The 131,977-nt window shown below is 38.7% G+C and overlaps 1 protein-coding gene across 2 annotated transcripts; it reads left to right on the forward strand.

The window, feature by feature from the left end:
• The first annotated feature begins 39,838 nt into the window (after positions 1 to 39,838).
• Positions 39,839 to 107,523, forward strand: RASSF6 (Ras association domain family member 6). 2 transcript variants are annotated; one of them, XM_043969479.1, is made up of 11 exons: positions 39,839 to 39,931; positions 53,296 to 53,383; positions 78,026 to 78,104; positions 82,845 to 82,987; positions 91,172 to 91,269; positions 94,995 to 95,182; positions 97,459 to 97,560; positions 101,031 to 101,082; positions 105,908 to 106,026; positions 106,120 to 106,217; positions 106,305 to 107,523. In XM_043969479.1, exons 2-11 carry the CDS (start codon positions 53,319 to 53,321, stop codon positions 106,378 to 106,380), a joined length of 1,020 nt encoding a protein of 339 aa, XP_043825414.1. In that variant the 5' UTR covers positions 39,839 to 39,931; positions 53,296 to 53,318; the 3' UTR covers positions 106,381 to 107,523. The 2 variants fall into 2 exon arrangements, with proteins under 2 accessions (XP_043825414.1, XP_043825415.1); XM_043969480.1 differs by lacking the exon at positions 39,839 to 39,931 and adding an exon at positions 51,138 to 51,187.
• The last annotated feature ends 24,454 nt before the right edge of the window (positions 107,524 to 131,977 follow it).

Here is a 131,977-nt window from a genome sequence, read left to right on the forward strand (position 1 = left end):
GTAAGAGCAACATTGTGCAATGATCAACTATAATTGACTTTGCTCTTCTCAACAATACAATGATCCAAGACAAATCCAAAAGGCTCATGATGGAAAATTTTGTCTATATCCAGAGAAAGAACTGAGGGAGTCTGAATGCAGATCAAAGCATATTATTGTCTCTTTCTTTATTTTTTGTGGTTTTTTTCCTTTTGTTCTGTTTATTACTTTGCAACATGACTAATATGGAAATGTTTTACATGATTGCACATATATAACCCATATCAATTGTTTAGCATGTTAGGGAGGGGAAAAGGGAGGAAAGGAGGGAAAAATTGGAACTCAAAATTTCTATTAAAATGAATGTTAAAAAACGTCTTTACATGTAATTGGAAAATAGAATAATATACTATAAAACTAGATATAGTAAGAACATATGTAAAAATGTTTTCCCTAATAAAAGCATACTCTTCCTTACACCATTTCAGTCTCTGGGGTAGTAAGCTCAAAATTTAACTCAGTTTCTACAAAGCATTGGTCCCACCAAATTTATGTCCAGATGTGGCATGACAACTGGATTATCCTTCTGCTAGCCTGGGGTACTAGAGAGTCACTTCTTGCTTTTCAAGGTGTAATGATTGGAATGACGCCACCTACTGGAGACTTACTATAGGAAAGCTCCACCATGAGGAGAATGCCTCAGAGGGCAAGGCCATGCGGCTTTTCCTTGGTGTCAGGAAGTGATGTTTGCTCATGGGTGCTGTCTATCAAGGCTACCAATCAATCAACTTGATGAGCCTCCTATTTTCTGGGAGGGGACAGGAAGGAGGGCCTGTGTGAGAGCTCGATGTCTTTTTGGTTCCTGACTTGATGGTAGTGGTGGCAGAGGACTTCACAGGAAATTTGAGGAAAGATAGGAATGCCAGGCTGTTGGAATTCTGTTCTCAATCTTTCTCTATCTTTCAATAAACCCTTAAAAACCTAAACTCATTTTATCAGTGATTTTAGTCAGTTCCCCCCAAAACTGGGGGAACAGATTAGAACCCACATTTAGAATCTTAAAATTACACAAAGGGATTGATAGTAGGTTGGTAGCAATACCTGGCCTGGATTCTGACCCCTACACTGTGAACTCTCCCCAAACACAAATGAAACAAAAAAGCAAATCCAGGTCTTTTGAAAGACTCTAACAGTTCTGACTACATACTTGATCAAACAATACTTCTCCAAAGTACATGGTTATCCAACCAGAACCAGTTACACAATGTTTACAAGACTTCATAGCTCTGTGTAGAGACTACTCCAAGGTACTTCACCTTACAAGTTATCACGAGTTCCCAGAAGCCCTTTATCCAGTGTCCTCCATAGGAAGAGTTTGTATCAGGCACACAAACTGATGCCAGGAGAGGTTCCCCACAGAGCCCCATGATACTTATAAGAAAACAGGCACTTGTTTCAGAAGCAATGAATACAGCTCAACTGAAGATGGAATAGAAAAGCATGAGAAAATATGACAGAGGTAGATTGGAGATGTATTGTAGAGGTCTGAATGCCAAGCTAAGGAAACTACTTTATTTCACTGATATAAATCACAGCCCCTCTACAACTTGTTAGATGCACTTGGACAATTGCTGTGATCAAGAAATTCAGAGGAAGAATGACAGTGCCATTGACTGACAGAGAAAACTTGGAGAAAGGAACAGGCTTTTGGAGAAATGCTGCTAGGCTCAATTAGGCAGGAGGATTTGAATTGTCAGGAGGAGATACACATGTAGATGTCCAGGAGGCAGTTGGGAACCAAAGTCTGAACCTGAGCTAAAAAGTCAAGACTAGAAATAAGTAATTAGGATATCATGCACATAAAGGTGATGGTTGAAACTATAGGAGTGAATGAAATCACCAAAGGATAGTGCTAAGAAAATAAGGTAAAAAAGGAAAAGGAAGAGATACCAGCAAAGCAGGCAGAGAAGGAAGGCCTGATCATCTTAGTCCCCTACTCAATAAACTCCAATTTCTCCCCACTGCCCCTAGGGTAAGATATAAACTTCCACTAAGGTTTTTTGGTTTTTTTAACACTTTTTTTTTTTGGTAAGTCAATTGGGGTTAGTGACTTGCCCAGGGTCACATAGCTAGTAATTGTTAAGTGTCTGAGGCCAGATTTGAACTCAGGTCCTCCTGAATCCAGGGCCAGTGCTCTATCCACTGCACCACCTAGCTGCCCCCCCCATTGAGCTTTTAAAGCCCTTCACTGGGGCTCAATCAATCTCTCCAGTCTCCTTATATTTTACTCCCCTTCCCTTACTGTGTGGTTCTGCTATTCAGACCTTTCCTGTGTTCCTCACATATGCCATTATATCTCCCCCCTCTCTGCCTTTGTACTCCCTCGTCACCTCTGCCTGAGAGAATCCCTAATTTCCTTCAGTTCCCTAATGCAGCTCTCACCATTTTCTACATGATCCTTCATCTTCTAGCATCCTCCTTCTCAAACTCCCTTGTATTTGTTTTGTATTTTGAGGCACATATTTATTTCATATATATAAATATTTACATAATGGGCTGATGCATTCTCTCTTTGTAGAGGACACTGGGGTGATGGCTTCTGGGAGAATCATGATGGGAAGTAAGAGAAGTAACTTAAAGAGGCTGCATAGCATGCATAGAAATTCCCTAACTGGTTTTGGTGGATTAACCACAAAAAGAATGGGAAACTATTTGGTTAATTTGGGAATCCTTCCAAAAGGCCTGCCAACTCATCTCCTTTATCTTTGCCTCATTTGTTTGATTGGATTTATTTGGTGACTTCTCCTCCAGAATTGGATGAGACATTCATTTGCAATTGTCCTCCTATGAGGCCTTGTGGCCCCAAGAAACAGCCTTGAGTTCTTGACCTTTTGATTTGTTCTTTTACATTCTGGGTAGAGGGAGTGAAGACTCTATGACCTTGTGAGTTCAGAGGACCTGGAGAACACTTTGATGTTACAGGCTGGGTTTTGCAGCCAGCTGAGCATCAGTGTCCCAAGGAACAAGGAATGACCTTCTGAACCCAGGTCAATAAAAACATACGCAAAGACCCATCTGGCAACTATGCTACCCCTTGATATAAACATGATGGGATCAAGTCTATGCAGGAACTGAGATAAGGTTTGAGTCCACTCTAACCAGAGACTGAGGTAGTATAGGGGACAGTGTGCTCTTGTATTACTGAAGGAAATGTTTGTACTTTGTTCTTGAAGTAAATCTCTTTTTATAAAAGTTAAGTAATATTATGTGGCTAAATGGATCTGTGGTGAGTGCTGCTGGCCTCTAACAATGGCTGAAATAGAGCCAGTAGGAGCTTAGTGCAATGGCATTAAAGAAGAGATACAACCCCTGCCATAGGCCAAGTCCTATTTCTTGGGGCCACATGACATCAAGGGGAGAAGGACCCTCTCTTTACAGGATGCTCTTACCTGATACCATGAGAGGAGTCATTGAATAATACCAAATGAGCAAAGGTAGAAAAGGAAGTAGCTGAAGCTGACTAGGTCTGGAGAAAGAGCCTCACCTTTACCATAGTTACCCCAACCAGAACTCATTTCAGAAGGTCTACCCCTTCTGTATCTCCAAGGCACTTCCTTTCCACATCATGATTCTTCTGGTAACAAGTTCCCAGTATCCTTCCTGTGAAGAAAGATGAATCCCTGGAACAAGCTTATGAAATTTGCACAGTCATCAGACTCTCTTTCCATTTATATATGCATATGCTGTCTTCCCTATTAGAATGTAATTCCTAGGGGCAGCTAGGTGGCACAGTGATAGAGCACTGGCCCTGGAGTCAGGAGTACCTGGGTCAAATCCGGCCTCAGACACTTAACACTTACTAGCTGTGTGACCCTGGGCAAGTCACTTACCCCAATGGCCTCATTAAAAAAAAAAAATGTAATATCCTTGAGAACAGGGATCATGTAATTTTCATTTTCATATCCTTGTACAGTGCTTGGCACATAGAAAATACTTGTTAACTGCTTATTGATTAACTACTTGGTGTGAGTAAAATTTCTGAAAGACCAAGCTTCTGTGTATAAAAATCAATTAAGTCTGAGTTCAAATCCAGGCCTCAGACCTTGACACTTAATAGCTGTGTGACTCTGGGCAAGTCACTTAACCCCCATTGCCCTGCAAAAAAAATAAAATCAATTAATTAACTAGTGTAGCCAATAATCAAGGTCAGTGACTACTTTCAATAACTAAAGAAAAGGAAACTGAAACACCTTAAATCAGGAGTGTTCCTTGTGACAGGAAACTCCCCTGACAAGTGAAACTCAATTCTGATTGGTAGATAGTTAATGAAGAGGGGGGCTAAGAGTCCTCAGCCCCTCTTGCTGAGAATGTGGCTTGATCACGAGACTTTACAGCCTCCAGAAATCTGCGCAGAAGCCATTTCAATCTGGACCTTTCTGGCTAGTTTTTTCCTTCATAAACCTAGGTGCTGTCAACTCTAATGAAGAGACCAGGAGTTGCTCTTGGTAACTCTTGGTAGCAAGAACCAGCTCAGTTTGTTTATACCACAAACAAAAGCTAAACTTTGTTTATACCATAAACAAAAACCAGGTCCCGATTTGGGTGAGGCCCAGTCCAAATTAGTTAAGCAGCAGGTGCCTTGGGGAATTACAGTAATCATATTACTCAGTCATGTCCTTCAGAAACTTACTGGCCTTTTCAGGGGTGATGTCTTGAAAAAAATATGAGAAAAAAGGATGGATCACAAATTACTAATTAGCTATTAACATAATAAGTATAAATATTAATTTCTCTCAGATTGATTATTGATTTAAAGAGGAGAAGAATGAGTGGAAAGTATAAATGTACTGTTCTGAGACGCCTGTCAGTGAAGTGAGGAAAGAGCTCAAGAGAAGCTTGAGGATGGTATCTAGTTATAAAGGAGGGGAGGGGTTTGCTTTGATTAGCTTATATTATGAAATTATCTTATTTGATTGGCTTATTAGATTTGGATAGCTTATTATTATTATGAAATTTTAGTATTTACATAGGCCACGGGAAAAGGGAGATGAAAGATGAAGCATTTTTCCTAGAGATATCTAGAAAGGGAGGGAGGGAAGGTACAGATAGAAAGTTTTAGGATTTAGGCAAGAAGGTAGACTGCTTCAATATTTGAGATGAGAAGTAGGATGGAGTCAATGAATATACAAAACAACAATAACAACAACAATTTTGATGTGAGAAGGGCTATTAGGGGAACTTGCTTATATAGGCCCATTCCTTTCCATAAAATATCTATCAGATTATCTGCTGAGAGCTGAAAGTTGTCTGAAAGCTTGAGAAAAGAGAACAAAATATAGAACAGATAGAAAAACGAGTGGTTTAAATGGTTCAAGTCCTTTGAAAGAGATCAATAGAAGAAGAAAGAAAACTGAGTGTTACCCATTAAATTTTTAATGAAATTGATAAAGATTATCTTTAAGCTATTTGTAAGAATTTTTCTGACCAAGACTGATTTTTAACCATGGGAAATTTCTCTCTTCTTACCTATTTATACATGGAATTATCACTTGTAAATAACTAAGCATCTCTCATGTAAGGATTTATGCAAAATAAGGAGTCAAAAATATTTATTTTTGATTGAGTAAAGTTTCTGTTTGACTAAGAAGTTTTATTTAATCCTTATATGGGGAAGGAGAGAATTTTGTGTAGAAGTTCACTCACAACTGTGGCATGGTGCATAGAGAACTAACCTTGAAAGAAATAAGACCAGATTTCAAGTCTCACCTCTAACATATAGTGGCTTTACGACTCTGGGAAAGTTATCTAATGTCTAAGAGCTCTAGGCATCTCACTAAGAATAAATTATAGAGAAGGTGCCAACCTGAATAAATAGAAAGAGTTTCCTCATCTGGGAGTTCCCTATATAGGTCCAATTCCTATCCTTATGCTTTGAAGACAACAAGGGGAATGGCATGACACAATGGAAAAAAACACTGGGATTTTTTAGTCAGGAGATCTGTTTCTTTTTTTGTTTTTTGTTGTTGTTGTTATTTTTTTGATGAGGCAATTGGGGTTAAGTGACTTGCCCAAGGTCACTCAGCTAGTAAGTGTCAAGTGTCTGAGGCCAGATTTGAACTCATGTCCTCCTGACTCCAGGTCCAGTGCTTTATCCACTGTGCCACCTAGCTGCCCAGGAGATCTGTTTTTAATACCTAACCAATTTTGTGATTTCATCTGTAGAGTTGGTACTCCACAGAATTGATAGCAACCCTTCTGTGTCTTAGTAGATGGCTTTCATTCTCTGTTATGGCTCAAGAGAAAACCGAAAGTTATCAGGGCAACCTATCTCTCTAGGAACAGTGCCTGGGCAAACAGTAGGAACTTAATAAATGTTTGTTGATTAAATGAATTTACTAAGCTGCTCCTTGGAGAAAGATACAGAAACTACCATTGGGCCTATAGCCAAAGCATTACCATCCTAGTCAAACATGTCAGAACTTGACCACTGGATACCTTTCAAGAACCCAAAGGATGACCCAAGACAAACTTCTTTGGATAATTCTTATTATTAAGAGAAGTATTTCCTAAACATCAAGCCTGAATGACAAGATTTCTTTCCCACTCAAATATTCCATTGATCCCCTATTATTTACTTCTACAACAAATATAATACTCTCCAGCCTGTATTTAAGACCCCAAAATGTTCTCCTATGCTTCCTCTTGGGGTTTGTCAATTCTACCATCACAATATTTCTTGTATCTGTCCCTTTCTTTCCACTCAAATAATCAACACCTTAATTCAGGTTCCCTTCACCTCTTACCTGCATCTGCAATAGCTTTCTAGTTGTCTCTTCCCGCTTCAGATCTCTTTTACTCTCCCATCCGGTCCTCCACACAATTGCCAAAGTGATTTTCATAACATCTAGTCATAGCATTCATACCCTGCACTCTTACTCAATAATGCCAATAGATCCCTATAATCACTAAGATAAAATAAATCCTCCACTTTTTTGGCATTTAAAGTCCTTTACAACCTAGGTCCAGCCTACCCTTCAAGATTATTATACATTAATGGTCGTATGCATTCTACAATCAAGCCCAACTGGCCTTGTTTCTATTCCTTGCACAGAAAATGCCATCTCTCATAGCCATGTCTTTCCAGAGGTGGTCCTCTAAACCTGGAATTCACTCTTTGCTCATCAGGACCTACAGCCACATCTGGCAAATAAGTGCTTAATAAATGAGTGTTGATTGATTGCTAGAACTTCCTTCCACAAGGTTAGCTTCTAAATATTACAAGGTTATCATACCTACCCCCACTGACACTTTGAGGTTCCAAGTGCTTTTGATAAAGTTCAGGATCATGTTCCACCAAATCTACACCAAATCTGATCTATGAGATCAAATTTGTTTCCTTGAATTGGATATCTTGCTCCTTACACATGCTTCTTTTATTTGTATATAAATATTTATGTAATGTATTTTATTACTTATTCAGTCTTAATTTTTTCCCTCTCTTGTGAACTGGTGGGTGTTGCTGGTATTATTCTATTCCTTAACTTGTTGCTGTATTCTACCCTCTCAGTTGAAGATTTTGCCTCAATTTTGGACAAAAAACAAACAAAAAAAACCAATGAGGCCATTTATTGAGAGTTCCCTCTTCTCTCCCCTCATCTCACATCCTTCAGACACCACTATCCACCATAAAACATTTCTCTCTGTGTTTCTGTCACTCTCTCTGTTTCTATTTCTGCCTCTCTCTTTCTCTTTGTTTTCTATCTATGAGCACTTTCCTGCTATCTAAAAATAAGCCCATGTCTTTCCCATCCTTAAAAAAATCTCTTACTTGATCCAAACATCCCTACCAGCTATCATCCTATATCTCCCCTCCCCTTTGTGACTAGATGCCTTGAGAAAACCATTGGTGTCTTCATTTCACCTCTTCTCATTTGCCAAATTGTCTGGTTCTTGCCAGGAAAACAAAGGAGATTAACAACCTTATGCTTGAGTGATGGCTTCTTGTATTGAAGGAAGGTAAAATTCAGACAATATAAGATCTGTTAGACATAGAGAGTTAGGTGGCTATTAATCCTAGAGACCCCACTTGGGTTAGCCATACAAGGGGAAGATTGAGGAGATTAACATATGGTAGAAAAAACCCAGTCTTCCATATGCACCAGTGTTTACTATATGTGTATAATTAATTGATATATCCTAACCACTGCCAAGTTCATTTTTGTTTTTTGTTTTTTGACAAGAGAGGACTCAACATCACTATTATTCAGGGAAGAAAATGTGTATGTGGAAACTCTGTTCTGAAGACCACATGACCCCCCAAATATGGGGATAACTAAAGCAGGAAAGACCTAACCCTTAAAGCTAATCCAAAAGATGAACAAACTTGGTCCAGAGAACAGTTGATAAAACATACTTCCAACTCCTCAGTAGAGAGTTGGGAAGTTATCAGTACAGAATGTTGCCCTATATGGGCAATGTGAGAATTTGTTTGGCTTGGAAAAATGTATATTTGTCACAATGGTTTTGTTAGGTTTTGTTTCCAGTGTGAAGGGAGAGAAAGAAAATAAATGCTTAATTAAAAAGAAAATAAAAGTTAAAAAAAAAAACAAAATGTCACATAACTGTTAGACATGGTTGTTTACTCATTTGATTTTGGCTTAAATGGTATTTAACCATTACATAGGAAGATTCAATGGGCCAGAGTAGGATAGAATACTTGTAAATAACTGGTATAAAAAATAAAAGTTAGATACATACATATTATATACAGCTATAGATATGGATATGGAGTATGGATGTGATGTACATGTGGGATGCAGAATAGAGATAGGGAGAGAGAAAGAGAAAGAGAGAGAGAGAGAGATGAATATAGATAAGGAGAAGGATAGGGATAAAGTTCAAGATAGGAATAGAAATGAGAGACAGAGATCAGAAACAATGTTAAGCACAGTGAATAGAGTGCCAGGCCTGCAGTTCAGTTCAAATCTGGCCTTACGCCACTAGGTGTGTGGACCTTAAAGCAACTCATTTAACCATATGTGCCTCAATTCCTTATTTATAAAATGAGCTGGAGAAGGAAAATAGCCAACCACTCTAATATCTTTGCCAAGAAAATCCCAAATGGGTTCACAAAAAGCTGGACGCAACTGAAACAAATAAATAACAACAAGGCATGTGTATACATACATAACACACATGTATACTTGCACGCTCATATATATATATATTATATATATATTCTTTGAAAAACACATATGTACGCAAACATTATTTCTATGAATATATATGCCTTTATGAATCTAAACAAGCAGCCTCTGCCTGACCCAGACCTCATGCCCATAGACAAAATGTCTTTTCCACTAGTTCCTGTAATAAGGTCAGTTCTTTGACCTATCAACAAAGTCAGTGAGCAAACATGGGGTAGACTTGTCACTAACAGGATAAAGGGATCTACCTCATCTCCCTGTCCTTAACACATAGCCTTCATTAGAAACTTCATGGTAATGGAAAGATATTCAGGCTCTACTGGTATCTAAGTTGTTTAAAACAGGGAAGGTGCGCTCAAGTTCCTAGAATTATCACTTCCATTCTCATGACATCATTCACAAAGAGTCACCTCTCGCCATTTCCCTTTGGAGAATCTCCTTTATGGGACAATAAACTAAACCTCCATCACTCTTCTAGCCATCAAACGTCAGAGGTTTACAGTACAAGGAAGCTATTGCCCTGAAATCATGCAAGTATAGGAGGTACAGGGCATCTACAAGAGGGCTAGAGAGTTCACTGAAGGGTTATATTGATGTTGGGATGTGTAGGCCTCATTGATGTCCCCAAACAATTGTTGATTGCCATATGTGGAGGGGTTTTCCAAGCATTTTCCTCCTGTGAGGAGAAGCATGCAAGATTGGAAATGAGGAAGCAAACACGAGGGAAGACAAGAGACTTTGCCCAAGGTGGCAGACAACTAGCGAGCAGAGTCAGGGCATGAACCCGTTTCTCTAGCAACCTTTCCATTGCACCATGATGTCTCTGATACATTTTTCCAAGTTCATGGATCATATGAAAATTTAGAAACAATCCAGCAGGTACTGTTATGCTATTTGAATAATGGCCATTTAAAAAAAAAAAACAATAATCATAATCCTGTGAGGCAGCATAGTAGAGTGCAGAGAGCTAACCTTAGAATGAGGGCCATGGGGTCAAGTACTACCTCTGACAGGCACTGTCTGCATGTCCCCTCTCAACTAGCCCAGACAACTTGCTAAGACCATAAAACTGCAAAGCAGGTGCCAATCCTGGCATTGATAGAGCGAGATCCTTACCAGGAGTTCCTTTTATCAACAGAATCCCAGATGGGAGACTTTGCATTCCACTCCCAAAAAAACCCAAATCTATTATATTATGACTATTTTATGAGTATTATTCATCTCTACTTCTAAGTTCTAGCCTCCATTTTTTGTAAACTAGATAATTATTTTAGCATATGTCACATGCTAAAGTGAAAATAATGATAGCCAAATGTCACTGAGCTTTCATTAGGGCAAGAAAAAGCATGCCATGACTCATATAAAGAGTCTATTGCTGGGAATTGACAGTTCTCTTTTCATATAGGAAAGTTCATTCCTCAGGATATGCTCGATGCCTCTGAAAGTCTCTGGGCAAAAATACTTCCCCTTACTGTGCGGGAAAAATGAACTCATTTTTTTAGATTGAATTGGCAAGATTTCTTTTATTATTTATTTCTTTTTTATTTTTTTAAAAATTTTTTGCTTTGTTTTGTTTCTTTTTTTATTTCTATTTGCCCACTTTGAGGCATCAGTGAGTTTTACCCTAGGAAGCAGCCAATTGAATTTTTGTAATACCAAGGTACCATCTCTGAGGAGGATAATTCAAAGAAAAAAGAAGGAATGGCTCCTACCCTCAAGAGAATTAAATGAGAAAGGAGGAACACGTTCCAAATGCACATAATTCCATTCTCAACACAAATGCATACAGGTATAAATGATTAAACATGTCAAATATTCTCTCTTGAAGACTTTAGATACGTTAATGTGCCTTCAAGAAAAGGGGACATTCTATTCTTTTGTAGAGTAGCTACAGTAAACTATTCGTTTTTTCTTAATGAATACTGTATCTCCCTCTTGGACCTATTCATTTTTCATACTTAAATGTTTCTCTGGGTTTTCTATCAGTTAAACAGTCAATTTTAAAGAAGACTGTGTGAGCTCTGTGAGAGGACCCAGAGTATTTCTTTTCTGGGGAGACTGAAAGAGTTAATTGTCATAAAGAAAACATTTGTGAAAGGCTACAGTTATTACCAGTTAAGAGAGAGACTGTGAGAGACTTAGAGAATATCCATCATTTTTAAGAGAGTCCAGAGACTCTCTTAAAGAACTGAGTTTAATTGTCATTTAATAAGGAAAGTAAATTAATTGAATTGTATTTTATTCTTCATTGGAAGTATACTGACTTAATTCTTATTATGGGGAGAAGATATTCTGGGAGAAGGCATTCTGAGAATTCCTGAATGGAATGGAAAAACTACAACTGCCATTTTGAGAAAATTGAATTTTTGGACTACAGTTTTAGGATTTTGGAGGAGTCAGAGATTCTAGTTGACAACTTCTTTTTCTTTGATTTTCTAGATCACAAGGATAGTAACTCTGTGATTCATTTTACAGTCAATACATTGTCTAAACATTTATTTATGTATTATTTGTTTAAGTCAATAAATTATAGAAGCATCATCCTGATGTAAGCCTATGAGACTAGTGTTTCAAATGAGAGGAGGGAAATCTTATGGGGGAAATGTCTCCTTTTTTTTTCAGAGTGGGGCTCAGGTCTAATTTATTAATTAATTAATGAAAAAAAATTGCATTTTGAATACTTTCTGAGGAAGTTTACTTTCATGCCTACTAAATATCCTATGAGCCCAGGTGAAAGAATTAATCAGGTAATGAGCTAGTAGCAAGCTGAATATGGGACAGAGTTTGATGAGAATTCCGGAGAAGGAGTTGAGTTGTGGTAGCCATGTACAACTCTTTGTGATGCTATATAAGGGTTTTTCTTTTTTCTTTAAAAAAATAATAATAAACAGTTTTAATTAAAGTTTTGAGTTACAAAATCTATTCCTCCTTCCCCTCCCTCTTCTCCCCCTCCCTGGGGAGGTAAATAATCAGATATAGATTATTACATGTGCAATTATGTAAAATATTATATATGGGGTTTTCTTGACAAAGATACTGAGTGGTTTGCCATTTCCATCTCCAGTGAATTAAGGCAGAGATAAAATAACTTGCCCAGGGGTCATATAGGTAGTGAATGTCTGAGGTCAGATTTGAACTCAGGTCTTCCTGACTCAGGCTCAGTGCTCTATCCACTGTGCCACCTACCTGCCTCCTTAATACCACACCTTGAAATACACAAGATTTAGCAGCTTCTGCATTAAAGAATCAAAGGGCTGGAATATGAAATTTCCAGAGGGCAAAGGAGCTAGGATTAGAAGAATTACCTACCCCGTAAAACTGAATATAATCCTTCAGAGAGGGTGAAATGGACATTCAGTGACATAAAAGACTTTCTAGCTTTCTGATGAAAAGCCCAGAGCTGATTAATAAATCACTTTCAAATATACGGCTCAAGAGAAACATAAAAAGGCAAATAAAAGATAAATCATAAGGGGATTCAATAAGGTTAAACTATTTATATTCATACATGGGAAAATGATATTTAACATGCCTAAACACTTTCATATTATTAGGGCAGTTAGAAGGAGTAACATAGAAGGCACAAGGGTAGTTGCATATGATGGATAATATCTAATGAATATACTAAGGGGTTAGATGAATGCACTGGGAGAAAAAGAAGAAAAAACATAGAATTAAAATTAACCACATAAAGGAGGTGAAAAAGAGTGAAGGGTAATATGGGGAAAGTAGCAGAGTGCTTGAACTTTACTCTCATCAGAATTGGCTCAAAGAGGAAACAATATACACACTCAATTGGGTATAGAAATCTATCTTACCCTACAGGAAAGTAGGAGGGGAAGGGGGATAAGAGGCAGTGGGGGTGGGGTGAGTAATAGAGGGAGAGAAGAATGGGAAAAGGGGAGTCAGAAGCAAACACTATTGAGGATAGACAGGGTGAAAGGGAGAGTAGGAAATAAATGAGGGAAATAAGATAGAAGGAAAGACATCATAATTGTAACTATGAAAAGAAATTTTTATAGCAACTTTCTCTAATAGAGGCCTCATTTCTCAAACATATAGAGAAGCAAGTCAAATTTATAAAAATAAGAGCCATTTCTCAATTGATAAATGGTCAAAGGGGGGCAACTAGGTGGCACAGTGGATAGAGCACTGGCCCTAGAGGACCTGGAGTTCAAATCCAGCCTCAGACACTTGAAACTTGCTAGCTGGTTGACCCTGGGCAAGTCACTTAACCCTCATTGCCCCGCCAAAAATAATAAAAAAAAAATAAATGGCTGAATGAATGATTAAATAAATAAATAAAAGATAAATGGTCAAAGGACATGAACAGGCAGTTTTTAGATAAAGTGATCAGAGCTATCTATCATTGTTGCTTAGTCTTAAACTCATGAACCATAGCATGCCAGGCCCTTCTATCCTCTACTAGCTGTTAGAGACAGTCCAAGTTCATTTTCATTGTTTTCATGATACAATCTATGCATCTCTTCCTCTGCTGTCCCCATTTCCTTTTGCCTTCAATCTTTCCCCATATCAAGGGTCTTTTCCAATGAGCTCCAATATTCTTATTATAAGACCAAAGTATGTAAGCTTCAGCTTCAGTATTGGACCTTGCAGTGAGTAGTCTGAATTAATTTCTTTAAGTGTTGACTGATTTCATCTCCTGGCTCTCCAAGGGACTCTCAAAAAGTCTTCACCAGCACTATAACAGAAAAGCATCAATTCTGCTGTACTCGATTTTCCTTATCAATCAACTCTTATACTCAAAAGTCTCTTGATGAGGGTGAAAGATGAGAGGCATAAAAGCTGAATTGAAGCTTAAGATCATAAAACCAAGATCTTACAACTGGTCCCATCACTTCCTGGTAAACAGAGGGAGAAGAAATAGAAACAATGTCAAATTTTATATTCTTGTGCTCAAAGATCACTGTAGACAGGAATTGTAGCCAGAAATAAAAGATGTTTGATCCTTGGAAGGAAAGCTGTGGGCAAATCTGGACAGCATACCAAAGTTCAGAGATATCGCCTTGGCTGACAAAGTTATCTATAATCATATGAAATAAATGCACTAAATCACTATTAATTAGAAAAATGCAAATTAAGACAACTCAGAGGCAACACCCCACATTTGTCAGATTGACAACTATGACAGGAAAAGGAAAATGGCAAATGTGGGAGGGGGATGTGGGAAATTGATATACGATGCACTGATGCACTGGTAGTAGAGTTGTGAACTAATCCAACCAATCTGGAGAGGGGAGAGCAATTTGTGAACTGTGGCCAAAGGCTATAAAACCCTTTGACCTAGATTTTTTGAAAAAGGAAAAGGATCTACATAGGCAAAAATATTGATAGCAGCTCTTTTTGGTGGTGGGCAAGAATTGAAAACTGAGGGAATGCCCATCAATTAGAGATACCTAAACAAGTTGTCGTATATGATCATAATGGGATACTATTGTGCCATAAGAAATGAAGAACAGGATGCTCTCAGAAAAACCTAGAAAGACTTACATGAACAAAGGGAAATGACTAAAACCAAGAGAATATTGTACCCATTACAACTGGATTAAAAGATGATCAACTATGAATGACTTAGCTGTTCTCAATAATACAGTGAATCCAAGATAATTCTGAAGTAATATATTTATGATGAAAATGCAATCCATTTCCAAAGAAAAAAACATGATGGATTCTGTATGCAAATTAAAGCATACTTTTTAAACTTTTTTTTTGATCTGTGTTTTCTTTCACTACATGACTAATATGTAAATATGTTTTGCATAGCTGCACATATTATTTCAAATTGCTTGCCTTCTCAGTGAGAGGGGTTGGTGAGGGAGGGGAAAAGGAAGAGAATTCAGAATTCAAAAATTTTGAAAAACCATTTTTAAATTGTTTTTACATGTAATTGGTGAAAATAAAGCATTATATAAAATATATAATACATTTATACACTATTTCTTATAATATATACATTATTATAATTATATGGCATGGCTCTCTAGGAAAGGGAGAGATACTAGGGGATACTATAGTAAAATAAAACCAAAATTTTGAAAAGAATGGAATCTTCTTGAAGATTCTCTATTTTTCCCTTTGACCCAGCAATACCACTATTAGGTCTTTATCCCAAAGAGATCACAAAAATGGGAAAAGGACACACATGTACAAAAATATTTATAGCAACTTTCTCTGTGGTGGCAAAGAATTGGAAATCAAGGAAATGACCATCAATTGAGGAATGGCTGAACAAGTCATGGTATATGAATATAATGGAATATTATTGTGCTATAAGAAATGACGAGCAGGCAGATTTCAGAAAAATCTGGAAAAATTTAATGGACTGATGCTAAGTGAAGTGAAAAGAACCAGGAGAACATTGTACACAGTGACAGCAACATTGTGTGATGATCAACTGTGATGGACTTGGCTCTTCTCAGCAGTGCAATAATCTAAGACAATTCCAAGGGATTCATGATGGAAAATGCTATCCATATCCAGAAAAAATAACTGGAATCTTAATTCAGATTGAACCATGCTGTTTCTACTTTCATTGTTTTTTTTTCTTTTTTGAGGTTTTTCCCTTTCACAACATGACTAATGCAGAAATATGTTTAATGTGATTGTACATGTATGATCTATATCAGATTGCTTTCTGTCTTGGAGAGGGGGAGGAAAGGGAGGGAGGGAGAAAAATTTGAAACTAAAAATCTTATGAAAACAAATGTTGAAAACTATCTTTACATGTGACTGGAAAATAATAAAATACTTTTATGATTAAAAAAAGATTTTCTATTTTTGTCTCTAGTTTGAATCTCTAGCAATTAACACAATACCTGACACATAATAAGTGCTTTATAAGTGTTTTTTCTCCATTCATTCATTCATTCATTCACTTGGTGATGCCAAAAAAAAAAAAGTAGGTGCTATGCAGAATCACATAGGTCTGAGAAGGCTCTGTTTCCTACTTTTCACACTCAGCACTTTAAGGTCTACAAAGATTTATATGCAATGATCTTCATGTGATCCTCCAGTCAATCCTTTGGGTTAGATAATGATGGCATGGTTATCTGTCCCCCCACTCCCATTTTATAGATGAGGAAACTGAGGTTCAAGGAAATTAATCAAACCCAGATCTTGTTACTTGCCTAAAGACCCTCAGTGGCCACAGTTTCTGATTCTCACTTCCTCAAGATTATCTTCCTCATTCCTTTATGTTTAGAGATACAAGCATGTGGTCATTTCCCTTTTGAAACTTGGAAATGCCTCCCCACATGCCTGTAATTTCAATAAGAACTTTCTCGACACTTAAATTCTTGATTCCCTGATTTCCGCCTTCTGACTCAGGCATAGTCAGTCCTTCTAGAAAATGGGCAGCCTTCCATCCCTGATGATCTGCCAAAGTTATGGGCCTGCCCAGAATAGGCCAGAAACAGTGTGTGAGAAATGGAAGGGTCACTAAAAAAACTTCCCAAGTCCCACCTCCACTTAGTAATATCCAGAGAGTTGGCACCACCATGTGGTGCTTTCCTTCCACCTGGAAATTTGTAGTCATGCAACAGTGGCATGTGGGAAGGAAAAGATAAGACCCAAGAAAACCTCTGTGGACACTGAGGTTGAGAGATAAGCAAGCCACTTTCCCTAGAGAACCACTATGTTAGGTACCATAGGACAGGATAATATAATTATAGACACAGGGCTAGAGAAAGATCCTACAGACTGTATAGTTGAGCTCTCTCAGTTTATAGATGAGAAGTTAAGTAACTTGCCTAAGATCACACATATACTAAGTTTTTGACAAAGGATCCGAAACCACTTCCTCTAACTCCAGAATTAACGCCATTTTACTGGCAGGGTAATATGAGGGCCTACAAAGGCAGGAGAATATTCACTCTATTAGGAAGAAAATAGATCCTTTCTGACTCTGGAGAAATTAAAATTTAGGCTTCCCTATTTGAAGATGCTGAAATCTTGAGTGTTGTTTTTCTCCCATGTAAAGCCCATTGAGTGAGAGTGCAGAACTGTCTGTATCAGTGGTGTCCAAGCTCTTTTGTTCCTGCTCCTATCAGCAAAAATAAGCAAATAAAATTAAAATTTTAAGCATTTAGTCCCTATTATATATAAAAATATCTATATAATTTATAGAAATATAATATGCAAAGTATACAACACACAACTATATGTTTATGTCAATATATTTCTATGCATATGTAAATATATTATATTTATTAATAAATTCAACATGTGTTATAGGCTCATGTTTATTTTTTTCAATACTTGGTTTTAATTTCTACTATAGCTGGAAAAAATATCACACAGTGATACATAGCTCCAAATGGAAGGAGTGTATCACTGGCTATGCTCATTCAATCAAGATAATCAGTTTTCAATCCCTTTCATCAATTTTTCAAAGGTTTTAGTTGAATTCTGCCTAGGAAGTTTCTATCTTCCCATCAAATAGCTATTTTAAAAAAAAATTAACATTTTTGTTTATAATTTTGGGTTTCAAATTTTATCCATCCTTCCCTCCCTCCCCGTCCCCTTCCTGAGGTGGTAAGCAATCAGATATGGGTTATATATGTACATCAATCAGCTATTTTTTTAAAAACCAGTTGAAAAATGTTGGATTTTTATATTTTTTAACAAGTAAGTCCAAAGCCCACTGAAACTCTTCATTTGAAAAATTTAACAAGTTTAGAAAATTCTGGCCTTTGAAATTTTAATGTGTGGCTATGGGAAGGGTCTTTTTTTTATAGTCACATATTTTTGACAACAAAAATCATGTGAGGATGATGACATTTCCAAAAGCGTATTTTCAAAATACTATCTGTAGTATAAATTACTTGCAAAAGCAACTACTTTCTCTCCCATTGTTAAAAAGTATCGCTCATTGTCTAATAGCCGAGACCTATGGGGAACTATCACAAATATACCATACCAAAAGTCAAACCCCAATGGATGACATCAAATGACATGAACAGTTATCCAAAAAAAATTGCAAACTAAACAACCATGGTGAAGTATATAAGACAAATGTAAAATAAAACTCTGAGGTTGCAACTCACATATAACAAATTGGCAACCATAACAAAAGATGGGAATGGTCTATGTTGGGCTGGAGATGTAGTTATAGAAAGGCAGCAAACACTAATAAATACGCTATTGACAGATTTGTGAATGGGTCCAACAATTCTTGGAAATATGCTACTACTGACTAAAACATCCATACTATTTGGTCCAGGGATAACTAGTACTATGATGTATAACATCAAGGAGTGTAAAGATGGAAGGAAAGGTAACAAAATATGATAGCCATTTTTTTATAATAGCAAAGAACTAGCAACAAAGTCAATATTCATCAATTGAGAAATGGGCTAAGCACATCATTGTAGGTGAATGTTGTGATAGGACCACTATTTACCAGGCAGGGTGTTAGCATGAGGAAGGCTAGTTATTTCCTGCAACATGACAAAGCTATCCTCAGAACTTGATTGTCCCAGAAGGCATCACCATTCTTGTTCACAGCTTCCTTGTGGCCTCTACCCATAATAATATGTCTTCCTCCTCACAAAAGGGCATAAAAGTCCAACCTATGTGGAGTCAGGGCCTTTCACATAGTGTATGCTCCAAGGTGAAACAACTCTTTGGTGATCAGAGCATTTTTCATATGGTGATGAGGGACTGTAAAGTGCTGAAGTATGCTTACCAAAAATCCTTTCTATGCTATGGATGAGTAATCCTCCTTTGTTAACAGTAAAGATGACCTACAACTGTCTCATTTCATTCCAAAATCAAGCCTTAACTAATAGGTTCCTGGCTTGTGTCCAACCACCCTTAATAAATGTGATGAACCCTAAGAAACAATGACTATGAAGAATATGGGAAGGCATGGGGGGAGGGGTGGAGAAAAGAACAAATATTTATTAAGGACCAACTATGTTCCAGGAACTGTGCTAAGTGTTTTGCAAATATTATCTCATTTGATCCTTACAACAATGTTGTGAGGTAGTTGGTATTATTATCACCATTTTACAGTTGAGGAAACTGAGATAGAAAAGAGATTAACTTTCCCAGGGTCACATTCAAACTATCAAACATTAGAAGTTTAAGGTTCTAAGCAATTCAGTTAGGCAAATAATTAAAATAGGGAAGGTACTAGAACTAAGAAGAGGTAAAAGGAGAGTGATCATGACAAAGACTACAGAGAGGTCAAGGTGAACAAGGATGGAGAAAAGGCCATTGTGTTTGTTTGCCAATCGATCATTGGTAACTTTGGAGGAGGCAATTTCAGTGAAATGATAAGGTTAGAAGCTGAATTGTAAGAGGTTAAAAGAGTCAAAAGAGAAAGTGGAAGAACCTACTATAGACAGCCTTTTTGAGGAGTTTAGCCACAACAGGCAGAATAGATATAGGACAATAGTTAGTGAGGATGGAAGAATTAGTTGAGGGATTCCTCAGGATGAGGGAGACATAGTCATGTTTGTAGGAAGTAAGGAATAAGTCAGTAAAGAGGGAGAGATCAAAAATAGGTGAAAGAGTGGGGATGACAGGAGGGCAATCAGATGGAGAAGAGTGAATAAATGAAGGAAGAAATACTGGAAGAAGGCTTATGAGTGATAAGAAATGGAGAAGAGGAGAAAAGAAGAAATGGCCTCAAATTATTTTCTATAAAATATATGGCAAGAGTCTCAGCTGAAAAAGTAGGCATGTGATCAGAGGAAGGCTCTCCAGAAAACCATTCCCTTTAGGGGAGAAAAATGGTGTTTGCACACTTTAATCTACATTATTAACATTTTCTCCATAACTTTCTAATATTTAGACAAATAATCAATCAAACCCTAATTTGTAGCTATTGCCAAATTTTTATGTATAAATGCACACACTGAAAATTTAATAATTTGTACATGTAAGGGGATGGTAGGTTGCTGTTGTTGTTTGGTCCATGTTGGTTATATGCATCCACCTGGGTCTGTCCTAAATGGTGGCTCACAGGGAGGTAAAAAATCAATATTCCATCATTTCCTCACCCTACCTTTCATTTTTTAATATTTATTTGATTTGATTTTTGTTACATTTGAGTTCCATGCAGTTTCCCTCCTTCCCTCCCAACCCTTCACCAGAGAAAACCAATTTCAGGCACAGAAAAATGTGTGTGTGTGTGTGTGTGTGTTCCTGAGAGAGTGAGAGAGAGAGATCCATAGATCCATTCTTTTTCTAGAGGTGTATAGCATCTTCCTTCATAGGTGCTTTGTATTTGATTTGATTATTTTTATAACTCAATAGCTTAGTCATTCACATTTACACTTTGAACAATGTTGTTACTATATAGAATCTTTTCTTGATTCTGCTCATTTCACTCTTCATTATTTTATGCATCTTCCCCTATTTTCCTAAAGTCAACTTCCTCATCATTTCTTATAGCACAGTGGTATTCCATCGCAATCATATACAACAATTTATTCAGCCCTTCCCCAATTGATGGGCATCCTCTCAATTCCTTGTTCTTTGCCACCACAAAGAAACCTGATATAAATATTTTAGAACATAGAGGTCTTTTTCCTTTTTTCCTGATCACCTTGGGAGATAGACCTAGTAGTAATATTGCAGGGTCACCTCCCCCAATCTGCAGGGTTAGATAGATTACTGCACCCAATTGAGTGTGTATGTTATTCCCTCCTTGAGCCACCTCTGATGAGATTAAGGTCTTAGAGCCAATTCTGAGAAATATAAGGTTCATTCACTGTCCCACTCCTCCCCCATCTCTCCTCCCACTCCATAAGCCCTTTCCTGTTTCTTTCATGAGGGATTACACCCCATTCTACCTCTCCCCTTCTGCCTCCCCCAGTGCATTCCTCTCACCCGCCAATTTTGCCCTAAAGATGTCATCATGTGGCAGCTACATGACACAGTAAACAATGCACCCACCCTGGACCAGGAGGACCCAAGCCCAAATCCAGCCTCAGACACAGCATACTCACCGACTGAGTGACCCCAGGCATGTCACCCAACTCCAACCACCCCACAAAAAAATAAACAAAAAATAAATGCTTTATAGATATCATCCCTTCATTTTTTTTTGCAGGGCAATTGGGGTTAAGTGACTTGCCCAGGGTCACACAGCTAGTAAGTGTTAAGTGTCTGAGGCCGGATTTGAACTCAGGTACTCCTGAATCCAGGCTGGTGCTCTATCCACTGCACCACCTACGCTGCCCCAATATCATCCCTTCATAATCAATTTTCACCTGTGCCCTCGTCTAAAATTTATTTCTATCATCTGTACTAATACTGAGAAAGTTTCTTATGAGTTAGACATATCATCTTCCCATGTAGGAATATAAACAGTTCAATCTTTTAACATAGCTCTTAATTTCTTTTTCCTGTTTACTTTTTTATGCTTCTCTAGGGTCTTGTATTTGAAAGTCAAATTTTCTACTCAGTTCAGGTCTTTTCATCATGAATACCTGAAAGTCCTCTTTTTCATTGAAGTCCCATTTTTTCCCCTGAAAGATTATACTCTAGGGCAACTAGATGGCACAGTGGATAAAGTGCCTGCCTTAGATTCAGGAGACCCTGAGTTCAAATCCATTCTCAGACACTTGACACTTACTAGCTGTGTGACCCTGGGCAAGTCACTTAGCCCTCATTATTTGGCAAGAAAGAAAGAAAGAAACAAACAAACAAACAAACAAACAAAGAAACAAAGAAACAAAGAAATATTCTACTCAGTTTTGTTGGGTAGGGGATTCTTGGTTGTAAACCCAAGTCCTTTGCCCTCTAGAATATCATATTCCATGACCTCTGATTCTTTAATGCAGAAGCTGCTAGATCCTGTGCTATCCTAACTGTGCCTCCACAGTACTTGAATTGTTTCTTTCTGGCTGTTTGCAATATTTTCTCCTTGACCTGGGAGCTCTGGAATTTGGCTATAATATTCCTGAGAGTTTTCATTTTGGGATCTCTTTCAGGAGGTGATCAGTGAATTCTTTCAATTTCTATTTTACCTTCTACTTCTAGAATATCAGGGCAATTTTTCCTGACAATCTCCTAGAAGATGATGTCTCAGCTCTTTCCTTGATCATGGTTTTCAAGTATTCCAATAATTTTCAAATTACCTCTCATGGATCTATTTTCCAGGTCAGCTATTTCTCCAAGGAGATATTTCACATTGTCCTCTATTTTTTATTCATTTGGATTTGTTTTATTATGTCTTGATAGAAAATAGTATAAATATCATGGTGAAAGGAATAGGATGGGGAGCAAACAGCTAACAAGTAATTGTGAAAAAATTTTCAAGCAGAGGCAAGAGTAATGTAAGATGATGCTGACTGATAGATGGAGTTGGATGATGATAATCATATTGGTATGTACTTTGCGGGGCTATTATGAAGAAAATTTTTTGTTATTGTGAAGAAAATTCAGGTATAGGTACTATCTAATGTTATCTGTTACTGTTGTTGCAAGAATCAACCTCATAGGTTCATTGTAAGGAAATCTCTCTTTAAAGTACCATATAAATGTAGTTTACTATAAAAATGATGAGTAGGATGCTATCAGAAAAATCCTAAAAGACCTACATGAGCTGATGTAATGTAAAATGTACCATATACAAAATAACAGCAATATTGTAAGATGATCTGCTGTAAATGACTTGCTTATTTTTAGCAATACAATGATCCAAGAGAACTCTGATGGTCCTACAAAAAATGCAATCCATCTACAGAGAGAGAAATGATGGTGTCTGAATACAGATTGAAGCATATTTTTTTGTTAGTTCTTTTATCTGAAGTTCTGTTGTTGTATGTTTTCTTTCACAACCTGGCTAATGTGGAAATTTTTTGCATGACAGCCTATGTATAGCTTATATTGAATTGCTTGAGTTCTTAGGGAGGAGGAAGGGAGGAAGAGAATTTGGAATACAAAGTTTTAAAAAAAACATTTGATGTAAAAAATTTGTATTTACAATGTAATTTGGGAAAATAAAAACATAATGGGAAAAATAAAAAAATATTGCAGGGTTAAGGGATATACCCACACACACAAACACAAACACAAACATATTTAAAACTCTTTGGGAATAATTCTCAACTCATCTTGAAAATGGTTAGATTGGTTTGAAGTTCCACCAACAGTGTATTCGTGTCACAATTTTTCCATATCGTCTTCAGCATTTGCCATTTTCCTCTTCTATCATTTTAGCCAATCTAATAGGTGTGAGATGGTGTCTTAAAGATGTTTTAATTTGCATTTCTCTAATATATAATTATTTAGAAAAGTGTATTTCATTATATATAGCTTTGACTTCTTCCTCCAAAAACTGCCTATTCATATACTTTGACCATTTATCAATTGGGGAATGACTCGTATTATAGATCTCACAAAGTTCTTTATATATTTGAGATATGAGACCTTTATCTGAGCAACTGTCTATAGACTTTTTTCCCCCAATTTTCTACTTTCCTTCTGATCTTGGCTATAATTGTTTTATTTGTGTAAAACCTTTTTAATTTAAAGTAATCAAAGTTTATTCTATACTTTACTCTGCCCTCTCTTGTTTATTCACAAACTGTTCACCTGTCCACAAATCTGATGAGCAATATGTTACATGTTCTTCAAATTTTCTTGTAATATCTCCCTTAATATCTAGGTCATGTATCCATTTTGACCTTGTCTTGGTAAATGGTATAAGATATTGGTCTGTGCCCAGTTTCTGCCATACTGCTTTCCAGTCTTCCCAACAATTTTTACCAAATGATGAATTCTTATCCCAAAATCTTAAATCTTTACATTTGCCAAATACAAGATTATTATATTTACTTGCTGCTATATATTGTATGTCTACTCTTTTCTATTGATCTACCTTTCTATTTCTCAATCAATACTAGGTAGTTTCTATAATTACTGCCTTAAAAATATAGTTTAAAATCTGGTTATGCTAAATTTCTTTCCTTTAAATTTTTCCATTAGTTCCTTTGATATTCTTGATTTTTTGTTCTTCTAAATGAATTTTATTATTTCTTCTAGCTCAATAAAAGAATTTTTGGAAATTTATTTGGAATGGCACTGAATAAGTAGATTAAGTAGAATTGTCATTTTTATTATATTGGTCCTGCCTACCCATGAACAATTAATATTTCTACATTCATATAACACTCTTTAAAGTTACAAATATCATTATTTCATATAAAAAGTAAACAGCATAGCCTTATTAAATGCCTTATAGTTGGTCTTTCATGTTTACCTTATGATGTTTCTCTTGATTCTTATTGTCAATTTTTTTGTTCAGTTCTAGTCTTTTCCTGAAGAATAACAAAATCTTTTAGTTAAATGAATATCCATTTTTTTTTTTGCCCTGCAGGATTACACTCAGCTTTTCTGGCTAGGCTATTCTTGGTTGCAAACCCAGATTCTTTGCTATTCACAATATTATATTCCATGCCCTTCAGCCTTTTAACATAGAAATGTTTAGATCTTGTGTAATCCTGACTGTAGCTCCACAGTATTTAAATTATCCCCTTCTCTTTGCCTGTCATATTTTCCTCTTGACCTAAGATCTTTGAAACTTAGCTATGATATTCTGTGAATTTTCACAGATATCTTTCAGGCAGTGATTGGAGGATTTTTTTTTCAATTTCTATTTTATGCTCTCATTCTGGAATGTCAGGGCAATTTTCCTTAGTAATTTCTTTAAGGGTAGTGTCCAGACTTTTTTTTTAATCATAATTTTTAGGTAGTACAATAATTCTTATGTTATTTCTCCTTGATCCATTTTACAAGTCATTTTTCTAATGAGATGTTTTACATTTTCTTATTTTTTCCATTCTTTTGATTTTGTTTTATTATTTCTTGATGTCTTATGAAGTCATTACTGTCTCCTTGACCAATTCTAATTTTTAAGGTGTTATTTTCTTCAGTAAGTTTTTAGATCTCATTTTCCCATTGGTTGCCTTTCTTTTCATATTTTTCTTGTTTTTCTTGCCTTACTCATATCTTTTCCCAATTTTTTTCCTCAACCTCTCATTTGGTTTTTAAAGTTCTTTTTAAATGTTTCTAAAAACTCTTTTGGGGCTTGTGACTATTTTACATTTTTCTTTGAAACTTTACAAGAAGATTTTTTGTCTTTTGAGGTTGAAACATGATCTTCTCTATCAGCACAGTGCTGTGGCTAACAGAGAGGTAAGAATAGATATCTTCATCATGTCCTCCCTTACCTTTCTCCAACAGAAACTTCAATTCTTTCCAGGAGGAAAGCTGAAGGTTAGGACAAAATGTTGACCACACTGATCTGAGAGAAGTTAGTCAGTTAAAGCTGGCTCCAGTATATACCTGGACAATTCCCTTCTGTACTTAAAATAAGTTAAATAACCACCCTCATGTCATTTCTTTGGTCTAGATGAGGAAGAGGATAAAGAATGAAAAAAGGAAGGCAATGGGGGGGGGTAAGTGTTTGTTCTAGAATGTCATATATTCATTAAGAAGTAGGAGAGGTGGAATCTGAGCTATCAAGAAAAGAAATGGAGAACTTCTCTCTGTTTTTTAAAGTTATTTCATTAAATATTTTCCAATTACATGTAAAAAATAACAATCATTTCTTAAAATTTTGGATTCCAAATTCTCTCCCTCCTTCTCACCCCTCCCACATCCTTGAGAAAACAAGCAATTTGATTTCAGTTATACATGTGAAGTCATATAAAACATTGCCATATCAGCCATGTTGCAAAAATACCCATAAACAAATTAAAACAATAAAGATAAAGAGGTTTTTTTGTTTGTTTATTTTTTGAGAATTCTTCAACCTACATTCAGAGTTCATCAGTTCTCTCTCTGAAAGTGCTTGGCATTTTTTTGTTATGCATCCTTGGAAATATCTTGCCATTTCTTGATCAGAGTAAGTAAATCTGTCACAAATGATTATCCTTACAATATTGCTGTTGCTGTATGCAATGGAACTTCTTTCCTTGGCTCCTTACCACATCAAGCACTGAGTTAAATGTTCACAAAATGGCCTTATAATTGGAAAGACGTCATGGAAATAAGAGCATTGTTCCCCTTTTGTCAACTGGCTGACAGTAACCACAATGAGTGTAGCACATAATGTCAAAGTCTTTTAACTGTTGCATGATGCCATAAGGCATTTCACGGCTATACATTCACATATGGGTAGGGGTATGCCTACCATTGCACTTACTGTTCATTAAAATGGTGAAGAAACCTCTACTGTTGCAAAATGCCAGTGAAGAAAGAGTCTTGTAACCAACTGATATTCCTTGCAGCTGGCATTGGACCTGTTCAAAGAGTCTGTCTTCTATTAGCTTACTTGGTCAAATTCCTTGCTTGCAGCAACAAGCTAGATGACTAAACATTTGCCTACAGGGTAAAGAATGTCATGTTTGAGTGAGTGGAATTTTCACATTTCAGGGCATGTCTACTAAAAACAACAACAAAGATGTTTTCTACATAGGCTTTCTATTAGTCTCATATCAGCAAGGGTTGAACCTTCATGTTTATATTTTTATACTGATTTAACAGGACTGCAGTGAATTTTAGGGGTAAGATTAAAGGTCAGAATCATAACTAGGGTTATGAAACAAAGCTTTACTCCTTGGCACTGTATCCAGCGTACTTCCTCCCCATGGTGTTGCTCTACCCAAGGAACACCAGTGTGGGGAAGTTATGTGCTCCTGGTGGGTCTGTCCTACAATAAGAAATGGGTACAAATGGGGTCAATAAGAGAGATACTGTTCCTCCTAAGAAGGTTCAACCCTTAGCAGAGAGGCAATACAGTTCCCAGACAGCTCAGGAATGAATGGTGGATTTGAGTACCATCCCAGATCCCTTTCCAACCACAGAGGACTTCACAATTCCGGTAATGGGGGAGAAGGCATACTTTTCTGCCCCTTGTACTACCTGGGAAAGGGGGGGAAATAACTCCTAGACCAAACAGTTGCCTGGGAAGTGAACTCCCAAGCCATGATCATATCCTCCCACCTCCCTAATCCCTAAATTTTATTTACCCCAGGCACTCAAATTCCTTATTATAATTCTGTTAAATACTTCTTTCAGAAGTGATTATTAAAGGATTAAGTAGGCCTATAAATATGGAAGAATAGGAAATTAATCCAATACAGTAGCCTCAATGAAATGTCCTCACCTCTATAGGCTTTTCATCTCCAATAAAAATTCTAGTTGACATTTTCGAAGGATAAACCAATATCAGCCAATAAATAACCTTCAGTGGGTCCTATGTCAAAGAAATGAAGTGTGTAAAGAAATAGAGCCCTTAGTCCTAGTTAATGTAAATCTTCAAAGTCTTTGGCTTGTATGGAGAGAGCTCTAAGTCTGAACTTAATTGGAGCTACTATATGCAATCAGCATCCTTCAGGAATTGTTGCTACTCTCCCCTTCCAGACCCATGTCATATTCAGTGTCTGTTTGACAACTGAATGTTTGCTTTAGGGAATAAATGGGATAGATAGATCAATAGCTTACAATGAGAAAAGCTAGAAATCAAGTCTTTAAATTCTTCCTTTAAATTTTATTCAAATTTCTTCTTAAATTGCCTTTTAAAAAATCTTTCATTCTCTACTTTTGTGATACCTTCAGCTTTTAATTTGTCATTTAGTTATTTGCCTTAAAACTACAAGTAGCTGGCTCTCTGACCTTTTGTTTCTTCTTCCCTGACTCCTTCTTGGTCCCCAACCGAAGTATATACATTCTCAAAGGAGGCTAGAGGCACTTTTTTATAAAAGAAAAAAACATATTTATTCTCTGTGGTATCGACTCCTCACATTATAAAAACATTAAAGGTTGTACCAAGGTATAAACATTAGACTGGCAGAAGTTTCATGACACACTTCCCTCCCCTACTCAATCCACTACAATCCTGGGGGAAGAAGGAATGAATGAGGAAGGAGGTGGAAGGGGGAACATGTCAAGTTATTCTGGTCTACAGTGCCATCTTGTGGCTAAAGTGAGGATTCATACCTGCCAGACCACCTGTATCTTCTGGTATTCTCACCACTGGGCAGGTTCCATCTCAAGCAAAATCCATCTCATATAATAATAACAATAATTAGCATTTATGTAACTCTTTAGTATATTTTTTACCTTCGCAACCCTTTTTATTTCCATTTTACATTGGAAGAAACTGAGGCAGACAGAATTTAAATGATTTGCCTGGGGTCTCACAAGATAATGTGTTTTGAGGTTGGATTTGAACTTAGGTCTCTGATGCTAGGTCCAGAAATCTATATGCTATACCATCTGTGTATGCAGACAGCTCTTTAAACTGGCCTCACTCTTTTCCTTTCTTCTACCAATTGACCATTTACTTCATGAAACATCTCTTCCCTTCATTTCACCTGGGAGCCAAAACCTGCTTAAACCATAAGGGTATTTCTCTGAAGGGAGAGGAAAACGTTAGTTATTAAATAAAATTAGACATAATAAAGAATAGAAGCTAATGACCTCTAAAAACCCTTGTGAGGACTAGGAGTTCCTTTCATAATCCCCACCCCCACCCCTCAATTTCCTCTTATAAAGTTTATACCACCCCACCTCACAAGCACAATAGAGGAAGGAAGGATGTGTCTAGCATATCCCTTTGCCACCCAAAAGAACAAAAATAAAAGCAAAAAGCAAAAAAAAAAAAAATCACCATCTTCAAGGGGACAAATCATCTCTCTAATTAATACTTATTCTTCTCTTTTGGAGTTTATTCCCTTGACTTTGGGCTAAAATCCCTGGCTTTAGAACAAGATCCCTTTCCCACTTCCTGACTTGCTCAGGGATTTGATTATCTGTTGATTTTGTATTGATTTAAATTGGTATTTTCCTTATTCCTTTGGAAAATTATTCAAATCACATGCCTCCTTTCCTCGGGAAGGATGGTTCCCTCAGTTCTATTAATTGGCCCTTAATCACCTGAAAAGACAAGAACATCACCATCTTGGGGCAGCAGGGAACAGTGTTCAAAATAAATTAAGAGCTACTGTAATTTAATTTCACTTTTTCTCTGAATTTGTATAATTACTAGGATTGAACCAGTACTGCGTTCTCTGATTTTTATGTAAATGTGCAATATTTCATCTATATTATGGGTAATGGCTTTCTATAGGCTAGTCTGTGAAGCTAATTTATAATATTTATAATACTATTTCTATGGAAAATGTGTTCTGAGTTTCAAAGAACTAATTTATAAATGAACTTAGAACACACTCTCTTCACAACTTGCAGACTCCCTATAAGTCCCACTAAGCCAATTTGGATAGATATAATCATAGAATCTAAGAGCTAGAAGAGACCTCAGAAAAATTTTAGTCCACCCGCATTTGATTGGAATTCCCTCTGCAGCACATCCCACAAGTAGCAAACTAACTTTAAAAGGGGAGGGATCAGGGGCAGCTAGGTGGTATAGTGGATAAAGCATGAGCCCTGGATTCAGGAGGACCTGAGTTCAAATCCGACCTCAGACACTTGACATTTACTAGCTGTGTGACCCTGGGCAAGTCACTTAACCCAATTGCCTCACAGAAGAAGAAGAAGAAGAAGAAGAAGAAGAAGAGGAGGAGGAAGAGGGATCCCAAAGCTCTCCTGGAAGCCCATTCTCCTTTTGGAAAACTCTGATTGACACTTACTAGCTGTGAGACCTTGGGCAAGTCACTTAACCCAATTGCTTCACCAAAAAAAAAAAAAAAGAAGGGGAGGGATCCCAAAGCTCTCATGGAAGCCCATTCTCCTTTTGGAAAACTCTGATTGTTCAAATATATTTTTCCTTACCTCAAGACAAATTTTGCTTCTTTAAAAATTCTATTCATTGGTCCTAGTTCTGCCCTTTGGAGAAAAGAAGAAATAATTCCAGTGTAATGGAGACTGGTGACAGTTGTGAAAGAAAATCAGTGAAAAACAAAACATTAGCTGGAGTTCTGAGCTTCAGAGATCTAAGTTGTTTAGATGTTGCAACTGTTTGGCATTAATATGTGATTCAGGCCTTTATATGCTTGAATTGTTCTCCACGTCTTGGGCATCCCTGGTTTCCTTAAAAATTTGGCTCCATTTCTGTCTTCTATATAAGGCTTTTTGTGATTCCTTCAGTTACTAGTTCCTTCTCTCCCCAAACTATGTTGTTTCCTTTGTATGTGTGTGTGTATGTATGTGTGCATATGCATATATGTACATATACATACTACACATATACATGTATATAAACATATACACATGTGTATAACATATACATATGTATATGTACAAACATAGTAGAATGCAGATTCCTTGAGCACAGGAAATGTTTCAATTATTTTTTAAAAATATTTCCAATCATCAAGAATTCATTTTTTCCCTCTCAACTCCCCCCATCCACTGGAAGAAAAAAGAAAGAAAGAATCTTTGTACTATATAAATGTAGTAAAATAAAACATAGTCCCATATTGGTCACATACAAAAAAAAATGTTTTCTTTTTTTCTTCATATTAGTCCATCATCTCTCATCATGGGGCAAGCTATGTTCTTCTTTATCAGTCCTCTGTAACAATTGTAGTTGTTCATTCAGCTGGTCAGAGTTCTTATGTCTTTCAAAATTGTTCATTTTTACAAAATTGATGTATATTACAAATTATTCTTCTAGTTTGATTCACTTCACCCTATATCAGTTCATATGAATCTTTCCATGTCTCTTTGAAATCTTTTCCTCATTTCTTATAAAACTATAATTTTCAACTACATTCATACCCAACAATTTGTTCAGCCATTTCCCATTCACTTTCTAGTTATTCTACATTGCTCTCTTTTACTTTTCTAGTACTATAACTATTTTTTTTTTTTGCGGGGCAATGAGAGTCTGAGGTCAAATTTGAACTCAGGTCCTCCTGAGGCCAATGCTTTATCCACTGCACCACCTAACTGCCCCTCTAGTAGTATAACTATTAAATCAAAATCAAAAGACTTGGGGTGGGGAATTAAAGGCATAGGGAATATGCTTCTAAGGCAGGTCAGGAAGATATAATCTAAGAAGTGTCAAACACATAACCTTCAGGACACTTCTGAATATAGTCTGAACCAGATTAAAATTTAATTGGAAGGGGGCAGTTAGGTGGCGCAGTGGATAGAGCACCGGCCCTGGAGTCAGGAGTACCTGAGTTCAAATTTGGCCTCAGACACTTAACACTAACTAGCTGTGTGACCCTGGGCAAATCATTTAACCCCAATTGCCTCGCCAAAAAAAAAAATTTATTGAAAAATATTTAATAAAATAAATAAAAATAAAATAACCATGGGTAATGTTACATTTTAATGTTGGCCATGGATTTGTCATAGAAATGAGTTTGACACTACTGAACTAAGAATCTTTGACCTATTAAAAAACTATGGCCAAAAAAGAACCTGTATATTATCTTTTTTTTTCTTCTTTTTGCAGGGCAATGGGGGTTAAGTGACTTGCCCAGGGTCACACAGCTAGTAAGTGTCAAGTGTCTGCGGTCAGATTTGAACTCAGGTCCTCCTGAATCCAGGGCCTGTGCTTTATCCACTGTGCCCCCTGGGCAAGTCACTTAACCCTCATTGCCCCACAAAAAAAAAAAAAAGAAAAGAAAAAGCTGTTAATTTGAAAAATGATACCTAGAGGGTGATACAATTATATTGTTAGAAGATTAGCTTCTCTTTTCATCTGGCTACTGTTAGATTATAAATTAAACTGATGTTTGAAAGTGTTAAGTATTTAATCTGGTATATTTTGGGGAAACTATTATGTATTTGCTGTATTTGTGAAACTCCAGAATGTGATTACTATTAAGTCCTAATAATTTTGCTCCAGGATGGATTTAAACTAGAAAAAATAAATAATATAAGGACTTTTAAGTGCTTATATTCCCTTTTACAATAAGTGCTTATTGCTAATTGTTATTATAATAACATGAGAAAAACAATAATAATCTAGCCCTAAGATACAATTAATGAAATTTTGTTATTTGAGGTGAAATCTCTTGGAGAAGCAATTTGATATTATTCTGAGTTTTGATAAGTCAAAAGTCCACCATTAGCTGACTCTGGAGGGGAGAGTGAGGTCGGTGAACTTGCACAGCCCTCCCTCACTTAAATCCAATTCACTGTAAGTCATGACATCACCTCAATACATGGTCCTCTTCCAGAACAAACCCTTTTACTGTTGCCAAACATTTCACAACCCCCACATTAAGTTGCACAACCCATGTGGTGTTGAGACCCATGTTTAAGAAACTTTGGCCTAGAGTTTGATAAATGCAAAGATCACAGTTACTGGGGGAAGGACTCTATTTGAGCAAAACTTCTGAGAAAATTGGGAAGCAATCTGATAGAAATTAGGTTTGAATCAACATCTCACACTATATACAAAGGTGAGCCACAAATGGATACATGAATTCAATATGAAAGGTCACATAATAAACAAATTAGAGGAGCAAGGAAAGAAATATTTTTTGCAAGCATGGACATGGGAAGAGTTCTTGATCAACGAGGAATAGAATATCACAAAAGATAAAATGTACAACTTTGATTATATAAAATTAAAAAGTTTTTAAACAAACAAAATGAATGCAACTAAATTAGAAAAAAAGTATGCTATTGGAAAAGCTATGCATTGGTCTCACCACTCTTGAAAGTAATTTGGAACTTCCCCCAAAGTTGGTAAACTATGCATACCCTTTAACCCACTACTAGACCTATACCCCCAAAGAAATCCAGGAAAGAAAATAAAGAACCAGCATATACAAATATATTTAGAACAGCTCTTTTTATTAAAGAATTAGAAATGAAGTAGGTACCCATCAATTGAGGAATGGCTAAAGAAATTATGATACATGAATGTCAGGGAACATTATTGTACCATAAGAAGTGACCAAAAAGGATAGCTACTAAGAAACCTGGCAAGATATGAATGAATTATGGGAGAGTGAAGAAAGCAGAATCAGGAAAATAAATTTATACATTAACAACAACATTGTGAAGACCAACAATTTTGAAAGATTTAAAAATCTAGGTTGACAGCAGAACACGCTCTCTGACAGGTGATGGGCTCAAGGTGAAAAATGAGACATACCTTTTTAGAGAAGACTAATTTGGAAATTGTTTTGCTTGTCTACATACATTTGTTTAAAAGTTTCCCCACCCCACCCCACCCCCACCAGTGGGGAGAAATGAGGAAGAGAGGAGAAATGGAGGTAGTAACAGAATTGCCAAAAAAGAAAAAGAAATGAAAGAAAAGAGGGATGTTGGAAAGAAAAAATTATTGTACAGACAAGATCAGAAGGAAAGCCCAAAGAGAACAGGACAGGACAGCTTTAAAAATTACACATTGAGGGGGCAGCTAGGTGGCTCAATGGATAAAGCACCAGCCCTGGATTGTGGAGGACCTGAGTTCAAATGTGGTCTCAGACACTTAGTACTTATTAGCTGTGTGACTCTGGGCCAGTCACTTAACCCTCATTGCCCTGGGGGAAAAAAATGAAAAAATAAAAAGAAAGAAAGAAAATTACACGTTGATTTCATTAAATACTTAGAAGGAAAAACAAACTCTATACAAAGACACTCACAATTTCACATTTAATTTTTTTCTGTACTGTTTTGTATATTTAGATGTTTGTTTTATTTGGTATTTGTTAAATTCAGAAAACAAATTTAAGAAAAGGAGAGATGTAGGATGCTAGACTAAGAGGATAGTAGGTTGTAATGAAAGAATGGAGAGGTGTTGGGCAAGTCTGACTGCAGTAGAAAAGGAAAGAGGGAGAAGTTGAAAATTAGAGAAAGAGGGAACATAGTTAAAGAGGCAATGTGTTACAAGGGGAGAAAGGATAGGATGGGTATGTGTAGAAGGGTCAGTCTTGGCAACAAGAAGGGTTGCCTCATTAGCAGAAATCAAAGAAAGAAGAAAGAAGACGAAAATGACTGATATCAAGGGGTTTTAAATTGAAGAGAAAGGAAGAAGAGGGAACTCATGGTGAATATTCTGAATTATGAATTATTATTTCATATTTAATTCTTTGTCAGTACATACGATGAGTCTTCTGCATTGTAAGTGTCTCTCTTATTTGGAGAAGATAGCTATTCTATATGAAAACAAAAATAAAACCTGTCTTCCATCATCATTGTACATATACACATATATATGTATACATTCATATATGTATGGATACACATGGACACATGTATATACACATATGTTAAATTCATGTGGGGATGGGAGTGGGGGTTAGTTGTTCAGTCATTTTCAGTCATGTCCAACTCTTCACGACCCCATGTGGGATTTTCTTGGCAAAGATACTGGACTGGTTTACCTGTTCCTTCACAATTTTAATGGATGAAACCAAAGCAAACAAGGTTAAGTCCACAGCTCAGAAAGATGACTCAAGTCAGCTAGGTGGTGCAGTGGATAAAGCACCAGCCCTGGATTCAGGAGGACCTAAGTTCAAATCCAGATTCAGACACTTGACACTTACTAGCTGTATGACCTTGGGCAAATCGCTTAACCCTCATTGCCCCAGAAAAAAAGAAAGAAAGAAAGATGTCTTCCTAACTCCCGGTCCAGTGTTCTATTCACTGTGCCATCTGACTCTGTGTATGTATGTATATTCATACTTGTGTTTCAATATGATTTGTCTTTTTGTAAAACTACATGTTTCATTTTATGATGGATTGATCAACATTTTGTCCCTCTGCCCATAAAATGCAAGCGCATTGTGGACAGGTCCTGCTTCATTTTCATTTTCGTGTTCTCAGAATATAGCAGGTCCATAATAAATACTTGCTCAGTGAAGGAATGAATAAATGAATGAGGGCAGCTAGGTGGCTCAGTGGATAAAGCACTGGCCCTGGATTCAGGAGGACCTGAGTTCAAATCCGGCCTCAGACACTTGACACTTACTAGCTGTGTGACCCTGGGCAAGTCACTTAACCTTCACTACCCCACTAAAAACAAACAAAAACAAAAAGCAATGCATGAATGAATAATACCAAGTTTCTTTCTGAAACAAAGGCCCGTCAATATTGTCTATCATCAGGGTTTTGTTTTGTATTTTTGCATCACTGCAAATCATGGCATCCCACTGTCTCCAATGTTTTAAAGTTTCATTCACCCAAAGGGCAATAGAGATGCAAATGGAAGAGTGAATAAGCTGTGATGTGTTCCCCAGGAAGAACAACACAAAAGTGTAACACATCAGCAGAGAAAGATGTAAGAGAGGAAAAGGAGGTGGCTTGACCATGCCCAGAGGGGAAAGGATAAGCATGACACAACCCACCTGCTCCCATCATAGATGGGTGGTTTTCAGAGATTTAGAGGAAGCCCCATTCCCACCCCAGAGCATTGGGTGGAACTCCCTGTGGAGAATTTGTGGGAGGTCATTGGAGAGAGTAGAACAAGATGGGAACATGGGTGTGCAGGTCATCTTCATGGAAATATCCACACTGTACATCACAGGAATGTTGTAGAGACAGAATGAGATCATTTCTATCAAGTCATCAAATATTTATTAAGCACCTCCTATGTACTAAGTCCTGGTGATACAAAGAAAGGGGAAAAAACAATCTCTGCTCTCGAGGATCTCACAGTCTAATTGCAGGACAGGGTGGCACATAGCAAGCAAAAAAACTATGGACAAACAAGCTGGATCCAGGATAAATTAGAAATAATCAACAGAGGAAAGGCACTAGCATTAAGAAGGATTGGGGAAAGCTTCCTATCAAAGGTGGGATTTTAGTTAGGACTTAAAGAAAACCAGGAGGTAGAGATTAGGAGGGAGAAATGGGAGACAACCATTGAAAATGCCCAGAGTCAAGAAATGGAATATCTTGTGTAGGGAATAACAAAAAAATGGAAGGAAGGAAGGAAGGAAGGAAGGAAGGAAGGAAGGAAGGAAGGAAGGAAGGAAGGAAGGAAGGAAGGAAGGAAGGAAGGAAGGAAGGAAGGAAGGAAGGAAGGAAGGAAGGAAGGAAGGAAGGAAAGAAGGAAGGAAAGAAGGAAGGGAGGGAGGGAGGGAGGGAACTAGAAAGGAAAATAAGGAGGGATAGAGGGAAGGAGGGAGGAAGGAAGCAAGAACAAAGGGAGGAAAGAAAGGAGGAAGGGAGGGAGAAGGGGAGAGAAGGGAAGGAAAGGATACAAGAATTTGTTAACCATATACTATGTACTATGTTGTGATCCTCGCAACAATCTTACAATTGAGAAAACTGAGGCAGAGTTACATGACTTACCCAGGGTCACACTGCTAGTAAATAAATGTCTAAGGAGAGTTTATATTTGATCCTGGAGATAATGAGGAGCCACTAGAGTTTATTGAATGGGTGTTTTTTGAGAATATTTTAGATGAGAAACTTTCTACTTGTCTTCTCATTTATTTGATTGGGGAAGGGAAGAATTTTTAAATCCCTTTCTTCATGGGAAGTAAATATTGTGTTAAATAACTATCCCTTGATCTCAAATCTATCAGAACTCACTGTTCTAGTCTAAAATAGACTTTGGGATTTTCCCCAGAGAAAAAATTTGGCCCATTAGCGTTAAGAAAAAGTGAAGTATTTTGAGATCAAAAAAGTCTCCATTTATGACAATTTCAGATTTGTGCCTCATATATCCCTCACATTTCCTGTCCCAGGAATTCCTTGGTTTCCTCTGTGTGGCAACTTCCTTATTTGACTTTTAATTTTCCACTATGCTGTTTCCTCAGCATACATGCCTAAAATAACCTTATCTAGAGGTGAAATTAATTGGCAATAGTGGCTGAGTCACAGCTAGGGTTGGTTGAATTAATGTTTGTCAGCTTCCTATGTTTTATTATTTCATTCATGTTCCAGTTTATGTTACCTGGATTGATCTGATGACAGACCACCCTCATTTCCCTTCCCCTTTCTGCTCCCTCCTTTCAGTCATTTCTTGCAACTGTACAGACAAACTATATCTAGGACAAATTAGAAATAAAGAACAGAGGGAAGGCACTGGCATTAAGAGGGATTGGGAAATACTGTCCAGGTCAAGGACATCTAATACATTCTAGGAAGTTCCCTCTCTTTCTCTACCCAGGAAATCTGTGATCATATGGAAACAATGGGATACTTGTTACTTTTCCAAATGAGAGACTCTCTCGCTTCAAGACTCCATCCTGGACTTAAGATCCTGGTTTACTTTTTTTCATTTGTTTGCTCATAAATCTGCTGTCAGGGGACAATCTTGTTGGCACTGTCACTGACTCCAAGTCATGCCAATTCATCCCTATTGGGAGGTCATGGAATTTGAAGTGGAACCTACAAGTAAGCAAAGCCACATTGTTTTCAGGTTGCTGAAGAAAGCTACCTGGAAAGTAGATGATCAGAAGAAATGTTCCAAGGATAGCTGAAGAAGTACATTTCAAAGCAGTATTGCTTAACTCCTAATAATGGTGAAATGATAACAATAGGCCAGGAAGATGAAGGGTCTGGTTTGAACAAAGACATCCTGGGAACTAAGAATCTGCAAACATTGCATTCAAAGGTCAGACTATCCAGGCCAAAGAAGATTGTAAGTAACATATCAGACTTTTAAATTGCATTCATGTCTATACCACTGTCACAGCAGCTGGACATAGGTCTCTAGGGCTTTAATTCAGTAGGATATGACCCATTGAGAACATTTCAGCTTTAAATCATCACTATAAGTAATGAGACTGGTATTTCCAGGACTCTAGAATCAGATAAGTAGCTAGGTAAAGCAGTGGTTAGAGAACTGAATCTAGAGTCAAGACTTCAGTTCAAATCTGTGTTTTTTCAAATTTTGGCTAAAACTGTGTTTTCTAAATAATTGATTGCTAGTTGTTATTGCATCTATTTGGGCATTAAGCATTTATTATTAATTAATATTATATATTACAGTAAAGAATTAACCACACGACAGCACAAACTGGAGAAAAGCCCCAGAAGACCCATTTTGGGTCCCCCCCAAGAAATTCATTATTAATTATTTTCTCACAAATGTAGCCTTAGATACTTACTAGCTATGTGACCTAAGCAAGTCACCTAACCTCTTTCTGCCTCAACTTCCCCAACATGGGGACAATGCAAGGACCCACTTCATAGAGCTATTAGGATAAAGTGCGATAATTTGCAAAGTGCTTTGGAGACCTTAAAGTGCTATATAAATACTGCCTTATATAAAAATAGACAGACATAGGTTGAGTGAACCTTCCTCTCACTACTAATCCTCTTAAGATAAGAGTGAAAAGATTTTTGTTTTGGGAGTTTTTTTTGCAGGAAATGGGGGTTAAGTGACTTGCCCAGGATCACACAGCTAGTAAGTGTCAAGTGTCTAAGGCCGGATTTGAACTCAGGTACTCCTGAATCCAGGGCTGGAGCTTTAACCACTGCGCCATCTTAAAAAAAAAAAAAAAAAAAGACAGACATGGGCTGAGTGAACCTTCCTCTCACTACTAATCATTCTGTGATCACAGTGAAAAGAATATCGAATTTAGAGCTGATACATCGGAGTTCAAATTCGGATTCCAAAACTTCCTAGCCATGTGAGTTTTAGCTATTTGACCACAATCATCCTCAATAGCTTCATTTTAAAAATATGCATAACAATATTTGTTTCATTCACCTCAGAGGGTTGTTGTTGGTTTTTGTTGATGTTAAAATGTATATATGTGTAAGCTACAATCCTTGTTATTACATAGTAACAAAGCTAAAGTATCAAGCATTCCTTTCCTGGAACATATGAACCCCCCAAGAACTAGGATGCCACATCAGCTGACCAATCAGATGAAGAAATTGGACTTTTTGCAAGGGCTGCAAGGCTACTTTTGTAAAATAACCTATGGTAGAAAATATCTTAATTGTAGGTGCTTTATAGAGGAAGCTGCTAAGGTGATGATGAAATTCACACTTACTCCCAAGAAGGATAGGGGGAAAGAAAGGAGTTTTGACGGAAGATCCAGGACAAAATTAATTCTATGTTGATGTAGCACTTGCCATTTTGGGATCTCAAAGCTTTTCTGATGCCCCTTTTGTAGTTAGAGGAACTGTGGAGGTTAGTTAAATGATCCAACATTCAATATTTATTGAATTCCATGCTGTGGCCTTATTAACAGGAAGAAAGGATTCAAATGAAGCTCATTCAAATGTGGGGAGAAATAAAAACAATGTGAAGAATTGTTTTCAACCCCAAACTTTGTCACTTGTTAGTAGAGGTTAGCGTGAAGAGAACACAGCTTGGAATCAGAAAACCTGCCTTGGAATTCCATGCCCCACGGCTGTGTGACTAGAAGGAGATCACTTAACCTCTAAGTACCTCTGAGCCTGTTTCTACCAATGTGAAATAGAGCCAAGAATGCTTGCACCGTCTTAGATGAGTGGGAGGAAATCTTACAATGTTACAGAAATGAGGTCCCATGTTGCTCACAGAGGGCAAGTATGTAGTACCTAGAGGATCCAGCCTAGATATGAGAATCGGTTCGCCGGCAGTCGCTAAAGCGTTAACCAGAGTGTCAATTTACCTCTGCTACAGGTGTGTGGTTGGGAGTGTTCCTATCAGCTGCTCCTCTCAAGGAAAATAAACACTCCCAACATGCACTGAGCCACGGGGAGTGTCTCAGGTTTCCAACACGCCCCAGCTTGTTGAGAGTAAGAGTAATAATTAACAGCTCCTTGGACTTTATTAGGTTGTGGAAGGACATCTGTCAGGAAGAGAACTAGTTCCCTGCCATGCTCGAAGAAAAACCAAGTGAATCCTCTCCAATCCTCTTTGGTTCTGACCTCCCTCCCAGGTAAGTGAACTTTTTTACACGGCGTGGGCATCCCTTTTCTGTGACTGGAATGATTCACTGCGCCTCCACCAACTGGAGGAAGGGGGAAGGTCAGAATTAGAGTGTATGGAATGAGGGAAAGGGAAGGTAGGAGCTGGATTCCCTAGATTCAAGCCTTTCAGGTCCAGTTATCTGGGATCAGAGTTGGGGGCTTGGGCTCTGACATAGTGGCTGCACCTGTCCTCAGAATAAGGAGATCCTGAAGCCCACGTGGGTCAGATCAACCTCAGCCTGAATTTCCTCTTCCCTTCACACTTTTTTCTAGTTTCAGAGCAACAGTTCTTGGGAAGTCGCCTTGAGCCTTAAAAGATCCCCTGCCTATTAAGGTCTTTTTTTTTTTTTTTTTTTTGCGGGGCAATTGGTGTTAAGTGACTTGCCCAGGGTCACACAGCTAGTAAGTGTTAAGTGTCTGAGGTCATATTTGAACTCGGGTCCTCCTGAATCCAGAGTCAGTGCTCTATCTACTGTGCCACCTAGCTGCCCCCCTATTAAGTTCTTAAAATATTTTTAATCTAAACCAAATATCTTGTCTACCCATGATAACAATAACAATAACTAACAACAACAACAACAATAATAATAATTAGCAGTTTCTATTATGGTTTCTATTATGTCATTCTGTCTTCATAACAACCAAGGGAGGTGGGTAGTAGTATCCCCATTTCACAGCTGAAAAAACAGAGGCAAATAGAAGTTATGTGTTTTGCCCAAAGTCATACTGCTGGTAGTGTCTAAGGGAAGATTCGAACTTAGCTCTTCCTGACTCTAGGTCCAGGGTTATTTTCTATGCTACCTAGCTATCTAGAACTGTGCTCCCAATGCCTCTTTCTCTGAACACTGGAATGTTAAATTATATTTTTATAATGTTTGAGAAACAATTAAAGGGTAGTGGGACAGGCCCACGATTTGGAATCAAAAGACCTGAGTTCCAGTCCTAATTCTGAACCACTGGTTATATGTGCCTTCTGCCAAGTGACTGAATCCAGCATCTCAGTTTTATCACCTATAAAATGGAATGATCACAATTTCACTCGCCCCCCCCCACCCAAATCTGACATGAGGACAGCAGTTGGTAAATTAGAAAGTGCTAAATGTGGGAATTCTTTATTGCGTTTTAGAATAGCTTTTTTTAAAAAAATGGTTGGGACAGCTAGGTGGTGCAGTGGATAAAGCACCCACCTTGGATTCAGGAGGACCTGAGTTCAAATCCCACCTCAGACACTTGACAGTTACTAGCTGTGTGACCCTGGGCAAGTCACTTAACTCTCATTGCCCTGTTCGGGGGGAGGGCAGGGAAGGTTGCATTAAACCATCCTTTCTTACAAAGTGGGACAAGAAGGGAAACCCCTAGAGATGAGTAGATGATTTCAAGGAAGGCTGAGAAACTGCAATAATCATGAGCCCCAGATTTAAAATTCAACTCTCCTACCATTTATGACTCATGTTCACATATAATCCAGAGTAACAGATTGATTTTTATATTGGTTTGCTTTAAGCCCAATTAAAATACTGGCTATGAACCTTCAAATAAAATATTCAGTGATAGAATACTGAAGCAATTACCTGAGGAGAAAAGTAATTAGTTTAAGTAAATACAAGAGAATTTGAGAAGGGAGAAAGCAATAACTGAGTGGGGAGCAGGAGAGGCCTGGGATCTGACCTGAGATTTGAAGAGCTGTGAAGGAAGAGTATTTCAGGCCTGGGAGGGAGCCTTCTGAGCAAAGGCACAGAAATGGGGGATGGAAAACTGAGTTCAGGAAACAGGAACAGACTAGTTTGGCTGGAATAGAGGGGAGTAATAGAAATAAGTCCAGAACGATCATCAACTAGACCATGCTGCACATTAGATACCAAAGTGAAGAGTTTTATTTTATTCCTAGAGGCAATAGGGAGCCATTAAGCAGAAAAGTGACATGATCAGAATTAATTTTGTAGGAAGATTATTTGGGGAGTTGAGTACAAGATGGATTGGAGATGGAAGAGACTGGAAGCTGATAGCAATCTGGACTAGTGAAAAGAAAAGGATGGATTCAAGAAGTATGGAGGAAGAATAGGCAAGACTTAAAAAATACTGGAAATATGAGTAGTGAGAGTGAATGAAGGGTCAAGTTGACTCCATGGTCATGAACCATTTGAATAGAAGGTTGGTGATGTCCTCAGTAGAAATTATATAGTTTAAAGAAGTGAGTTTGGAGGGAGTATAATGACTTCCATTTGAGACAATAACAATTCTAATTAACAATAATAACATCTATATTATGATATATCCAGACCTGATATAACCATACAGTGTCAAAATTCTAAACAAAATCATCAGTTTAGAGCTATCAGGAGGCTGAGAGGTCATAAGATTATGGACTTGGGAGTTGAAAGGGAACTCAGAGACCATCTAGTTCAACTACCCCATTTTACAGATAAGAAAACTGAGGCTTTGGGAGGTTTAATAACTGGATTGACATCACATGGGTAGTAAGGAGGCAAAGCTGTAATATAAACTCAATTCCTTTGACTCCATATCCCACTTTATGCTTTTTATTAGACCAAATTGTTCCCTGCTAGAGGACTATTTGGGCATAAATAGCTACAGTAGTTCTGATTCATTTATATCTCATTCAGAAGTTTAAAATTAGAATTAATCTTATAGGTCATCTAACCATTCCTCTAGTTTACAGAAAAGGAAACTGAGGCCTGAAGAGATCAAGAGGTATCCTCAGAGTCATACAGTTGATTAGCTTTTAGAGCTGAAGCTATTTTTTTTCTAGAATTGCCAATATAACCTCATTGTCTAGAATTGCCATCCAACCTCATTTCAAAAGCTGCAGTGAGAATAAAGAATGAATAAACATTGTAAGATCTAGCAAATAAGAGATAATCAGTGATCCTGGACAGAATCATTTCAAATGAGTTTTGGGATTATAAACCAGATTATAAGGGGTTCAGAAATGAAGAGAAAGAGAAGTATATGAACAAGCAAAGAGTACTTCTTCTAGAAGTCTGTGAGAAGAGAGACAAAAGATGATAACTTGAAGGGATGTTTGGATCAAATAAAGCAAAAGGTGGTTTGGTATCCAATTAGTAGATGGAATAAAGCTGGAAGGACAGCTAACTAGAACAGTGGATAGACCAAAGTTGCGTGACTCAACCATGTTAAATATTTCTAATACGAGAACTTTGCCCAGGTCACTATTTATGCAGTTGCCTTCCATCAGAAGGGCAGCTGGATGGCACAATGGATAAACTGTTGAGCCTGGAGTAAGGAAGACTCATCTTCTGCAGATCTGTCTTCAGACACATGCTAGCTGTGTGACCCTGGTTAAATCACTTAACCTTGATTGCTCAGTTTCCTCATCTGTCAAATTAGCTGGAGAAGGAGGTGGCAAACCCCTCCAGTATCTTTTCCAAGAAAACCCCAAATGGGGTCATGAAGAGTTGGATATGAAAAAAAGAGTTGGATTCCACTGAAACAACTGAAAAACAAGAAAAAAATAAACCAATAAATAAAGCTGGAAAAGTTAGCTAATATATTGCAGAATCAGGGTCCAAAAAAAATCTCAACAGTCTGGGATGGTGGGACAAATCTAAGAAGATGAAACTTTAAAGGGATAAATGTAAAGCCCAGACTTAGTTTTTTGGTTTTTTAAAAATCTACCTCATTGGATAGAGAAGATTGTGACATTGAGATGGGGGGGGGAGGACAGGACTTGGAGGTTTCTCATAACTATATTATTAATACAAATCAATGAATGAGTGTGAGACATGTCAGTCTAAAGAACCAATGTGATCTTAAGCTGCACTTGAATATTAAGAACAAAGGAGATAAACTTTTTTTTTTTTTTTTAGTGAGGCAATTGGGGTTAAGTGACTTGCCCAGGGTCACACAGCTAGTAAGTGTCAAGTGTCGGAGGCCGGATTTGAACTCAGGTACTCCTGAATCCAGGGCCGGTGCTTTAACCACTGAGCCATCTAGCTGCCCCGGAGATAAACTTTTACACTCTACACAGCATGAGCCATGCCTTCTACCCCACCCCCCCAAGTGGAGCTTTTGAGGTTTTGAGGCCAGATCAACAAGTCATCTTTAAGCAGATGACTCAGGAAGTCATTAAGACTTTGCATCCACATCAGCAAAATGACACCCATCTAGGATTGACCAGGATGTTGAAATGCCTCAGAATCGTGTCACATGATAAACAATTGAAAGGATGGATTACATTTAACCAGAAGAAGAAGAGATTAAAAGAAGACATTCAATTCAAGACAACATGGTGCAATTCATAGGGCTCTGAACATGGAGTCAATGACTCCAAAGGTTCAATCCTGCCTCAGACCCTTATAACTGTGTGACAGAGCAAGTCACTTCTGTCTGCTTCAATTTTCTCACCTATAAAATAGTTAATACTAGCATTTACCTCATGGGGTTATTGGAAGAATCAAATGAGATAGCAATGCAAAGTGTTGTGCAGTTCTTAAAGCACTACCTAAATAGTAGCTATTTAAACAGTTTTCCCCAAAATCTTGCCTCTGGGCTATTCTGAATACCAACAAGGGTTGAACACAAATATTTACATAGATATTGGTTTGTTGAGCTCTATCTACCTTGACTCATGAATAATTTGGCCACATCTAGTAGGAATAGTATTCAAAGTTCCTACCCCATATAGGCTTGGTTAGTTTTTCCTTAAAATGTATTGAAACTGTCCTTGGGACTGAATTGGCTCATGGATGTAAGTTTCAGGTCATTGATGAAGCTTCCTGATGGCCTATGTATGAAAAAGTCAAGATACAAGGAGCCACCTCATGTCTTCCTTAGGCTTCTGACCAGTGGACCCTCAGAAGTAACAGAGGCAGGGAAATTGGCTCAACTGAATGAATTCTGTATCCTTTTGAATATCCTTCTCCCATACTGAATATTCCTCCCCTACTATGGTTTAGAAAAACTTTTATTGGCCATCAGATGAAATGAGACTTCATTTCAATATTGAACCTACATTACTAGGCCTACGTGTGTCAAACCTGACCTATTGTTATTCCATGGAAACCTAAGAAATTGAGAATGTGAAATGGCCACTAGTCTTGTGTGGTCCTTTTCCAATCTTGCAGTGATGGTGGCAGAGCAATGAAAAAGAAGGCAGTGAAGAGTTAGAATCACTCAATGTCTAGTTATTGTTCATTTGTTTCAGTTGTTTCTGACTCTATGTGGCCTCATTTGGGGTTTTCTTGGCAGAGATACTGGAGGGGTTTGCCATTTCCTTCTCCAGCTCATTTTACACATCAGGAAACAGAGGCATACAGGGTAGTGACTTTCCCAAGGTCACATGGCTAGTAAGTGTCTGAGGCCAGATTTGAACTTTAGGAAGATGAGTTTTCCTGTTCCACCTAGCAATGTTTAGGCCATTTCTAACCATTAACTTAGCTGTTGGTACATCACTGTCACAATCCTTATCAAGTGGCCAATTAGTAGAGGAATTCAAGACTATCAGTCTTGACATTCTCCCTACAAATGAAACCAGTGAGGCTGGGATTGGTGGTCCACACCTATAATCCCAGATACTGTGGAGGCTGAAAACAGATTTCAGGTCTACGTTCAGTGGACTAAGCCAATTAGGGTTCTGAACTAAGTTTAGTGCCAATATTGTGAGCCCCCAGAAGTGGGGAACCACCAGGCTGACTAGAGAGGGGTGAACTAGCCCAGGTCAGAAAGTTTGCATAATAACCAGTAGTAGGATCATACCATGAGAGGCTGCTATAATTCCAGTCCAAGTGAGACAGAGAGATCCAGTCTCGAACAATCAATCAATAAATGTAACATGGCTCACAAATTCTCTTTGGAAAATTAAACAAAGGAATTAGCTGACTTCATTTTATCATGTATCCAAAGCAAACACCACTTCTTATCTGATTAAGATGGTGACATGAGAAGTCACAAAGAAGCCTAGCATTCTCACATAAACCCCAGGAAAGATCTCAGTGGATGGAGCAATGACTAAAAATAAAGAGAAACAGCAGCAATTTCCTCCATCCAACCCAGGACTGTACAAAATGATTGACAGAAGTCTTCAGGCACTAGAAAAGAACACATACTAGGGAAGGTTGAAGATAGAGTGAACTCCATTAAATGGCCTGAAACCCATTGGTGCTTTTAATCTAGAGTACCAGTGAGGCCTGAAACCAGATTGACCTCACAGGACCTGAAACATATGGGTGCTCTCAGTAGGAATGGACCAAATGAACTAAAAGCCAGCATAAGGTCCAGTATTCAAATCAATCATAAAGGAAAATAACTCATATCAATTAGAAAAAGAAGGTCAAGTGAAAATAGCAAGAATCTCAGTCATTTTCTGAAAGAAACCCCAAATTAAAGACACCTAGGAATATTCTAGCTCAAATCCAGAGTTCGCAGGTCAAAGAAAAATGCTGTAAGCAACCACAATGAGTTCAGGTACCAGAGAGTTGAATCAGGGTTGTATAAGATCATGCTTCAATTCTGACCAAGTGGAAGGGTATAGGAGATGATGATGAAGTACTTATTTTCTAAAAGGCAGGAAAGAGACAAATGGCCCTTCAGAATGACCGCCCTCTCCTCTTGGATACTTTTTCTCCTCTGGATTTTCTGGAGACAACTCTCCCTTGTCTTTCCTCTTGTGCTGAGTACTCTTTTCCCAGTGTAACAGCACCAATGATAGTAGTTATGGGTAGCATTTATATAGTACCTCCCATGTGCCCGGTCCTGTGGTAAGCAATTTTCAAATAGCTCATTTGATTCTCACATTAATCCTCAGAGGTAGGTACCATTATTGCCCCCATTTTACAGTTAGAGAAACTAAGGTAAATAGAAGTTAAGTGACTTGCCTAAGGTCACAAAGCTAGACAGTATCTGAGGCAAGCTTCAAATTCAGGACTTCCCGATTCTGGGCCCGCCATCACTTTGCTGGTTCATTATCCATATTATGCCCCCTTACTATGAGGTATATCCTGGAATCTAGTTCCTCCTCTTTCCCTCTCTATCTCTCTGTCTCTGTGTTTCTCTGTCTCTGTGCATGCCTCTCTGTGTGTCTGTCTTTGTTTCTCTATCTCACACACACACACACCCAGCCCCAGTCTCTCTTCTGAGCTCCTGCTCTTCATTTCTAACTGCCTAAAGGATATTTTGTACTGGATTCCTCAAATGCCTCTCAAAAAGAAGATGTCAAAAACTCAGTTCATTATCTTTCCTCCCAAATTCACTCTTCCAAACCTCCCTATTTCGTTTGAAGTTACCTTTGCCATTTTTTCTTGTCACCCAATTTCACAAACTTGGAAACTTCAGCCATTCATTCTTCCTCAATCCACATAGCCACTCGATTACCAAGTGTTATTTCCCTTATTTGTCATTCTTTCTTTTCTTGCAGGGCCACATCCCTATTTCTAGTTCTCTTTTTTTCTTTCTTTCCCCTTTCCTTTCCTTTCCCTTTCCTTTCCTTTCCTTTCCTTTCCTTTCCTTCCTTTCCTTTCCTTTCCTTTCCTTTCCTTTCCTTTCCTTTCCTTTCCTTTCCTTTCCTTTCCTTTCCTTTCCTTTCCTTTCCTTTCCTTTCCTTTCCTTTCCTTTCCTTTCCTTTCCTTTCCTTTCCTTTCCTTTCCTTTCCTTTCCTTTCCTTTCCTTTCCTTTCCTTTCCTTTCCTTTCCTTTCCTTTCCTTTCCTTTCCTTTCCTTTCCTTTCCTTTCCTTTCCTTTTCCTTTCCTTTCCTTTCCTTTCCTTTCCTTTCCTTTCCTTTCCTTTCCTTTCCTTTCCTTTCCTTTCCTTTCCTTTCCTTTCCTTTCCTTTCCTTTCCTTTCCTTTCCTTTCCTTTCCTTTCCTTTCCTTTCCTTTCCTTTCCTTTCCTTTCCTTTCCTTTCCTTTCCTTTCCTTTCCTTTCCTTTCCTTTCCTTTCCTTTCCTTTCCTTTCCTTTCCTTTCCTTTCCTTTCCTTTCCTTTCCTTTCTTTCCTTTTCTTTCTGGTGAGGCAATTGGGGTTAAGTGACTTGTCCAGGGTCACACAGCTAGTAAGTGTCAAGTGTCTGAGGTCAGATTTGAACTCAGGTCCTCCTGAATCCAGGGCCAGTACTTTATCCACTGCACCACCTAGCTGTTCCCCCTATTTCTAGTTCTCATCACCTCTAGCCTGTATTAATAGAATAGTCAGCTAATTGATTTCCCCTTTCCAAATTATTGTCTAGACATCTGCAGAAATGATCATCCTAAAACACTGGTCTGACCACATCACTTAGTAAGGTCCAGTAGGCCCCCCTAGGAGTACCTCTAAGATTAAAGGCAGATTTCCCCCATTTAACATTTCAAGTCCTTCACAACCTTACTTCAGGCTACCTTTCCATCTTTATTATACAACATTGCCCTTCACATCCTCTGGAGTTCACCCAGTGGCCGAGTAGTTGTTTTTCCCTCACATCTCTTCCACATACATACTCCCTCCATGCCTGGTATGCTGAGCCTCCTCACCTATAACTTTTAGAATACTTGCATCCTTCAAAACCCATCTTAACTTCTACCCTCTATGTGAGGACTTCCCTGGTATCCCCAGGTGCATGTGCCTCCTCTCACCAATTATTTTGTATTCTTTTGTATGGATCTTGCATACAACTATATATTTCTCTCTGTGCATGTGTGCGAGTATGTGAGTGTGTATCCTGTATTCCCCCCTGCCCAAGAAAGTAAGCTCCTTAAGGGTAGTTTGGTTCAGCCAGTGGCCTTGTTGAATTTGAGTATAGGTTAGGGACAGTTTCATTTTTGTTCTTCTATCTCCAGCCCTTAAGAGAATACCATGGGGCAGCTAGGTGGCACAGTGGATAGAGCACCAGCCCTGGAGTCGGGAGGACCTGAGTTCAAATCCAGTCTCAGACACTTGACACTAGCTGTGTGACCCTGGGCAAGTCACTTAACCCCAACTGCCTCACCAAAGAGAGAGAGAGAGAGAGAGAGAATGAATGAGAATATACCAGGCACACAGAAGGCACGTAATAAATGCTTAACATTAATTAATGAAATGATCAATTCCACATAACTGAACATACCAGGTTACTGAAATTTATGCCTGTGCATGCTGCTGACATTTTTTAGATCTATTGCTATTGAGTTGTTCTAAAAAGAAATCAATAGCCAAGTACTTGGTAAGTATATCCAAAGAGATAATGTATAACTGTCTCTCTTTATCGTGTTGTCTTTGCCTTTATTGTTTGATGCCCCTGCTGACTTCCCTTCAGATGTCTTGGGGCATGTGTTGAGGCCAGTGGTTCATTTAGGATCATCAATAGGTCAGAATAAATTTTAAGAACCACCCCTACCAGATACATAGTAAGAGAGGAAAAAAAGAGCAAAAGCTTATTTTTCCCTTCCGTTTCATTATTGGTGACTCATTTGCCAGAAGCATGTCCTGACTTTTCAAGTATTTCTAAAATATTTTGTTCTTAAATCTCAGGTTCATCTGTGACCTGCCCAATCTTCATTTAACAGTGGGGCGAGGGAGAGTTTGTTTTGGTTTTGTATTCTTCTGTTTCATTTGATTCAATAGGCTTCCTTTCTAAAGCCATGGAATGATTTAAAGGCATCACCAATCCTTTCAATCAACCACCTAAAATCTCCTTAGGCCATCTGATGGCCTATGACCAACAGTAAAATGGCTTTATTCCACCTAGCTTGGGTCACCAGTGATTTTGATTCACAGTATAAATATAGGATAAATACCCAGTCTTCCTAAAGACATTCGTTATTTTTGTTTATTAATACAAAGAAGCACTGGGAAAGAAGATGCAGAATGTGTCAGGGAGATCTGGGTTCAAGTTTAGCCTTTGACACATGCTGGCTGTTTGACTAGTCAAATCGTTTAAACTGTAGTCACCAGTCTTCACTGGTAAAATGGAGGTTCCTCATTGGGAGTTCCCAACATCAAATAAATTGCAGGACCAGGTCACAACAAAACACAGCCTTGGGAACCAATGAGAAAACCACAGAATTTCCTTCATTCAACCCTTTGTTCATGTGCAGCTTGGGGGGACAGAAGGAACACTTGATTTGGAGAATAAAGACTTAGGTTTGAGCCATTTACCAGCTATGTGACCCTGTGAAAGTCACTTCACTTTGCTGAACCCGTTTGTTCATCTGTAAAGTGTGGATAATAATGCTTGCACCACCATGGTAGTATGTAAGAAAGAGCTATATTTGGAATCAGGAGACCAGGATTCAGATTCTGTATGACTTTAGGCAAGCCATGTCATCCCTCCAGACTTTGGTTTCCTCATTGGCAAAATTCAGGGATTAGATTAGATGATTGCTAAAGGCATTTCTAGCTCTAAATCCTGTGATCCTACTTCATATGAATTTGGTGAGGGAAAGGTCCTGCCAGGTTTTGAATGTTATATAAATGTGAGCTAGAACCAGCATGACTTATGGCCAAAGCCTTCCATGTGTGTCATCTCCCCATTAGAATTTCAGTTCCTGGAGAGCTGGGGTGGAGTTACTTTTCAATTTGTTTGGAAAATACAAGACACCATGCTAAGCAGTGGCTTTTTCATAGTGAGTTTTTAATTAACTATTTTTCATTAATTCATTGGTTTGTGATTATGGGCAGTAAGGTGGCACAGTGGATAGAGCACTGGCCCTGGAATCAAGAGGACCTGAGTTCAAATTTCACCTCAGACACTTACTAGCTGTGACGTTGGGCAAGTCACTTAAATCCCAATTGCCTTAAACATCTGGGGCCATCTCCAGTTGTCCTGATATATATATCTTGCCACTGGACCCAGGTGGCTGTGGAGGAGAGAGTGAGGTTGGTGACCTTGCACAGCCTTCCCTCACTTAAATCCAATTCAGTATGAGTTATGACATCACCCCAATGTCATGGTCCTCTTTGAGAATGAAGGCCAAAATAACAACGTGATTATGATTTTGTCTCCAAGAATTCCCTTATGGAGCATTCAACATGCTTGTCCTCCTAGCTAATGCTCTGTGATTAGTGGGTAATAAAGAAGCAAGCCTACATACAACCATTAGCCTTGAAGATCAGAATACACAGTCTTTCTATACCCTTATGTCCTTCATCAATCTTAATTCACAGAGTGGTTGTTTTGGTTTTTAAATAGTCATGTGATCTACAAGGAATGACAAGTGCTGAAGGGAAATCATAGGAAAATTCTCCTATGGTATAGATGTTAGACCTGCACAAGAACCACAGGTCACTAGCACAATACTAAGGTGAGAAAATAAAGTACCTACTTCTCTAGGGGTCAGTAAACCCAAGAGAATTCTGTATCATCATATGTAATTTTGAAATTAATGAAACTGAAATAAAGAGGGAAAAGGGTTGGTGAAAGATTTGAATAGTGTTCATCTGGGAAGGTTTCCTAGTGGAGGAAGGCTTTGAGGACTGCATCGGTTTCCTCCAAAGGAATACAAAGCAGGTGGGAAATGAGCACAGAAAGATAAGTAGAAAACATTGTGTCATTTTTACTATTACAATTTTAAAATTTATTTTAAATCTTATTTTTATTAGTAACTTTGAAAATATAACCTTCATTTAAACACACACACACACACACACACACACACACACACACACACACACACGTGCCCTTCCACATTGTTTTACCCAGAGATTCATCCCTGGTAACAAAGTTTTAACAGGAAAGGTTGGGGGGGAAGCAGTTAAAAAAATATTCAACACATCAATCATGTCTGACGCACCTATACGTATAGTCCTTATATTACATTCCATTTTACCAGCACATATAATATTCTGTACCCATAGATCCCCACCTCTACAAAGAGGGGAGAGTCATATTTTCTCAATTCTTTTCTGGAGCCAAGCTTGGTCAATATAATTACATAGGAGAGCACTGTATTGTTGAAGTAGAGAGAACCTGTTTCTCAAACTTTATAACTCTCTCTCTAGCTTCTTGCTCTGCTCTCCTTCAGTCCATTTCTGTTGGTGAGCTTAGAGGTTCAGGCAATAAGGCATTCCATTATTGGAAAAGGTGGAGTGAAATGGACTTTTTCCACTTAAGACCTCTAGTTAAATCCTGGTATCAGTAAGCTGAAACATTAAAGGAAGGAGGTCACTAATGTCAGAGCTCACCCTCCAAAATTCACTGTTGGCTAGAAGGATATTAGGCAAAACATAGCAGGCTGGTCAAGTCAGAGCATGATTTCAGCGTGCCTGAGTACTTGCATTTCCGTTTGCTTTATGGGAACTGGGTTTGTCCATTTGGGTTGAATTGCTGCTATATGTATAAAAAGGAATACACTCCCCTGTGCAGACTACATATGAGAGACACTGATCAAAGACAAGATACAAGAACAGATTTATTAAATGGGTCAGTTCCACAACTTGGGCCTCAACTGCACAAATTCTCTAATTGTCTCAGCCTCCATCCCCTTTTTCCCCAAATGCATTCCTTTCTTAAACTACTTCCTCCCCAAACCAAATGGGTGAGCAGGAGTGGGCAAAGGGACCTTGGCTGTGAGCTCTGTGGCACCCTTCTACACTTTGTTTGAATGTCTATCTATGTTGTCGTTAAGTCATGTCTTTGTTACTCTTTGGACCATAGCATGCCAATACTGTACAGTGGGTTTTCTTAGCAAAGATACTGGAGTGGTGTGCCATTTTCTTCTGTGGATTAAGGCAAACAGATGTTAAGTGACACAGCTAGTTAGTGTCTGAGGCCATATTTGAACTCTGGTCTTCCTGACTCCAGGCCCAGTGCTCTATTCACTGAGCCACCTGGATGCCTTTCTCTCTTATGTTATTTCATAAAAAGAAATGTTTGTTTATGTTACTTGATATCGCTAATAAATTACAAGGACATTAACAATGATTTTCATCTAAACCTACAAATTCAGTATTTGCTATTTAAAGAAGGAAAACCACCTCATGAGAAAGATCCTCAGTTTTGACTCCTCCATGAGGACTGAGTATATTGAACTTTGGGTAATTTCTGAGATTATTCCAGAGCATACTCACCAGACTACTTTAAATTTGGAGAGAAGAAATGAATGAGAGTCAGTAGTAGAGAGGAATGGGGTCTGGTGAGGCTGTCCCTGTGTATACCTAGAAGGTATCACATCCCATGCCTACACCTCATATTGCTACACAGTTTCTTTCAGAACAATAGCAATAAAACATTTGGAATGAAAGTTTTGGTGAAACACTTTCATCAAACTGGAAAATAAGTCCCCATCTTAATATAGTAATTCCTCTTACTGAACATGCCAGATAATTGCTTCCTAATTTTTGCTATCCAGTAGACATAGTCAAGAAGTCTCTGAAGCAAACATTCTGTCAATTTTTTTTAATGTCATTTCAGCCAGTGTGAATGAGTGGAGAAAAATGACCAGCAATCCTCTCCAGTCCCCTCCTCTGATAGTCATCAGTGAGAAGAAATCCATTACCAGGTAACTACAGTTTCATGCAACACTCAACCTGAGTGTGATTTGTGTGAGCTGCTATTTGCACAGTATGTATGCTAGAAGGAGCATGAGTTGGAAACCAGATTTAGTGGAGATGGTGCTGTGCTGTTATTGGATGCAGTGTTGGTGAGCAGGGTTGTCATCCCCTCTTATACACACTCTGCACCCCTTAGACATTAGTATAGTCTTTTTGTTTTGTTTTGTTCATTAATACACCCTAGCCATTTCCTCAGCCCTTCCCCTCTGGAAAAGGTTTTTCCTTTCAGGCCAAACTAACTAAAAATGGGAAAGAAAATTGTAAAGCCCCTGACTGTGCTGGCCAGCTAGTCACAATCCCTCTCTCCCCACCCTGCTCCCACCCCTAGGCAGACCAGCCTGCTGATTCATTGTTTATCTAGTGAGACTTCAGCACATGTTTTTCTCTCTCTGCTCTGGGAAGTTTTAAAAATGAATCAATAATTCTCTTTTATGAGCTCTGAGCTTCAAGACAGAAAAGAGTGCTTTGGCAAGATGCTGAGGTTTTCTATCTTTCTCCTCCTCCACAGTTGCACTGTTGCTGACCTCTGCTGCTTCTGGGCAGTGACACACATAAATTAGATGAGCTAGCTTCAAAAGGCAAAGCAAGTAGGAAGTTAACAAATTTTAAGAAGTAGAAACAAGGTTTTCAAGTAATAAGCCTGCCCCAAGGAAGGTATCAGGTTCCTTTTCTCTCCAAAATGAAAGCTAATCACTCAAAAAGCATGTAAGCTCCTACTAAGTGCTTGGGTGCAGCTAGGTGCTACAGGGGATAGAGTGCTTTGTCTGGAGTCAGGAAGACCCGAGTTCAAATTTGGCCTCAGATACTTTATTACGTGAGTGACCCTAGGCAAGTCACTTAACCCTGTTTGCCTTATTTTCCTCATCTGTAAAATGAGCTGGAGAAGGAAACAGCAAACCACTCCAGTATCTTTGCCAAGAAAACCCCAAATGTGGTTACAAAGAATTGCTCATGATTGAAATGAATGAACAACAAGAAAAAAGAGGCCAGGCACTGTGCTGAGTGCTACTGATACAAAAAAGGGCAAAAAACAAGGTCTTTGCTCTGAAGGACCTCATGATCTAAGGAGAGAAAAAGTGAGAGGAAGAGGAAGAGCTGGGGAGGAAGGATGTCTATATCACACTTGCATTTGTCTCAGCCTTGGCACCCATTAACTTCTTTCATCAGGAGCCTTTCAGAACCAGCTGTGGCTGCCTTCCTCTGGTTTTCCTCAGTTTACCCCAATGCTTCCTGCTCTCTTCTGCAAGACTTCTCCCTTGGGCAACCCCTTAGGGTAAGAGGGGCTAGCTTGTCTTTCAAAGTTCAGCCCCCATCCATGACAGGATCGAAGAAGATCCCTTGGAGATTGAGTAAGGGGACCCCGGGGTGATTTCTGCCTAAAGTGGTGAGAACCCCAAGACAGTGCTACATGCGTCGACCTCAGTTCTAGGTACTAGGTACAGTTCTCTCACTAATTCAGTGTCACTAATGATGCTCAGACATTTAGGAATACCCTTAATCTCTAACCCTAATTGGCAACCTTACCTTTGTGAGCCTAAGATTCTTCACCTGGAAAAGGAGAGGTTCCAAGTTAGCCACTCAAGAAACATTTACTAAGCTCCTACTCTGTGCCAGGTATTGTGTTGAGTTCTGAGGATATATAGAAGGAGGAGGAAGGGGGAGGAGAGAGAGGGAGGAGGGAAGGAGAGAGGGAGAAATCCCTGATCTCAAAGAGTTCACAATCTAATCATTTCTGGCACAGTTAATTTTGAAAAGGAGCATTAAGTAAAACGCGAAGGAAATGAAAACTCTCAGATCACCATAAATACATTCCCCCAAAAAGATGTTTTCCAGATGTTGAACACAGACTTCCATTTCCTACTCCTGCCTTAATATTTGTTATGAAACTTGGCTGGAAATTCACATAGTATGATGTCTTCTTGAAAAATGTAGCATCACACATATAACCTATATCAAATTGTTTACCCTTTGGGGAGAGAGCAGAGGGAAAAAGAAAAAATTGGAACTCAACTTTTTTTTAAATAAATGCTAAAAATTGTCTTTACATGTAATTTTAAAAATACAATTTTTTTTGCAAGGCAATTGGGGTTAAATAACTTGCTCAGGGTCACACAGCTAGTACATGTCAAGTGTCTGAGGCTGAATTTGAATTCAGTTCCTACTAATTCCATGCCAGTGCTCTATCCATGTCACTACCTAGTTGCCCCAGTCTATTTTTATTTTTTAAAGAAAATTGTAGCACCCCTCTAAAACTGGCATAAGAATAACTCAAATAATAAGAACTCAGAACGTTGAACTTAAAAGGTGTTTTCAAGCATTGGATACCCCTGACCTTCAGTTTTATGCAATAAATATTTATTATGCCATCTACTATTTTCAAGAATTATGGTAGGTGTAGAAGATACAAAGACAAAAAAAGAAAAATTGTCCCTTTCCTCAAAGAACTTACTTCCTGGGGGCAGCTAGGTGGTGTGGTGGATAAAGCACAGGCACTGGATTCTGGAGGACCTGAATTCAAATACAGCCTCAGACACTTGACACTTGCTAGCTGTGTGACCTTGGGAAAGTCACTTATCCCTCATTACCCCACCAAAAAAAAAAGAAGAAGAAGAAGAAGAAGAAGAAAAACTTAGTTGAGTAGATAAGTAAATACAAGTTAATTTAAGAAGGGAGATCTTGGGCATTAGGATAGTCTTATGGTGATTTAAGGTGTCAGGAAAGGCTTCTTCTAGGAGGTGATACCTACAAGGATTACTAAAGGAAGCAAAAGATCCTAAAATGTGAAGGTGAGAAGGGACTCTAATCCTGGCATAGAACATTCAGTCTATATCAGAGTAGAGACAGGAGAGTGAAGCTTGGCTTTGGGAAAGAACAAATTGACCAATTTGGTTGCAAGATGGGGTGCATAAAGGGGATTAGTCTGAAATAGGTGCCGAAATGGAAGGACTTCAAATCCCGGTGGTTGTATTCTGCGGTAGAGGTGATAGAGAACCCCTCTCATTTTTTGAACCTGTGCTTTAGGTTTAAGAAGGAACACCATTTAGGAGGCTATCACAGTAATCCAAGTGATGTGCCTTTGAGTGGTGCAGAGGAGGCAGATATAAAAAAGAAAAACAGAGAAATATAGAGAAAAGTTGGGATTTGGAAGAAATAGAGTCCCATTTTGGACATGCTGAGTTCCAGATGTCTTTGGGAGATCCAAATGAAAATGTCCAACAGGCAACTTGTGGTATGGGCTCACCATTCATGAGAAATATTAAATCCAGAAATCATCTCAATAGGGATAAGTGTATCCATGGGAGGAGAGGAGGTCATTGAGAGAGGCCAAAGAGGAAGTATAGAAGGGAAGACAAAGACAAAGACAAAGCCTTCCGGACAGCTGTGGTTAGGGGGTGGGACAAGGATGATGGTGTGATAAGGAAGACTGAGAAGGTGCAGTCAATCCGAGAGTAAGGAAAAAAAAAAAAAACAGGAAAGAACAGTGTCAAGAAATAGGGGAGAATTTACAGAAGGGTACGGTTAGTTGATCAAAAATGTAAAAAATTGCAGAGAGGTCCAGAAGGATAAAGATTGAGAAAACACTGAGATTTAGCAGTTCAGATTTGGCTGGTAACCTTGGAAAGTGGAGGTTTCAATGGAATGACCTAAATTAAGGCCAGATGGCTAGAGGTTAAAAAGTAAATGGGAAATGAGGAAGTGCAACAAATTTAGACAGTTTTCTTTGTAAGAGTTTGACTATGAATAGGAGTTGAGATACAGGAAATTCACTAGGAGGAATGACCCTTAACCCTGATAGCCTAGTTGAGAATAGATAATAAAAATTTGCATATTAAAGGACCCAGCAAGTTTACTGATTGCTTTTCAAAGTGATGAACACAGTAAAGAAAATGAACACATCTTGGCCCATTTCTACCTTTCCAGTTTTATACTTTCTTTTTTTCCCTTCCTTCCTCCCTCCCTCCCTCTCTCTCTCTCTCTCTCTCTCTCTCTCTCTCTCCCTTTCTCTCTCTCCCTTCCTTGCTTCCTTCCTTCCTTTCTTTCTTTCTGGTGAGGCAATTGGGGTTAAGTGACTTGTCCAGGGTCACACAGCTAGTAAGTGTTAAATGTCGGAGGCCGGATTTGAATTCAGGTCCTCCTGAATCCAGGGCTGATACTCTATCCACTGCACCACCTAGCTGCCCCTCCAGTCTTATACTTTAACCCACCAAGTACAATAAAGCCCAGTAACACTGGTCTTCTTACTGTTCTTTCCACATGAGATTCCATCTTCTAACTCTCTTGCCTTTTCATCCCAGGCCAGCAATGCTCTTTCTTCTCAATTCTTCTCTGAGGGTCTTCCTCCCTCCTTTCACCCCACCCCCAACAGATTGATACTTTTGGGAAGGCAAGCTAGGCCATCTTTGGCCTCCATTCTTACCTAGCCTTTTGTTGAATAGGTGTTGCTTCAGACAAACCACAATCTGGAAAAGACCTTAGCTTAAAAAGGCCAAGGTCTCAGGTTGCTTTCAGAGCCATCACCAGTCATCTTGACCCATGTCTTGCCACTGGACTTTGATAGCTAGAGAAAAGAAAGAGGCTGATGACTTTGCACAGCTCTTCCTCACTTCAATCCAACTGGCTTGCAAGTCAAGACATCACCCTGCTGATACCATTGGTCCCCTTCTAGAACAAGGATGAATAACAATCCTGGATTCCCTGAGACTCTGCTTAAATCCTATCTACTGGAAAAGGCTACTTCCAGTCCTACTCATCCCTAGGACCTTCCTTCTGAGATAACCCACAGTTTACTCTGAATAGATTGTATGTACATAGTTTGCATGTTGTTTCTTTCATTAAAATGGTAGCTTCTTGAGGGCAAGGGTTATGTTTTTAGCCTCCCTCCAACTACTAGGGCAGGTAGGTAGTACAGTGGAAAGAGCACCAGGCCTGAAGTCAGATAGACTCATCTTCCTGAGTTCAAATCTAGCCTCAAACACTTACTAGCTGTGTGACCCTGGGCAAATCACTTAACCTTGTTGGCCTCAGTTTCTTCATCTGTAAAATGAGCTGGAGAAGGAAATGGCAAGCCACTCCAGTATCTCTGTCATGAACACCCCCAAATAGAGTCATAAAGACATAGGTATGACTGAAAAACAACTGAACAACAATTGCTACCACCACCACCCCAGTTTAGCACAATTCCTGGTACACAGAAAGGGCTCAATAAATGCTTGTTGATGATAAGAAAAGAAAATGGGGAAAAGATTGAGTTGGGGAGGGGGAATATAAGGTCAAGCATTGTTTCATTTTTGGCTTTGGATTTCCAACTCCTAGAATAGTGCCTGACACATAAGAGGTGATTAATAAATGCTTATAAATTGATGGATTAATTTATACCAGAGAAGGTCACTTTGACAACTAAGTAGATACAGGGATGGACCACAATTGGGAGAGACTTGAGGCAGAAAGACCAATGAACAGGATATAACAGTAGTCCAAGTGTAAGATGATAAAAGCCTACACCAGGCTGGTAGCAGTGTCAAAGGAGAGAAGGGGCTCATGGGAGAGATGTTATAATCAGCAACCCTTGGCCAGCTCCAGGAAGCCAATTGTTAAATTTTCAATGGGAGCATTTACACCTCAGAAATCATTCAACATTACAAATCAGAAAATGATGGAGAAAATGTGAATAATGAAAATTAAACTTGTGCGTGTGGGCTTGTATATTTTTCGAATATTGTATATATGTGTGTATATAATATTTTGTGTATATGTGTATATATAATTGTTTATGCAATATATTGAATACATATATGATTGTTTATATAATATATTGTGTTTATATATACAATTGTATATACATATATTTCATATTGTATATACAATATATCATTATGTATATACAATTGTTTATAAAATATATCATTTATTGTTTATGTTGTATATATGTTATATATTGTATATGCAATATATTGTATATATGTATATACATGTATTTGTGTGTGTATGTGTGTTTGTATATTTTGAGGGCTTGTTGTTAAACATTTACCAGGGGGCAGCTAGATGGCGCAGTGGATAGAGCACTGGCCCTGGAGTCAGGAGTACCTGAGTTCAAATCCGGTCTCAGACACTTAACACTTACTAGCTGTGTGACCCTAGGCAAGTCACTTAACCCCAATTGCCTCACTTAAAAAAAAATTTTTTTTTTTAATTTAGCAGTACACTCTTAGATATGGGGTGGGGCAGAGGGAGGGAGAGTCAAGAGTTAAGGATGCCACCTGGATTTTGAGCCAGGGTGACTGGGAGAAGCATGATCCCCTCAACAGTAATAGGGAAATTACTGTCATCCTTCATTCAAAAAATCATGGAAGGTCTAAAAGGGACCTTAGAGGTCACTGGGTCTGACCACCTCATTTTATGAGCAAATAAATTGAAAGGTTTAGTGACTTAACCTGGGTCACACAACTAACTAGTCGGAAATGGATGAGTTTAATTTGGCAGGGGTGTTTTTTTTTTCTTTTCTCTTTCTTGTTGTTATAAAGGGTCTCTGTCTTAGGGGAGGAGGGGATATATTCAGAAATGAAGAGTGATATAAAAACAAAAGATAAATGAAAACTGAATTTTTGTAATTATCCTGAGGCAAGGGTATGGTACATTCAATCTCTTGTTTTCCCCCTTGCCGATTTTGTAGTTGCTATTGTTTATAGTCCTGCCTTGTGTCCCAGGGGTTACTACTCCCAAGATATCAGGTCCAGAAACTAGGGCAGAAAGATGTCTTTCCTAAGCCTTTGGTATCAGGCTGAAAGGTGAGTAAAGTAAAACACTTTGACTGTGGCTTGCAGCTAATCTCTTCCCAGACTCCCCCAAATAAAGAGTGTAGAGTCAGTTTCCCCTAACAGAACCGGGTCAGTTTTCCCTTTGAGAATCTGTTTTGTCTTTCTTCACACCTTGGAACCTAATGCCAACCCCACTGAAGCTGCCGAAGAAAGAGAACAGTCCCTTGTGCCACCCTTGGGCATTTCTGCCTTCACTGTCTGAATTTAACTCATGGGATATCATTAAATTCAGGTAAAAGGGCATGATTTCCAGAGCCTTCAGTTCTCTTTGGCTGAAAACAGGCAACCAGGCCACCTGTTCCAGGGAGCCCCAATTTCACACAAAGGCCCACTGTTCCAGAGAATGCTTCTGTCTTGGCTTTGGACTGGGGAGTACTTGTGTTTCCCCCGGATACTCAGTAGTTTCTGTAATGTTCGCTTGGCCAAAGGTTAGAGGTGTGAACGCTTCCCGCCATACTGATTTCAGTTAAAGGAAGATAAGGGTACCTGGTTCTGAAAGTTTTGAGTAAGGACTTGAGATTTAAATTAAACCAAGATCAAAGGGCTCAAAAAAATGACCCCTTTAAGAGGACAGAAAAGTGTAGATGTGTTGTTGTTAGTCTTAAACAAAACTTGAAATAAATACTGTTTAGAATGGGGCCCTGGTGATAGGGAAAAGAAACATTTTTAATTGAAACATATGATAAACATGTAACAGACCTTTTCAGAACTCCCAAAAAGAGCTAAGATGTGGAGCAGAAACAGAAAGAATAGAGCTGACCATTAAACTCTCTAAGCTCTCAGGGGGGTTAGACTTTACCTGAGGACAAACTACCCGCAATGTGTTTTTGTTTGATTCCAGTGGGTAAGTGGATGAGTGGTAGAAAATAACAATTCAGAACTCCCAAGTCTACTCAGTCTACTAAATCAGACCTTCCCCGGGAGGCAGAGCTAGGGACAGAATCTAAGGACCACAACCAGCTAGTGATCATCAGAAATTCAGGATCAGGTCTATGGTGAGGCTGCCTTTAAATAACTTTTCCCCCCCTGTGCCTTGGAGAAAATAACTGGAAGTAGGGGAGGGGAGATTTTTTTACCTTCTATGAGCCCAGCTAGGTGGGTAGAGCACCAGCCCTAGAGTCAAGAAGTCCTGTTTTAAAAATCCAACCTCAGACACTAGCTGGGTTACCCTGGCTGTAACTTCACCATGTTTGCCTCAGTTTCCTCATCTGTAAAGTGAGCTGGAGAAGGAAATTGCAAACCACTCCAGTATCCTTGCCAAGAAAATCCCAAATAGGGTCACAAAGAACTGAACACCATTGAAACATCTAAGCAACAAGAAGTAGAAAACTAGGTGGAGTGTTCTACTTTTGTCTTCCAGTCTAGAGAAGGGCACAAAGTCAGACTGTGAGCTTAGCAACCTAAAGTTTTATATAAATAGGATTCAATAGTACTTAAGATACTAACCACTCTTTATATGTTCTGAGCCAGGTTAGATTGGAATTTAGTGTGGTATCTGTGGGTCATAAATTCAGAGTTTACTCCACCATGAAAAAGGATCAATCAGGATCAGTTAATTCAAGTTGAGTATGTTCCCCTTTGTCTCTGTATTCACTACATAGGCAATGCCTGGTCAGAAAGATGTACTTCCCATCTAGTGATAATTACACCAATAATGAGGCACATGAAATAATGCCTTATTATGTATACAACTATTCCTGAGGTGCATTTCAGTCTTCAGGCAACTAGGAAGTCACCAATGATTCTACTCCAGACCAATCCAAGTGCAAGGACATCCTCCTTGCCCTTTTCACAAGAAATCAGCCTTCCCAATTTATATTAAATGCTGCTACTACCACAGAAGCTGCAGACATCTTGTAGTCTTTTTTGCCTTAAAGGGTTGTATGCATGACAAATAGGGTCTAGCTAGTAAATGTTTAACTACTGACTGGGGAGGGATGGGGAAGACATTATGCACAAAACACTTTAAATTTTAATCTACATTGTTAGCATTTTTCCATGGCTCTCTTAAAGTCTAGACAATCAAACCAAACAATAAATCAAGCCCTGTTTTGTAGCTATTACTGATTTTCAAGGTGTAAATGCTCACACTGAAAATGAGACTTCTCAGGGGCAGCTAGGTGGTGCAGTGGATAGAGCACTGGCCCTGGAGTCAGGAGTACCTGAGTTCAAATCTGGCCTCAGACACTTAACACTTACTAGCTGTGTGACCCTGGGCAAGTCACTTAACCCCAATTGCCTAACTTAAAAAAAAAAAATGAGACCTCTCCAGGACACCAATGAATTGACAAATACTATGTGAAGGAAGATATGGTTGTGACCTAAACCCAAAGAAAATTTCATGGAGTGCTAGAAATCCTCAAATAAAAGTTGAATGACTACTTGTTTGAGATATTGGAGAGGAAAGTCCTGTATTGATGAACAGGAATAAGATTCTTTCTACTTTAGGGATTATACTCAACTAAACTAAAATTATGGGGGAGGAAGGAAGATGGACTTGTAATTTCATTAAGGGAAATACCAAAGAGAAAATTCTCTCTACTAAGGAAAGATCAATGGTTCCCTAATTTGCAGCCATAAAGATTTGCCTTGGGCAATAACTGAAGGTTAAATGTCATGTACCCTGAAGTCACATAGCCTTTATGTGTGAGAGGCACTTAGACCCAGTGCTCTATCAACTAGAGGTCAACCATGGCAGCCTCTAACCCAAGGCAGAAATTTTGTAGTATTTAAGTACTTCTAGTGATAGTAAACTTAATGTTCAAAAAGGAAAACTCTGCTTTTGGTCAGGGTCTGGTATTTCCTCAGTATGGAGGAATTCCTAGTAGATATAGATTAACAAACCAATAGTTGAGGTTTTTAGTTGCCCAGGGAAAAGAGGAATTAGGTGATCTGCCCTGGTCCTGCAGTCAGTATGCAGACCTTGAACCCAAGTGTTGACTCCTGAGGATTGCTTGCTATGACCATAAGTTGCATTAAAAGAATAATAACTAGCATTTATATAGAGCCTTATAGCTTATAAAAACTCTTTGTAAAATCTCATTTGATCCTCATAACAACCCTGTGAGGAAGGTGATATTATTATTCCTATTTTACAGATGAGGGAATTGAAGCAGACAGGGTTAAGTGACTTGCCCAGGGTCACACAGCTAGTAAGTGCCTGCTATGGACCATTCCACTTTCTCTATTATAATTCATTGTTAGATGGCTTGAATTATTAGAAAGTTCTTCCTTATGTTAAACCAAAATCTGCCTCTGTGTAACAAAACCCATGGCTTGTGGTTTTCCATTCTGAGACAGAGCAGAAGTCTAATCTGTGACTTGACAGCCCTTCAGATACTTAACAGATATTATCCAGACTTGAAGTCTAGTGTTCTAAATAAAAGCTAAATGAAACCAAGTTCTTCAAAAATTTCTCATATGAAATTGTCTCAAGATCCCTCCACAGCATCTTTTTCCTCTCCCCATGTGCACTTTTAATTTTTAACCTGCTGTTCAATCGTTGCAATCATCTCCAACTCTCCATGACCCCATTTAGGGTTTTCTTGGTAAAAATACTGGAGTGGTTTGCCATTTCTTTCTCCAACTCATTTTTACAGATGAGGAAACTGAGACCAACAAGGTTAAGTGATTTGCCCAGGGTCATACAGTTAGTGCCTGTAAGGTCAAATTTGAACTCAGGTCTTCCTGACTCCAAGCCCATCACTCTACCTGCTGTGTCACCTCGCTGTCCTTATTCATTCATTCATTCATCTATCTATCTATCTATCTATCTATCTATCTATCTATCTATCTATCTATCTATTTATTTTACCATTAACTTTCTTTTTAACTAAGATGTGCTGAGAAGAAACAGAATACTGTAGATGGGATCTGATTAACACAAAGTTAATTTGGGCCTTTTGTGCCACAGCAAGGTTACTCAGTGGATAGAGTGCTAGACCTGAAGTTGGGAAACACTGAGTTCAAATCCAGCTTCAGACACTTACTAGCTGTGTGACCCTGGACAAGTCACTTAACCCTGTCTGCTTCAATTCCCTCATCTGTAAAATGGGAATAATAATATCACCCTCCTCACCTGGTTGTTATGAGGATCAAATGAGATATTTACAAAGAGTTTTTATAAGCTATAAGGCTCTATATAAATGTGAACTGTTATTCTTTTAATGCAACTTCTGGTCATATTAACTTTTGGGGGAGGGAGAGAGAGAAGGGATCAGGCATCCCATGTGCCATATATAATCCGAACTTATATACATCCACTGATCAGGTATTTTTTACATGTCAGGTCAGCAAGAATTTAAGGGTTCACTATGTGTCAGGCCCTGGTTGTATAAAGAAAAGCAAATTGTTCCAAGTTTTGAAGATCTATCTCATTCTGGGTTTTGTCCTATTTCCTTTCCTTGACAGTTTATACCATTTGCAAATTTCCTAAATGTGTCTTCAAGTCTGATAAAAATGTCAACCGAGATAAGGTCAATGACAGCCATGTGGCATAGCACAGGAAACTTCCCTTCAGGCTGATATTGATTCATTAATATGAACTTTTGGGATGGGATTATTTTGGCCCCCTCAATGAGGTTACAAATGTGTTTTCTTCAGATGACTTCTCAGCCAGCTATAGTAATAGTAGTAGTGGTAGTTCAATCATGTCTGACTCTTCATGACCCCATTTGTGTTTTTTTGGGCAAAGATACTTGGAGTGGTTTTGTTTGGGGGGGCCTTGCAACCTGGATTGAGGGGCTAGCTAAGCCAAAGAATCAGAGGCTCACCATGAATCTTGTGAAATAAAAACATTTATTAGGAGAGAGGAATGTGGCCAAAGGAACAGATCACCATGGTGACTGTCCCATTGGAGTAAGAAAAGACATGGCCTTTTGTATCTTTACAAAACAAAGGAAGGGAAGGGAATTATTAGGAAAGGAGAAATCCAAAAACCAGAAAACTAAGAGGGGATCTTTGATAATGGGGTATCAGTAGGATATGCAGCACCCATCCATAACCTGCATACCCTCTTGAAGACCTTAGTATTGCTTATCAGCATACTAGGGTCACGTCCTGTCACACCTCATACCTGAGGTGGGAGAGAGAGCTGTTTCCCCCTTGGCCTAGGGGGTTTGAATCTCTTGGGTTTCTTGGGGTCCTGGATTGCCAAAACAGTTTGCCTTTTTCTTCTCTAGCTCATTTTACAAATCAAGAAACTGGGTCAAGCAGTCACACAACTAGTAAGTGTCTGAAGCCGGATTTGAATTTACAAGATGAGTCTTCCTGTCTCCTGCCCCTGTGCTCTATCCACTGTGTCATCTAGCTGCCCCAGGCATAGTGGTGCATGCCAATAATCCCAGCTACTGAGGAGACTGGCAGTTTTCTTGAGCCTTGGGGTTTTATGCTACAACAGGGTATTCAATCAGGTGTCAGCACAAAGTTCAGCACTAATGTGGTGAGCCCCTGGAATCAGGAGGACAATCAGGTTGCCTAAGGAGTACCTCACAAACAGAACAAGTAAAGCTCCCATGCAAACCCAACCTGAAGGAGATAGAGAAATATAAAAAGTTTGTGTCCAAGTTATAACGATGACCTTTAGAGAAGTTCTTTTCTGTAAATACTGGTGTGTGCAACAATAGCTGGATGTGGTCTTTTTATACAGAATGACTAATGGGGAAATGTTTTACATGATTGCTCATGTATAACCTATATCTGATTGCTTACTATCTCGGGGAGGAGGGAGGAGTGAGAAGGAGGGGAGGACTGATGGAATTTGGATCTCAAAACTCTAAATAAAAATATTTTAAAATTGGAGGGGATCTCTTTGGAAAAAAGACCTAATAATGGTATTGCTGGGTCTAAGGGTATGCAAAGCTTTATAGCCCTTTGGGCACAGTTCCAAATTGCTCTCCAGAATGGTTGGATCAGTTCACAGCTCCACCAGTAATGCATTAATGTTCCAATTTTTCCACATCTTCTCCAACATTTATTATTTCCTTTTTTTGTCATATTAGCCAATCTGATAAGTGTGAGGTGGTACCTCAAAGTTGTTTTAATTTGTATCCCTCTGATCAATAGTGATTTAGAGCATTTTTTCATATGGCAATAGATACCTTTGACTTCTTCATCAGAAAACTGCCTGTTCATATCCTTTGACCATTTCTCAATTGGGGAATGACTTGGATTCTTATAAATTTGATTTAGTTCCCTATATATTTTAGAAATGAGGCCTTTATCTGAAATGCTGGCTGTAAAAATTGTTTCCCAGTTTTCTGCCTCCCTTCGAATTTTGGCTGCATTGCTTCTGTTTGTACAAAAACTTTTTAATTTAATATAACCAAAGTCTTCCGTCTTGCAATTCATAATATTCTCTAAATCTTGTTTGGACATAAATTGTTTTCCTCTCCATAGATCTGAGAGGTAAACCATTCTTTCCTCTCCTAATTTATCTATGGTATCACTCTAAGTCTTGAACCCATTTTGACCTTATTTTTGTATAAGGTATAAGGTGTTGGCCTATGCCTAGTTTCTGCCATACTCTCTTCCAGTTTTCCCAGCAGTTTTTGTCAAATACAGAGTTCCTATCCCAGAAGCTGGAGTCTTTGGGTTTATCAGATGGTAGATTACTATAGTCATTTACTACTGTGTCTCCTGTGCCTAACCTATTCCATTGATCCACCACTCTATTTCTTAGCCAGTACCAAATAGTTTTGATGACTACCACATTATGGTATAGCTTCAAATTTAGTATGGCTAGCCCACCTTCCTCTATATTTTTTTCCATTATTTCCCTTGATATTCTTGACTTTTTGTTTTTCCAGATGAATTTTGTTATTATTTTTCTAACTCTATAAAATAATTTTTAGGTAGTCTGATTGGTATGGCATTGAATAGGTAAATTAATTTAGGTAGAATTGTCATTTTTATTATATTAGATTGGCCTATCCATGAGCAATTGATATTTTTCCAATTACATAGATCTGATTTTATTTTTGTGAAAAGTGTTTTGTAATTGTGTTCATAGAGTTCCTGGGTTTCTCTTGGCAGGTAGACTCCCAAGTATTTTATATTATCTCCCATTACTTTAAATGGAATTTCTCTTTCTATCTCTTGCTGCTGAGCTTTGTTGCTCATGTATAGAAATGCTGATGATTTATGTGGGTTTATTTTATATCCTGCAACTTTGCTAAAGGAGCTTGGATCAGCAAAACTGATCATTCTCTTTCAGAGGATAAGCTGGACATTCAGTGAAATAGGGGACTTCCAAGGATTCCTGAGAAAAAGACCAGAACTGAACAGAAAATCTGATCTCCAAATATAAGACTCTAGAGAAATATAAAGAAGTAAACAAGGGGAGGAAAAAAGGTTGTTCAGTGATATTAAACTGCTTGCATTGTTTTTCTCCCATTTGGTCAATTTTTTCTCCCATTTGGCCATTTTTTTCTTTCATTTAGCCAATTGTATTTTTATGTGTGTGTGAGGCAATTGGGGTTAAGTGACTTGCCCAGGGTCACACAGCTAGTAAGTGTCAAGTGTCTGAGGCCAGATTTGAGCTCAGGTACTCCTGAATCCAGGACCGGTGCTCTATCTATCCTCTGTGCCACCTAGCTGCCCACCCCCCCCCCCAATTGAATTTTTTAAGGAATTGTTTTCCTCAGTCAATTTTTGTGTTTCTTTTTGCAGTGTAACTCTCATTTCTCTCATTTCTTTTTCCATTTTTCTTCTACCTCTCGCATTTGGTTTTTTAAATCCTTTTTGAGCTCTTCAAAGAAGGCTTTTTGGTCTTGAGACAAGATCATCTTCCCACTTGAGTCTTCACTTGTAGACATTTTGACAAAGTCATCTGAGTTTGAGTTTTGGTCTTCCCTTTCACCATAGAAGCTGTCAATGGTAGGGGTCCTTTTTTGTTTCTTGCTCATGTTGTAGCCTATTTTTAAATTTATAAACTTGAAGTCTGCTCCTGGGGCACAAGGATCCTGTTGCAAGCTTCTCACTGCTCTCAGCTGCCCCACTCTCAGCTGTGTCGAGTTGCAGAAGTGTTGAGCTGCCCACTGAGCCCAGCTGTACTGAGCTGAGTTGCCAGCTGAGCCGAGCAGTGCTGGACTCCCTTCCCTTTCACCCAGATGAGACAGACCTTTCCTGAAGTCTTTTTAATTATCTCAATAGGAGGATTGTGTCTCTCTTGTTGTAGGTTCTGTAGTGCCAGGATCTGTTTAGAGGCTTGATTTAATGTTGTTTTTGAGGGAAAAACAGGAAAGCTCAGGCAACTTCCTGGCTTCTTTCCACCATCTTGGCTCCACCCCCAGAGTCTCAAATGGTGGTATTCTTTTTTTTTTTTTTTGGTAGGCAATGGGGGTTAAGTGACTTGCCCAGGGTCACACAGCTAGTAAGTGTCAAGTGTCTGAGGCCGGATTTGAACTCAGGTACTCCTGAATTCAGGGCCAGTGCTTTAACTACTGCATCATCTAGCTGCCCCGGTGGTATTCTTTAAGAATGCTTTTACTCCTCTGGGACCTAGCTAATATCTTTGAGAACTCAGCACATTACATATGTTGATGGTCCTTCTCTCACTGGTGCTATTAGGTTAAAATTAGGTTAAAAGACAGATTTAAAGGGAAAAAGAAGTCCCTCCAAGTGCAGCCGGAGCCTTGGAATAGAATAAAAGAGAGGCAGTACCTCTCACCCCTTTGCCTTCCTTGTTGTTTGTCCTTCATTTTCAAAAAGGGCCAATGACATCATTTGGATTGAAATGAGGCAGAGTTACTTGAAGTCATCAGCCTCACTCTCTGTTCCTGAATTGTCAAAGTCCAATGGCAGGACAAAAATCAAGACTACTGGCCTTGACCGAGTCTGCAGTGAATGACCTTGGTGTCTTCAACGCCTAACCAATCTCTAAGCACTCCCCAGAGCCTTTTTCTGCCACCTTCATAGCCACTGAAACAAATTGTTCTCATCCTCCCACTGTGTGTAGGCTGGAGGGGGAGGGTGGAGAAAGTGTTCACATGCTTTGGGTAGACATCCTCCTAATTCAATGACAGGTTTGAGGCCTGTCTGTTACTCTTGACCTGGTTTAGCCTGTCTACTGAGACAGTTTACTAGGGTGTGGCCAAGGAAGGGCCATGGGCATTATGTGCTTGGAAAGCAAAGTTCTTGTAGCACCACCAGTTAGCCAACAAATATTAAGTATCTACTATGTGCCAGGCACTCCAGGGATACAAAGAAAGAGTCCATGTCCTCAAGGAGTTTATACTCTAATGGGGGGAGACAGCATGCAAATAATTGTGGATAAACAAGTTATGTTGAGGATGATGGAAATAATGAGCTGAGGGAAAGAACTAGCATTAAGGGAATCAGGAAAAACTTCCTGAAGAAGTTGAGATTTTAGCTAGGCCTTGAAGAAAGCCAGGAGGGGGAGATGAGAAGGAGGAGCATCACAGGTATGGGGGATAGCCAGAGAAAATGCTTTAAGTGGGAAGATAGAGTGTTTTGTTCCAAGAAAGGCAAGGAGGCTGGAGTTACTGGATCAAAGCATATGTGAGGGAGGAGGGGGAAGCGTAAGATGTAGGAAGGTGGCAAAAGCACTCCCAACCACAATGGCTGCCTTCCTAAATGACTGCCCACCCAGCAGCATCATGGGTAGGTACAGACTTGAGCAAACTCCATGTCCATGGTCCAGTCGCTCTGCTGCCGAATATACAACCCGCTTGGGTCTGCATGAAATGGGAAAGGGGAGTCCTGCTTTCCTTCTCTCCCTAATCTGTGGGTTTATTGGTAGAGCTCAAACACCTGTAGATAAAGATAACCTAGCCCTGTCTTCCAGGTGGGGAACAGGTGCAGAACTGGAGCTGCCAGTTGGATCAGTTGTCTCAAGATTCAAAGATAATATTGAGCATTCAAAGCCTTAGAAAGGAAACCAAAAGGTAGGACTTGATCCTTTAGGTCATGTTGGGAGGTGCCTGGTGTAATCGAGAGAGAGAGAGATGCCTTTGAGTCAAAAGACCCAGGTACAAATCCCATCTCTGACAAATGCTGGCTGTGTCATCCTGGGCAAATTTTCACACTTATTTCTAATTGTATATTTTGCTTCACCAATCTCCTGCATATTCAAGCTTCAGGAAATCTAATTTGCATTGATAGAGGGAGTCCCCTTTGTGATTTTGTACAACACTGACTTGGTTTCCCTTTTAACCCCCCCCCCAAAAAAAAGAACTTTGAAGAGGCAAAGTATCATAATTCATAGAAGGAAAACCTTGAAATCAGGAAGACTTGGGTTCAAGTCATGCTCCTAGATGTATGACAGTATATAATGAGGGTTAAGTGACTTGCCTAGTGTCACACAGCTAGTAAGTGTTAAGTGTCTGAGGCCCAATTTGAACTCAGGCTCTCCTGAATCCAGGGCCAGTGCTCTATCCACTGTGCCACCTAGCTGTCTCCAAAGACTGAAATTTGAAGAGGAAGAGGTGAGGAGGGAGGGCATTTCAGGTGTAGGGGACTGCCTGTGCAAAGGCATAGTGAGGTGAGATGGAATCGTGTATCTGTGAGAAAGAGCAATTGACTATGGTATAGAAGGGAAGTCATACATAATAAGCCTTGAAAGGGAGTTTGGAGAATGTGAAGGGCTCTGTAAAGCCCATAGAACTGGGAATGCAAGGGCTCTGTATTAGTGAACATTCGCATGGCTCTAAGGTTTGTTAAGCACTGTGCGTGCATTATCTCATTTGATCCTCAGAATATTGTTTCCCCTGTTTTCAGATGGGGAAACTGAGGCTGAGAGGTTAAATGACTTGCCCAGGGACACACAGCTAGTAAGTATCTAAGGCAGGATTTGAAGCTGGGTCATAACGACCCTGTGAGGTAGCTGCTATTATTATTCCAGTTATAGAGATGAGGAAACTGAATCAGGCAAAAGTTAACTGACTATTATATATGACATATGTGATATGTAAAATTTAATGTGGTTACCTATTACTGTCCCAAATGTAGGGAAAATTAGCTGGGATTTATCATATATTTGTTACTTAGACATTAGAGGCTACTGCACCAGTTTTGGGCATTAAGCATTTATTAAAGTATAATAAATATTAGTGAAGAGAGAACACATGGAGTTCAGGAAGTTCAGAAGCCCTACATACCTAGCACAAGGTGCTGCCACCACCTCTGAATCTCAGGCCAAAAAGAAGCAGCTCCTGTGCCTGTGAGAGCAGAAGCTACTTGCAGTCCGGAAGCAAGGTGGTCCCTACACATGGCTCCAAGCTTATTGGCTGGTAGCATTCAAATTCATTGATTGACATGACTTGAAGGTGGTCTTAAGTTAGTTAACTTTAGTTAGTTAGGAAGTTTGATCTATATTTCCTTTGAAATTCTCCTGACTCAGGGCTGGCCCTGCAAAACCAGCCAGAGTACCTCTGTGTGTGTGTGTGTGGGGTGGCATCTGAGTCCCCAAAACCCCATTATTTTTTCACAGTTAACTGGCTTGCTCTGGGTCACACAACTAGTGTCTGAAACAAAATTGAAACTCATAATTTCTTCATTCCAAATGTAGCACTTTTACCCACTATACTACCAAGCTACCTCTAAGTTCATAATTCTTTTTTTTTAAATAAAAGTATTTTATTATTTTCCAGTTACATGTAGAGATAGCTTTCAGCATTTGTTTACATAAGATTTCCAATTTCCAATTTTTCTCCCTCCCTCCCCCCCTCCCCCACACAGCAAACAATCCAATATATATATATATATATACACACACACATATATATGTTTCATAATTCTTGTTGAGACTAAAATGGATTCTAAAGTTAGCAAAAGGAACTCTGCTGTTATTTGTAGCTATCAGTAGATATAAACTGATTACCACTTCTGGGTAGATGACCTAATATTTACATAAAAACTTGTTTTCTTCCCTTTAAATTTTTAAAAATAATATAATTATCTGGCCCTGTATTTTTTTTTTTTAGTGAGGCAATTGGGGTTAAGTGACTTGCCCAGGGTCACACAGCTAGTAAGTGTTAAGTGCCTGAGGCCGGATTTGAACTCAGGTACTCCTGACTACAGGGCCGGTGCTCTATCCTCTGTGCCACCTAGCTGCCCCGTGGTCCTGTATTTTTAAGAAATATGGGTTTTCGGGGCAGCTAGGTGGCACAGTGGATAAAGCACCAGCCCTGGATTCAGGAGCACCTGAGTTCAAAACCGGCCTCAGACACTTGACACTTACTTGCTGTGTCACCCTGGGCAAATCACTTAGCCCTCATTCCCCCGCCAAAAAAAAAAAAAAAAAAGAAAAAGAAAAACCAGTTTCCTTAATGTCATCTGCTATAAAGGTCTAATATTGGAGAAAATAATTTTAGAGGCTATAATTGTTGAATAATAATGGGACATCAGATTTTACTATAACTCCAGTGAGCTGGAGTTCTTGCCTTTCAAGTTCAATTTTAAAGAATATACAAGACTGTAAAGTTGTGAATATCCAGGAAATGTAGCTATTTATTGTGCAAGCTGGCCATATTGCATAATGGCCAAGCATGCACAAGAGGGCAGATGACTGAATTCTGGGCGTTATTGATGTAGATGCTCTATTGACCTTCCTCATTTCTCCAGCCTTCTGCAACAGGCCTCCTTCGCTTAACATGTGGAAGGGGTGGAGGGTGGGATGTACCAATGTACCTAATACATGGTTTTGACATTTAGAACTCTAAAAAAGAAAAAGGGGGAAAGAGCAGTCACTTTCTTGGATTGCTGATGGAATCCTACACCTGTCTCCCTTCTCTCCTAGAATGACTGTTCCTTCTCCTGGCAACCCTGAGCCTATCTGAATTTGCCCTAGGCAGCAGAATTCCTAGTTATGGTTGTATGGCTGAAGAGGGAAAGGCTTTAATCATAGCCCTGGACACATTGCACATCTGTCATGTGAAGACCAACCTGGGCAGGTTGAAGGAGGTTTATCACCAGAGATATAAATAGCAGGAGATTATTTGGGTTTTTTGGTTTGTGTTTGGTCATAGCAGCTCAATAAACCTGCTTAATATGATGTATAGGGGCCACCACAGTCTACAGTGGAGCTGAGGGTGGAGGAGAAGGGAAACCCATACTGAGAAAATCGTGGCTCTTTGAAATACTGAAGCAGTCAGTCCATGAGTCAACATTTATTAAGCATCTACTGTATACCAGGCACTGTGCTTAGCACTAGGGGTACAAAGAAAGGCAAAAGACAACTTGCCCTCACATGTCAGGCAGCATTGGGAGAATTCTAGCTTTAGAGCCAGGCGACCTAGGTTCAAGCTCTGACCGTGTCACTACCTAGCTTGGTCTATTCTCTTTCTCTGGGCCCCAGTTGACTCATCTGCCAAGCAAAGGGTTTGGACCAAATGATTACCAAGGTCCCTTCTAGGGCTAAATCTATGATCCTGTATGGATATAAGGTGGTATCCACCCAGATTTCCATTAAATCAGCAAAATCTATTTATACAGTTCAGTGGGAAGTGGTGCTTCAAGGCAGCCCAAGGATCCCTCAAAGACTGAGGATGCAATTTCATGCTAAGCATGCTGTTCCTTCCCCTACCTTGAAGCAGGAGTAATTCCCATCACAGAAGCAGTAGCATCTACCATACACCAAGTACAGAGTTCTCCTAAGCATTTCACGCTTAACTTTGCACCCTGTGTTAACTCATTAGAACACGCCTTCTTGCCCCTCCCTGCAGAAGCCCCACAGCTATCATTCTCTTCTGCCCCCCATGCCTGGTTACCCCTGTCCCCCAACATTGCCCTGGACTGAACAGGCGCTAGTGCCAGGTTGGACTGCCTGGCATCATCCTGGCCTGGTAGAAAATGGGCAAAAGACTCAAACTGAACTGAAGGTAGTTAGAAGCACTATTTATATTTACAATAAGGTTTGTAACCCACTGTCCCAGAATAGATGACATTCTCTTCCCTGACTCCTTATTCTTGGAGTGACTTGGACTGACAGAACAAGGCTTTAGAAGACAGAGCTATCGTACATGAACATTGAAGTCATTTTTCTTCCTTTTCTCTCACATTAAGAAAGGCAGAACACAAGCTGATTTGGGGTATCCACCACAGCACATGGTGTACCCAGGAAATGTCACATAATAACCTGCTTCTTATAGAATTGAAGTTCCTAGAGGATTGTGGGATATAGCATGGCAAGGAACCTTGGAGGCCATATAAATCAACCCTTTCAATTTACAGATATGGAAACTGAGGCCCAGAGAGGTACAGTGCTCACAAAGCTAAAGTAGCAAATTTGGACTTTGAATTTGAAAGTTTAGCTATGTCATTAGTGAGCCACCATCAGTAATCTTGGAAACATCCTAGCAAACCAGACAGGAACTGCTTTGTTACTTGTTATTTATTATTTGTTATTGTTGTTTTGTGTTGTTGGTTTGTTTTTTTGGTTTTTGTTTTCTTTTCAAAAAAGAAGAGAGAATAGAATCTGTAAATTCTATCTCAATGAGCTTGACTTCAGTTCCTAGGAAAATTCTGGAACAACAGGCAAATGAAAGAGACCGGGCATAAGGTTAGTGGGACACACAGAACTGAGACCAATATTTTCCTTCCCTACCCATCCATGGAGGTGAGCCAAGAAGGATGTGGGTTAATGATTATCAAGAAAAGGAAGTGGTGATTATATAGAGGCAAACTGGCTTCATCAAAAACAAGGTTATATTAAACTACTTTTATTTGCTTTTTTGACAGAGTTACCAAACTGGTAGAGCAGAGGCATGTTTTCATTTAATTTAGTTTTTTAGGAAAATATTTACTAGATGGGGGCAGCTAGGTGGTGCAGTGGATAGAGCACCAGCCCTGGAGTCAGGAGGACCTGAGTTCAAATCCAGTTTCAGACACTTGACACTTACTAGCTGCGTGACCCTGGGCAAGTCACTTAACCCCAATTGCCTCACCACATTATAGTTAGTTTAAAAAAAGAAGAAAATAACATTTAGGAGATAATCTCAAATCATTCTCATAGAAAAGATAGAGAGCTGTGGACCAGACAACTATACAATTCGATTTATTTTTAACTGGTTGAGTAGGTAGGCTTTAGGAATGGACATTAATGGTTCAATATAAAATTATAGGAGGTTTCCAGGCAAGTGCTTCAGTGATCTACATTTGGTCTCAGTGATTTTTTTATCTGTGACTTGGATAAATTAGTGAAAAGCGTGCTTATCAAATTTGCAGATGCCACAAAGCTAGGAGGGATAGGTAACACCCTGGATGACAATCAGGATAGGGGAGGGGGAGAAGAGATCTCAACAGGCTAAGCAGCAAATTGAATAAAAATGAAATTCCATACTGCTTGGTTTTAAATAATCAACATCATGTTTACAAATTGGGGAGGTCAGGTTCAGACTGTCTGAAAAAAAGATTTGGGAGGTCAGTGGATTCAGGTCAATTAGGAGTCAGCAATTTGGTTTGGTTTGGTTTGGTTTTGTGGGGGCAATGAGGGTTAAGTGACTTGCCTAGGGTCATACAGCTAGTAAGTGTCAAGTGTCTGAGGCCAGATTTGAACTCAGGTCCTCCTGAGTCCAGGGCCAGTGCTTTATCCACTGTGCCACCTAGCTGCCTCCAGGAGTCAGCAATTTGGGATGGTGACCCAAAAGCCAATGTGATCTTGGGCTGAATCAGGAGGCACATGATATCCAAAATTGAGTATATGATCATCCTTTGGTGTATAAAGCATTATGCCCTTGTCAGACCACATTTGGAGTAGCATGCTTAGTTGTGGTTGCCATGAGTCAACCTTCCACAGTTTTTTTCTATTACTTGGAGTTTAGCATTCTTTTTTTTTTTTTGCTATTATAATCATTGTGTTCCACTTATGTCACTCTGTATCAGCTCATACAAATCTTCCCAGTGTTTCTTTGAATTCCCCATATCTGTCATATCTTCATCTACAATAATATATTATTATTTTCTTTTGCCATGGCTTTTTTCGGCCATTTCCCCATCAATGACCACCATTTTGTTTCCTATTCTTTGATAACACAAAGAGGAGGCCTATGAATATATATATATAATATGCACATTAGACTATAGGTTCTATAAAGTGAAGTGAAAATATTGAAATAAAGTTTTACTTTTTCTCCCTCTCCAGCTGTCCCATAATAAATTCTGGTGCCTTTTCCTTTCTTTCCTTTTCACCATTATTAGCATCCCCATTCCTATTCCCATCCTCACCATCATATCATCATCTTTTACATTTGCATGATGATTTTCAACCTGAAAGTCTTTTTCTTACTGTTAGCAACTAATTTGTTCCCTTCACAACAATATGAAGAAAACAGTCAGCTAATAAATATTTTATTAATCATCTATGATATGCCAGGCACCGCGCTAAGTGCTGGAGATACAAACACAAAAGAAAACCAGCCCCTAACATCAATCTAATGGGGGAGGACAACATGCAAAAGGAAGTTCAAAAGGGGATGCTACACTACCATTATGAAGAAGTCCAAAGTAATGTAGCCAGGAAGAAGTGATACAATTTACTTAATACCAGTGATTTAGACTTGAACACAGCTCCTAACTCTAAGAGCAGCATATTACTACCCTCATGAATGATATATAATATTTTGATTAGAACCAAATTTTTTTCAGCTATTGCTATACTGGTCCAAATAGAGGTTATTTTCCCCCCTTTAAATCCTGATTCATACAAAACCCCAGACTAACCTGTAAACCCACTCTTGTGAGTTGTTTTGTGTTGTGTTTTTTTTCAATGTGTACCCATTTGTTTTCCCTTTTAAGATTTTAATAGTGTGGCTTATATTAGGAGGTACTTTGTATTGAAATTAATATAGTACTTTTAAACACCAATGAACTCCTAGTTCCAAAGTTAAAATTACTCTTCCTATCAATTGGAACTACCCTTTTGTGTGTGTGTGTGTGTGTGTGTGTGTGTGTGTGTGTGTGGTTTTTTTTTGGGGGGGGGTTGGGGCGGGGAGTGAGGGTTAGGTGACTTGTCCAAGGGAAAACAGGAACTACCCTTCTGAAGGGAAGGGGGATGATATGGACTTAAATGGACTAATGGGACAAGTAAGTGATACAGGGGATCTTTATCTTTATCTTTATCTTTATCACCAAGCATGGAGTAAGGAATATCTGAGTTCAAAACCAACCTCAGACACTTAAGAGCTGTATGATCCTGGGCATATCACTTAGCCTCTGTTTGCCTCAGTTTCCTCATCTGGGAATAATTATAGCACCTACCTCCCAAAGTTGTTGTAAGGATCAAGTGAGATAATGTTTGGAAAGCACCTAACCCAGTGCCTGGTACATAGTAAGTGCTATATAAATATTATTTATTATTATTATTTTATTCAACTCTGGAGACTAGGAAAATCACAATTTGGGGACTTCTTTTCTATTATCAACATTTTTGAGACTGGTGGTAGTTTAAAAATTTTTTTAATAACATTTTTATTTATAGTTTTGGGTTCCAATTTTTATCCTTCTTTCCCTTGCTCCCCTCCTGCCTCCCTGAGGTGGCAAACAATCAGATATGGGTTATATGTGTATGATATGCAAAACTTTACCCTATTTGTCATTTTGTACAGGGAAAGTTGATTAAAAGAAAAAAAAATGAAAGAAAGTGGAAATAGCATGCTTCAGTCTGTTCCATCAATATCAGTTCTTTCTTTGGAGGTAGATAGTATATTTCATCAATAGTCCTTTGGGATTGTCTTGGATCATTGTATTGTTGAGAATAGTCAAGTCATTTGCAGTTCTTCATCAAAACTGATGGTATCTTGATATGGTCATTTCTTGTAGGAATGAACTTAATTCTTTATTGAAGGCCTACAACATTTTTTACGGGGACCAGAAAAACCGGCATATTATTTATGGTGAGGTAAGAACATCACTAATAGATAATAGATGGATAAATGGATAATCAATTTGATACTCAAAGCAACATTATAAATGATCTGTAGGAAGTATGGTCATTGAAAAAAAACGTTTTAGAAAATGTTAACTCTTGAATTTGCAAATTCATCCATTTGATGATTCTACAAAAGGCCCCTTGATATTTCCCTTTTGATTCAAAATAAACAACTCAAAGAATTTGGATCTCACTAAGAAAAGATGTCATGCTATCATCATAATCAAATTTACTAAGAAACAACTTATATATATTAGGGTGTACAAAGAACCCTGAGTTCCACTTCTGAATCATCCTCCAAGACAACAAATCTGAAAAGTCACCTCAACAGTTAGATAACTGTAGCAACCAGTCGATTTCAGAAATGACTGAGTAAATGAGTCAATCTAAATGCTTTAAATAAGATTTGGGCCAAGTAGATAAGGGATGATTGTTCTGGTTTAGAGTATTCAATTCTATGATTTTCTTGTTTTTATGGGGGGGAAAGGAGGGTTGATCTCCCACCCTCAACCTCAGTTGGTGATGTCATCAAAGAAAGTAGGGAGTGGGGACAGGGAAGGCCAAAGGACAGAGTTAACCAGTCATTGGTATGTTAACAAATTGCAAGGATATGTCTCTGGCCCAGTCATCCTGTGAAAGAAGTTATCTGATTATATTGGAAGGGTAGCTCCCCTTTATCTGGGTAAAGAATGACCATACCCTAGGAGGTCTTTAAACAACTAAGCCTTCCAAGCTCTGGAGACAGTGGAACAGTTTAAGAGTTTAAGGAATTTGGGACAGCTAGGTGGCACTGGCCCTGAATTCAGGAGACTTGAGTTCAAATCCAGTCTCAGATACTTGACACTTACTAGCTGTGTGACCCTGGGCAAGTCACTTAACCCTCATTGCCCCCCCCCCAAAAAAAGAGTTTAAGGAATTCAAGGCAAGGAACAACATTATGCTATCCCTGAGCCTCTTCCAGAGAAGAGGAAAGGGGGGTGATTTTTCTCTCCAACCCTCTACATAATTTTCCATATTACAGTACAGTTACTTGCCTGGTAGGAAACACCCCATCAATCAGGAAGTATTTCAGAACAGTTAGAAGCAGGAAACAAAGTCACACTCTCCAAACAGAAACAGATGTGGCATTTAAGGCAGGAAGCAACTTCAAGGAGTATGTGTGTGTTTATATGTATATATGCATGTACATATACAGCTATGTATATATACTTATATTTATGTACACTAATATTATCTAGCAGTCCCATTTATATTTCTTAGCAACATATAGAACTTTTACCAAAATTGACTATATATTTTTGAGGATAATGGAGACCATTTTCTCCAATATTATTTAATATGATTCCAGTTCTAGAAATGTTATATAGAAAGAAATTAAAGGCATAAAGATAGGAAGGAGAAGCTAATATTATTCCTATTTACCAGTGACATCATAGTTTACCTATATGATCCTAGGAAATCAGTAAAGATGCTGATTCATTAGAGATATTATAAATAAATATAAAAAGGCAGAGAGAATAAACTTATCAATTTTTTTCATATTTACCAGCAATTTTTTTAATTAGTGCTTTACCCACTGTGCCACCTAGCTACCCCCAAGTCTATAGTTTTTTGTGGGTTTGTGTGTGTGTGTTGTTTTTTGTAAGGCAATTGGGATTAAGTGACTTGCCTAGGGTCACACAGCTAGTAATTGTTAAGTGTCTGAGGCTGGATTTGAACTCAGTTTCTCCTGAATCCAGAGCCGGTGCTCTATCAACTGTGCCACCTAACTACCCCATAAGTCTATAGTTTTTTAAAGAGTTTCCATGGATCTTGCATCTTGTTGATGTCGGCATTGCCTCCATTGTGGGCTGTAAGGTGGCCATCCCTTCTCATCTATCATTCTTCTTTTTTTTTTTAAACTGATCATTTAAAGACCATAATACAATAACAATAGATATAAGTTCAGGGAGTAGAAACAAAAAATCCCAAAGGCTCAAATTGAGAATTAAAAATAAAATCTTAATGAGTGAGCCAAAGGATAAATCATAGCAACAATTGATAATTAAGTGAAAGAAAATGATAATGATGAAACAATATACCAAAATTTCTGAAATGAAGCTTAGGCAATCCTCAAGGGAGCAGAAGGGGAGAGGGAGAGGGAAAGAGGGAGAGAGAGAGAGATGCATGCATGTATACAACTGTATATACCTAAAAACATACATTATAAAAATATGAGGGGGACAGCTAGGTGGCGCAGTGGCCCTGGATTCACGAGGACCTGAATTCAAATATGACCCAAACACTTGACACTTCTTAGCTGTGTGACCCTGGACAAATCATTTAACCCTGTTTGCCTCAGTTTCCTCATCTGTAAAATGAGCTGGAATAGGAAATGGCAAACCATTCTAATATCTTTGCCAAGAAAACCCCAAATAGGGTCATGAAGAGTTGTACATGACTAAAACAACAAAATAGACCAAGAGCATTAATAAATATTAATCCAAGAATTTCAAATAAAATCCTGTCAAACAGACTACATAAATCTATCCAAGAAATCATTCATTATGACCAAGTTTCAAATGGTTTTGCTGGTTAATTTCCCTTTTAAAAATATCTCTTATTAATTTTGTTTTTCAAGTAACAATTATTTTTATTATTTTGTCCTTCTAAGATAACGATCCCATTTCACACACACACACGCACACACACACACACACACACACACACATCTCTCAGTATACATCTACATAGCTCAATGAAACAAATTCCCACATTAATCATGTCCCAAAACGTATGTTTCAAGTTCATCGCCTCTCTGGCTAAGGTGAGTAGAGTGTTTGATATTTATACTCTTGGACTCATAGTGTTTTCAGTGCATTGATAAGAGTTATAATGTATTTCTGAGGGTTTTTTTCTATAATGTTGTTATAATTGTATAAATCATCCTCCTTATTTTGCTCATTTCACTCTGCATCTTTTACAAAGGTCTTGCCCATTAATTCTGAAATCATACTTTTCATTATTTATTATGTCACAATAATATTCTATTACATTCACATACTGCAATCTGTTTAGCCATTTTTTCTTTAAAACAGGGTTATTTATTATGTGAAATAGCTTTTTAAAAAAACAGATGTTAACATATTTTGCTTTTAATAGCCATTCACTAGCTGTGGACCTTGGTATACAACCTCTGTTCACCTCAGTTTCTTCAACTGCAAAATGGGGATAATAATATAACTTACCTCTCAGGGTTGTGGTGAGGATCAAATGAAATAATGTTTGTAATGTGCTTAGCACATTGACCAGCACACGGTAGGCACTTTATAAATACCAGATAAAATAATATTTTTGTTACATTAAAAACATTTATAGAATGCCCAGATCCTGTGAGAGCTTTCTTGTAACAAAGTCAACAAGCAAAAACTGTCAATGCAACATCATCAGAAAGTACAAGTAATGTTCCACACCCATAGTTTTACCAATCTATTTTTAAAAGTATTTTAGTGAACATAATTAGCATACGTTAATTTTCATTAATTATCATAAATCTATTTTCTCTCCCTTCCACTTCTAACTCCATTGATTAAAAAAAGGAAAACTAAAACAAATTCCTTGTAACAAATATGCATAGTCAAGCAAAACAAATTCCTTCATTGGCTAGTTACAAAAATATTCTGAAAACTAAATCCATCACCTCTCTGTCAGGAAGAAGATAGAATATTTTTTCATCAATCCTCTGGAATGATGAATGGTCACTACATACTTCTTACAGCTTTTAAAGTTGCTCCTTTTCAGTGTTGTTATAATAATAATAATAATAATAAAAGCTTTGAAAGGCTTACAATATGCTTTAAAATATCTATTTAGCAATAAAAACAACCCTGGGAGGTAAATCCTATTATTATACCCATTTTTCAGTTGAGGAAACTGAAGAAGATATAGGCAAAGTAGCTTACACTGGACTAATAAGTATCTGAGGCATAATTCAAATTCAGAGTTCCTGACTTCAAATCCATCTTTCTATCCAGTGCACCACCTATCGGAATTTTAAGGAATTGTTTTGATTCTGTTTATTTGATTCTTCAAAGGTTGTCCATTTTTATAATTTTGATCTTATAGTAAAAATTATTCTTTCAGGGTCTGCTCACTTCACTCTTCATCAGTCACACAAGTCTTTCTTTCCATATCTCTTCAAAATACTGTTTCCTCATTTCTTATAATATAATAGTATTCCATCACATTTGTATACTACAATTTATTGTTATTTCTCATCTGTACCACAACAAAAAGAGTTCTTAGAAATATTTTTATACATATAAAACTTCTTCCTATTTTTCTTTTGGGTACAATTTGTACTTTGGGTTTATACCTATATTTCTATTTTTCTTTTGTATATCTTGGTAGGTTATAAGATGGCTGTCTGGAAGGGGGAAGAGAAGGGATACTGGAAGAAATTTTTTAAAAAATTTTAAATATGACAAATTTATTTTAAAAATCAATGCATAAATGACTATGCCTCTTATCAAGGATGAAAAGATGCCCTAAGCAATGAAATTGTTTGCAGATAAATCGAGAAACCAAACAAATGCTGTTTTTTTTTTTGGTCAATTTCTCCTGCAGTTTATTTTCATACTTTGAATATTGAATTGGTATATTTTTCAGAGAAAGTATTGAATTTTTTGATATACTACAAAGAGTGTTGATGGGTTAATTTTTTTCTCCTAGACTGAAGAAGACAATCTAATTATCGAAGGAATTTTAGATATATTCTGGGGAGTACAAAAGCCTATCCGACTGAAAATACAAGATGAGAAGCAGGTTCCATCTTTTGCTACCATCAAGTCATCAACATTATTTTCCCAGAAGGGGTGAGTTATAACTCTGATATCTCAAATACAAAGTATTGCAAATATGAGCTGTGTTTTAGACCTGAATGAAAGTGGGTAAATATATTTCTTTAGAAATAAAGATCTTTATCTACTGGAGGTAAGGTTTAATTTTGTTTGTTTGTTTGTTTTTTGTGCCAGACAGAGTCTTTTCTTTCCAAGCTATGTTTATTTACTCTCCTTACCCTCTAGAAAAAGAAGCCTTAGTAAGATTCAGCCTAATTGTTGTAATGCAGTGGATAAAGGAAGAACTGAGTTTAGATCCTGCCTCAGATGAATACTAGCTATGTGAGCAAGGGCAAGTCCCTACAGCTCTGTTTGGCTCAGTTTCCTCAACTGTAAAATTAGGGCATTAATACCACCTACCTCCCAGGATTTTTGTAAGGATCAAATGACATATTTGTTAAAAAAAAATGGTTAGCACAGTGTACAGCATAGGTGCTATATAAATTTTTATTCTCTTCTCCTTTTGACCCCAGTCTTGTAGAACTGAGACCTCTCATGAGTTGTCTTCTTTCACCCTCAAGTCCCAAATTTGTAGCCTTACATCACCATTGGAGCCCATATAATTAATAGTAACCAATAATAAGAAAACAGAGGAATGTGTAAACACTGCATCCATTGCCAAAGTCACTTCTGTGCTCTGGGAAAGCATGCGAAAGAAGTCGCTGACTAGAACCCCATGCATTGTCCACTGCCACATCCTCCAAAACACTGAGACTGCCACCCCACAAGTCAAAGCAGAGACTCAGTCCACAGAACAAGACTGAACTCAGTTCCATTGTCAGTAGCAAGGAAAATCTACTCATCTGATTCAGCTCCCCTGAAGAATTCACTTCAAATTGTCTTTACAGAATCTCTTTTCCATGGGCAGTTAAGTGTACAAGTCAGACAGATTCTTTTTCCAAAGGCCATTAACTGCCAGTCCCCTAAGAAATGAAATCCCATTAATACTTTCTCAAAGCCTCACATAGATTCTACTAGACATGACGATTAATACTCCGTTTCTTTTCTTTTCTTTTCTTTTCTCTTCTTTTCTTTTCTTTTCTTTACTTTTCTTTACTTTACTTTACTTTACTTTTCTTTTCTTTTCTTTTCTTTTCTCTTCTTTTCTATTCCATTCTATTCCATTCTATTCTATATTCTGTTCTATTCTTCTATTTCTTTCTCTCTCTCTCTCTCTCTCTCTCTGGAAAAATAACAATCTATAAAGTCTATGTGGGAGGGGTATGTCATCTAGGGTTACCAACTATCAATCAAACATTGACCTCTTTCTAGCTCAATTAGGAAACCCCTGTATTGGAGGTCAGGACTTAACAGGTTTGAAATTAGAATGAATGCTTCTTTTCATAGCTTAGGGAGTTTTACTGGTATCTTGTAGCACTTATCTATGGTATTGGTTGTATTCACCAAGCAAAACATACAATCCACGCTTGGAAAATGATGCCCTCTATTGTAAAATGGTGGGGGGAAGGGAGGGTGTGGAAAATACAATGCAATATATGCTTCATTTAACATTGGATTATATAAAGTATTTCAACCCAGTCACAGCTCCACTGTACTCATGAAAATTCCATTGAAAACAGGTAGAGTATCATCTATTGCTTGACACTGCCCCCAGCCCCCAGTCATATTTTAGAAAACATTTATCACCCTGGAGTGACTCCAAGTCTTTAAATAGCCTGGAAAATTGACTCATTTTTACAACTCGAATCTTATTAAATGATCAAGGAGAGGTCAAAGAATTTGAGCAGAAATGTTTGACTCCTATAAGATCTTCATCAAAAAATCTTTTTGAGAGATTCAAGCGCCAAGTCTAGTCAAGTAGCCTTCCCAGGCAGATTTTCTGTACATTTCGGCTGTTTCTAGATAATTGGAGCTGTTAGTATACCAAGGTTCATAGTGATGATAATTAAAAACTTCTGTTTGCCAATAACTTCTTGTATCCTACCAAGGACCAGCACATTAATACGGCAAGAGAAACAAAGGTTGCTGAACCAGGGGACAGGGAACTTGAGTGTTCAACCTATCTCTGTTGTTTGACTTTGGGTAAAATTCTTGACCTTCCTGCACCTCAGTTATAAAATGGATGGGGGAAGGGGAGGTGAGAAAGGATGGTTAATGGGAAAGTGCCTAAGTTACCTGGAATATGTCAGAAATGAGATAATTTACATAAGTTGCTTTTCTAGAAAATGAAAACTAAATTTGTTTGATAAAATTTAATGTAGGGATTTTTCTAAACTATATTGCATACTTTCCTACCTTCTCAAACAGGAGGTGTTTAATGTACTTAAATCTTTTCTTCATAGTACATGGCACGTAATAAATACTTGTTGAAAGAGTGATCACTTTAATGATTCAAAATCATCTTTAGGAACTTTAATTATTGAACTATTATGTAGTATAATTTCGGTCTCAAGACCTGCTGAAGCTGTTATTTCCCACTTTCTTAAATAGCCCAAGACTGCTGTGTTTTGGGTGTGGGTTTTTTTGTTCTTGTATCCGAAGTTCATTGTTTTTGTCAGGCTTCCTGTCCTCACTATTGTCATGATACTACATCTAGCACACTGGCCCCATTCCCTAACTTGTGGCATTTAATTTCACAGCAACCCTGTGAGGCAGGAGTTCTTATTTGTAGGGTCTGAAATTGTCCAACTTACAATAAAAGAAACTGAGGCAGAGATCTGAGCCAGTAACACTTTATTAAAGGATCCATGGCCGCCTCCAATGAAGTGGACCTCAGGTCCACTTCCTCCAGGACCTTGGTTTTATAGTGCTTGATACCCAGATGATACAGAAGAGGCACAGTAAAATACAGGAGGAGGAGTCTTATTGGTTGGTAGATCTTGACCCTTCATCCTCCAGGAGGGTCTACACAAAATATAGAATCCCATTGATTGGCAAATGAGCCGATGAACACACTTAGACAGCAGACCTATCTTGACCTTTCAGGAGGACCTACCAAGCCAACAAGCAGACCCATAGACCAAGTTGACAAACAGATGTCAAAATATCTCCATGGGCCAATGGACCAGTAAAAAGTCATTCTACAAACTAACACATATGGTCACTTATTGGCCAAATTCTCATGGCCATCTCCTCATATTGGGCAATAGAGGGATAACAAGGGACAGGAGGGCAACAAAAATAGCTGGGGGAACTTTCCAAGTAATTGAGTCACCTCCACCACACTGGGCTTGGTCACCATAACAAGGCAAAAACAAGGATTGGAAGTCCTCTAGTTGATTTCCTGTGGTTAAGTAGTTAAACTTAAAACCTGCAGTTCACAGATCTAGGGCCTAATATAGAGAAGTTATAATCTCTACCCCTATTGAATTATATACTGATTGGAATAAAATGGGACTCTAATCATCTGTTATATATTATCCCCATTTTATAGATGCAACAACTGAGGCTGAAAAAAAGTTGTGAAGTTACTTGCCCAAGGTCATAAACTTCTGAGGTGATATTAAAAACCAAGTCATTCTGACTCCAAGTGCAGAATTCACTCTATTATGTCATGCTATGACCCTTGGATGGATAAAAGTCCCTAGAGCTTCATTTCCTACTCTCTCATTGGAAGAAATTCCCTGGACTCTATTTCCAAGGACACCGTGTGTCTGGCTACAAAGCACTGGTACCAGCAGGAGAGGACTTCAGCAGATGGGAAGTTTTCTAGGAAGGGAGGTTTGAGAAAGCAGAAGTGTTGAAGGCATTCATGAGTGGGAACAGGAAAGACGAGTCACAAACCACAGAGAAAGCAGAGGAACCTGGGAAGCGGTGCTGCTATAGGAGTCCTGGGAGAATTGGGATGATCCCAGACAAGAGCCAAGGACCTTTTAGAGCTCTCTGACCTGCCTCCCAAAGGGCTTTTGTAGATTCCCATAAAGCAGCCAGCACCAAACTCTAAGCTATTTACCGTTGGGTCTTGGGTTCAGAGGCAGCTATATTCCACCTCTGATTTGCTGCAACACTTCATAAAAATCATAGTTTTATTGTTATCTTTTAGTTTTATATTATCTTCATTCCAAGGCATGCTGGTAAGTGTTTAACAACCTGCTTTTCTATACACACAGATAGGTGGATGGATGGATAGACATGTATATATAAGTATACATATATGTAAGTATATATCATATGGATGTGTGGATACATACACATACACATACACATACACATACACATACACATACACATACACATACACATACACATACACATACACATACACATACACATACACATACACATACACATACACATACACATGCTTTGTGGAGGAGTTTCAGTGATGTCTCACTCTCTATAACACTATTTAGGATTTTCTTGGCAAAGACACTGGAGTAGTTTGCCATTCCCTTCTCCAGCTCATTTTACAGATGAGGAAATTGAAGCAAACAGGGTTAAATGCCTAGCCCAGGATCACACAGCTAGTGTCTGAGATGAGATTTGATCTTAGGTCCTCCTGACTCCAGGGCCAGGACTCCATCCACTGTACTACCTAGCTGTACACACACACACACACACACACACACACACACACACACACAGAATTATCCCTTCCACATTGTGACTTTCTCCATCTGGTTTCAGTATATCATGGGTCAGCATAAAATTAAATGGGAATTTGGGGGGAGTTTTGCAGAAGACATAGATGACATGCAGAGGCCAACAGAAAACACAGAAAAAGTATTTTAGTGGAGGGTTATTTTTTTGTTTTGGGGTTTTTTTTGCAAGGCAATGAGGGTTAAGTGACTTGCCCAGGGTCACACAGCTACTAAGTGGCAAGTGTCTGAATCTGGATTTGAACTCAGGTCCTCCTGAATCCAGGGCCAGTGCTTTATCCACTGAGCCAGCCAGCTGCCCCCAGAAAAAGTATTTTTACTTAACATTGAATTACATCTAGCCTATAACCTACTTAACCCAAATTTGACAATAAAGTACTGTAAACACTCCATAAAAGAAGAAAAAAATCAGACTTCTTCTCTGGTATGAAGGGAGGGCCAAAAAATTTTAGTCAGAATTTGCAAATCACAGAGGCACCACACCCCTATCACATACATACACATATACGTGCATTCACATGTATGCATGTACACATGTATGGAATACTTTAACGTTTAATCTTCATTATGAACATTTTCTTTATCACTTTCTGAAATATATTTACATATATGTGTGTATGTATATATGTATGTATGTGTATATATATATATATACATATATATAAAAATATATATAGCCCTCATTGAGAGCGTTTTGCTGATTCCTAAGATATAAATGCTCACACTGAAAATTTAACTATCAGCTTGCCTGTTGTCAGTTCTAGCTGCCTCCAATATGTCTCTGCCGTCCCTTGGGATTATATGGCTCCCTCCAATCCCTTCCCAGAGAGTGATCCCTTATAACAAAGATTTAAAAAGAAAGGGGGGGGGGGAAGCAGTTCATATGCTGGGAAAAATTAGTGGGGATTTGAAAGGTATATTATAACATTTCTTTAAAGGGGTTATGGAGGAAGTATGGAGTATTTGATAGAGAGCTATCCTCAGAGCCAGAAGGATCTGCCACTGACCCATATTGCCTTGTGACCTTGGCAAAGATATTTAACTTCTTAGTGCTCTACACAACTAAGATTATAAATGACAGAAAAGATGCTCCAAACCTGCAGTAGTAGAGGGAGTTTCCTCATCCAGGAATTCCCTTTGCCAATGAAATCATAGTTATCTCCCCAATCAGATGTGAGCCACATTGGAGTAAGGACCATTGTTTGTCTTTCTTTGTATCCCTAAAGCTGGTACACAGTAGGCACTTAATAACTGCTTGTTGATTGGCTGCCCCCTTTTCTAGCTTAGATCATAAAACTTCTAGAACCTACAAGAAATTATACCCATTTATATATGGGGTGGCTAAGAATGGTTCTATTACCTCATTTCTCTTTCCTTGTTCATTATATGGCTATTGTGTCTTAATTAATTGTCTTGCTATTTCCTTTATCATTTGCATGGTCTGTAAGTGATGAGAGAATGTTCCTCTGGTTGAGGTTCAGACTGCAATTTGAAAAATTTATTTCTCCAAACACCCAACCTTGAATGTGGGTAAATAATCAAGGGTTTCCAGAGACAAGAGTTTTCAGGAAGACTTTGGGAGACACTTGTTAGATGCACTTCAAATGCTGTAAATCCATTTTTTTCCTGGAGCTCAAGCTCCAGCCAGACCCTACTCCAGTCCTTTGCCAGGGAGGGCAGGTAGGTATTAAAAGGCTTTGCCAGAGATTCACAAACTCTATGCCTGAAAATAGGTCTGGTGATGAACACTTGTCTGTTCAAAGACAAATCTAAGTTGTTTCAGGAAGACTCATCATTAGATTGGCCACAAGGTAATGAACTTTTTCATCCATGGCATCTATTGGGGACCATCTGCTACATTGTAGAGCTCTATATTGTGGAATGAATCCTCACACCAACAGAAATGCAAATCCTTGAATGATTAAAGGTGCTGCTGAATTCTTTTTACTTAACAAAATCTCCTTTTGGGGTTATACCACTTGAAAAATCCTTATTTCACCATGCAGGCTCTGGTCATAAGAGATTCAGTTTTGTCCCTGCCATCCATTCCCTACTTCAGCCCAGAACATACCCATATTTAGTAGCCACATGCTCAGAACTATCACAGAATCCCTCAATTGTTCCATGTCTACTCTGGTAAGGAGGATATCTGTATGAGCTGGAGAAGAAGGAGCCTCTGTCCTCTGAGCTTTCTAAGCTTCCTGGATGCCCAGAAGAATGTGGACAAAGTAGACAAGGTGATGAAGAGCTGGACAAGAACAAAGATGGCTGACTTCCAGGAGCATGTAGTATTGGTGGCAGCACTAATGGTGGCCTGCAATGACTTCTTGGAGAACAACTGAGCAGACAGCCCAGATCTGGTCAGCACCAGCTACTCAGCATCATTTGCCAAATGGCCCTCCTTCTACCCTCAGATTCTTCAAATTCCCTGTCCCAGGGCTAGCCATAGCATCAGATATCCAGTGCTCTGTTAATCATTAAAGCTTCCTCTTCTGCTTTAATGAACAAATCTTTCTAGGGAATCATTTTATGACATCAGTCAATAAGCATGTATTAAATACTATGCGTCGGGCACTGTGCTAGGTGCTGGACATAAAAAGGTAAAAATGACACAATTGCTGACCTCAAGAAGCTTATATTCTGTTAGGGAAAACATCACATACACATAAAAGCATAATTCCTGGGCTTCTACCATGTGTATATTGCTATGAACCATCAGATCCAAGATCACAACCGTGCCTGATTCATTTAGAATCATCTGTTCCTTGGACTTTATAGGATATGAGATATCCAGTGCTGAAACTATCATGGACCGCTTTATAGATAGTATTTTACTATGTATGGTAGGAGTATCATGGGATAATGGATAGAGAAGAGGCCAGCCTCAGAGTCAGAAAGATCTGAATTCAAGTCCTACCACTGATAGCTATTGGCTATGGACTCCCCTGCAAGTAATTTAACTTTTCAGTATTCCTTGGCAAGTCTTTTAAGATGATAAGGTGGAGGGGGCAGCTAGGTGGCGCAGTGGATAAAGCACCAGCCCTGGATTCAGGAGTACCTGAGTTCAAATTTGGCCTCGGACACACTTGACACTTACTAGCTGTGTGAACCTGGGCAAGTCATTTAACCCCCATTGCCCCGCAAAAAAAAAAAAATTTAAAAATAAATAAATAAAAAGATGATAAGGTGGAGTGAATGGCAACAGTAAGCATTTATATGTGTATGCAAGGCCTGGAAAGGTACCAATCAGCATTGGTAGAGGGAATTTGCTCATCAGGAGTTCACAGTATATCTCAGGGTACTATATACTAGTAAAATCTCAAGAACAGTCCAAAATGAAAAATACACATTTGATCTGTCAATGGCTATTGGTCACTGGTCAAGTTATAAGGAGTCCTCATAATAATTGTTGAGACCTCCTTCCATTTGAGCCTAACCTTAACATTTTTTTCTCCTCTCTGACTGTCATGACCTACAGGGGGTATGTGAGGATTAAGGTTGTCTATATGTGTACACACCTGAAGGTGTGGCTGCTGGGTAAAGGGCATCCTTTAGCTTAAGTGGCATAGATATCAGTGACATAATGAATGCTTTATTTCAGGGGTATGACCCGCTGGGGGGAGTTTGATGACCTCTATCATATCAGTGAGCTGGAGAAGAAGCAGAGTTTTGTGAATGAAGCCAAGGATCCTCAGGAAGGTCAGTGTCAACATCTTTCATGGCATGTGTGGTGTTCCTCAGAACCAATGGCAAAATGTTAATCCTGCTTGATTCTCTGAAATCTATCTTGTTACACATTGCCAGCCAAAAGGCTTACTTGGAAACCACCTTTATCATTTGGTCTCATAATCCATGCATATGTGTAAAGTAATTTTAGAAGTAAAAGATTCTATGCCAATGTAAATTGGTATTTATGATTTTTGTTACGATGGTAGTTGTTTGGTATTTGGGGATCATCAATGCTATTTTCTTTTTACCAATACTTTTACCCACTGTCTGGCTGTTTTCTATTTCAGCAGGATTGATTCATACACCTGTCACTGTCCAGTGATAATTTTCTCAAAACTGAGTGAAATTTCTGCATGAAATTATAGTAATCCATGCCAGTATCATCTCTGATCTTCCTTTGTCATTGTCCACTACTGATTTTATATATATATATATATATATATATATATGGTTCAGGATGGAGTTGTTCCAATTGTATACTATCATTTTATTATTTTTTTCTTCTTGCTTTTTCTTAAATCTTTGTCTCTGCCCTTACAAGTTGTTGATCCAAGTGTACCCACATAGTTGATTTTAAGAATAACTCCCACATCAGCAACAAGTCTATTTCTGTTTATGAAAATATGATCTATTTCATCCCTTGGGATACTATTTGGTCTCATGTCTACCAATTCTTTTTCAAAGAAAGTATTCATAATATAAAGTCATGAGACTTCCATGCAATGTATGTCTGTGGTTTCTCTTATTAGTTCTTCCTGAACTACTCTTCCCCATGGATGAGCCTTCCCTGCTTATGAGACCTCTAATTTTTTTAAGACTCTCCCTCCTCAGAGAGTAGCTTACTAACTAATTCCCAAGTATTATCTCCTACTAAGGAGTACCTAGGTGGTGCAGTGGATAGAGCACCAGGCCTGGAGTGAGTTCATCTTCCTGAGTTCAAATCTGACCTCAGACACCTGCTAGCTGTGTGACCCTGGGCAAGTCACTTAACCCTGTTTGTCTCAGTTTCCTCATCTGTAAAATGAACTGGAAAAGGAAACGACAAATCATTTCAGTATCTTTGCCAAGAAAACCCCAAATGGGGTCACAAAGAGTTGAACACAACTGAAAAAACAATTGAACAACAAGAATCTTCTACTAACCATATTTTAGGATTTTTTTCAATGATTAAATAGATCTGTGAATTCAGAGTCCTACCTAAATGACCTCCTTTAGCCTGACCTTGTAAATTTCTTTGCATTCATCCAAGTCTTTTACAGCTCTTTTTATTCTTATAATAGTCTAATCTTACATCCTTCACCCACTCCTAATTTCAGGAGGTCCCTAAGGTGCTCTATGCCCATAATGCAACAATATGTTTCAACCAATTTGGTTCCCATTTTTTTTTCAGGATTATAATATTCAGCAATTCAGGCTTGCTACCATAAGCCCTAAGCATGCAATACTGCAGTGACATAAGGCAACAATGTTATATACAATTAATAAGTGGCAAGTGAATCAGCAAACCTATGCCATTTGGTAGCAATGCAACAGAAATGACGAACCGATGTCCATGAGAAACAATTTGAATAAATGCACTCATGTGTCACAACCAGTATTTAACCAGGCAAATGACATCTAATAGGTCAGTACAATATGCATAACATCAGAAACAACAAAAAAAAATGCATTTACGATCCTCCTGTCACTGCATTGAATTGATTATGAAAGAAGACATTTTCCCTGAGACACACAAAAAAAATTCAATTAAAAAGACCATGGTGTTTTCCTGGAATCAGGTATGGGTTTGTTTTTGTTTTTTTAAAGGTGCATAGGCAAGAAAATTTTTGGAAAAGTTGATCTGAAAAAGAAAAAAAAATCCAGAAAATGATTTCAAAAGAAAACAACAAACAAAATTAATATTCAGCTGAAAGTGGAGAAAAACATAGGAAAATAAGTATTTTTGAAGAGCTAGGGAATGCCTACGGTGGTTTTAGTAAAACCTAAAAATCCCAAAAGAAAGAGAAAGTAAAAAAATAACATTTGAAAAATAATCTGGAGCACAAAATAACTAAAAAAGAACATTACAAAATTACAAAAAATAAGCATGATCCCAAAGGAGAGCTATTAGAAGACATCTTTACCTCTTCTTTTGCAGAGGTGGCAGGTCAACAGGAGTGGAACATCAGATAGAGTTTCAGATTTGTTCAATGTATTGATTAATTTTGCTGGTTTTCTTTTCTCTTTCCTTTTAAAATTTTTGTTTCTTTTAAGATATTATTTGTAATATGGGACTCTCTAGAGGAAGAAAAGGGATATAGGGGCAAAGTGAGGCAATGTTAAATGTACATATATGTGTATGTATGTATATATATATATATACACACATATAATTCTTTTTAAAAATATCAATGTTTGTTTTAACATAACAAAGAGGACAAGCTTCCACATGTAAAGGATATCAGACATCTCATCGGACTGTTCCACATGTGACGGTTCTCATGGCTATAATAAAGTCCAGATGTAATATGGGACCCAGATGTGATCTGCCTCATTAGCAGGGAATGATGAGTTTGTATTTGGTGCTGAATAACACCAAAGTTAACAGCCCAACTGCAGCATTGCCAAGGCCAAGCCCAGTTTTCCATATAGGTTTTTATATCTATTGCTAAGAACTAGCTGTCCAAACAACAACAAATCATATATTCTCTCTCTCTGGTTGGCTCCAGAGCCTTCCCCTCCATCCTTCTACTGAAGAGAGAAACAAACCACCTCCCTCTACCAGTCACATCATTATGAAAGTTATTATGCCAATCAGGGTTGGGGATCTGAAACTTTTTTTTTCTCATATCAAGTGGGAATGAGTTTTTAAATGAGGAAATCATGGAAATTAATTGGGGAACCATTCAACTGAAATACCATAGGAAATAGAATAAGCTACTCTCTCCTCTCCTGCAAGGAGAGGAAATAAGAGGTGAATGTTCAGTCAGTTAATGGAGGACCACTTGTCTGCTAGCAAAAGCAAAGAGCAAATGGTACATGGTATGGGTCCCTCACCAGCCCACTCCACAATCTGCTGCTTTCAACTGGCAACTGATTATCTGACCAGAGCATCTGCAGCTCCATCATCCCTTTGTATCCTTCAACTCCCCTTAGGGTCATTACCAAGTGTTCACCCCCAAAGTTTACCCAGTTTCCTGCTAACACAGTCTAGGTTACAATCCTATTCTCCATCTCTTCAGAATAGCAGCAACAACTCCTCAGCCTCATTGCTGCATGTTATTCCTCCCCCTTTCTGAAACCCATTTAAATTCAATGAAATAAATGGGCATTGGGGATGCAGACTCTGGGTACAAATGTCTGCTTAGCCACCATTATCGCATCCTACAGAAAGAGAGGAGGGTGAGAGGTTACTTTGGATTTCATACATTAACATTCTAAATCATCCCTGGAAATACTCCTTCTTTTAACAATTTTTTTTAATTTTTGCTAGACAATGAGGGTTAAGTGACTTGCCCAGGGTCACACAGCTAGTAAGTGTCAAGTGTCTGAAGTCAGATTTGAACTCAGGTTCTCTTGAATCCAGAGCTGGTGCTTTATTCACTGCACCACCTAGCTGCCACCCCCCCCCCTTTAACAATTCTTGAAAGGAATTCTAGGAACAACCCAGGAAGCAAAAAAGCAGACACAAGCTAATAATCTTGCATTCTTCTTAGATTATGTGTCTTATAACATCAGCACCCTGAGGCCTCAGTTAGGGGATGAACCAGATTCTCCCTTGCTATACAGAACAATGAGCGAAGCAGCCTTGGTGAGGAAGAAGAAGGTAAACCTCAGCAAGATAGAGAGAAGAGCTCAACAGAATCACAGGGTTTCTATTAATGGCCATTTCTATGACCATGAGGTGAGTTAAAAATCAGTGGGCAGGGAAGGGGTTGTGAAGTATGGGTCATTGAATAGGATTTTTTTGTTGACTTTTATATGTTTTTTCAGTTGATATAGTTTTCTCTCCTATCCACCTCCCTTCTTCCCCCAATTAAAAGGGAAGGAGGAGGAAAGAGAAAAGGGGAAAAGAAAGAGTGGAGGGGAAAGTAAAGGGAAGGAAAAGGAAAAAAATCTATAAAACAGATATTCATATTCAAGCAAAACAAATTTCCATACTGACCATTTCCAAAACATATATCTCATTCTGCACCCTGACTCATCACTTTTTTTTTTTTTGGTGAGGCAATTGTGGTTAAGTGACTTGCCAAGGGTCACACAGCTAGTAAGTGTCAAATGTCTGAGGCCAGATTTGAACTCAGGTACTCCTGACTCCAGGGCCAGTGCTCTATCCACTGTACCACTTAGCTGCCCCATGTCCCTCACTTCTTATCAGTTGGGATAAAGTATGCTCTCTCATTGGTCCTCTGGAATCATGATTGCTAATTGTGTTGATCAGAGTTCTTGAATCTTTCAAAATTGTTTATTTTTACAATGCTTTTGCTGTTCTATAAACGCTATCCTCGTTTTACTAGGATTTTTAACAAATGCTTTGTGAGAAAGAGCTCATTTTACTAAAGGCATGGAGAACAAAACCTCATTTCCAAGGGTGTAGACACTTGTTAGCATTTCCCAACAACCATTCCAACCTGACTCCTTTTCTTTCTACCTTGGAAGTGTACAAGCAGCATATCCTCTGAAATCTAGAGAAATGGAAATTTCCCTTCCAGATGCCCCTTGATGTTTTTCTCAACTTGGTCTTACTCCCATTTCAACTTTTCTCCATTTGACCCTCTAAGGATTTACAATAGCCACCTGTTCTAGCCCCAACCTTTTTACTCCTTGTATAATGTTTGGTCATATTTATATAGCACTTTCAGTCAGAAAAATAGCATCCATTAAGCACCTACTATGTGCCAGATACTGTTCTAAGCGGGGGGGGGGGGGGCGGGGGGGGGGGAAAGGGAAAGATATAATTCCTGCTGTCAAGGCGTTCACCATCTAATGACCTTTCACTTGCTTCAAATTTTTTCACAGTTACTATAGCTAAATGTTTTTTTCCTCCATCCTATTCCCTCCCCCATGACATTTACTTTTCTATCTTCTTTCACCCTATCTCTCTTCAAAAGTGTTTTGCTTCTGACTGTACCTTCCCCCAATCTGCCCTCCCTTCTTTCATCCCCTCTTATCCTCTTCCCCTCCTACTTTCCTGCAGGGTAAGATAGATTACTATACCCAATTGGGTGAGTATGTTATTCCCTCTTTGAGCCAATTCTGATGAGAGTAAGGCTCACTCACTCCCCAACACCTTCCCCATCTTCCCCTCCATTCCATTAGCTTTTTGTTGCTTCTTTTATGTGAGAGACTTTACCCCCATTCCACCTCTCCTTTTCCCTTTCTCCCAGTGCATTCCTCTCACCTCTTAATTCTATTTTTTTTAAAGATGTCATCCCTTCATATTCAACTCACACTTGCGTCCTCTGTCTAAATATACTCCATTCAGCTGGCCTAATAATGAGAAAGTTCTTATGAGTTACAAGTATCATCTACCCATGTAGGCATGTTAACAGTTTAACTTTTTAATATCCCTTATGATTTCTTTTTTCCTGTTTACCTTTTTATGCTTCTCTAGGCTAATGACTTTTCAGGTTTGCAAAATACTCTCCTCTCTTCCCTAGAAGATACTTGAGAGAATGTTGCAAAAGATGATGTGTGTACCAAGCAGAGAAAACAGCAGCACCATCTCTTGAAGACACAGTCCCAATTATAGGGATCCACCTATCACAGCTCATAGAACATAGATTTAGAATTAGAAAGTACCTTAAAAGTCAGTGAGTCCAAATCTTATAAAAACAAATGTTGAAAACTATCTCTATGTGTAACTAGAAAATAATAAAACACTTTTATTTTCTATTATAAGGGATGACTCTCTGCATGTGAGAAGGGAGGCATATATTCAGGAACTGAAGATGTTACAAAAAATAAAAGCTATGTAAGAATTAAAAATCAATAATCAATTAATAGTATCTTTACAAAAAAACTGTATAAGATATTCACAGATTCAGACCATGCTCCATTCTATTATTTTGTACCCAGAAATTCCTGTTGCTGATGCTCTAGGGTCTAGAGTCTGAGCCTTCTGAAAATAGAAGAATCAGGCCTTAGGATATGACGATAATGTTTATTTCCCTCTTCCAGACATCAATTTTTACTCCAGCCTTTGGATCTGAAACCAAAGTGAGAATAAACAGTAACATGAGAACAGAAGAAGTCATAAAACAGCTTCTACAAAAATTCAAGGTAAGGTTTCCTGCTGAACTCAAGTGGAAGTCACTAGTCCATCTCTTTGGTGACTTCTTGGGTGCAAAAATTCAGTGCAATCTCTGCCACGACTATTTCTTTTTTTTTCTTTTCTTTTCTTTTCTTTTTTTTTTTTTTTGTGAGGCAATTGGGGTTAAGTGACTTGCCCAGGGTCACACAGCCAGTAAATGTTAAGTGTCTGAGGCCGGATTTGAACTCAGGTCCTCCTGACTCCAGGGCTGGTGCTCTGTCCACTGCACCATCTAGCTGCTCCATTGCCACGACTATTTCTACCACCGCCAATCTCAGGGGTCCTGTCTTGCTTCTCTAGGCCTGTGTTTTCAACCACCCTATCTCTTATGGGTAGGCAAAGATGTAGACCTGAGCCCCTTCCATCCTTGCCCTGGTACCTGAAAAAGAGTCTAGCCAACCTCTTATTTTTTTAATAGGGTTGTATCACTATTCCATTTAGGGAAACTTAGGAGATGATTAGTACAGACAAATCATTGGGAAACCATAAAAAATTCTGCAAGTACCCGAGTCAACCCTCTCTGATACTTGGGGCTCCCAGAATGGCCACCCAGGCTAAGGAAACTATGTCCTTTATTAGTGGGTTTGCTTCTACTCAGTGATCTGGGGACCATCCTCTAGTCTCTGTCTCTCTTTCACTCCATCGTCTCGACAGCATGGGTCTATATCCACTCTGTAGCTTGTTGTAATGATTGGAATGACACCACCTGCTGGAGAGCTACTGTAGGAAAGCTCCGCCATGAGGAGAAGGCATCTGAGGGCAAGCTATGTGGTGTCAGAAAGTGTCATTTACTTGTGGGTACTGTCTATCAAGGCTACCAGCCAATCAACTTGAGGATCCTCCCATTTTGGGGAGGAGGACAAAAAGTAGGAAGTGGACACTAGCAGAGGGCTTTTTCCTCTTTTTGGTTCCTGACCTCACCATGGTGGGTCAGATGATGGGGTCTCTTAGAAATAGTTAGATTTTTACCTTTCTCTCTGATCCTAATGCTCTTTAATAAATACTTAAACACTTAAATACTCTTGCTAAAGCTTATAATTTATTGGCGCCACTCATTAGATTTTAGATAGTATAGCTAGAATTTTAGCCCCTTACATTGTTAATGTTGCTTTTTCTCTCATCAATCAGAAGACAGAATTGGTTCAAAGCAAAGACAGGTGATGAAATAGCATAGCAAGAAAAGTCACACTAGAATATTAACTAGGGCACACTATCTTAAAACACACCATCAGTGGGGAGGGTAGGCATTTATAGAAAAATGGCAAATGGGGAATATATGCAAAAGGAAAATGTGTGGGCAGGATACTTGTATGGAAGAGCAAGTTATGTCTGCCTTCCCTGTTCTCCACACCTCTACACCTACCTCCTGAGATCACTTATATCTTTTTAATGATGCCATTGCATTGCTCTCAATGAACCTGCTCCTCCTTGGGTGTGGTGAGCCATTGCCAGTCATCCTGACCTTTTTCTTGCCACTGGACTCTAGTGACTCTGGAGGAGAGAATAAGGCAGATGACTTTACTCATCTCTGCTTCACTTAAATCCAATTCACTTACAAGTCAAGTCATCACCCTTGTGATTTCATTGGTCTTCTTCAAGGACAAAGGAGGAACAACAACAAACAATTTCCACTATTTCCAACTAGTCTCATAGTGACTGCTGGATGCACAGTCTCAGTGATGCCTTGATATCACCATCTAATGTGGTAGTTTATAGCTCCTGGGTACAAAGTCTCTATGAGGCAATGATGGCTGCTACCAGCTTCTGATCTCTTCTTTAATCTCTAGTTGGCTACAATTTAGAAGCTAGAACCTCTCCCTGATAAGAGAAGGCTGATTGCTTTTTTAGTCATTGCCACCAGTCATTCAGTAAGTATTTATTAAATGCCTACTATGTGTTGGGGCAGCTAGGTGGCACAGGGGATAAAGCACCAGCCCTGGATTCAGGAGGACCTGAGTTCAAATCTGACCTCAGACACTTGACGCTTACTAGCTATGTGACCCTGGGCAAGTCACTTAACCCTCCATAGCTCCAAAAAAAGAAAAAAGAAAGAAAGAAATGCCTACTATGTGTAAAGCACTGTACTGAGTATAAAAGAAGCAGCTAGTAGGGCAGTGGATTGAACTCTAAGCCTGGAATCACGAAGACCTGAGTTTGAGTGTGGTCTCAGACAACTAACTGTGTGACTCTGGGAAAGTCACTTAACCTCCACCTGCCTCAGTTTCCTCAGCTGTTAAATGGATATAATAATAGTACCTACTTTGTGGGGTTGTTGTGAGGATCAAATGAGGTATTTATCCACTTATCACAGCTTCTCGTACACAGTAGCTGCTATATAAATGCTTATTCCCTTCCTTTCTCTTCCCCCCAAAAGATAGTCCTTGCCCTCAAGAAGCTCACTGTCTAAAGGGAGAGTCAGCAATTATGTATAAATAAGATTTGTCCAGGATAAATTGGAGATAATCAATGGAAGAGGTATCAGGAAAGGTTACTTATAGAAGGTGAGATTTTAGCTGGTACTTAAAGGAAGTCAGGGGAGCCAAGAGGTAGATATAAGAAGGGTTGCAATATCCAGGGAACCAAGCAGAGCTCTCTCAAGCTAAGAGGAAGCCTTTTAGACTCCTGTTTCTAGGTGGGCCAAAGACCAGGGTTACTGGGAACTATCTAGCTTCAGGCCTTACACATTCCTAAGATTCTCTCTGGCTTAGCACCCAAATGAATTAGAGTTGGAGCAAAAGATAAGCTCAGAAACACTATCATCTTCCTCTGTCTAATCCTCCTCCTTCCTCCCAAGACCCCTATGCCTTTACTGTTCATATCTGTTGAAAACAAAGCCCCACTTGGTACTACCTTATTTTGACTAACTGGGGGGAAGGAGGAACCCGTTTCTCCTGAAAATTCTTAATGTTGGTGATAATCCTGGCTCAGTGGATAGAACACTGCACCTGGAGTGAGAAAGATATGAGTTCAAATCTACTCCAAAATGCTACCCACCTCTGTGACTGTTGACTTGACCTTGGTATCCTACCTCAGTTTACTCATCCATAACCTTGCAGGGTTGTTGTGAAGATCAAATGAAACAATATTTGTAAAGTTGTTTGAAAAAAACTTTTAAGGTCAGTATAAATGCTATTGTTGTTGTCCTTTGAAGATATTCAGAAAATTAGCTTTGGATTTTCTTAAGATTTTGCACATTATTTGGATTTTCTCCTTATTAGTCTAAATGAATCCCTTCTGGGCTTTTCCTGACCATAGCAGATGAGCTCACTGTGCAGCATGAGATCCCTCTCTGCCATCACTCACCTTGTGAGCCCCCCTGCACCCACAGCCTTGGGATTATTCCCCCACCTTCCCAGCCCTTATAGGACTGGGAGTTCCACACTGGCACATGAGAGTTAACCAAAGTATTTTTACACTACTGTTTATTTTTCTTTAACAGATTGAAAATGACCCCCAGGATTTTGCTCTTTACATTATCTATGCAACTGGAGGTAAGAAAAGGAGATAATTCAAATCATCTGATTCTTTTCACAAGCCCTTCTTTTAAAGGGTGATGGGGTTTTCTTCTTATTTTAACCAGTAAGAAAGGCAGAAGACAAAGCTTCTTCATTCTGGTAAAAGTGGAAGGAGTCAGCATTTTTGTGCCACCATTTTATATTTAAGGCAACATAGGATTCCAGATACTCCTAGAAATTTGATAACATACAAAGGCCCAGAGAATGTTTGGCACCTATCAACTAGACCCTGCATTTTTTTTTTTTTTAAGGATAAAACATAGTGTTCTTCAAATGGAGATCAGAACCCTCAAGAGATCTCCAGTGCCAGGCCAAGAGTCCTTTATGGCTCATAAGACTTGAGTTGGGTAGTGCACTCTTGTTATGTCAGTTCTTGACTCTGTAATGCCCCACTTCTATAGCAACTAAATGGTACAATGGATGAAACCCTGGACTTGGAGTTGGGAAGAACTGAATTCAAATCCTCCGTCAGACACTTAATAATAATGTGTGATCCTGGGCAAGTCACTTCACCCGTATGTGCCTCGGTTTCCTAATCTGTAAAATGGGAATGATGACAATAATACCTCTTTCCGAGAGTTGTGAGAATGATGTGAGATATTTGTAATGGGCCTTATGAACTTTAAAGTATTACATAAACACTAGCCATCCATATTTCACTGTTCCCTCATTTTCACCTCCCTTCCAGTCTCACCTTTCTAATGCTGCTTCCTTAGATATAGCTTTAACTTTGTAGATACAGATGGGTGAGACTCTGAGATTGAAACTGGTAATTCCCCAAACTCATGAAAGGTACTATTATCATAATTCCCTTCAAAATAACATATAACTATATTTTTTTCCCAAGGGAGGAAAAACAGAGACTAGAGAAATAATTGAGGGGGGGACAGTAATGAAGATTATAATTTCACCAAAAAAAGCTCCTGAAATAAAAAATTTAAACACCCTTGAGAAAACTTGGGAAATTCATTGATTTTATTAGAATGAAAAAGAAGAAAAAAGAAAAGCTCCATGAAAATATTACTATACCATTAAAAAATTTATATAAAGTCAGGGAATCATGGAAATACTTATAAAAATTGATATCCAGTATAGTAAGCAGAACCAGGAAAAGAAGACGCAAAATAAAAATACACATAACAGAATGTAGACTCTTTGAACTACTTTTCTTCTCTTTTTTTTTTTCCAATTCTTTATTACTGTAACAATTGGAATGACATAACCTGCTGGAGACTTACTGTAGGAAAGCTCCACCATGAGGAGAAGGCGTCTGAGGGCAAGCCATGTGGCTTTTCTTTGGCATCAGGAAGTGACACCAAAGTCATATATATATATATATATATATATATATATGAGGTCAGAAGTTCTTGACCACAAAATCTAGAACTGAGATAATAACCAGGATTATATGTCCAAAAAGGATGGAAGAGACAAGTAAATACCCTCTTGCCCTGTTGTAAGCAATAGTTTGCAAGGAAGGCTGAAATAGAGCTTAATGCTTGGTAATTACTAAGCTCATAATGTGTAAAGAGAGTGATATAACCTGAGGTCATATGGGAGGTACTGGAGTAAAGGGGGAGGGTTATTGGATTAAAAGGAAAATTGTGATTTAAAGAGCACAAGGGAGACTCAGACCTAGAGAAATCGATCACTATCCCCAGGCATCAGTGGAATGATGAGTGATCAACTGCAGAAATATAGTCTTATTTGGTAGACTCTGTCAGGGTTCAGCAATGATTCTTGATCTGTGGTGAAGTCATGTTTTTAGAGTCCTACTCTGTACTCTGTCTTGTCTATGTCCCCATGGGGTGTGGAAGGAGCCCCAGGTCAGCTTCCTCATATGTAAAATGAAAGAGCTGAACTAGACCAGGGCTTTCTTAAACTTTGCCCACTTGAGACCCCTTTTTGCCCAAGAAATTTTTAGGCAAACCCAGGTATATAGGTATATGAAATGGGTATACATAACCTTTTACTGTTGCCAAATTTTTCATGAGCTCTACATTCAGTTGCATAACCCCAAATGGTGTCGTGACCCATAATTTAAAAGTTAGGGCCTAGACAACTTCAAAATTCCCCTTTACTTCTAAAAACTTGACCTTATGATACCAAAGTCAGAATCTGTAGTTGGGTCATTCTTAATTTGTGGACAGAAGGCTCTGTGAAACCCAATAGTCTGTTCCCTTCAGCTAAATAATCTTCCCCGACTAAATTAGTCACATATCTGAATTATGTTCTCTTCATAGAGATGAGTAAGACATCCAAGTTAAAGAGTAAAGAAACTCATATGCAACTGTAGACTAGAGACTATTAAATACAAATCAAGACCTAGCATTTATTTCTTTTGAAAGTTCAGAGAGAAGAAAAAAAAAGGAAAATATAGAATAGGTCCCATAGCCTCTCACTTCCAGTGGTTATTTTTTTTCTTGCCATAGTATCTCATACCAAGTAGGCTCAATAAATGTTTGTTCAATTCTGTTGATTTCAGGGGTGTCATGTATTGTCTGATCACAAAATGCTTGTATACATGTCAGAAATGGGCAGCTAGGTGACACAGTGAATAGAGCCCTGGCATTCAGAGGACCTGTGTTCAAATCTAGCCTCAGATACTTACAAGTTATGTGACCCTGTGCAAGTCACCTAACCCTGTTTGCTTCAGTTCCTCATCTGTAAAAGACAAATCCCTCCAGTATCTTTTATTGTTGTTGTTTGGGGTTTTTTTTTTGGGGGGGGGAGCAGGGCAATGAGGGTTAAGGGACTTGCTCAGGGTCACACAGCTAGTAAGTGGCAAGTGTCTGAGGCTGGATTTGAACTCAGGTCCTCCTGAATCCAGGGCTGGTGCTTTATGCACTGCACCACCTAGCTGCCCTTCCAGTATCTTTTAGAAGAAAACTCCAAATGGGGTCATGAAGAGTTTGACTTGGCTGAAAACAATTGAACTATCACATGTCAGAAATATTTGGGGTAAAGAAAGAATGAAATGTCAAGGTATATTGTCTAATGCAATACCAAAATGGGGCCCAAAATTTGGGTGTATATCCAAGGTAAGGTGATTCTTTATGATATCATGTCAAACCTTAGAGTGGAATGAAACTAGGGAAGAATGAATGAGTGAAATTAAGCATTTAGTAAGCACTTACAAAGTTCTATGTTAAGCACTGTGGGTACACATTTAAAAAGGAAGACAATCCCTGCTCTCAAGAAGTTCACATTTTAATGGCAGAGCTAACACATAGGAAAGGTTTCAGCTGCAAGTGATGGAAAAGCCCCATGGTCCTTAGGGTAGAGCAGTAAAGCAGATGTTAATGTTTCTTCTTTAATATCATTTCCATTTTTTTTTTTTTGGTGAAGCATTTGGGGTTAAGGGACTTGCCCAGGGTCACGCAGCTAGTAAGTGTTAAGTGTCTGAGGCTGGATTTGAATTCAGGTCCTCCTGACTCCAGGGCCAGTGCTCTATTACTGCGCCACCTAGATGCCCCTTAATATCATTTCCATTTATAAAATCCTGTCCATTTCTGATGATGAAACTTTTGACAGTTCTAAGGACTTTGGTGGCAAGAACTTTCTGTTCTGGGTCTTCATAAAGCCCCTGTAGGGGCAATGGCCAGGCTAATTCTCCAAAGGCACTGCTTCCCAGGATCATGGTTTGGGGCACCAGGCTGGAAGCCTGGCTATCCCCAAGGCTCTTGGGTTCAGGGACTTGGGCAGTCTCCATCAGGGTCTGAAGGAAGATGGTCGTCAAGTTGGTTTGACCTGCCTGGCACATGCTGCCTCTTGCCTGCCTCCCAAGATACATTGGTTATTTCATCTAGGCTAGCTTGGCTGCCTCTTCCACAAGAGTTCTTTTCCCAAATGATGGCTGTGGGTTGGAAGCAAGACTCATGAGTGGTCTGGGAGGGTGGGAAGAACAAGCATTTCTAATTCTTAAATGGAGGGCTATTTAATTTCACCACTTTGATGAGGAAACACCTAAAATAGCCTCTACTTTCTTATCCCCTGAGTTCTCTTCTTTGAGACTGATGCATTGTAGGATAAAAAGAAAGTGAAATTCTTCATTCTTTTCTCCCTAATTTCAACCCCCAAATTTTACTTGTGCATTTTTAAAATTTTATTGATGCCAATTTTAATATCACCTTCATATCTCTTTCCCCCCTCCCACCCAGCAAGTCATTCCCTGTAACAAAAATATTTTTTTTTTAAAAAAGAGAGAAGAAAAAGAGTTTGAAACCTTCCTAAATCAACTGAGTCTGGAAGCATGTGCAACATTAAACCCTAATCCCCAACCTCTAAAAATAAGGGGGAAATATCTATTTTCTCAACTATTCTTCAAGAAGAAACTTCTTGGTCATTATAATTACCTGGTGTTTAGTTTGGATTGTTTTTACTCTATCCATTTCAAGTATTGTACCGATCAATCGGTAAATATTTATTAAGCACCTACTATGTGCCAGGCACTGTTAAGCACCAGGGATACAAAAATAGGCAAAATACGATCCCTGACTCTCAAGGAATTTATAATCTAATGAGGGAGACAACATTGAAATAAATATGTACAAAGCAAGCTATGTACCAGATAAATAAGAAAAAATTAATAAAGAGAATGCACTGGAATTTAAAGAGCTTGGAAAGCTTGAAGTCTTGTGTATACTATTTTCCTGGTTCTGCTTCTCTCTACATCAGTCTATATGTCCTCTCATACTTCTCTGAATTGTTCATATACATCATTTTTCATAGCATGGATTAACATTCTCATATGACATTTTTCTTAACTTGCCTTTTCACCAGTCTCTGTTTTTATTTCCAGAAAAGAGACGGCTAAAGAACACAGACATTCCCTTATTCCAGAGGCTGTTGCAGGGTCCCTCACAAAAGAACGCTAAGATTTTCCTCATGGACCAAGACGCAGAAGAAATCAGCAGTGATGTATGTGACTTCAGTATCTGGAATCTTTCTTTGCTTTCTTTGCAACTCAATGCTTCTCATAAATATGATTTATTTCATCTCTCCCTTTCTTAGGTAGCTGAATACCTTAACTATCACTTTTGTTTCTTGCAATCAATCCTTCAAAGATTAAATGAAGAAGAAGCACAAGAGATTAAAAAAATAATCACAAAGTGAGTAGAAAGTCTAATATTAAGTTCAATTGGTTTTGCTACCAAGCCAAAGTACATTCAAATATTTTTCTTTTTTTAACTTTTCAGATTCAGTACAGAGAAGTATTTTATATTAAAACATCTTCGAAATAAAATGACAGTAAAGACAGAAACAACAGTATAATGCAACTAACACCATGGATCAAACACTTCAGCCAAGTGAAAAGTATTTACATACTTAATGAGTGCATGTATATTGTAGCTACATGCATTTATATAAATACACAGAAACTTCAAGCTTGTAGAAAATTGTCTGAGCAGACAATTTACCTCCATGTGAAGAGGTAAAGTTACCTTCATGTTGTAGTTGGGACACTATGTATAGCTGGGCATTTTGGACAGTATGAATTAAAACCCTATCCCTTAGTTTTGTCAACTAACTCTTTGCAAGAAATGACAAGTGAAATGGGAACTAAAGAGTGTAAACATTTTTTTAAAAAAAGATACATGTGGGGGCAGCTAGGTGGCGCAGTGGATAAAGCACCAGCCCTGGATTCAGGAGTTCCTGAGTTCAAATCCGGCCTCAGACACTTGACACTTACTAGCTGTGTGACCCTGGGCAAGTCACTTAACCCCCATTGCCCCGCAAAAAAAAAAAAAATACATGTTCTTTATGTTGCCAAGAAATTCACTTTCATTTTGAGTGGAGTCTATAGATCATTGATGACTCTTGGTTTTTCTTGAAAATGAGAATGATCTTGCAAGCTGGCAAATGAATGACTATTATGTGTGTGTAATCTTGCTAAAACTCCAGAGGACCAAAGGCTACAGAAGCTTAGTTACCCATAATATCTCCAGGTGTACCTTTCCCAGAGTTACTTGATTTCTGGTTCCTTTGACTTGACGGGGTCAAGCGTAGTCAGCATGACAATCTGGTAAAGGACCTAATCTGAAATTGACAAAGCTGTCTCTGACTTCATATTATTGTTTTCTGAAACTGACTTTCAAAACACGAAAGGAATTCTGAAATTTGGGATTTAGGATTTTTTTGTTATTGTTCTTATTCATAGTTGTTATTGTCATCAGTAATGATTTTTAAGTGATGCCTTATAAGGTTCAATAGGTCTTTTTCTTAATCTACCTCCATTTTATTTCTTGTTGATATTGTCTAAAATATTTCTAAAATGTTTTATATTTTATATAGACTAGAGCTCTGTATAAGTACACAGGTGGAAAATTACTTTTAAATATTGAAATACACATCACAGGCATTTCAAAGACAGATAATTCTAAATTATCACCAAAATATAGACAAGAGTGTGTTCATATGCATTAAATATTAAAAACTTCCTTGTATAGTATAATGTGTGATTGAGTTTTCATTACTTTATTTACTTTTTAGTAACTGTAAAGGAAAAGATGCGTCCTTGGTAGGAACTGGTAAATATGAGGCTGAGACTATAGACCATAACTCTTAGTGGTCTAACTCATGTTCACAGAGAATGTAGCCCATAACTTGTGCTGCTTATGATAGCTTTGCTTAGTTGAAAAGATTAAATTATTTATACCCTGAAAGAAGGGCTTGATAAAAATGAATTTCATAACAAATGCTTTTATTAAGCATTCACGATGTGCTAGATACTGTACCAAACTCTGGAAATACAAAGAAAAAATGTCCAACCCCTACCCTCAAGTAGCTCACTTTCTGGTGGAAGAGACAACATGCAAATAACTAACTGCTTTTGTATAAGATATCTGCAAATGGATATAAGATATGTGGAAATGGAAAGTATATCTTTTATAAAAGATAGAGCAAAGTGGAAGGTAATTTCCAAAGGAAGGCACTAGCAGTGGGGAGGCAGGGCAGTACAAGAGACTATGAGATTTGAGCCGAGTCTCAAAGGAGGACTGGAAACAAGGAGATGGAGAGGAGGAGGAGGAAGAGCATTCTGGCATGGGGATCTCCACTGCAAAAGCCTGGAGTTGGGAGGGAGTGTGTCATATGTGAGGAACAGCAAAGAGACCTATGTCACTGTACAGTAGAGTATGTGAAGGGAAGGGAAATATAAGAAGGAAAGAAAGGAAGGGTCTTCGGTTCCAAACAGAGAACTATATAGTTGATCCCAAAAGAGACAAGGAATCGCGAGAGTTTATTGAATTAGACAAGAGACATGCTCTAACCTGAACTTGACGAGAGCCACTTTGACACTTGGGGAGACTTGAGGCAGGGAGACTGGCCAAAAGCTATTGCAAAAGTCTGGGCTAGAGACAATGAGGACCTGTTAGTACAGTGGTGTCTGTGTGAATGATGAGAAGGGGACCTATAGAAGCAATATTGTGAAAGTAGCAATGAGCAAGATTTGGCAATGGATTGGATGGATCTCTGACATGAGTGAGAGAGAGGATCCAAGGATGATGCTGAGCTTGTCAACCTGAATGACCAGTATGATGGTAATGTTTCCTTCAACAGCTATAGGGAAGATTGGAAGAGGGAAAGGGTAGGGAGTGGATGTGGGGAAGGATAATGAATAATTTTTTTGTACGTGTCGACTTCTACAGAACATTCCTTTTGCAAGGTGTTAAAAGCAGCTGGCATGATGCAGGAGTGAAGGTTAGCAAAGAAAACATGGCTGGACATAAAGATCTGGAAATAACCTGTCTAGAGATGATCACTGAGCCCATAGTACCTAATAACATCACTGAGTGACTTAATAAAGAGGGAAAACTGGATCAATCAGAATACCCACTATTAGTAGCCATGCCCTAGATGAAGATCCTGCAAGGAAACAAAAAAAAGCAGTGAGAAAGGTAAGAGGAAGAGAACCAGGAAAGAGCTTAGAGAGGAGAGAGTATCTAAGAGGAGAGGGCAACAAGGAGCTTCACAGTTAACAGAGAGAGGAGCTCAGGAAGAATGAGGGTTGGAAAAGACCATTTTTTTTTTGTTCAGTTGTATTCAGTTGTGTCTGATACTTTGTGACCCCATTTGGGGCTTTCTTTTGGTTTGTTATTTCCTTCTCCAGCTCATTTTACAGATGAGGAAACTGAGGCAAACAGGACTAAGTGACTTGCCCAAGGTCACACAGCTAATTAGTGTCTGAGGCTGAGATCAAGAATGCATGTTAGGGGTTTTCCTTGGCAAGAAGAATTTCATCTCTATTTTTTTTCCAAAAAAAAAAAAAAATGGTATCAACTGTACTAATTTCAGGGAGTTAATAAATTAACAGCATCTTTATAGCAATTTAAACTTTGCCATTCAGACCCACACCATTCCTGTGAAGACTGTATTAAAGGTATCACTTTCAAAGATTTCGCAAATGGGAAAATAGCCTTAAAGAGGTTTGTCCAAAGTCATCGATAAGGATTTGAACCCAGGTCATCTTTACTCTTAAGTCTAGCACTCTGCCCCCTAAAGAGCAGTGTGATACAATACAAAAAAACCACCAAATTCAAAGTCAGAGGATATGAGATTGAATCCTTGCTCTGCCACTTAATATCTGCATAACCTTGGGCAAATAACTTCACCTCTCAAAATGGTATTTTGAGGGGGTATGGGGAAGGATGTTGGCCTAGATAAGATGTTCTTAGCCTGCATTACATGAACTTGGTTTTTGCAAACATTTTGATAATTGTATATGCAACAAATGCATTAGCACGCAAATTCACAAAGGAAAAGTTAGCTGAATTACAAGAAGACATACATGGCAACAATAGTAGTAGGAGATTTTAATGTCTTTCCATTTTGGACAAATCCAACAGAAAGATAACCAAAGGGGAGAATGTCAAGTGAACAAATTGCTAGAGAAAATAGAGCTAAAAATGTTTTGGCATCTTCTAAACAGAATTTCTAAAGAAAAAATATATATGTATGTGTGTATATGTGTAAGTGAATATGTATATACATACACATACATTACACACACACACACACACACACACACACACACATATATATATATATATATATATATATATATATATATATATATATATATATATGTCTCAGTACAACATGGAACTCTTACAAAAAAGAGACCATGTATCATGGCGCAGAGTTATTGTAAGTAAATGTAAAGAAGCAGAAATAGTAAACACATCCTTTATAGAAAATAACACAATAAAAATAGGAGTCAGTTTAGGGAGCACACCAAATGACAGAATCAGATGAAGACTTAACAATGAAATACTAAATAATGATTGGGCCAAAGAATAAATCATAGAAACAATTATGTGAAAGAAATGATAATGATGAAACAAAATAAGATTTCTGGAAAATTTCTATTTTATATATATTTATATATGTTGTATGTGTATGTATGTGTATGTTAATGCAGTTCTCAGGGGGACTAATATACCACTAAAAATATGTACTGTGCAGGGGCAAGTAGGTGATGCAGTGGATAAAGCATTGGCCCTGGATTCAGGAGGACCTGAGTTCAAATGCAGCCTCAGACACTTGACACTTACTAGCTGTGTGACCTTGGGCAAGTCACTTAACCTTCATTGCCCAGCCCCCCCCAAAAAATATATATGTACTGTGCTAAAAAAAAATTATAAGCAGCCAGGTTGTGCAGTGGATAAAGTGCCAGCCCTCGAGTATAGAAGACCTGAGTTCATATCTTCCCTCAGTTACTATGTGTGTGATGCTGGACAAGTTACTTATCCCCATTTGCCTCAGTTTCCTCATCTGTAAAATGAGTTAGAGAAGGAAATAGCAAACCGCTCCAGTATCTCTGCCAAAAACAAACTAACAAAACCCAAATGGGTCACAGAGTTAGACATGACTGGACAATAACTGAAGAAATTTTAAAAGAGAGGAATAATGAGGTGAATATGCTTTAAAAAAAAATAGACATACCCAATTAAGTACAAAAAAGATATTGAAATTTAAAGGGGAACTAGATAAACTGGAAACTAAAAAGACTAGAAATGATAAACAAACAAACTAATGGGGATTCTTTGAAAAGACTCACAAAATTGATAAGCTTTTAGCAACCTGATTTCAAAGAAGAGGGCAGAAAATAAATTCAATAATAAAGGAATTGAAGAAAGTACAATCACCACAAAACCAGAAAAGGAAAAATAACATCAGAACCTACTATGCAGGAATTGTGGTTCATCCTTCATTTTTTTTTTTTAGTGAGGCAATTGGGGTTAAGTGACTTGCCCAGGGTCACACAGCTAGTAAGTGTGTGTTAAGCGTCTGAGGCCGGATTTGAACTCAGGTCCTCCTGATTCCAAGGCCAGTGCTCTATCCACTGCACCACCTAGCTGCCCCCATCCTTCATTTTTAAAGAAGACCAATGACATCACAGGTAACGACTTGCTTGTGAATTGGATTTAAGTGAGATAGAGTTGTATAAAGTCATCAGCCTCACTCTCTCTTCCCGAGTCATTGAAGTCTGGTGGCAAGACAAAAGATGACTGGTGATGGCCTAGGATGTAGTGGGTGATCTTGGCATCTTTGCTGTCTGAGCAAGCTCTAACCCCACTAAAGAACCTCCTTCAGCTGCCTTCATGGTCATTGGAACAATTGTTCTCATCCTCCCATTTTACCAGGGAAAGTCTTCACATGCTTGGGGTAGACATCCCCCTGACTCAATGACAGGTTTGAGGCCTGTCAATTACCTTCAACCTGGTTTACCTCATCTGCCAAGATGGTATACTGGAGTGTGGCTGCTGCACATGCTCAAGCTTCTTAGAGCCACAGGTGAGAGTTGAGTGAAGGTAGACACCAAAGGTGGATGAGCAGCCCTGGAAGCCCTCGCCCAAAGGAGCTGGTCCTCCCCGAATGCCCCATATGCTCCACTTTGTACACATTGCACTGATAATTATTTTTTACCTTGATGTTGAAACATGCAATCCACAGCACTCTGGCCATTCCAGAATCTTTTTAGCTCCGTGTTGTTTATACTCCTTGCAAAAACCATGCCAAATGAATTGCCTGATTTTGTTACTGGGTCAACAGAATGAAACCTCCATATTGCCAAATGCAGTTTCCTTTTAAGTATTTGGATAATTAAAATTGCATCTGTAAAATTTTATTCCAATTTTAATTCAACCAAATTATTTACTCAGATTGGCTCCTGTAGGCAAATGAAATTCTCTTTACTAATGTGAAGTGTTGATTTTGAGAGCTGAAGACAGTGAAGGAAGAAACCAAAAACAAGGGAAGAACCCACTCTTCCTATAAATGCTTTGTGTATTTGTGAGAGAGTGATCTCCAGGTATATGAGGATAATATTGTGTAGCTACTGTTTTACCATACTATTTCAGTAAATAGCTGTACTAAAAGCTATTTGTGGGGGGCTTGAGAGCTATAGTAGTAGGAATGAACATTCACAGGATATCCTAAAATTTGGGGCAGCAGCCATCCTAGGGCTCCAACCTAAGAGTGTGAGTAGACTCAGTAGTATGGAGTAGCTCAGAAGGAGAGGCTCCCTCATTATCTAATTAGAGAGAGACAGACAGACAAAGAGAAAGAGAGGGAAAGATTCAACTATGTCAGGATCTTGGACCCTTCAGAACCTTCTTTTTCTGTGATTTCAATTGAAATCCCTCTCTTTGAAGAAAGACAGATAGTAAAACAGAGATACACGGAGAGACAGAGTCAGAAAGACAGAAACAGAGACAAAGACAAGGACAGAGAAACAGAGAGAGAATTTAGGGTCACAGTTAAGTCTGGGCCTATTTGGCCAGAAGTTCCCCTTTATCCTTCTCCCCATAATGTGGTCCATTCATTCATTCATAGCAAACTCAGTCATAATGCCATGAAAATCAGTTTATCTTTCTCTGGAGACAAAACTCATTATAAAATTACATAAAGCAAATAAACAGAGACAGAGATGATAGAGAGACAAAGAGAGAATTTAGGCTGACAGTTAAGTCTAGAATTTAAGATTTAAAGGTAAATGATGACAACTCTCCAGGCAGCACTAAGGAGGGGGAGAGGGAAGAATCATAAAGGGGGATAAATTCACCCCATCTCACTCTGGCACCAAATTCTGTTCAGGTAAACAGATCACGGAAGCAGCCCTTTGTCCAACTATTCAGTTTTATTCAAGTCTGGGTAGCAGCACATTCCCCCTTGAAGTTCTCTGCAGGCTTCACATCCTTCCTAAGGGATCCAAAGTCCCCAGGCTTTCCCATTCCACAAAGCTTCTGATTTTTTCCATCCTTTAGTCTCTCATCCCAGCTGGGGGAAACTATACTTCTCATTAGCCTCCTAGTTGACAAGGGGCTACACTATGACTTAAATAAATATATACACAAAGAAGGGTGTAAAAAGGGGATCGAATCCCCAAGGGGCCCATTGTGGCCCTTGAAAGGAGTTCTACATGCCCCTAGATAAACACAACTGAGATAGATGCTTGGCTTTTGTACCAGTGCTGAAGAAAGTTCTAAAGTTATTCCTTGTCTCTAATTTTATTCTGTCCAAGGTCACTCTGGATCCATCCAGCCTTCAGAAAGTCACATTGTATCTGATGGAAGCATTAATGATTTTGTAGCCCTTTCTGAGTTGCTAGAAGCCAATAAGGCATAGATATGCCCATAGTCATCAGCACTTTAGCACTTTTCCCTGCTCTCCCCAGTGACCCGAGTTCCTGGAAGTTTATTTGCAGTTTTGTGGAAACGGTCCAACCCCATTCAAAACAAGATGAAGATGGCAACAGTTAATTTTTAAATGGGTTGATTTCCCTTAGCCTTCTAAGATTTTTAATTCGACGGAATGGGAAAGAAGCAGCAAACTCAGGAGAACCCTTTGAATGTCAGAAATTTACAACTTAACCTAATCGACACTAACTAGTTTTGATCTGATACATAATATAGGGATATTCTTACCATGAAAGTTATATAGGGAGTAGTAACTATTCACATGCTTGTGGCTTTTATCAAACACCTTTACGAGTTCTTCCAGGAAGTAAATGGCAATGTTATCAAGTCAAGGAAATGAGCATTTATTAAGTGTCTGTAAATGAAGTTCAGTGTTTTTTGTTATAAAGATGTAATTAGGGCATGGTTGTGAAACGATGTGAACCAACAGATATATCAGATTCAAGGTTTATTTATTTTGTAACTGCTGAGTTAAAAAAAAAACAGCCACAACCAACACATGGTCAGGAGTCTGGATGGATGGGCAAATAGAGATGGGTTGTGATCCTTAGTGGAAGTACTACATCCAATTCACTTGCAAGTCAAGAAAGACTTCACCCGTGATGTCACTGATTCTCTTCAAAAACAAAGGACAAACAACATTTCTGTATCGAACATCAGTGAGATTGTGGATCCCTAAAGGTACAAAAACATATTTTGCTCAAATACAAACAGACGATATTGAGAAGGTAAATAAAACTAATAGATAAATCTAAAACATATATTTTGTTTCTAACAATCGGATGGAATAACATCATCCCTCTGTTGATTATCTTCAATTTCTCCTGTATATAACTTGCTCATACATAATTATTTGCATGTTGTATCCTCATTAAAATGTAAAATCCTTGAAAACAGGGAGTGTTTTTTTGCCTTTCTTTGTATCCCAAGTAAAGAGCTATTCACATAGTAGGCATTTAATAAATGCTTGTTAACTGATTGTCTCTGCTTATATATATATGAAGCTATTCTTGCCCTTTAAAAAGGTAGGGGGGAGGCATGTAAAATCCAGAATTAATTCAACTACAAGCAATTAAATTGCCTTTTTCTGTTTCTGACTTCCCTCATATTAGAAAACATTCATACCAATTAAAGTGATTACTTTTGATTAATAAATTTATTATTGGATACAAATTTTTTAATTCAATTTTATTTTGTTTTCATTTATAAATTCACTCCCTCTCCTTCCCCTTGCCCATGTCATTGAAAAGGCAAGAAAAATAAAATCCATGTCAAATACCTGTAGTTTTGCAAAACAAATACCCACATTAATTTTGAGAAAGAAGGAAGAAAGGGAAGATGGGAGGGAGGGAGGGAGGAAGGAAGGAAAAAAGAAAGAAAGAAAGGAAGGAAGGAAGGGAGGGAGGGAGAGAGGGAAAGAGGGAGGGAGGAAAGATGGAAAAGAAAATGTACTTCAGTCTGTACTCTGAGTCTATCAGCTTTCTCTCAAAGTGAATGGCATTTTTCATCATGAGTCCTTAGGATTTGTAGTTGGTCATTATGTTGATCAGAACTGGATATAAAATAATGGGCACATACATGCTCCACTCAAAGAAAGTCATAGTCTTTTAAAGCTAAAAAGTAAGTCTAAAGATCATTCTGCCTGCCCTTCCACCCTCAATTTACAGGTGAGCAAACTCAGGCACAGAGAGATGACCTGAATTCTATTCAACAAATATTTATTAAGCACTTTCTCTATGCATGACAGAAATCACCCAGGAAATTAGGCCTGAGCCAAGATTGGAACCCAAGCCCATTATCTCCTATGATAATACACTTTCTATCACACCACCTTTAAAAAAAAGCCTAGAATGATTGACTCTGCATTTCTCTGGACCCTTCCTGCTCTGCATAGGTAGGTTCTCATTATATGGTCCCTATTACAACAATAATATTGATATTACAGCACGTTTCAATTTAGAAAGCATTTTCCCATATAATTACAAATGATAAAACAGATTCAGAAAAATGAAATAATTTATTCACATTATAAAGCTTAAATCTGGGACTTAAATTTGGCTCTTCCAACAACAAAATCATCATGATTTCAACTAAAATCATAGGAAGTAAGCACCGGATTTTCACTTAAGTGTAACCCATGGTATAACATATAATAGAGATCATTATTATGGGCAAGCCAAAATGTCTTCCATTTACCACAAACCCTTTGAGAACTGTCACACATGAAGATCTGGTTCACTGACATTTTGCTGAACATTAGTGTGGAAATTCCTTCAGTCATTTCATGAATGCCAAACATTTGTGTTCTAACAATGTTAGAATTTTCTGTAAATAATGGAAAAGCTGAAGCTTAAATACTTTGGCCACATAATGAGAAGACAGGATTCACTGGAAAAGTCCCTGATGTAGGGAAAGATTAAAGGCAAAAGGAGAAAGGGATGGCAGAGGATGAAATAGTGTCATGGAAGCAAATGAAATTTACCTGGGACAGACTTTGGGAGATAATAGAAGATAGAAGGGCCTAGCATCCATAGGATCATGAAGAGTTGGACATGACTGAATGACTAAACAACAATAGCAAAAGTTTGCCATCATCCATTGTTTTTCCAGGAAATTTATGTGGTGCCTAACCTATGGTTGTGGCATTACAATTTCAGAGCACTTTTCTCATAACTTTTTTTTTTTTTTAGTGAGGCAATTGGGGTTAAGTGACTTGCCCAGGGTCACACAGCTAGTAAGTGTTAAGTGTCTGAGGCCGGATTTGAACTCAGGTCCTCCTGACTCCAGGGCTGGTGTTCTATCCACTGCACCACCTAGCTGCCCCCTTATAACTTCTAATACACATAAGTCACTCTTCAGATGCCTAAAATATCTTCTTGAACATTGATAAAAAAAACCTCTAATGTGTCAAATGAACTGGTAAACTAATATTTTCCCAACAGAGGTTAGTGCTGACCAATAGTAACTTCCAACAGAAGTTAGTTAAATGATTTTACCTAAATTATTAAAATAATTTAATTCTCACAAGAATTTAGTGAGGTGAATAGGGGGAGTATTATTATTCTTATTGTAAAGAAACAGAAAAAGAAATAGGAAAATTGAATGGTGCATCCATGGTCACATTCATAAAGGTCGATGGCAAAGCCTTGAGCAGAACCAAAACTAGTTAAAACTAGGGCTAAATTGGGGGCAGCTAGATGGCACAGTGGTTAAAGCACCGGCCCTGAATTCAGGAGTACCTGAGTTCAAATCCGGCCTCAGACACTTGACACTTACTAGCTGTGTGACCCTGGGCAAGTCACTTAACCCCCCCATTGCCTGCAAAAAAAAAAAAAAAACTAGGGCTAAATTATTAGACTCCTAGATCTCACCAAAATATGAATTAAGAGCTTGGGGGGGAAGAGATTTTTCTCAATAACTGAAAATTGTGATTTCTTATTAGCCAGGGCGGAACTCTTATCAATTTCTGAAAGAATAAGGACTAGATCTAGTTTAAGTCCCTTATCCTAAGTGGACCCTCATCCTGGTGTAGAAAAGAAATCTACTCATTAGACTATAGCCAGAAGAAAATGGAATTTGGAGAAAAGTGTACTGCTTGGCAAATACGATTTTAGAAATTTGAGAGGAGATAAGTTTGCTTTTAGTTAATAAGCTTTCTGTTTCTGATGTCAGTCAATGTGCTTTTGAAAGGATGGGACAAGTCTTCTGACAAATAAATCCAAGAAGCTTTCCCAATTCATTTGTTTCCTTAGAATTTAGGGGGTGGAGGGAACCTATACCTGAGATTTCATGGATACAGTAAACTCCTCCTACCAATGCAGAATGACGCCTGTGCTATAATTTAGAGTTTTAGAGAATTGTGTAGAGTACTGGGAAGTTAAGTGACTGACCCAGAGTTGCACAGACAGTATATATCAAAGACAGGATCTGAACCTAGGTCTTTCTACTCTGCCATGCTGCCTCACCTATTCTTAGAATTTAGCTATAGGAAATATAGCAATATCAGGGGCATCTAGGTAGTACAGTAAATAGAGCACTGGCACTGGAATCAAGGGGACCTGAGTCCAAATCCAGCCTTTGACATTTACTAGCTGTGTAATCCTGGGAAAGTCACTTAGACCTGATTGCCTCAAAAAAAAGCCCCCAAAAGAAAATTTAGCAATATCAAATTAATCTGTACTAGGGGTTGTTGTTTTTTAATCAACTAGTATTTATCTGTTTATTTTGCAGTGAAATGAGGGTTAAGTGACTTTCCCAGGGTCATACAGCTAGTAAGTCTCAAGTGTCTGAGGATGGATTTGAACTCAGTTACTCCTGAATCCAGGCCTGATGATTTATCCTGTACCAGGGGTTCTTAACCTAAGATTTATGGACAGGTTTCAAGGGGGCTATAAACTTAGAGGGGGAAACAATATTACCTTTATTTTCACTAAATTCTAAATGAAATTTAACATTTAATTATGATTTTTTAAAAAACCATTATGCTGAGAAAAGGTATGTAGGCTTTGCCAGACTATAGAAGGGGTCAAGGACACACACACACACACACACACACACACACACACACACACACACACACACACACACACACACAATTCAGAAGCTCAGAAGCTCTGATCTAGATAAAATCTGAGCTAGTTCTCAATTGTCCTGCATGTATGTCTTTAATCGAGGTCAGAGAATGCAACAAATAAAACCATTGGTTGTTGAACTTCACAAGGTGTAACTCTCTGGAAACCAGTTTTTACAGATTAGAAGTTAGGGGCTTTCTGACACATAATTAGCATGTTTTTCTTTTTTGTACTTTGTTAATCATTTGAACAAATCTATAAACTCCCCCTAAAAGAGCCAAGAAAAAAAAAAATCCTGTGACTCTGGGTCATTATCTCTGGACATAAGAAAGTCATTGCGCCTGGCTGTGCTGAGCTTGGGATGCAGGTGCCTGGGGCTAGGCAAGAAATTTCTTCCTAGTCTCCAGACAGAGATAAAGGGAGGGGAGAATAGAGGCTTGTACCTAAAGGGAAAATCTGGCTCTGAGCCAGCCCCAGCAGGTGGAGATAATTGTCTGACATCATTTTGCTTCTCTGCCTTTCTAGAAAGGAGCCAGAATGACAAGTCAACTGCCAGTTAGCTATTTTTGTTCTTCACAGTGACGGCTACTGGTTACACATGTATAATGCAATTTTCTGATGTATGAAATGTTCAAGAGTCTGAGTAATTAATTGTTTTATTAATCATGCTAGTATATAATTAATAAAAGGGTGGCAATCAACTCTGGTTAACAAGTAATGAGAGAGGGGGCAGCTAGGTGGCTCAGCAGATAGAGCACTGGGCCTGTAGTCAGGAGGACCTGAGTTCAAATACAGCCTCAGACACTTGACACTTACTAGCTGTGTGACCCTGGGCAAGTCACTTAACCCTCTTTCCCCACCAAAACAAACAAACAAACAAACAAAAAACAAATAATGAGAGAGAATGAATATTGTAATGAGAGGTGGGCCTATTCTAATGATGGGCATGGGGAACTGACTTTGATCATGCCATTTACTTTCAAATCACCCCAGTTGGGCAATCCAATCAAAGCATTTATCCCCACCCAAACCTGAGTAGAATTCAATGGGCTTACCCACCTGTGTGGGGTCTGAACAAGATTGAGGAGAAAGTTAGTCCAATGTCATTATCAGCAATGTCTTTCAGATGTTGGTTTGGCCAACTAAAGAATAAGGCTTCAGAGAGGGATAAGTCCTGTGTCTCCCAGATATTAACAATTAGTTATTTAACAATCATGTCTCTCAATTTTGTCTCTGTAGCTGTAAGGCATATGAAAAATTGTATAGAGACCTGGCTTCTGGTGCAAGCTCTATCACTAATTATCTGCGTGATTTTAGGTGAAAGAGAAATTATTATTTTCTATTATATAAATAATCCATTAGTATCCAGACTTTTTGTTTCCTTTTTCAGGGACCAGCCCCTATAGGTCAGTTAGCTAGTGTCTGAAGTCACTGATAGAGGAGATTGTCCTCCCTGCAATCTTGGGAGGGGCCCCACCCAACTAGGAGACCTTATTTCTATCTAGAATGTAAATAGAATTTAATCTAGGTGAATTCCAGCCCTAAAGCATTAAATCTATGCCCCTGCACCCCTCCACTGGAGTTTTGCATGACCCAGCTCATGAAGGAGTAGTCTCAAGGGAGATGAATTCCTTTGCCCAGATTGCTGGAGGGAGGTGAGTTTTGATCAAGCCACATCCTCAGCAGGAGGAGTGGAAGACTTTTAGCCCCCCTCCTTATTTAAAAGCCCACATCCTTATTAAATGTTCACCGATAAGAGTTGATTTCTCCTGTCAGGGGCATTCCCTTTCAAAAATATTTAAGGCATTAATTGTCTCCACTGGGTGTGTTTGGTTACTGAAAGAAACCACTGACCATCAATTTATTGATTGTTAGCTAGCCTAATTAATAAATGTATTATTAATTACCCAGAAACTCTCTCTTGGGTTTTTTATTCATCTCAGGCCAATCTTTTCCCCTCTCTCAGTAACTGTTTTCTCATCTGTATAGTAAATTAGATGACATTGAAGGTCCCTTCCAGCTCTAACATTCTTGGAGTCTATGAAATTGGAAGACTGAAATTTCATCTCTCCAATCAACCCATATAATGCCATGAGTGAGTACAGAGAGGTAGGGTAGAGAGGAGAGGAGTTGTTCAGGTAAACATGATGGAACCTCCTACCTAAAAAATCTGGGTAACCAAATGAAGGGGTGCTTCAAAAATGAATATATTTATTTGATATCAAAAATAAAAATAAGGCTTTATAAAAACAACTAGGAATTATCTTGCTTGTGAGTTCTACTCACATTGATAGAGAAGGCTAAGAAGGGGTTAACAGACAAACCTAAGCTCTGAGCTCTAAGACCTAAACTTTAAAAGGGTTAACTGAAGCTTGAGTCCTTATCAATAGTGCCTAAAATCATTAACAGAGAAACTAAGGTTTGTGTTCTTATCAACAGAACTGTAACCAAGAGGGGTCAAGTCCCTATCAACCAATACTATTGACAGAAGCTTAGACAGTAACCAGGGACCATTAACCATTAATATCCATTAATATTCCTAGATGACAGGACACCTAGAAATCAGATCTTAAAGTAAAGAGATACCAAAAACAGAGAGACCCTCTGGCTCTGACAAGTCTAAGCATGTGTTTACGAACATGTGCAGAAAGGACCAAATGTGTCCTTAGGTTCACCTTATGACATTTAAACCCCAAAAATATACCTCAAGGGAAAAAGGTACCTACCTTGGGGGTTGTCTTATGACCCCAGGAAATCCAAATTAGGATAAGACCTGCTGTGTACCTCCTTAAGGAGGAGGTTAAGATAATGGAGAGATAACCTACTTTTTCTCACTATAAATATAATTATTCTTCTTCCCCCTATTTGAGACACTTTTGGGTGCTCTCCCTGTGGTCATCACAATATTTTAATAAAACTTGGGAAACTGAGTCGCTGAGTCTTGTAATTCTTTGGTATGCCTCACAACCAATTTGATCAATTAAATCCACTCCTATGTCAGTATCATCAGTTTACTAGACATTTCAAACTGGATGTGCCAGGAGACATATCTAACTCACCATCACCAAAACAGAACCCATCTATTTATAATACCCACTTACCCCTACTCCAAAGGTTATCAGTAAAATTCATCTCTTTGAGAACCTCTTACACACAGGTCTGGAGTACCTAGGAATTGAGAAACCATCAGGTCTGAAAGCTTATATTTCTTTTTCTTTTCTTTCTTTTGTTTTTGTTTTTGTTTTAGTAGGTTCCTTTATTTAGAATTTTCCCCAAGCTACTTGTAAAGGAAAACAATTTTTCACATTGATTTTTTAAAACATTGTGTTCCAAATTTTCTTCCCCCCTCCCTCCTCAACCCTCTCTAAGAGATCAAGCAATTCAATATAAGTCATACATGTGCAGTCATGCAAAACATCTTCACATTAGGTTGTGAAAGAAAATAGACACAATATCTTTTAAAGAGGAACTAACAAATAAAATTATACTTCAATATGTATTCAGATACCATCAGTTCTTTCTCTGTTGATGGTTTGCATTTTTCATACATCCTTCTGCTAGGATCCTGCTCATCATTTCTTTCACAGTTACTATTGCTAACTGTATTACCCTCCATCCCATTCCCTACCCTTGATATTTACTCTTTTTTCTATCTTCTTTCACCCTATCCCTCCTCAAAAGTGTTTTACTTTTTACTGCTCCCTCCCCCAATCTGCCCTCCCTTCCTTCACCTCTCCCCCACCCTCTGCCTTATCCCCTTCCCCTTCCACTTTCCCTCAAGGCAAAAAGTATTACTATACCCACTTGATTGTGTATGTTATTCTCTCTTTGAGCCAATTCGGATGAGAGTAAAGCTCACTCACTCCTCCACTCCTTCCCCATATTCCTCTCCACTCCATAATCTTTTTCTTGTTTCTTTTATGTGAGCTACTTTACCACCTTCCACCTCTCTCTTTCCCTTTCTTCCAGTGTATTAATCTTACCCTTTAACTTTATTTTAAACATGTTATCATGGGTTAGCTAGGTGACACAGTGGACAAAGCACCAGTCCTGGACCCAGGAGGCCCTGAGCCCAAATCTCACCCCAGACATAAACCACCCCACTCTGCCTGCCCCACAAAAAACAAGGATAAGCAAAAAATAAATGCTTTATAGATATCATCCCTTCATATTCAATTCACACCTGTGTCATATGTCCCTTTCAGCTTCCCTAATACTGAGAAAGTTCTTATGAGTTAGAAGTATTATTTTCCCATGTAGGAATGTAAACAGTTTAACCTTTTAATGTCCCTCATGATATCTTTTTCCTGTTTACCTTTTTGTGTTTCTCTAGGGTCTTGTATTTGAAAGCCAAATTCTCTATTCAGTTCAGGCCTTTTCATCACAAATGCCTGAAAGTCCTTTTTCATTGAAGTCCCATTTTTTCCCCTGAAAGATTATACACAGTTTTGCTGGGTAGGTGATTCTTTGTTGTAATCCCAATTCCTTTGCCCTCTGGAATATCATATTCCATGCCCTCCAATCCTTTAATGTAGAAGCTGCTAGATCTTGTGTTATCCTGACTGTAGCTCCACAGCATTTGAATTCCTTTTTTCTAGCTGCTTGCAATATTTTCTCCTTGACCTGGAATCTCTGGAATTTGGCTATAATATTCCTGGAATTTTCCTTTTGAGATTTCTTTCTGGAGGTGATTGGTGGAGTCTTTCAATTTCTATTTTAACTTCTTCTAGAATATCAGGGCAATTTTCCTTGACAATTTCTTGGAAGATGACGTCTAAACTCTTATTTTGATCATTATTTTTAGGTAGTGCAGTGATTTTCAAATTATCTCTCCTGGACCTATTTTCTAGGTCAGCTGTTTTTCCAAGGAGGTATTTCATATTGCCCTCTATTTTTTATTCATTTGGATTTGCTTTATTGTGTTTTGATTTCTCATAAAGTCATTAGCTTCTTTTTGCTCTATCCTAATTCTTAAGCAATGATTTTCTTCAGAGAAAATCTCATTTTCCATTTGGTCAATTTGGCTTTTCAAACTGTTGCCTTTTTTTCATAACTCGCCTGCATCATTCTCATTTCTCTTTCCATTTTTTCCTCTACCTCTCTTACTTTATCTTCAAAGTCCTTTTTGAGTGCTTCCATGGCCTGAGACCAATTCATATTTTTCTTGGAAGTTTTGGATGTAGGGTGAGGATATATTTTGATCTACCTTGCCTCCAAAGAAGCTTTCAATGGTCTGCTGCTTTCTCACCTGCTCATCTTGATCACCTATTTCTTAGCTTTTAACTCCTTCTTAATGTGTAGTGCTGTTTCCAGGATGCATTGACCCAAGCTATAGGGATTCCCAGGGGGTACGATTAGGCTAGTTCTCAACTCACCTGGCCTGTAAATAACCACGGCCTGCTTTCTCTTTAACCCAGAAGCAGAAGTCTTATTGAAATCTGATTCTCTATGGTTGGAAGCTTGGTGTGCCTGTGCCCCTCCCCCACTGGGCCACTGTCACTCAAGTCTGCTGAATATGGGTGCACCAACTTATCTCCATCAGAGACTGCAGCTATTTCCCTCCAGCCAGCCACTGGACCCCCTTACTGATCCATGATCCAAGTTTCAGAAGAAGCTGCTGATTTCGAGGCTCTGGAAGTATGGCCTGATTAGGGCTGGATCTGTGTTGTACACTGAGCTCCTCTCTCACCTCAAACAGCAGATGATCCCAGTTAGCTAATTAAGCTGTCTTTGGCTGGAAAATAATCTCACTCTGTTCTTTTGTGGGTTGTGCTGCTCCAGGAGTTGTCTTATGGCATTATTTTTGGAGGTATGTGGATGGATTTGTCCGGAGCTCAGGAGAGTCACAACCTTTCAGCCACCATCTTGACTCCATTCCTCAAGAGCTTATATTTCTGACCCATACCTTTCCAGCTAGCCCCTGCCAATTTCTATTTGCCCTTCCCCAGAATAGAATATTTTTTCCACATATTTATGTGGATGTGTAGGATGAAGCATGCACTTTAAGTCAATGAAAAGCATTCTCAAAGATATGAATTAAATCAGAAGTTATAAAACAAGAGGGAAAATGACCCAGAATTAAAATGTGTGTCATTTTCAGGCAGAAATAGAAGCAGAAGGAGATGGGAGAGTTGTAATATTTCATTGGTTCAGAAAAAAAAAAAACACTTCAGTCATATCTCTACCAGGGATTGACAGATTTGGCAGAGATATTTGTTTGTCTATGTCAAGTCACCTTGACATCAAAGTCTTAACTCTTTCCCCCTTCATTTCCTACCCATCTGGGTAGCTTACTTCCTCCATATGAACTTGCCTCTGTTCACATTTGACTGTCAGAACCAGACTATCTGTGCTCTCTCTCCCAGGCATACTGATTCAAAAGATTTTGGTCCAATGAAACTGCAAACTTCCTCCCCACAAGATTGAAACTGTGATTGAAACAGTCTTTCTCAGAGCTTGGAAGGAAGCTGTATCTATAAAACTACAATTCCTAGGAATTCCAGTGAAGATTCTAAAAACTAATTTCCTCTACTCGTGGGAAAATAAGCCCAAAAACTTAGGGGTAGCTAGGTGGCACAGTGAATAGAGCTCTGGCCCTGAAGTTGGGATAGACCTGAGTTCAACTCTCACTTCAGACACTTACTAGCTATGTGACCCTGGGCAAGTCACTTGACCCCAGTTGCCTTAAAGACCCAGGGCCATCTCCATTTATCCTGATATACATCTTGCCACTGCATGCAGATGACTCTGGAGGAGAGAGTGAGGCTGGTAACCTTGCACAGCCCTCCCTCACTTAAATCCAATTCACTGCAAGTCATGACATCACCCAGATGTCATGGTCTTCTTTGAGAATGAAGGACAGATGACAACAACAAGAAGTCCAAAACCTCTCTGAATACCCAATTGCTCATAGAAATGTGTGTGTTGTCTTTCCCTATGGACTTCAGAAGAAGGATTTTTTTTTTCCATTTTTGTCTGATCCTCTGGTGTCTAACAATATACACAGGTGTTTAATAAATGCTTGTTGCCTGATTGGCCAGAACATTTGCATAGTTTCTACTCTTCAGATCTTTGGAGTGAAGGAAAGAGGAATTGAGGTTTGTCATCGTTGTCTGACTTGGTTATGTATTCACCTAATTCCAGGCTGGATTTTCATAATAGTGCTTGCTGAGTTGATATTTGTATTACTGTTCTTAGCAAAGTGTCTGGTATATAGTAGGTGCTTAATAAATGCTTTTCCTTTTCCCTTCCTAGTACAGAGAGGGGTCAAGGATTTGAGCTGCCCTATGCCACACAGGCCAGATTTATGAATTACCAATTTCTTAAATAAAAGAGTAATTTATTGAAAAAGGAGAAAATCTTGTCCTGTCACATATATATCATGTTTTCTTCACAACATATCCCATGAACATTTTTAGTTTTTTTAATAACTTTCACACACATGCAAAAAGAACCTAACCCTTGGGAGGTTTTTAGTAATTTGACTAGAAAATGCCTCTAGAAAAAAATGTAAAATCCTGAATAATATTTTGAACTTAGATTAACAGAATAAAAGCGAGCATTTATATAGCGCACATTACGTACTTGGTGCTTTACAAATCCTATTTCATTTGATCCTCACCCCATTTTACAGTTGAAGAAACTAAGGCAAACAGAAGTTAAGTGACTTACTCAAGATTGCACAGCTAGTAAGTGTCTGAGACTGGATTTGAATTTAGGTATCTCATTACTCTATCCACCACACTATCCAACAGCCTATGATCCATTATGGATGCGAAAGGCCAACAACCCTCTTGGTAAGTATATCTTGAAAAAAGGGATTCATTCATACATCACATTATACTCCAAAGAAAGCTTCTAAAGATCATAGGAAACTTTGCAGGGAGATGGAAGTCAACTGAGGAACTGAATTGATTCAAACCAAACTGATCTGAATTCTGATAGGAACTCTATTTCAATCTGTGTGCATATAAGATCATGGTCACTTTTACTCTGCTGAATGTTTCTGTGGATAATTGCAAGAGATAGTGTTACTAACATAGTGAAAGGAGGTGTGAGGATGTGAGGATCAAGTTCCTGGCTTCACACCAGATTGTCCCTAAAAGCTGCTTTATTGCATTGACCTAAATGGGTTTCCTAGACAACGTTCCCCACCAAAGAAAATGGGAAGAATGACAGGCTTGGTGTCCTACCATTTCTATGGGGGATATTGGCATTGATTCAAGCATCCTTTCTAGGGCTAGAAGAATGATCCTCCTTTTTATGCCATTCAATTCAACAAAACGGGGGGGGGGGAGTGCATAAGAGGACAAAAATAGAGCCAAGCAGCACAGTGGATAGAGTATAAGGACTAAAGTCATGAAGACTCATCTTCATGGGTTCAAATCTGGCCTCAGACATTTGCTAACTGTGTGACTCTAAGCAAGTCACTTAATCCTGTTTGCCTCAGTTTCCTTATCTGTAAAACGAGTTGGAGAAGGAAATGACCAACCACTCCAGTATCTTTACCTAGAAAACTCCAAGTCATAACAAGTCAAACATGACTGAAATAACTGAACAACAGCAACAAATTACTATCTAAAGGCAGCTAAGTGGTATAGTAGATAGAAATCACCGGACCTAGAGTTAGGATGACCTGAGTTCAAATCTGACCTCAGATACTTACTAGATATGTGACCCTGGACAAGTCATATAAGCGCTGTCTGCCTCAGTTTCCTCAGTTGTAAAATGAGGATAATAATAGCATCTACCTCAAAGGATCATTGTGTGGATCAAATGAGATAGGATCTGTAAAGTACTTATCATAGTGCCTGGCACATAGTAGATGCTTAATAAATGGAAGAGAATTTTCCTTTCCTACATTATTAAGTTATACATACGTATATATAGACATGTATGTATATAGATATATGTTTATATAAAAACCAAATTATACAGAGCAAGTGCTCATAGCTTCTCACACATATTTCTGGTTTTCTTGATTTATAGAAATGTTTGCCTTGATTTTCAAGGTCAAAATTAAAAAAAAAAAACCACATATGTGATAAGCAGCTTGGCATATTGGATAAAGAGCTGGCTTTGGAATCAGAAAAACCTGGATATAGATTCTATCTCTGACATGTACTATAAGCTATTGAGCAAATCACTGAACCTACTGTAACGATTGGAATGACGCCACCTACTGGAGAGTTACTGTAGGAAAGCTCCGCCATGAGGAGAAGGGGTCTGAGGGCAATCCATGTGGCTTTCCTTGGCGTCAGAAAGCGACATTTACCCATGGGTACTGTCAATCAAGGCTACCAGCCCATTAGCTTAGAGATGTGTGTGCAAGTGGATGGGATGTTCCCTGTTTCACAGGAGGCTTGTGGGATGAAGGATGTGTGGCTCGCACTTTCGTGAGAACTCTCGTGGAGAGTGGAGCTAAAATGCACGCTCCCTGAGATAGATAAATGTAAGCATCTAGGCCCCTTTCTCTCTCTTCATCAAATTCTTATTCTCCTTAATAAATGTTTAAAAGTCTAAACTCTTGTTAAAGCTTATAATTTATTGGCGACCACTCATTAGATATTTTAGACAGACTAGCTAGAATTTTAGCCCCTTACACTACCAGTGGCCTGGGTACCTCTCTTGTTATTTCTTCAAAACAAATATCCCTTTGTACAAGCTAATTAACAATAAGTAATAAAATGGAACTCGAGTAATCATCACTGGTGGCTAACAGCAAGAGGAACACAACTGGTGGGGTCTCCTGTCAGTGGCATTAGAAAAGAAAAACCCTCAGCCCCTCCAGATACCTGTCTAGAACCCCAAGGGGCAATGTAGCAGCTTAGTTCTGGGATAATGAGCCAGAGTGTACTTTCTCCACGTGTTGGACAATAAAATGCAATACTTCCCCCCCCACCACCCATTTAAAATAAACTAAAAATAAAATAAATCAGAAAAAATAAGACAATTGCCAGTATTGGAATGAAAGAAAAAAGAAAGGCAAAAAGGAGTTGAAATTTTTAATACTGTACTTTTTATTACCTTAGTCACTGAGGAAGACATAAGAAAAGCATGTTATTTTATACCTCATAATAGTTAATTGTGCCCTTGTTATCCTTTCTGCCAAGGCTCCATAAAGTGGGGATTAAGCCAGTAAGAATCAAAACCTATCAATCTGTTGTGACCTTAGCCCTGAAAGAGCAAAAAGAGTAGAAATGTCCCAACAAAAGTGTCTGAAGATAATTTGGCCAAAGTGTCCCTGAGTTCTAGTGAGATCAGGTCACCCTGACCATCACCTTTGCTGCTGCCCATGACAAGCCCTCAGCCTGAACACATGGGCTTGGGAATAAGGGGCTCAGTGCAAGATTTTATTGGAATTATCCCAGGGAGATCAAACAGATGGACTTTGGAACAAGAAAGGAAAGAGAAGAGGCGGGCCACAATGTTACCTAAGCAAGTGTACATGCTCACTGCCGGGTGCAAACTCATCATTCAATCAAACAGCCAGTCAACATTTATTAAGCATCTGCTATCTGCCAGGCACAATTTTGATTCTTTGGAAGTTGTGGTATTCCATGATTTAAGGTCCTCACATAGTGCTGATTACATGAATCCTGGCAACACTAAAAAGATTGCAAATGGGGATTCACAATCGCTTTTTGGGGGGCAGGGCAATGAGGGTTAAGTGACTTGCCCAGGGTCACACAGCTAGTGAGTGTCAAGTGTCTGAGGCTGGATTTGAACTCAGGTCCTCCTGAATCCAGGAGCTCATTGTCCAGACTTTGATAAACAGTCAGGTAGCAGTCCATTAACATGTCATATCTCTCTTACATTATAGATCAACCAATGACCCTAGAACTGAAAAGACCTGAAAGGATCCTTCTCTCCACTCCAACTCCTATATTTTAGAGATCAGAAAACTTAAATGACTCGACCTCCTTGTCAACCTTTGGGCAGCCTCCAAAGAATTAAAATTGTGGGTCATTGGGGCACAGGGACACATTTAATCATCTGTGACTTTCCTCCTGTACCTTCTTCTCAGTTTGAGCCAGGAGCAGTTTCCAAAGAAAGGAATAAAAATTTAAATGCTAGGTAGCATTTTCCCAGTGGTTGCACTTTGGAAAAAATAGGGGAGAAGAAAAAAATCTGATAACTGGACTTTACCACAATCGGCCTAGTTTCAGCTCCAGTCTATTCCTACTACTATCTTCTCTCCTCTTATTCTATGGTGCTCACACTAATGCATTCACATCTCATTCTTGACCCTCTGCCTCCCCTATCTGTTGCTCTCAACCATGGGCAAAAGGTTCTTCCTTAAGATCACTGGAACAAGAAAACAAACAAAAGATACAGAGACGGAACAGAGAAAGTTCTGAATGCTTGTGAGCAGTCTAATCCAAGGATTTTTTTCAACAAAGCCTTCCAAAGTCTCTGATACCAGGACAACCAGGAGTTTCAATAAGAATAGAAAAGTTTAATGGCAAAACTCAGATATGTCTCATGCTTCTTTTCCAAATAATATTGAGCAATATGGTGTGTTAGGGCTGAAAAATTAGATATGTTTCATGTAATGGGAATACTTAGACATTTTCCAGTGTGAATTTTTATTTGTTTTACTCCAAAATTTTAATTTTGTTTCTTTTTAAAGTTTTTATTGCTATATTTTGTTTTATAGGACTTCATTTCTGAATAGATTTGGTTTTCTCTGCTTCCTTTTGTGCCATCCCTTGTGAGAAGGGCTCAAAAAGAAAAAAAGATAAGGAGCAACTAGGTGGTGCAGTGGATAGAGAACCAGCCCTGGAGTCAGGAGGACCTGAGTTCAAATCCAGCCTCAGATACTTGACACTTACTAGCTGTGTGACCTTGGACAAGTCACGTAAGCCCAACTGCCTCACCAAAAAAAAAGAAAAAAACACAACTAATTAACATCAATTGAGTCTGACAGTGGGTCCAATATTGCACACCTCTAGTCCCCTACCTCTGCAAAGAAAGGTGATGATGAGTAGATACTCAGATGTTCTCAAAACCAATTTTATCAATTGTTATAACCATACAGAGTTTAAGTTTTTATTTTTTGTTGTTCTTTCCATTTACATTGTTATGGTCTTTCTACATGTCATTTACCTGATTTTGCTTGCTTCACTCTACGTTCATTCATGTATCTTCTTACGCTTCTCTTTTTTGCTTCACAGTAAGAATATAATGCATCATTACATTCATGTGCTACAGTTTTGTTAGCCATTCCCCAAACAATGATTATTTATTTCATTTCCAACCTTGCTACCAAAAAAAGTGCTAATATGAAGAGTTTAGTGTATCGGATGCTTTTTTCTGGGTTAGACATTCTTGGGGTCCATGCCTAACAGAGTCAAAGGGCAAGCATTTTTTTGACATAAAGGTGACCAGTACTAGAGACTTCTTTATGACAAATGTTATTTTGGTTTTTAAAAAGTCAGGTCTCCTGGAAATTATGACCTCTCACCCTTACACATACACACATAAACCAGGAGAAGATCGAGAAAATATGAACAGAATTTGGAATTGGAGAGCACAAGATCTGGCTGTACCGAAAACTAAAGCAAAAGAGGGACTCAGGCTAACAGACAATGTGTCGAGGAGGGAAGCGGGAGCCATAGGCGCAAGGATAGGGAAGTAGGGTGCCAACTATTCAATAGGATTGGAAAGCAAGTAGGAAACCTCTGGAGACATCCAACATCATCGTGCATAGTAAGCAGCTAGGAATGCAACAACCCAATGGGGAAAAGGACCTGAACAGTAATGGACTCTCCCCAAATGACCACAGGATTCCGCCTTTGCCTCCCCTCTCTTCTTGCTCTGTCCACTTAGGTGGAACCAGCAAAAACCCAACCTCTCCTAGTCTCCTATCCCCCACTGCTCATGGCAATTTGTAACCCTGATTCTTTTTTCCCCTCAGGAATGAGTGTCTTCCCTCTATCTGCAATGTTGTCATTTGAGATCACAGTGAGTTGGGTCAGGGAGTAGGGAGACACAATTTGAAGAAATGTTGTATTTCACAAAATATCCTCACTAAGATGCTCTAGTCCTAGCATAGGAAATGAAAAGACCTCTGTGGGAGCTATGGAGTCACAGATTAGTTTATGAATGAGCCTATAACTCTCCCAAGCAGAACCCTGAAACCTGAATTCTGGGTTTGCTTAGATTTCCCCTCAAAGAATGGGTCAGTAGGAGCCATAGTGTCATCGAGGGGTGAGAACGGGTCCCAGAGGCTTAATTCTAAAGGTATGGGGAAGGAAGGAATAACTAGAGGAGAATGCCCTGTCTCAGAGCTGGCCCAGGAGTTGTCATCTCGGAGGAGATGACACCCCTTTCTGGTTGGAAAAGGAGAAAAAGGAAAGTAGAGAGGGCCACCTGGCATTATTAGCATAATTCCAAATTGCTTTCCAGAATGACTGGATAATTCCTGTCTCCAGCAAGAGTGCATTAGCAGGGGCAGCTGGGTGGCACAGTGGATGGAGCAACAGGCCTGGAGTCAGGAGTACCTGAGTTCAAATCCAGCCTCAGACACTTAACACTTACTAGCTGTGTGACCCTGGGCAAGTCACTTAACCCCAATTGCCTCACCAAAAAAAAAAA

The sequence above is a fragment of the Dromiciops gliroides genome, chromosome 6, assembly GCF_019393635.1.
Source record: "Dromiciops gliroides isolate mDroGli1 chromosome 6, mDroGli1.pri, whole genome shotgun sequence".
In the NCBI taxonomy this organism is placed as follows: domain Eukaryota; kingdom Metazoa; phylum Chordata; class Mammalia; order Microbiotheria; family Microbiotheriidae; genus Dromiciops; species Dromiciops gliroides.

Coding starts and splice junctions, on each gene's coding strand:
- RASSF6 (XM_043969479.1), top strand. CDS start 53,319: ATGACCAGCAATCCTCTCCAGTCCCCTCCTCTGATAGTCATCAGTGAG. Junction 91,270..94,994: donor AGCCAAGGATCCTCAGGAAG/GTCAGTGTCAAC, acceptor CATTCTTCTTAG/ATTATGTGTCTTATAACATC. Junction 95,183..97,458: donor GCCATTTCTATGACCATGAG/GTGAGTTAAAAA, acceptor TCCCTCTTCCAG/ACATCAATTTTTACTCCAGC.